The 117,213-nt window shown below is 43.7% G+C and overlaps 4 protein-coding genes across 7 annotated transcripts in view; 2 read left to right on the top strand and 2 right to left on the bottom strand.

Moving 5' to 3' along the window:
• The first annotated feature begins 9,556 nt into the window (after positions 1 to 9,556).
• On the top strand, positions 9,557 to 19,869 carry cmtr1 (cap methyltransferase 1). Of its 2 annotated transcripts, none has more exons than XM_076083767.1 (24): positions 9,557 to 9,719; positions 10,845 to 10,949; positions 11,180 to 11,376; positions 11,552 to 11,710; positions 12,815 to 12,907; positions 13,031 to 13,102; positions 13,434 to 13,528; positions 13,630 to 13,702; positions 13,796 to 13,994; positions 14,084 to 14,202; positions 14,332 to 14,428; positions 15,298 to 15,430; positions 15,851 to 16,030; positions 16,119 to 16,175; positions 16,297 to 16,354; positions 16,458 to 16,526; positions 16,775 to 16,906; positions 17,201 to 17,326; positions 17,570 to 17,661; positions 17,832 to 17,900; positions 17,992 to 18,039; positions 18,154 to 18,266; positions 18,401 to 18,509; positions 18,655 to 19,869. In XM_076083767.1, exons 2-24 carry the CDS (start codon positions 10,847 to 10,849, stop codon positions 18,788 to 18,790), a joined length of 2,529 nt encoding a protein of 842 aa, XP_075939882.1. In that variant the 5' UTR covers positions 9,557 to 9,719; positions 10,845 to 10,846; the 3' UTR covers positions 18,791 to 19,869. The 2 variants fall into 2 exon arrangements, with proteins under 2 accessions (XP_075939882.1, XP_075939880.1); XM_076083765.1 differs by lacking the exon at positions 9,557 to 9,719 and adding an exon at positions 9,808 to 9,966.
• A 702-nt stretch (positions 19,870 to 20,571) lies between these two features.
• hebp2 (heme binding protein 2) lies at positions 20,572 to 24,340 on the top strand. Of its 2 annotated transcripts, none has more exons than XM_076083769.1 (5): positions 20,572 to 20,721; positions 21,038 to 21,140; positions 21,893 to 22,028; positions 22,775 to 22,955; positions 23,127 to 24,340. In XM_076083769.1, exons 2-5 carry the CDS (start codon positions 21,066 to 21,068, stop codon positions 23,314 to 23,316), a joined length of 582 nt encoding a protein of 193 aa, XP_075939884.1. In that variant the 5' UTR covers positions 20,572 to 20,721; positions 21,038 to 21,065; the 3' UTR covers positions 23,317 to 24,340. The 2 variants fall into 2 exon arrangements, with proteins under 2 accessions (XP_075939884.1, XP_075939883.1); XM_076083768.1 differs by having other exon boundaries at positions 20,573 to 20,721; positions 21,890 to 22,028.
• A 1,825-nt stretch (positions 24,341 to 26,165) lies between these two features.
• Positions 26,166 to 71,505, bottom strand: nhsl1b (NHS-like 1b). 2 transcript variants are annotated; one of them, XM_076084093.1, is made up of 8 exons: positions 71,304 to 71,505; positions 43,720 to 43,872; positions 41,066 to 41,190; positions 38,969 to 39,176; positions 37,025 to 37,156; positions 31,899 to 35,198; positions 30,707 to 30,839; positions 26,166 to 27,814 (listed from the first exon to the last, which is right to left on the bottom strand). In XM_076084093.1, exons 1-8 carry the CDS (start codon positions 71,317 to 71,319, stop codon positions 27,136 to 27,138), a joined length of 4,746 nt encoding a protein of 1,581 aa, XP_075940208.1. In that variant the 5' UTR covers positions 71,320 to 71,505; the 3' UTR covers positions 26,166 to 27,135. The 2 variants fall into 2 exon arrangements, with proteins under 2 accessions (XP_075940208.1, XP_075940210.1); XM_076084095.1 differs by lacking the exons at positions 37,025 to 37,156; positions 38,969 to 39,176; positions 41,066 to 41,190; positions 43,720 to 43,872; positions 71,304 to 71,505 and adding an exon at positions 35,695 to 35,848.
• Positions 71,506 to 116,203: 44,698 nt separating this feature from the next.
• The window catches only part of acbd3 (acyl-Coenzyme A binding domain containing 3), a 7,511-nt gene continuing 6,501 nt past the window's right edge, over positions 116,204 to 117,213 (bottom strand). The window contains exon 8 of the mRNA XM_076083713.1: positions 116,204 to 117,213. This exon is cut by the window's right edge and continues 1,423 nt beyond it. The gene's annotated coding sequence lies outside the window, so the exon portion shown is untranslated.

The following is a 117,213-nucleotide window of genomic DNA, read 5'->3' as shown; positions in this document are numbered from 1 at the left end:
TTTATAGTCCATCAATATTTACCCAAACAGACATGTTTTTTTCACATAGCGTACAGTCCTGTCGAGGTTACTCAACAAACGGAAGGAGCCGGCTGAGATTAACCGTGACTCAACAACTATCTGATGAGATTCACAGGTCACAGGGTTCTCCTGCACAAACCCGCGGGACTGTCAAAACGTGTTAGCCAAGAACAGAGATTAAAGCTTTAATGATGTTCGCAGGCCAACTCTTAAATATGTTCCTTTGAGACTCTCTACTGTAGCTTTACTGAACAGTTGGTATCTGAACAGCTATAGAATTTAAATTACTGTCTACATTTTACGTGTGCATGCTCATTTTCTTAAAGAGTTTGATTTGCGAGCATTGTAGGATATTTTGTATGTAACTTCATTTCAAGGCTTGTTTTTAATTTAAGTTATAAATCTACAAAATCAACAATAAGATCAGGCAAGAAAGCTTACGGTAAATCATTGAGTGAGAAGATTGTTAGTGGTAGAAAGCTTGTTTCAACAGGAGACATTGTACTGCAATTATAGATTGCCCTGAAACCTTTTAACATGTTTGCACAGCAATTTAGGCAAATATTAGAGTTTAGGTAACGAACTCTACAATTACAAGCCAAATACCACTACACCTTTCCCTTTTTAACAGTACTTCCTGCTCAAACCCTTAATGTTTTAAAAAAAATATATATACGGTATATATATATATATTTTAATTTAGTTATAAAATGGTTCTGGCTGGATTTACAATGAGCATCTTTCTCTCTTTTCTTGCTGAGAGTGCCCCCCTATCTTTTGAGAGAGAATCATCAATGACCGGCTCGTAAAACTTAAGCTTTCTGTCGGAAAATGGACGGAGGGAAAAAGAATGTGAGACTAAAAAAAAGTCTTTGCCAGAGAATGTCAAAGGTCAGCGATAGAACATCTTGGGGGGTCTTGAGGCTGTAGAGCAGGTATACCTTGAGTGTCAGACACCTTTGAATTTGAAGTGCTGAGTCATTAGTGCAGCTTCAGCACAGGAACTCGAGGAAAGTATGTCCTCTTTTACTAACGTTGAATTTTGAATACATATAACGTATTTCCATTGGTCCCTCAGGCAATTGAGCTTAAGAGTTGTGTGTCTTTTTATACATCTGTGGACAAAGTTGTGGGTGTTTTTAAGGACTTCAACTCCAGTTTTAGACTTGGAAGAGGACGTATAAAAAAAAAAGCTTTATCAAAGACTTGTAAATGGCTCCTTAACATTTACAACAAGGTCCTTTCAGTCATGCCTCATCAATTCTGCACAGCAGACCTAAAATAGATTGGATGTGTCTAGGAATACGCACCTCCTTGTGTTTGGTGCCAGGTAACATCATGCACCCACACAGCTGCTGTTTCCTCTCAGCCTGTAAATAAACCAAGAACACATTGCACAACTAATCACACATTACTTACAGTAGCTAATAGCATTGGTTATATGCATGTATCTGCTAATATGTGTTTGTTTTGTCTTTATGTGTGCATGACAGCACGGAAGGGGGCAGAAAAAAAAGAACACGAGAGGTGTTTTAATGAGCTCAAGTTAGAGAACTAATTTAAACAAGGCTAAGCCTTTCCGCTGTTTAAGAAGAGCCATTTAAAGGAAGGAAAAAAAATGTGCTGCGTCACCGAGGGCACACACACACACACACACACTCACACACCAACAGATAAATCCACCAAGCTAAAAAAGGAATTGTGCTTTATCATGAAGGACTGTGTGTTTGCAAATGAAATAAACTAAACATATTAAAGCTGTTGTATTATTGTTGAATGAAATCCTGCATTTGTGTTGGAGTAATAACAGATACCTTTACTTGAATGAGAATGTCTCAAGTAGAATAACTTATTTTGCAATCTACTAATCAAGATACTTCAACCTGCAATAACCTTTTGCCACTTGGCAACAGCAGAGAGAAGTTTTGAACACAACATTGACATATAACAACCTTTTAGGTTGGTATGCTAAACTTGTTAGCAAATAGTTGCTTATTTACACATTTAGCATTTACAGAGCAACATAATCATTCAATTGGAATTGTGTTTGTGTCCAGGCAAATCCAATATTCACTATGTTTTAGCTCTGTTGTTGGTCTCTACTAACTCCTGAGGACAATCTCTTGATCTTTAGCTACTGACTGCTCCACTATGTTCTGCAGCTCTATTTGGTACTGGCAAGGTATAATGTGGACTGTGTTTATCAGAGCTTTTTGAAGGAAATAAGTAGTAAATAATTCATCATAAATTCATCATAAGTAATGTAGACCACTCAGTCATTCTTTCCCTGTTATATGTAGGTGAATAACCTACAATACCCCGTCAAAATACAATGATTTCGAAGCTATTTAGTGAAGAACATAAGAAGCCTCTGATGATGAGACTCTGTCTCTGAAACAAAACTTTTGCTGTAAACTCACATATTGTATGACCCCTGAGAGAATTCTTATAAAGAGGTCGAAGGTCAAGAGCAGATAGGGATTTAGTGTCTTGCTCGAGGACACTTCACTGAGGTGTTTACTCGATACTATTTGGGCTCGAATTTGTGACTCCACTGCCAATAACAAAGTGCTCATTGACACATGGGCACAGTGCTTGTTTTTCTGTGTTAACATGGCCTGCAGCTGGTCTGCCATCTTTTGACTTTGTCTGTGCAGCTATGTGCAATGGACTTGTTGTCATTTTCTTTACTTTCCACAACATGCCTGCAGAAGATAGTGTGAGGGGTTGAAATGCATTTCGTCCACATTGATTTCTGATTCACCTGAGGCAGCTCTAACACAGGTGCAGCTGTATATCATATAGCATACTATTGGTATTTGCACTCATTCGATGCAGGTATAATAGTGTAAGATCATAATCTAAGAGACATAACACTGGTAACTCCAGGAAGTCATACTGCATGAACACACATGTACATATGGACATACACGCACAGCTTCTAAAAGACCTTGTGGATATGTCCCTCACTCGTTCTCATCCATCTCTTTGGTAGCAAAGACATTCAGCTCTTTGTTGTTGGCAGTAAGAGACGGTAACAAGAGCTTCCTGAGGAGAAGTCACTGAAACAAATACACAATGGACCTCTGTGTGTGTGTGTGTGTGTGTGTGTGTGTGTGTGTGTGTGTGTGTGTGTATGTGTGTGCATTATGAACTTGGAGAGTACTGGAGAGTGAGAAATTGTGTCTGTCTCTGACTCCTGACTCCTTTCCTCCCTTAGGCTGGAAAATTGATGATAAAAACTCAGACAAACAAGTGTGTTTCCCTGCACTAAAGGCAACCACAGGGATGTTTGTAATGTTGCTAACTAGTGGTCAAACCCATGTTAATCACAGTCGGTGTTTGGAGCTCCCAGTATATTTCCACACATTTTGTCTGTAAAGCTAAACCCTTAAAGCCTGAGCTCCCGTTCAAACCAGAGCGGCACAACTGTAACCCTGACTGGCTCCCACTGATTTGGGCTTGTTTCCAAAGCAGCTTAGATCTATAACTGGGTCAGACCTCTGCGTCTTAGTCTTGAGTTTGACTTGCGTGCAGCTAACTAGCTACACTGGAGGCAACTGTCTGGCAGGCAGATCAACCTGCCTGGATTGAGAGAAGGTGATTCAGCAAGAAAACGCTTATCGATCTCCAGGTGTCATTCGGCTCATATCCATCAGTCACATACTCTACATTACGCCCATTTGGACACCCTAGCGGAGAATGACTAAAGCTCACAGACTTGTTGCCTCAGTGTGAGCAAATGGCTGAAAATCTATGCTGACATCTAGAGCATGGAGGAAGTATTCTTCTTTTGTCTTCACAGTGTTCTTCAGAAAGTCACAGGAGACACATACGAATCTGCCAAGTTGTTTACAATCTTGTGATTTATTCTTGCATACAGAGTGATTAAATAATACAAAATAATGCAAGTTCAAAGGTGCTTTCTTTTGAATTTGCAATGCTTTACATCACTAAGGCAAATCTAAAGAATAAACACGGAAAACTAGTTTATGTGTTAAGACAAATCAAGAAATCAAATGAAAAAATGTATCTAATACTCGATCTGATCGCCATAAATTTAACTCCCTACACAACGCACAAGAAATACAAAAGATCAAATTTACCTGTTATTAATTCACAGCACAAAATCCTGAAAATCTGCATACGTTAGGGTAAATATACACAAGGTAGATTTCAATACGAACTCAGATAACATTGTTTTTTACAGCAAAAAACAAGAAATATCATACAACCATTTTAAATTCTGTGTTCAGTTAGAATCCCAGTCACAAGCTTAAATGACATAAATAACCAGACTTCTTGCTTTGTCACACTCTTACGTGTCTCCATTTCAGGGTTAGTGACCCCTCTCACATGCACGTATAAGCTGGTCTAAAAAAGACATGTATCGTAAGAGGATCTGTGAGGGATCACTGTATCAACACAAACACCTTGCGACCTGTTAACATGCTAATCTTTTCTTTTATATTCAAACTATAGAGATAACCTCTCTTTTGTAGAACACAGTCATCTTCACAATCACATTGTAACGTCGGTGATACATTCATATGCTGTTAAAGTCATATCTATTCCGTTACAAAACATTGTGCACAAAAGATATACAGCCAAAAAAAGTCTACCTATGTTAAGAGACCTTAGCGGTCATTCATCTACGTTCATCTTGTCTGACGGTGGTGTGCAACAGGGAGAGATCCGGGTGGATTCACATGTTGGTTCAGGTGGTATCCAGGGTGGCTGTCCTGGTTCCTTTGCCTGACAACAACACAGCAGTGTGTCAATCCAGCTAGATGTCACCCAGTCCAGCTCACAACACAAGCTGGTAGCACCCAATGTCACGTTCTACTAATCTCATTTAGCATCAAAGTGATATGTACATGATTATGTACAAGATATGTACACAAAAAAAGTGCAAAGTAGCATTATTCATAGATCAAAAGGTAACACAGTTCCTATATTTCTGTTTGTTGAGTATTTTCTCTGTGCATTTTCAGGAGTTTCAGGAGAACAGATTGAGAGCAATTCCTTACTTTTTCCTCTGATATTTTGTCACACTCACAGAAAGGAGAGATATCAGAAAAACTCATACTGTCAATTCCAGAATCAAGAGGGAAATCCGCCTGAAATACAAATGCTTTGATTCTCTGAGTTGAAGCTGCTTCTGATGTGATGTCTCTCTAGAAATCCGAGCAAAGCAAACGTCACAAGACGTCACAACAGGGGCTGCTCTCTGAAAGAGGACGGACCCGGGGGCTCTGTGGTACATCATGGAAATTGCCAAAGTGCCACAGGAAAAAAGCAATGGTGATTAAAAGAATGAGAACTTCGATTTCAAAACTGTTGATGAGTTTTAAAGATATAATTTAAAAGGTGAATTTGGACTGAATACTCCCATGATAAGGCACGGGACTTGGGGAGGGATCGTGGATCAAGTATATCGTCAACCAAGCTCATCAGAAACATCAAAAGCTGCCTTTCTGTTCCACTGCATCACAAGAAAATAACTGCACTTATAGCTTAAAAGGGCAGTTTTAAATAAGGAGGATTTGTTTTTATTTTTTACTGCACAAACGAAGCCTTAAGGCAACAATCTATTCATCTCAAGCACAACAAAATCATAATGAAATCCAGAACCAGGATGACACTGAATTTGAACCACGCTGAGGGGATTATTAGCAATAATGCACAGAAAAACAGCTAAAAACAGAAACATAAAAACTGGTAGCATCGCTTCCTTCAATATTATTGGTCTTTTCATGTTCAGTTAATAGTTTGACATTTTGGGATATATGCTCATTTGCTTTCTTGATGAGACTGATAAATAAAGCTCCAGCAGCTGATTAGCTTAGCATAAAGACTTGAAACACAAAAGGGGCTAGATTGGCTCTGTCAAATGGTAATAAAATCCATCTACCCGCACCTCTTAGCTCAATAATTAACATGCTATTTTCTTTTTGATAACTCTGGACAAAAATGAATGTGTAAAAACAACAATTCGCTGTTTTAGTTAAGTGGCGACAATTTCTTTACCACAACCGCTAACTTCCCAGAGTCTCCGCTGGTTGTCGCAGAGCCAAGAAAAAGTCTGAATAAGCATGTTTCCCAAAATGTCAAACTTTAAGCAAAAGTGTGTGTGTGTGTGTGTGTGTGTGTGTGTGTGTGTGTGTGTGTGTGTGTGTGTGTGTGTGTGTGCGTGCGTGCGTGTGCATGTATATGCCCCCGTCCTCCATCCGGCTTATCTAAAGAGGTGGCTCGACGGCTTGTAGTTCAGTGTGAGTTGGCGGGAGCTGTAGCCGGACATGCCGATCCCCATGAAACCCAGCAGCATGGCCATGCGCGGCATCAGAGGGCCCTCACGGCTCTGCAGCACAGTCTGAGCTGCCTGAGTCTGAAAGAGAGAGCAGGGGTCACCACCCATGTAGCCACGACATGCCTGGCGCACGATCATCGCCTGGGATGATGACGACCAAGGCAATGTGCCAGCAGCGTTCTTCCTGGATTTGGCAGCGGTAGAGTCCTTAAAGAGGTGACCCTGGTCGCACACCTGCCTCATCCCAGCGATAGTCTTACCATAAGGGAAAAGCCGCCCTAGAGTCTCCATTTGATTAAGTTTCAATACATAATCAATCTCATGTCAGTGTCAGTCCTGTCCAGGTTTGGAGCCAATCCAAGACATTTCCTAAAGTCAGATATAGATTCAGTTATTTTCTTAGCTCATCACCGTTATGTTAGTCGCTGTCCAGTGGAAGCAGTGGGTCTCCAAATTTAGTGCTTTTTAATATTTTTCAGATACATTTTAAGGAGTTAAATGTGTGTTAACAGATTACAGAATTATCTGAAATGCATTGTTACAAAGCTGAAAATATGGATGTTTGTCATAATTAATAATTCAGACATTTTTTAGATACACGATCTTCACAGGACAGCGACAGAGTTGTATCTTCTCAGTTATAAAAGTACACAACAGGTTCAAGTGGCATAATAGTAATTTGTGTAATCCTGACCTATTTCATCGTGAGTGAGAATAATCTGACATGAACTCTGATGAGCGGAGACACAGATAGTGAGGTTTGACACAGTCCATTTTTAAAACAAGCACAAGCCACACTGCAGGTTCCTAAATCCAGTTGCAGGTCTCTGAAATACCCACCAGCTCGATTGGGAACATGGATCTCATGCTATTCCTCTGGAGATCCAATTAGAGGGCATTTAGCTGAACCCGAGGAGCTAAGGCATCTCCGATTTAAATCCATTTAAAGACAGGCTGCTGCAATCCTCTATTCTAAATCCTGTCATGGCACACACACAAATGGGTACTTTGCATACAATGATGAGTCAGTCACATCAGTTCAAAAGGAGTTCTCAGAGCATGCGAAGGGACAATTCAATACAAATCTCTTTTCTATTTACATTGACCTTTTCTTCAGGTATGAATAAGATGGTTTAACAGTTAATCTTAATGAATAAAGGCAGCTTTAAGAGAAATCTTGAGTTTGTTTTCTTTACAATCAATGCAACACCAACGTTTTACTGAAGCAGTGTAGAAGGGGAAATGTGCAGGCTCTAGATCGAAACAGTTGTTTGTTGTTAGAGGCTCTAATGAAATTTGCTCCACTCTTACACTACTGCAGGTGTCCAAGACTAATCATTAATCTATCTAAAGCAAAAAACTGCCCTACAGCATGTTACGCACCTGGAGGTATCTTATATATCCAGGGGTCAGTCGAGGGATGCGGAAAAACATTGTTGTTGTTCTTTCCAGCGCTTCACAGCAGAGACCACAAGAGACCCGTCTGCAACCAGCCCTCAGGACTGTCTGCTGAGCAACTTTATCACTGTGAAGCCCTCTGTGTCTCTCTCCTCGGTCTTCTCCACCAGGCTGAGTGTGGCAACAGATCTCCCCTGTGTGTGGAAACACACTCCTCGCTCCCTTTCTCAGATACACACACCTGCACTGTGATAATCTCCCACAAGGGAGACCAGTCCCTACAGGTGGCATATAAAGCCTTGGTTTCATTGCGTAAGCGGGTCACATGGTGTTGGATTGTGTTTGTGTGTGACTTTGATTGAATTTGCATTTGTGTCAGCGGAGGATTAGCAGAGCAACTGGAGTTGTGGTGGATTAATATACCTGTGATGTTCTAAATCCATTGGCCACTGAATTGAATAATCTCAAAACAATGAAGCAAAGTAATCACTTTCCTAAGAGGTGAAGCAGAATGAATAGATGTGAGCTTTGTCGACACAATTTGTGCTACAATTAAAAAGGAATGGTTAATATGTGTAAATTAACCCACCCCCAGGGTCCTGAAGAAGTCCGCCCCCCGCCTTTTAAAATAGATTATAGATGAAATTAGCATCAGGAAGCAGAGCTTCAGTGCTTCCTCTAGTTGTATCTGTCACGAATTCAGGGTAGTGACGCTGTTTCTTCTAAGAAGAATTTCACAGACTCATCAATGAAGGCATGCACTGACAGGTTGCTTCAAGCTACATCACGAAAGGAAGAGCTTGAAATTTGAATAATCCCATAGGATCTACTGTACCTGGCTCAGCGCTCACATTTTGTAAATACACTGAAAATATGATTCATTTAGCCTGTGGGCAAAAAATGATTTTCAGTCACTGTGCAAACAGTCTGGAGCCATACAAGTTATGCTGACATCTGTGTCAGTGCCTTTCTTTCTCACAGAAAGTACTCCTGGAAATAGCCAAACAATTGCTTTTAAGGGGAGCTCAGGATCCCTTAGCTCTCATGCCAAGAACGGATTAGCCCAATGTAACAGACACGTGAGACTGATTAAAGGAATATCTAATCACTTAATCACACGCACACACACACACAAAACAATGCAAATCATGTTTTACGAAAATTAGTCCAAGCTAATGGTATTTTTTGAGGCACAATAAAATCAAAACTCTCTGCATCCACAAAAAAGTGAGGTTGCCATTTTCACTTGGTACTTGGTAGCTTACTTATCCAGGTCAGTTTAACTGTGATGACAGGCAGATTCAATCTAAACTGTCAGTAGGCGGGGTTATCTTTTACAACTTTTTGGGAACTGCATAAAAATGTTTACACAGGAAAAAAAGATTTTCGAATGAAATCCCTTTCTCTTATTTTTAACCAACAGCAAAAAAAATCGGATTAAATACTACTCAACTAGAGAAGCCCCTGGGGTCCCAACCTGTGACAAACAGTGGAGGCCCTGCGTTGTTATTATGTAAGTAGTCAACATCATTTTTGTAGTCACTTGTGTGCAACAGTGTCATATCACTAAGATCAACCATGAAGTTAGTTCTCTTTCATATACATTTTCTCTTTATTTCAGCATTTAATCATCAACAATATAAAGAAATTATCATTGTATGTTATATTAAATACAATTATATACAAAAAGTAATAAAAGCGGCGGTCACAAATTGTATTTAATGAATTTAATTAATAAAACAAATAAAGTAATAACAACAAAAACACACAGGCACTTGTTTAGACAGACGGTACATCATGCGCGTCATCACTGCGTGTCATCAAAAAAGGAAGGACCCCTGAAATCTGTAAAAGCAGAACGCGGGCTAATGTTTAAACTTCAAAAAACCGTGTATTTATAACAAAAGTTTCCATGCAAATACAAATCCAACGGGGAAAGCTCGACATACATGCGGAACTAACGTTTTGTCGCTGCTGTGTGGCCACAGAAGTGAGTTTTTCGTTTGAGCTGCTAGAAACTAGCTGGCTAATTTAGCTAGCTAACAGCTAAAGCTGCTACAGCTGCGCAGTTTCGTTTCACAGAAAACACCGAGAACACCCACACTGACACCAACCAGACAAGTCTGTTTACTTTAGCTGTGTTGTTTGCCTGTAATAGTACATCTTGGAGAGAGGCATGGGCCGACTTTAACAAACTTTGATAGCTGACTGCTGCTAACTACAACATAACCACAGAGGTAACTTCGTATTTGCAGGACATTTATTCTCAGATAGTAACATTATAATTGTCAAGTTCTGGCAACGTGGAGGATCAAGGCATCGCTTGTGTTGTATGTAACGTGGACTAGCCACAGTTGACGCCTTTTTGGGAATGTAATGTTAGTACACGGAAGGCGCTAACTGGAGCTAGACGTCCCAAGATAACCAAGCGAGACTTGTTGATAAAATACATGTTCGATGGAAGTGCTGCTTTTACCTACGTTACATCTGATATCACCAAACACCTTAACATACATGGTTTGGATTGTGCGTGCCTTGTGATTCCTCATGATTTCCTCAAATTCCTTTTTTTCCAAACCCAGCAGCAAAGAACAAAGCAAGTTCTACTCAATTTAAACCAAACATGAGTTCAGAGCAGACAGTTGGTGGCATGATCCACTGTTGTGGTGGTCACTGTTGACATGACTGATGATCAGTGTTTCCTGTATTTCTTCATACATACTTAAATACTGTATAATGGGCATTCATACGTAAGAAAGTATGCAACTCAGTGCATATGCATCGCTAACCGTGCACCAGGCAGACATTACAGCTCTAAACAATGTTATTTGTTTGTTTAGTAAATGTCAAATGCATGCGGTATCCATTAATCAGTTAATTGAATAATTGTTTAAGCTTCGGCACTGTCTGTCACTATGCTTTTGGCTGCATACATGTGTTATTGTCACACTTGCTGTTGTGTTTTAGTCCGCCTTTGTTGTTTTCTTGACGTGTACATGGAGTGAGCTTCTGCTGCTCTGTTCCATTTCATGTTTAAATATATATATATATATATATGCACCTCATCCATCATACAGAGTATCTGATTCTTATTGTCTATTCTGCTCTGTTTTAGCCATGATGAAGAGAAGAGCTGAAGAAGCTTCGACAGTACTGCAGGGGACGAAGAGGCCTTGTGATGACAGCAGCTCAGATGAAGAGTCGCAATTATCCAGACAAGGTAGATATATTAACCCGAGTTCTGTCAGCAGAGCTATGATTTGCCACCTCAAAAAACTATTTAGTCCTTAGTATGGTCAAATCCCAGAGGAGACCATGAGGCTGTGGTTGTGTCTCATTTTAGAACACAGTTCAGCAAAATATTTAGTTTGTTTACGTTGGTGTCTCTGCCTGCTGCTGTCTATTTGAATGGCTTGTACCTGTGTGTCTGTCTGTTCTTTTCCTTTCTAGACTCCAGCCAAAATGATTCCCTCAGTGACCAGGAGGATCAGAGACCAGGATTTTCCATGCCCTCCATATCATCCTTTGATGACCAAGACCCTGACCCCCAAGACCCTGACCTCCAAGACCCTGACCCCCAAGACCCTGACCCCACACAGGCCTCCTCCGATTTCTCTATGTACAACAGTGTGTCACAGAAACTCATGGTAATATATTGAAACCCTAAATAACACTAGATATTTAACTCAGAGTGTATATTGATTTGTACATATAAGCTTCTTAGATTAGGACATTTTTAGTTTATTTAGTATTCAGAACAAACTGAGTTTTCCATTGTCTTTTCTTAACTCCCTTTATCTCTCCTACATTTTGTACATTTAGGCCAAGATGGGCTTCCGTGAGGGTGAAGGTCTGGGGAAGTTTGGCCAGGGACGCAAAGAGATTGTGGCGGCGTCTAACCAGCGAGGGAGAAGGGGTCTCGGTCTCACACTGCAGGGCTTTCAGGGGGAGCTCAATGTGGACTGGCGCGATGAACCAGAGGTACACAGAAGCAAATAATAAGCATGTGATGTTTTCTGTAAATGATGTGAAATATTTATAATTAAACTATGAAATCAATCTTATCGGTTTTATTATAAGTGCAGAATCACCATTCAGCATGGTCCAAATGCACTTTCCTATAAAAAGAATACATAGAACAAAGCACACAGCAAGCACATCAAATAGTTAACACCCACAATAAAAACATTGGTATTAATGGTGATGGAGTTCAGGGGTAGGTGTGTGATGAATACAAGGAACAGAACACAAAAAAAAGCAAATAAGTAATATACTGTATAAAAACAACCACATAAATAATGTTAAAAGATATTAAAAGGGTGATCGACGCGACTACGCTTTAGGACAGGCTGTAGTAAAGTGAATAAAGGGACGTTTTCAGTCTCTATTTAAAGAATTCCTCACACAATAACCGTTGATTATTTCCTGTCAAATGAACACCCTTTGTTATAAGACGGTCCACTGTATTTCACATCTTGTATAAAGTCTAGACTAGTAACACGGTCCATACATTCCACTGCTCTAGAGTCTGACGAGTCATTTATACAAGTTAAAATCACACAGAGACTCTCATCATATTTTACAAGAGCAAATAATTATTCAGAAAATTCAGATAAAAAGTTAGAATTGTGCTTTCGGAGTCAATTTTTGGTTCGTGCAAGAATGTGTTGTTGAGTCCTATTAACAATGGCTAAATATTCAAAGGTTGAGAAGTCTCCAAAAATGCATTCAGTGCAGATGAACAAGCTAGAAAAGATGGTTGCTGGTCATCCCACGTTCTCGGGTACGTTCCTAGCAGTACACAACAAGCTATAGTCAACAATAAGTGTTGCTGAGTCAGAGGCTGAGAGCCAGCATTCAGTTAAAAATAAAAAATGTCGACTAGATTGGGAGATAAAATCTCTTTTATGAAAGCTCTTAGAAGCAAGAAACCTAATCTTCAATAATGCAAACTTTAAGTCAGGGAGAGTTTGAGAATGAGTAGAGAGAACACTGAGACCAATTTTTGGCTACGGTATCTGTTTCTCATCTCTATTGTTACCCCCCCCTCCTTTGTTTGCCTCTTTTTTCTGTTGGTCTGTCCAGCCCAGTGCCGTGCAGAAGGTAGACTGGTTCCCAGAATGCACCACAGAGACGCCAGATGCAGTTGAGCTGAGGGACTGGATGAAACTAGGAGGGGTGAATACAAACACTCAAGACACTCACGTAGAAAAGTTCCCATACACGATGTTCACCCCGGCACACTGCTTTGCCTCAAACGTACACATTTTGTTTTTGAAGTCTTATTTTGACTGCTTACAGAGAAAACTTAAGATTGAGGATGAGATAGAGTTTTGCACTGAAGACCTTCTACACACTCTACTACGGTGCAAGGTGAGTTATATCATTGTCATTTTACTCCCTTTTTGTATTTTACACATGCAGCTACTTCATTTAGTGTGAACGGTACATGTGTTGGGTTAAATGCTTCGATTGCTTAAATGATGCACATATAATAACTGCTCAAGGCACAGAAAGATGGTCAATATGCTCTCTGCACATGAATCTGCATAATACACACAAAGATGCGTTCATGACATCTTTGTGTGCTTTTTTAAAACTACTGGCATCCCCTTTGTTCTACTTGTCTATCACTGCATTGTGCTGAGTGAGGATGTCGATGGTCTGTGTTTTGCGTGAACCGCTGTGTCTGTTTGATGTTCAGACAATATTTGATAACCTGGAGGGCGAGGAGATGAGGAGAGCACGGACACGCTCCAACCCTTACGAGACGATCAGAGGAGGTATTTTCCTCAACAGGTCAGTCTTTAGATGGTTAACGACAGTGTTGTAGAGCGCCATGTCGCGTGTCAACCCTTTAAACACCATGACACGCTGTCTTATGTTCTTTCTGTATTCAGAGCAGCAATGAAAATGTCCAACATCGACCATTGCTTCGACCAAATGTTCACCAACCCAAAGGACTCACAAGGGGTGAGTTGGTTTAAAGTTAGCGGCTGATATGTCTCGCGCTGAACTTTTGTTCATTATAAACAGATGGTGAGACAAACCTCTTTCATTACGTAGAAACCTCTGACGAAGGACCGCGAGGGGGAACTGCTGTACTTCGGAGACGTGTGCGCGGGGCCCGGGGGCTTCTCGGAGTACATACTGTGGAGGAGGCGTTGGCACGCCAAGGGGTTCGGCATGACGCTGAAAGGACCCTGTGACTTCAAACTGGAAGATTTCTTTGCGGCGCCGAGTGAGCTGTTTGAGCCTTACTACGGTACGTCCAGTGCAGGAGAAGAGAAACTGGTCACGTCTCGGTGGATGAATGATTCAGTGAAAGCCTGACCCCTTTTTGTGCGTCCCCAGGTGAGGGAGGGGTGGACGGCGATGGAGACATCACTCGGCCAGAAAACATGACGGCCTTCCGAAACTTTGTCCTGGAGAGTACAGAAAGAAGAGGGCTGCACATCCTCATGGCAGATGGGGTGAGACTATTTCACATGTTTGTAACTGTGGAATATATTTGTAGCCACTGCTCTGCATCAACGCATCTAAAGTTTTTTTTTTTTTTTAAGTAATTTGATCCCTTTTGGTTTGATGACTTTCTTTGTTAGGGCATTTCTGTGGAAGGCCAGGAAAATCTGCAGGAGATCCTGACCAAACAGCTGCTGCTCTGTCAGTTGCTCACGGCCCTTTCTTCACTCAGAACAGGTAAGTGTGTGCATGTGCATGAATGGATGAGTCACCTGATCATCTACGGCTCATATTTTAAACTGGACATCTGGTGTTTCTAAATTTCCTAAAAAACTGTGATATATATATTCATGTTATGGTACTCATTTCATTATTTGTGTGCACACGTCCAGCTTTTATGTGGATGTCCAAACATTGTTGTTGGTTAAATTGGTCAATTGAAGTAATTCATTCCTCTGTGCATGCTATACTGACCAAGAAAGCTGAGTTCTCCTCCTTGCAAAGCCGTGCCGGCAGTGCCTACATGTACCAGGATGCATTGCACGCAATCTTCTGACGCCTGGAGGCTCCCTGCCGGCCATATCCTCTTGCACAGCTAATGCAGTCGCGGCCTCGGCCTCTCCCCGCTGCATTTCTTTGGACGTATAATCGGGATTAAATAAATACGGATAATATCCAAAACACGGTGAAATGTATCCTCGTCCAAAACATCCTCTGCACTCACACCAATGGATGCCATTTTTGCGGTTGGAAACGAAGCTAGTTTGCAATGCAAGCGAAGAGAACAGGGAAGTTATATTTGTTGGAGGCATCTGGAGCACGCCTGCTGGCTACGCAGAGGTGGAGACATTTTTAATTTAACAACTTCTAAAGGTGCAGATTAGAAATCCAAGCTGAAATATCCTGTAGTTCTTCCTGGCCTCCAACTACGTCACTGTCTTGTCAAATGACAGTGCTGGATGCAGGAATAACTGTCAATATTTCACGCACTGAGGAATTTATTGCTTTAATCGACTACAATTACCATTAACACTGATTGGACTTCCACGTTAGAGGTGGCACATTTCCCCTTTTGGTAGTTGATTGTGCCTGTTTGTCTCCTCAAGGTGGTAACTTTGTCTGTAAGACCTTTGACCTCTTCACTCCGTTCAGCGTGGGTTTGGTCTACCTGCTCTACCTCTGCTTCGACAGGATCTGTCTCTTCAAGCCCATCACCAGCAGGCCGGCCAACTCTGAGAGGTGGGGCTGAGTCTGTGTGTGAATGCCTGCAGTATGTGCAAGAAGATCGGTGTGGATTCGGTTACTTATGTCGGGCTATTGTATTTTAAGTGTATGTATATATACACACGATAGTAAAAACCCTTTTAACGTGCGTAATCTGCATGTTCTCTGACATAAATCATCTCATCTGGGCCCGTTTTTTGTTGTAAAGCAGTTATCCAATTAAAGATGAATCAAAGCCTGAAACGGGTAATAGATCAGTTTAAGTAGCAGAAACTTTTATATTTGCGCTCGGATTTGGTTTCTTCACTTTTAGGTTTAGGCAGGAAAGTTGACTGTGCAGCGTTTCAATTAGTGTAAGTCATCCAATTTTGGATTTAGACGTAAGAACAGAGTAAATGCTTGCATCCGTTAAACTCTTCCCGCTCACACCCGCAGGTACATAGTGTGTCGTGGTCTGAAGCCCGGTTCAGAAGCCGTCAAGGAGTACATGTTCAGAATCAACCTGAAACTGAACCAGCTGAAGGACACGGACAGCGACGTTACGGAGGTGGTGCCTCTGAGCATCATCAAGGAAGACACCGACTTCTACCAGTACATAGTCAACTCCAATGAAAGGTAAAGACACACAATATTCATTCAGTAATAGTCATAATATTGCAAACTGAGTGACTAAAAGAAATGTAATTACCTCTCACTGCCGCAGCCTCTGTGTAGTCCAGATCAAGGCCTTGGCTAAGATCCACGCCTTTGTCGTAGAGCCGTGAGTAACCTCTTTCTTTAATTGTTCATGTGCATAGATCGCTATTGCGCATCACTTGCGTAGAGCCGCGAGTGATGGTGTTTATGTATGCAACTGACTGAGTGACGGTTGTTTCTCCTAGAACCCTTTCAGAGCCGAAGCAAGCAGGCATTAGAAAGGAGTGTCTGAAACTGTGGGGGGTGAGTGGAGAAACTGTGATACATGTATTGAATAGAAAGAATAGAGTTTACTAGATGAAGCAGTTTTATTCTCTGTTGTTATACACTGTATGTTTATTCCCAGGTCCCAGACAAGGCCAGAGTCACTCCTGCTTCCTCAGACCCAAAGTCCAAATTCTATGAACTGATTAAGGTTAGTTAATAAATCTGAGGTTTAAGAAACCCTGCTGGGAATAATACAATTCTAACAAATCTGTGCTGTCAAAGAATTCCATTTGTTAATAAATGAAAATAAAATAAAAAAACAAAATCCTTAACAGTACATTTGAGTGATTTTTAAAACATGTATTGTGTATTTCTGTCTTCTTAAATTCCAGTAATGGGAAACACTTGAAGAGTTAACTGTCTCTCCATATCTGTCTTTCTGCTTTACCACTTCAGAACTCAGATGTGGACTCGTTCCAGTACAAGCTCACCACTCTCAACTCCACTACACTCGAGAAGTTGCGTCACATCATGGACCACAGGTGCATTGTGGGAGGTGGAGAGCAGATCTTCCTTCTAGCGCTGGGGGTGAGTCCGTAAGCGGCACAACACACCAAATGAAGGTCTTGAACTTTGCCCACAACTTGCACAATCCTCTTTTTTTTCAAGATTTTCCATATTTGGAATTAAATAGACGCTCCTATCCTGTATGCATTATCACACACAGTAATGAGACACCCAAAATCCAGCTATGTTCTATCGCTTTCCTCAGTCTATTCACCCCTAATGTTTTTTATTTATTATTTATTTGGACGGTAGCCTGTGATTGAAGCTGTTTTCATGTCTTCCATTGGTTCTCTCCCTTCCTCCTTGGCTTGGCAGAAGTCTCAGATATACATATGGGATGGGAAGATGCCTTTGCGCTGGAGGAAACTGGAGAATTTCAAGCTGGAGCTGCCAAGAGACACACTTCTAAGTGTGGAGATTGTCCAAGAGCTGAAAGGCGAGGTGAGAGGAGGGAAACGGATGAAATGAGTGAGCCAATAACTTCAAGCTTGGCTCCATTTCTTTTCATTCTGAAATGATAATTGTTCTCATGAGACGACGTGTACTTTTGTTGTGTGTCGTGCTTTTTTTTTTTTTTTTTTTAAATCATTCTCTCCTGTTAGAAATACACCTGAATCAGCTAGTTCTGTTTGCTGCTCGTGGTTATGCTTTTACATGAATAAATACAGTTTATTTGGTCCTCAGGGCAAAGCTCAGCGCAGAATCAACGCGGTTCACGTAATGGACGCACTAATACTGAATGGCACTGATGTAAGAGAGCAGCACTTCAACCAGCGGTAGGACAACGTCTCCGTAATCACTGATTCCTCAGCTTTTATTAATTTACTGCAAAATCATCTCACTGTAAAGCATAAATACGTAGATATTTATAAATATATTGACATGTGTTGCAGTACAATGTACTTTTAATACCGGTTTTAGTAAATAATGCCCGTTGAATGTCCAGGATCCAGATGGCTGAGAAGTTTGTGAAGGCGGTAGCCAAACCCAGCAGACCAGACATGAACCCTATCAGGTGTTCATTTGAATGAATTCAACCACTTTGAATGCTGCTTTGTAATGTCTGGAGGAGATCTTCAATGTAACATCTGTCTTTTCCCAAACAGAGTGAAGGAGGTTTACAGGTTGGAAGAAATGGAGAAAATCTTTGTCAGGTATGAAAAGACAACCAATAGGTGACATCATCTATAAAATAACAGGTCACGTTTTAAACAATCATTTACTTAATGTTTGATTTTCTACTGTTTGTTCTTCTGTTCCTCTTCCAGGCTGGAGATGAAGGTCACGAAGAGTTCCGGAGGAGTCCCACGTCTGTCCTACACCGGCAGAGATGACCGACACTTCCTCCCCACCGGCCTCTACATCATTAAGACCGTCAACGGTGCGTATTTGTTCGTAAATGAGCGGCACTTACATTTTCTTTCAACTTGGAATTTGTTTTAACCATGTCAAAGCAGGTAAATGACTCACGTTTCAATTAGAAATGTCTCCGTCTCCTCCCTCTCTATCCCTCAGAGCCGTGGACGATGGCCTACAGTAAAAACTCTAAGATGAAGTTCTTCTATAATAAGACCACCAAGGACTCCACCTATGAAATGCCACCCAACGCTGCCGCCCCCTTCAAGTATGTAGCGTCTTCTCTGCACATATTGAATTGATTCATTTCTGATTAAATCGATTGAATCTAAACTGTTATACGAGTATGTATGTAATAGCAGCTTTGATGATATTATGACTGAAATGTATCCGTTCTTCGTCTTCGTCCTCAGTGTTTGCCACTCCGAGCGGCTCTTCTGGGCCTGGGTGGACGGGGTGATCGTTCATGATTCTCAGACACGGATGGACACGGAGAAACTGTCCAAAGACGATGTTTTGTCCTTCGTCCACCAGAACTACCAGCACTGAAATGCTCCCAGAGCCCCAGCGCTTCCATCAGCTACAACCTCGTGCACTAAATCGTGGAGGATTTAGAGACTCAGAAAAGGTTATCATACAGTGCATTAATTGATATTTAGTAAAAGAGGGATTCATAAAATACTGCCTAATAAATAAAGCTACCAATACATAGATCAGGACTGTCATAAAAGTGCAGCTTTTATTAATCCCTGTTTTTTTTTGTCCACTTAAATATCAATTAGTAATCTGTTTCATAACCACTGCCTTCTTGTTCCTCTATATTATGTCGCTTAAAGAAATTATTGCCAGGTTGTAACTGGACTTGTAGAGCTCACGGGATAAAGTGTTTGCTGCTCTTTCCAGTGGTGATATTTGGACTCGGTGTAAGCGACGGACATTTTGATAAACCACTTTGTCTTTCTGCTTTTTTTCCACTGCCCTCCGTGGCTCTAAGGATTGTAATGAATAGGACTCGCCTCAGAACAATACGGCGATAAAAAGCTGCTGCCATCATCTCTTCATTGGAGTGCATGTCCCCTGTACAGTTCCACGCATGTCTGCGTGCGTCTACATCAAGTTAGCAATGACGACAGAGATGCATCTGCGATTTGGACAATGCTAGATAGAGTGACAAATCTTAAAACTATGCATCCATATCTGTCAACACAGTCTCGCTTCCTTTGCTCTACAGCTGCTCATCTCCACAGAGACCAGGATGCGTTTGCTCCATGTCTCACAACTCGCCGGTGCTCCTGTGAAACTGTAGCTGAAGCCTAAATACAACAAACACGTTATTCATGTTCTGACTTTCCCCCAGCATCGCTTCAACGTTTATATCAGTTACTGATGTAGCATTTGTTTCTCCACTCATTATCTGTGTGTGTGTGTGTGTGTGTGTGTCCGTCCTGCTAGGTTTTAGGTTGTTTTTACTCTATGTGATTGTGCCTCATATCATCTGGACTGTGTTTTTCTTACATACTGCAAAGTACTTATTTTTTTCTTGTAAAGTTGGCTATCAATCCTTATGATGTAAATAATTATAATGTAGTAAATAAATGGGAGATGTTCTTCCCAGAAATACCTTTCAACTGCCTGGTCAAATTGGATTTGGACTTTAATCTGAGTGATGAAACTGTTCTCCTACACTGGAATACTACCCCTGGATTTCTGTATGTCAGGTACTAGTAATTACATTAATACTTTATTTACTAAAATACACCATGTGGGCCACAAGATTACATAATAATATAGGACCTATTTTATAGTGTTTTTCAGTGGTTCAAATTCCCAAAGTAATGTTCAAGTAGTTTCCCAATATGAACAAGGATATCAGACAAACAAGTCATTAAAAAGGCATAATATAGTATGTAAGTGTAGAATGACTTAAAAAGTCATAGTATAGTTTGTCAAAAATATCCATAGTTCTGTCCATATTGCAAATGCTTTCGGTACTTTCAATGAGTCAAATATTCAGTGTAATACACTACACACTGTTAACTTGTGATGTGGTACACCAACGCATGTAGGTCACGATGAGCAGAGTCCAGCCAGGCAGAGCACTAACGTACTGAAATACAGCCGGGCGGCAGCGGACAGCGCTTTAGAACATCATGTCCTTTGTCACTACTCGGGATACAACAATAAAACAAGTTGTTTTCTGGTTTTGGTTTAACTTCTGTTCCAATCGCTGACTTCCTGCACCATTTTGTAGCGACTCCTGGGGAACTCGACCACACCCAAACTAATTTGAAATTGTGGCCAAATTGAACTTTTCTCCCTCAGTGACCGTTGACGTTAAAGATCTGAGCTCTTATTGTGAAGTTGTACTCGCTCAGCCCATCGTATTTCCGGTTTATGTAACACGAAGCGATCGTATGAAAACAAACACACACTCGTGCTCCACACCTTAACGGCAGGCTTACACAAGCGTGCCTTGACAGGTAACTTCAACTATGTATTTCCTTCTGTCTGTATTCGGTGGTTTTACACTTTAAAAGGCGAGTGCATTGTTTCAACAAAAGTGTTGGAGAATGACAGAGCCGATTCTGAATTATTACCTGTATTTCTGCTGTTTTATAAACAAAGATGCATTGGAATACATAACTAGTCTCATGACTAGCAGGTTATATATATATATATATATATATATATATATATATTATATATAACCTTCATTTGGTTTTATAATGCCTTGCGATTCATACTGAGTATTGGTTGGAAAACGTCCTAAGTTTTGTTGATATTTTTCTTAAACAGATATTTTGGATCATACTTCAGCCCAGTCATGATGAAAACCTTGGGACGAGCTCTGTTCTCATCTGGACTGCAGAGCCCCAAATACACAGAAGGGGACAAAAAGGTAGATGTCTTCCAGATTGGCTCGTATAAAAGGACAGTAAACCTTTGGCCTGATGTTGGTTGTTCTGTTTGTCACAGTGCCATTTGACTGAGAGAAGTGAGTTTATTTCTTTTTTTTTTTACACTATAACTCTGACTTTTAACAATTCCACCCCCTCGAATGTGCGGATTTCTTTTACATCTCTTTTACATCATCATAATGGCATATTATGGGGCTTTGACTTGTTAAAAGTCACTTTGATCTGAAGCATTCTTCAACGGGTTTTTGTCGTTAAAAGCATTTGGTGGTTCCAGCTTCCTCACTTTGAGACTTTACAGCTCTACTTTATTGTGCTTCACTTTAAATTTAGTGTCGTTTGGACTGAGTGTCGAACATAAAAGGCATTTGTAGAAGTCACCGTAATCAGTGACCTGTTAGATTGTTATACTAGTAGTGGGATAACCAAAAGGAGTATTGTATCGCTCCTCACAATGTTTGTGACCATATCTTAATATTGTGAGATATGTGACCCATGTACACTGATGTCACCATTTGCTGTAAGAACTATTACAATATATGACTTTCCTAAATACTGTGGAGTCATGATTTTTGTAAGGGCCGCGCAAATTCAGTAATGTAAGTAAAGACGACCACGTTGGCAATATAGACAAAATTCCTGATCACTTCACAGAAAATTATGTAAACGGTTAATTGATAAAATAATCAACGGATTCATTTATAATGAGCGTGTGCATGTGTGCATGTTTTAGCAGGACCAAGACTATGAGATTCGCACCTACCATGCCACTAACTGGGTGAGCACCACTCTGAGTGGGATGCAGTGGGATGCAGCCATGAACACTGGCTTCCGCAAGCTCTTCAGCTACATCCAAGGCAACAATCACAACAGTGAGTTTCATCCGTTTTGTTCCTCAAATGCCACATGGATGTAGCGTATGTATGGTGAAAACCAAACCGGTACAGTCTGATATAACTTTCTTTTGTCAACGAGGTGCTGAAATGTTTTGTATTCATGGTGTAGTAAATAAACTTGATACAAGCCGTAAACTATGAATAAATAAATGAAATTAAAGGTGATTAGTCAGACAAGCGGTCAGGTTAATAATGTCGAAATGTTGCAAAATCAAGTTCTGGATAACTTTGGCGTGAAGACAAGGGAGTCAATGAATAAATGCAAGAGTCAATAAAAAAAGTGCACTTTAGTTCTTGCTCAGCAGTTTGTAACAGCACTGCTGCTTTTGTCTTACTCAGCAGTTTACACCCGCATTATGTATGAGACCGTACAGCATATTGTTTGTGCTGTTGACTACTGCGGTCTGCATTGTAAGGAGAGTGCGATGTGTAAAGCTGCTGTTTAATCCTCTACATCTGCCACACACTGTAGTTCTATGTCTACCATCTGCTCAGCTTTCATTATTTACTGAAGTTCAGATCCACCAGCTGGCAACTGAGGGTTTGTTTAGCAAATGTAATATCTGTGCATCTCTTGTGTCAGACCATTCATCAACCTCACTTTCTCCTTTCTTGCTAAATTCATCTCACTTCTTTTCACGTTTTTACGCCCGTCACGTGTGTGCTGTTTGTGTTTATGAAATCATTCATATTATTGAAAGTGAATGATTTTATTTCCTCAGAGGTGAAAGTGGAGATGACGGCTCCTGTGACGTGCCGCGTGGACCCTGGAGCCGGCCCGGCATGCGAGTCTCAGTTCACTGTGTCCTTCTACGTCCCAGAGGAGCATCAGGACAATCCGCCGGAGCCGAGCGACCCGGAGTTGTTTTTGGAGAACAGGAAGGAGTTCACAGCTTATGTCAGGTAGAGTACAGCCAAGGCACAATTATTTATGCTTTTGTTCTTCTTTTTTTTTTTACTAAATATTCCCACCTGGTTGCACACACCACAAAACAAAAAAGAGTTGCTAAAATGAAGACTTCAAATCCCTGATATGCAGAACTTAGTCTTCTATCCTCTTGTTCCTTCTTTCAGGACATTTGGTGGTTTTTCCAATGAGAATCTGAAGCGTGAGGAGCTCCTGAAACTAATGGAGAGCCTGCAGAGAGACGGAGTCCAATACGTCGACAAGCCGTTCTACGCAGCCGGGTACGACAGTCCCTTCAAACTCATGAACCGCAGGAACGAGGTCTGGGTCCTCAAGAAGGAGCAAGAGCAGGAGTAGCAAGTTTAAAGGTCGCCCACTAGAACTGTCAATTAGTCCCAGTTAAGAAGGAATAAAATGACACGATCGTTTGATAACACTCAGCACAGTCAAAAGGGAATCAAAATCATTTCTATTATAGAAGAAAGAAGGAAAAAAGTCCATCAAGAGTTTTATATCCATTTATCCATGTCTTACTGTCTTCTTTTGGTTTATTTTGTTTGATAAAAGGTTACTGAATTATACTTTACTGAAAGTCTTGAGAAAGAGACCAAACACATGATTACAGCTCTACAGGTCATCATAAACATATAAACTGTGGTGAAAGACGGGATACAGTGGGACAATATTACCAGCAGGTGGAGCCAAGTAGTCAGGAAACGTTTCTGTCATCTGGTGCATCTTGACAAAAACCACAAGTGCCTGTTTTTTAATGAATGACTTGTTGAAAATTTGCTCATTTCTATTGATTCAGTTATTTTTTTAAAGGTAAACACTTTTTCACCTGAACCTTAACATAAAAAGTTATTGTGCATTAGAAAGTGTAGGCTCACATGTTTTCAATGTCAGTTTATCTGATCTCAGACATCACTTACTGTCACCGCTATCGCACTCATGATGATGAGCGACTGAGTCATTGTAAATCTGGACCAGTCATACACCATCACTCAAGTCTCAGTTTAAAAAAACAAAACATTCCCCTCATGAATTCATGATTGTGTAGTTATGTCTGTGATTTTAAGCTGATTTTAAGCTGACACACACTAACATTTGTGATGCTTGGTGAGATAGACAATAACAAAGGACACTTATCAAGCTAACAAGCTTTTTTTACTCCGAGTTTACATCCTTTTATACATCAACTCATATTAATCATCGTATTTAGAGAACATGTACTAGAAATTGTGTTACGGGTACTTAATGAGGGAATGATGACATAAGCACTGCACTAATGTATGAATCATGGGAGATATTACTTCCCACTAAATATTTAAGAATGAAAAATGTATGATCTAATTAATAATAAATATATCTCAGCATCAAATGATTCTGATCATTTATTACCTCCATGTTCATTGTGTTTTAGTCGTCTCTATTTTGTGATGGGATTCTTTAAATCCCAGCCAGAAGCTTGCTCATCTGATCTGTAGTACAGTTCAGGTCGTCTGTCACACACTGATCATCGTGACCTTTTCATCAGCCGGGTGAAACCCTCTCCACGGTTCACTTCGCCCTTTATCCTCTCTAACCTTCTCTCGTGGTCAGGCTCATGTCTGCTGAGTCAATCTTTTTATTTGTGGCACAATTGTTCCCAATATCATGTTCAGAAGCTCAGCAGAAATGACATCTTATTTTACACACACACACACACACACACACACACACACACACACACACACACACACACACACACACACACACACACACACACACACACACACACACACACACACACACACACACACACACACACACACACACACACACACACACACACACAGGGCCGGGGAGGAGTTTGTATTGACTCCTGTCTGACAGCCAGATGGACACAGCGTCAGAGAGCAAGGCGACTCTTATGAATATAAGTCTTCATTGTAAACACTGAGAGGTGCGGGTCAGTGTTGCTGTTGCCCTTGGGGAGCGAACACTCGACATGCCGAGGCGCTGAAAAGGCAAAGGAGAGTTCCTGCGGGGAATGTGGAGAGGTTTCAGTCACGGGCCACGAGCAGGAAGTCGCCCCGCAGTCAGCGGAAAAAGGTCTATTGTGGGCTGAGCCTGTGATTCAGTGTGTGCTAATAGGATGTCCAGAAGGAGACATAACTGATGGGGAGGGAGGGGGGGGGGGGGGGTAAACGTCTGGAGCTTTCCAGATGATGGACGAGTATGGGTGCCATGGCGACGGCGCTAATGAGGCTGCGATTTAGGGTGCTGGGGCTGTCAGATGACCGTGAATCACACACGCACACACACACAGAGAAATGACACAGAAACCCGCTCTTTAAATATCACCTTGCTTTTTATTACACAGACAGACACAAGAGCCTTAGCAGCTCCACTCCAACTACTTCTTCTGTCCTCCCATCTGTCCCCCTCTGCGACTGAGACGTTTTTTCCTGTCATGAGACAAGCCCGGGTCCCCAAAGTGCTCAGTTGTGTGAGCTTGGGAGACACACTTTGGTCACAGGTGATTAAACCACAGGGTGTTATGGCTGTTAGGAGGTTATTAAGTCTCATGCCCGTCACCTCAGTTTATGACTCTTGGGAGACCACATTTACTCAGCTGTGAGCACCAGCGTGGGGTTTGCATGACTCAGGATTAAGGGCAGTAGAAGGCTTTCGCATAAATAATAATATTATTAAATGTGGCCCTCCTAACTCTGCCCTGTGCCTCCATCAGCTCGCTGGTTGACTCTGATCGGGACACCGTTTACAGCCCCGCTATGTGAAAATAAATAATCTACAAAAAAAAGGTAACCACTCCCCTTCCAGCAAATACAGGCTCTCTAAAAATGTACAGTCTTTGAAAATAAGTCAAAATGTTACTTAAAACTTCTTTCTCTATGTATTTACATACAGGATCATATAAAACTGCAAAAGGATCAACTTAGCAGAAAGGTCAACAGCATTATAGAAATCGTTTAAGCCCTAAAAAGCTTGTGGTAGGTTTGGGTTCGGGCTGTATGCAGGGTGCCAGACAAGCGGTCACACTCTCAGGTTGTGTTCACTTCCAGTTTAACGGCCAGCGGGTCATTGTTTCAGCTCTTTGGTGCCCAACGTGATGATCACTAAAAGTCCCAGACAGTAAAACGAGTTTTTCTTCTACTCTCGTCTCCGTCTTTACATTTACAGATTCATACTTAACTCCCAAACACGTCATGACATCACTTTGTTTATTAAAACAATCTTTAAAACATGGTTTTTAAGTCACAAACAAAGAAAAAGATCGATGCACAATGCAAAATCTACAAACTAAAATTCATTTAATAGAGGTTTTATGAGTACATTTGCTGTTTTTGGTTGAGTCTTTTTACACTCTACAGTTGTTTACTTCCTGGCCGTCACTAGGTGACAGCACTGAGCCCTCTGCTCTTCCTATGGACCACTGAACATACCAGCTCTGCAAACTAAACCTCTGAACCTAAGAGCAGTAAGCAAAACCTGCCGATAACCGTAGCTGAATTTGTACTGTGGAGCTGTCTGTTGCATCGCCTCCTCTGGGTTCTCTTCACAATATTGTGAAGCTGTTTGAAGCCAACACTTGCAAACCGTGGTGCTCTCAAACACCTTCCAGAGCCGACGGAAGAGAAGCAGAAGCTGAGAAGATTCACAAGGCGAGAGCGTCCAGCACGCCTCTACATTCCACTCTTTCCAACTGCCTAGCTCTACGTAGCAGCACAAGTTACAGCTTGTGACTTTTCACTTCCTTCAGTTCACTATCTTATCCTTGTCGTTCAAAGAAACTAAAAGAATTCCTGCATGTTAATGACATAAAAGTAAAAAAAACAACAAATGGAAGCAAACTAAGAACACCAGGCGTAAAAGCAACACCATTCTTTGAACACAATGGGTGAGTCACCAAACGAAGGACAGAGTGAGATTCATGGGACTAATGCAGCAGATGCAGTTCTCCACTTCAGACTAAGTTCAGCCTGGTCCATGACGGGGCGACCTCTGACCTCACATCAGTGCCTGACATTTAACTGCCTCAGAGGCAACGCCGAGGGGGTGGGGCTCAGGAAGGTGTCTCTAGAGGGCCTTCTATTGGCTCCTCCTCCTGCCCCCTACCTGGTTATGACGAGTGAGTTCAGCTCCTTGTATCTAAGGGGCGGTCCTTGCTTTTTAACTTCTGCTCCCATCAGATAAAGTGCCATTGGAGTTATTGAATAGAGGGAGAGTCAGAGCAGAGGGTGTGGACAGACTCTCTGCAGTGTCCCCGTACTCGCTCTCAGCCAGCTCGCCCTCGCGCTCACAGATCACTGTCATTGGGCTGCTGAGGATCCGGTTGCGTGCGTTGTACTTGCTGCTGGCAGCAGAGGGCGGCGTGCGCGAGCGCCCGTACCTAAACCCGCTCATTGAAAAGGATGGCGAAGTCGGAGAGGACAGGGCCAAGGCCTCGTAGCGGCTCCACTCATCTGTTGCTCTCTTTCCACGGCCGGGGGAGTTACAGGGGCTGTGTGGCGCCATCAGCGAGGAGGAAGGCGAGGCCTCAGGGGAGTCCAACGCCGACTCCGAGTATGGTCTCTGGGAGCGAGGGTCAGTGGAGCGAAGCATCTCAGTGGCCGACATCCTGAAGCTGGTCTCTGAGCGGCTGCCCTTCTTCAGGAGAAGGGCCTTGAAGGTGTCGCTGCTGGTGGAGGACTTGCGAAGGTTGCGCTGGATGGAGCCTGACGGGCGGGGCAAGGGGGACACCATCACTGGGGACCCGCCTGTCGGAGTGAGGGGTGGAGACTGAGGGCTGCTCCCAGCCCGGGACTTGTCCTCCTCAGATTCCTTGCGACCCAGGACCTTGCGCTTCGACCTAGGGTAAATTGTGGATAACCAGATTAATGGCCTGCTTGTCATTCTGCAAAGTGAGTGAGTGCAAGCAGGGTTATTGAATTTGTAAAAAGCTGAATAACAATTAGATGTTGAACCGATGGAAGAGCAAGTTGAAATGCTCGGGATGGGGGCAGTTTCATCAAATCCAATTATTCAAATTGAAATCAGGCTGCAGAATATGGGATTTCATATAAATGAGCAGGAAGCAGCCTTTGTTCAATCCAGCCCTGTGAATGTTTCAGCGCTGTAGTAGCTAAAAAAGAAGAAAAAAAATTTGCACTTCAAATACTTGGCCTACACGCCTCAGTCTTTGTCCCAAATTTGCCATATGTCAGCACTGCCCCCAGCAATCATGCGTCACAGCACAAATCTTAAAAGAGGTAAACCAATAAGGAGCATTGAGTGGCGTGGATGCTCAAATAATTAAGCGAGGGCAATGAGAAGAGTTACATTTACGTTAAAGGAATCCAATGAGTTTTTTTACCAGAAAAGCTGCAGACGCTGCAACTCTGCGGGAAAGCTCAGACGCGGCACAATGAAATTAATCAAAAACACAAACTGGGAAAAGTGCCCAAAAGCAGTTTTAATCACACAAGGACGATTCAGCCTCCTCTCAACAGGGGGGTGTGTATCAGAGTGGTCGACTGCACCACTCAGCCTGCACTGTCAATAACTCCTGCAACCAAAGCATAGCAATAAAGCTGCAACTGGCAGAATACAGGGGATTAGTGCTAGCAGGGGAAACAGCCTTATTAATCTGTGGTCCAGCGGGTTTGCACTGTGGGATTACTGTTGCTAATCCAAAAGTAGCATCACCGCGATGGCAGAAACAAGGCTCGCTAATTTAAAGGGAAGGGGCTACCTGCCACTTCGCACCTCTCTAGAAAGGATGCTCCCACCCACTGCATGCCCCCTCTGCACGAGGAGGGAGAGAGGAGGAGAGGGGGAGACAGAGATGATTAAAGGCACGAAAAATTGAGATTCTGTGATAAGGAGAGCAATTTGATGCAAAAAAAGTAAAGGGAGCAGTGAAGGGACGCAGTGAAACAAAATCCTTAATCCTCAGATTAGATCTACAGAAAACAATTCTTCCATACAGGACAAATAACCTGTAGAGAATATACTTGTGAAGGTCAAATGAGAGTCTAACTGGTCTGTGAGAGAATCTGCTTTTTGTTTTAGAAAGACTGCAATTTAGTCTGTGCCCTAAATTCAACCTACATCTAGCGTCGTCCCCTGTGAGCTCCGTCGCCATCAGTAGCCCGTCTGCATTACGTAAGACTTTTCTCACACATATTTACACGTGCATCCACTCAACACACCTGAACTCAGTCAACCAAGACGGCTGCGTACTGAACTCACGGTTTGTTGAATTCACGGCCACACTGGAGAGGCGGTGCTACCGATCTAGGTTATAGAGGGTAAACAAGGCTGCGATTTAAGACCCATCTCAGAGTGCTCTATCGATTTCTCTGTTTGTCTTACGTTTGGTTTGGAGCATCTTCCCTGCAGGCAGGTGGTATTTTATGCTGCAGATGTAAGGGCATGTCATTCAGGGTTTTCCAGAGAGATAAGGGGGAGAAGACGAGGAATGTGGGGGTGAAGTGACAGAGTTGAAAACAAAAGGTATTGGACAGGTGATAAGGGGAGAGGAAAGGAACAGTTAGAGAGACAGCAAGAAAGTCACCATCAGAAACACAAACTATACATTCAGACATAATGTCACAATCTCTTGATAGTTCAAAACTAAATTTCTCTCTTTAATTTAATGAGATATGACGTTAAAAGACGATCTTTTTTGGCAAATCAACTCTCGATTCCGTCATCGCTTCCCACTTATCAAAAATCTGTAAAATGATTCTCTATGTTCTCTTCTAAGGAGGTGCAATGGAGGAGGAGAGCAGTAAAGAAAGTGGTACACAAACAGTTCCACTGTGAGGGTCAAGCACAGATGCTTACACAATCCCGTCGTCCAATTAAACTGCACAATAAATCGCACTTGCACACGTGATGCGTGCACCATAAATACATCGACAGTCTGTTTCGCCAGCAGAAATAAAATCCCGTGAAATTAAATCCTGCGATGCTCAAGAGAACTCCGACTGCTGCCGCACGTGACCGTGAAACACAAACTGGCGGGCTGCATGACAAATTTATGTGTCCTGCCTTTGAAGCACGGGAGCACGTATGCAATATATATATCAGTGTGTACAAGAATGGGAGAGATAGAAACAGAGAGAGGGAGAACGACAAATCTCTCTGGTGGCCTCTAACCTAGATTAGGATACAAGGGTGCCGAGTAGTTAAATAATGGATGAAGCAACCGCCTTTTTTTTTACTCCTGCTGAGAATGAGCAACGCTAATGTGACTTTACTAACACAGATGCCTCGATAAACATGTGACTACTGACTCATTTTGCTTCTTGAATCGGACTCATCGCTGACAAGGAACAGAAACAAAAGCCACTCTGGGCTGGGAGACTCCAGAGACCAGCTGTTTGACGGATGTGTGTATGCTTGCAGATGGGACGGCGCTGGGTAACGTTATGACTGAGAGGTGGAGGGCAGAGGGAGAGGAAGAGGAGGGCTAAGGAGATGGAAAGAGAGAAATCATGGGTTGAAGGAGCTTGGACTTCAGGGTGATACATTGTGGTTTATGAGGGGGGGGGGGAGAAAGAGGGAAGGAGATGTTGACAGAGAAGGAGGGGGGAGGTAGAGAGGAGAACAAACAGCAAACCGAACGCTAGAGATAAAATAAACTAGCTCAGTGGAATAAATTATATATAAGGAGTTGAAGCGGGTTGGGAGTGAAGAAGTTGGAGTAGATGAAGAAGTGACAAGATGCGTAAAAGAGAGAAATGCATCATGGTACCTGTGAATGGCGGCAAAAAGGTCCTCAGTGGTTCGGGGCCGCGTGTGAGTCGGGGTCACCATGTTCTCCTCGGAGGACCCGTTGGCTGACGGGGCCGGAGACGATTCGGACGTACTGGAGTAGAACACCTCACCTGAGACAGAGAAACACACACACACAGTTACAGGAGAGTAAACACACACACTTTAGGTTTACTCAGTGAAACACACACTCGTGAATAAACTCATAACCTCGCTGTCTATGAAATCTGAAGTGGTACAGAGGAGGTGCTGGACTGTCTTCTTACATTCTCTTTCGGTCTCTAGATATCCTGTCTTTTCTTCTCCTCTTGTTCAGCCTCTCTCTCCTCCTCCTCCTCCTCTTCCCCCTCCTCCTGTCAACCTCCGCGTTCACATCTGCGCTTCGACTGCCTGAGCTGCTGCAGGCAGTCTCACTTTACGCTCTCCCCATCCTCCCCTCCATCCACTTACCAGATCTGTTCCCCCCTCCCCTCTGATACGATAGAGAGCCCCCCCCCCCCCCCCATTCCCTCCAACCACAAAAAAGCAGCCCCCCTGGACACTTGCCCCCTCCCCTATCCCAGAGAGAGAAGAAAGGATAGATAGGGAGCAGGACAGAAGGAGAGAGGAGCTGAGTAGGACAGACTGAGATTAACAGCAAAGAAGAGGAAAAGGCAAAAAATGGATATTTGGAAATAAGGATGGATGACTGAGAGAAGACGAGTAGACAGTGGAGGGGGGGGGGGGGGGGGGGAGCAGAGAAAAAAAGCAATGCGGGAAAAATGAAGGGCAATAGCCACGAGAATATGCATATGAAAATGTAGAAGAGAGACTAAGAGAGGATGAATTCAGGAGGCTGCAGCAGTGCTGTCCCAGTGATAAGCCGTCTCTGCTGCGCTATTTTCACAGTTTTCAGATCTTTAAAAGCTTGTGGTTTCAAGTCTGGATCTGTTGCTTTGGAAGGCAAAATGAATTTCACAGCTGCCTGAGGAGCTGGCCGCACAGCCGGCAGGCAGCAGCATCACCACTAACCACATAGGATTATGGTAATGAGCTTAACTAATAAGTAAATGAAGATTTTGACTGACACCATTTAAAATGAGTGTTCTCTCTACACACATTTGATATATGTCTAACTTTGATTTGATGATAACAAAGCATAATTTTAAAAAAAGTATTTAAGTCTGACTCACTAGTGTCGTCCTCCCTGGAGCTGATGGATCCAGACGTGCTACTTGTTCCATCTCCCTCATCCTCTTCCTCTTCTTGAGCCTCTCCATTGGTATATAGTCTATGGTCAAGACTTGGCTGGCTGGCAGAAGCACAAATGTAGGACTCGTTCTGGGTTACTGTTGTCGTTTCACAGCTTTCTGATGGAAGCTCCGAGCTCTCTGAAGTTTCCTCTTCCTCCTGTTGCTCACTTTTACTGTCTTTCTTTTCTTTCTGTATTTGTCTTTGCGGTGCATCGACTTGGTCTTCTATTTGTGACAGGATGGTTGTATCCTCAGATGGAACCTGTTCATCGATTGGTCGGGGGCTAAATTGTGGGAGGAAAGAGATTTGGGGTTTCTTGGAGACCACCGGGGGCTTCTGTTTGACAGGAGAGCTACGGGGGCTCTGTTGGGGACTGGGCAATGATTCCCGTCCTTCATCCTTTTCTTTTCTGTTTAAGATAAAGTAACTTTGATCCTCCGCTTTTCCATTCATGACAACACTATCTGGTGTGTCATGTGTGATACTGCAGTCTAAAGACAACTCTTCTAAGAGCTTTGACACAGGTGATGGTGAGGAGTTGCGTGAATCTTCTTCTGGGGAGCAGTTTGACCCGGGTATCACAGTAGGTTGCTCCAGGGGGTGAGACTTCTCCAGGGTCTGGGGCTTTAGAACCTGAGCTTCGGTGTGGTCTGATTTGCCGTTAATCTCCTTCTCTGGTCGTTTAACAGAGCGGAGCTGCACCATCTGCAGCGCAAACGGCGTGATCAGGGGCTTAGGTGACTTTGTAGGGCTTTTGGAAAGAGCTGGTTTTGGAGCATCTTTCATTGCCTTCACAAAAGACGGGGAAGGTGGGACAAAAGCTGGCAGTGGAGGAGGTGGAGGGGGACCCATGGGGGGGATGGGAGGTGGAGGGGGAGGGGGTGGGCTGAAGCTCCCATTGAAGGATGAACTGGGGTGGATTAGCATTTCAGGGGATGGAGGAGGAGGGAATTCTGGGGAGGTGGAGCAAGCAGCGGGTGGGCTCAGAGTTTGACTCTGAGGGGTGGCTGGTAACAGGGGAGCTGGCGGTGGAGTGCCGGTACTGGAACATGGCGGTATAGGGGGAGGGAAGGGTGGAGGTGGGCTGAGAGGGGTGGTGGGAGCTGAGGAGGAGGAGAGGGGCAAGGGTGGAGGTAGTGAAGGAGGAGGTCCGGAGCTTTTAAGTGAGTCCGAAGTGTTGGAGGAAAGGGAGGTGGAAGAGGAGGACATGGATACAGAAGAGAGGAGAGATGACTTTCTCTCGGGCACTTTGGGCTTTGGCCGGCCGCCCGAGGGAGACATGGACCTGACAAACGAGGGCACTGGGGTTCCAGCTGTGGGGGTGTTGGACTGGCTGGAGTAGCCGCTGGATGGGGAGGTCAGCCGGTGCACCCTGTCCGGTGAGGAGGTTGCCATTTTGGGCTTCACTGCCACCCCTCCGTCCTGGCCTGGAGCACCAGGGGCCTGGCTGTTGTTGAGAATCTCACCTCCGTTCTGTAATTCTCCTGGGTGAGTCCCAGCCGACATGCTCTCTGTGGCATGGGCCGGAGGGGTCTGCACCCTCTGATCATGGTTACGAGGGTAGTCCATGTAGTAACCCCAGGAATCAGCGTATTCTGAGCGCAAGCTGCTGGTTTCACTTTGAGCCGGCGTCACATGGCATAACGAGTACACGTTAGACACACCGCCACAGTTGGCGTTAGCTGCGAGTGATGCTGCAGAGCTACCTGCACTGATGCTACTCTGACTGCGTGGCCGTAGCACCCAAGGGTCATCGTAGTCACTGCTCGGGCTGTGAGAGGGGGAAGAAGGTGAAGCCCCTTTTCCTTTCCCTCCTTTCAGCCCCATCTGTAGGCTCTGCTGCAAGCTGGCAATAAGAGTCTCATTGAGCATGGCTCCGTTTGCCTCCTTAGCACCGCCGATGGCGCTAACGCCTCCAAGAGGCTTTTTAACGGAAGTCTTGCGTCTAAGAGAGTCTGTACGAGCTGGTGGCAGAGGAGGCTTCTTGGCCTTGCGGAGGGAGATGCTGCGAGACAGCGAGCGATCACTGTACAAGCTCACAGAGTCTTCCTGATTGGCCACCTCGCGGCACTCGTACATGCTGTGCCTGGTGGCCCGTCCAGGTGCTGCACCATGCCCACTGCCATGGCTGCGAGAGCGCAGGCCCGAGTCCATGTGCATGGAGGTGTAGTATCCATCATTGTCTTGGGAATAGAGGGAGCTGGAGTCAGTAGTGGTCCTGGAGGAGTGCTCCAGGCTGCTATACGACTGGTTTATAGGAATGGAGCAGCTGGAGGTCAGAGTACGGTGTGGAACCACCACGTTTTCTGGCGTGTCGTAGATCCACTGCTCCTCTGGCAGACAGGATGGAGGTGTGGGTGCCAAGGTGCTGCGGCTGTGTATACTGCTGTCCGAGAGCCCTGACTCACTAGCAGGTTTTGCGACTTCCAGACCACCGTCCTTTGGTGTATGAGTGGGGGTAGAAGTGGCCAAAGCTGGGCAGGTGACGCTGTGGGTAAAGGCTATTGGATTGGAGATTCTGGGGTCAGTGTTGGTGGAGGAGGCTCGACTGAGCGGTCGAGCTGTGGGGTAAGCGGAGGCTTGGGAGTGGGGGAGCTGACCGGAGGTGTTGAGGGTAATGACCTCAGAGGAGCTAGACAGGGTGGCATTGGGGATGAACGAGGTGGAATAGGCAGCATGTGGGGAGACTACACATGCTGGACCACCACCCCAATCACTGGCCTGTGTCCCCCTCACCTCCTGAGACTTAGGCCGAGGCAGGGTGCCTGTCCTTGGGGCATTTCTCATGTGCACCGCTGTATCATCAACTTGAAGCTTGCCAATCTGCCTCGGAGGCGTAGTTTGCTCCTCAGACCTGATGGGGGTGCTGCTATAAATGGGGTCAGCACTGAGGGACACCCTGGCTCCCTGTCGGGGCAGACTGTGAAAACGGGAGAGATCTCTATTAAACTGAGGCAGCATCAAGATCCCAGAGCTGTCACTACTCGAGACGGATATACTTCCTGCTGAGGAGGAAGCAGAAATGCCGGCCATTTGAGCAGCGATTCCCTGTCCTCTTTGAGCCCGGATTCGTCTCATGGATGGGGGTACAACCTTTATCGTTTCTGTCTGGCAGCCGGAGTCTCTGGTCTCTGAACGTCGGAGCATTGAGTTGACGCTCCCAACTCTACCCAAGGTTGAGTACTGTCCCGGGATGAACATGGAATGCGGCCGGAGCTCTCCGCCGTGTCTTTTTGCTGCTGTCAAATGAATAAAGAAAATAAGATGAACACGTGATTGATCACAATTCCTTTTCTTGCACCACTACCTTTCTCTTTCCTCCCTATAACTTCTTCAGCAACAATGCTTTCTGCTCTTCTGGACTGGACTGTTAAGATAAACTGTGGTCACATGGAAGTTAATTAATTTGATTAGCTGTACCCTCATGCGCTAATAACTTCTGGTCTGCTTCATAAAGGAGGAAAGGGTATGAGGGAGGACAGAGAGACTCCCTCCTATGCTTCCCCTCCTATTATGGCTCTGGCTCAGTCCGACAGAAAAGCAAACATTACCCTGAGGTCCAGGACAGGCAGCTGACAAGGTAAGGCAGCCACCAAACACACACATGGCCACAAACATGCAGTGTATACATGGTCATGCACTGTCATACAGGACAGAACATACAGAAAGATATAGACAAGGACACGCAGAAATGCAGATATCATAAAGACACACACACACACACACCGAACATACCGGCTTGTAAACAAACAATTTGAAGAACGAGTTGTAAAACGAGAGACGATCTTTAGTGCGTCTCCCATCTGTGGTGCCTCTCCTGTTGATGCTCGTATCCCAGAACATACACTCACTTCCCTTTCTTCTCTCTCTCCCTTCTCGCCGTCTCTCTCTCTCTAAACCACACATCCACTCTCTTCCTCCTTTGCTAAAAGCCGGAGTGACAGCTTGGCTGCTGTTGTTGCTGCTGCTGCGATAGATTAAGCTGCAGGTCTACTTCGCAGGCAGCTCTTGTGCTAAAAGAGGGAGGGATGAGGCACTGGGACAATTACCCCGGCCCAGTAATCATGACATTCAGAGGCTGTCGTCAGCTGGTCACTTACCAGACTTTAAAGCTCCTTTCCTATCAGCAGTGGTGATCTTATCACACAGAGAAATGACATTCTCCTTAAACACTGCTGCCGTCCCACAGCTCAGAGACGTGTAAATAAACATCAGCCATGCGGTGCCGTCAGCACAGCAGTGTCAGCTTAAAAAGCTTAGTGTTTGCTTAACACCCAGCTCAGCTCAGTAGGGGACCTCTGAAACTTAATATTTGTCATGTATCCCTCATCTGTTTGGAGGGTTTGAGGATCATATGTTCCGAAAATGACAAGGGTGGTGGGGCCTTTTTAGGTGTTTATGATCAGGGGCCCATTGTCTCATAATCGGTACATGTTGGTAAGTAAGACACACATGCGACACATGTTAAAGATCATCAATAAGGCCCCAGGATTAACGCTCATACACATAATTAACACACACAATTCACAGCAAAAGAAACATTTAAGACGAAAGATTATGGCACAATACGTCATTTAGGATGGCAAACCCTGCACTTCACTTCTCTTATGCGACATGATTTTCCAAGAGGCAAAGTCTAAAATGAGATTATATGAGTGCAAACATTTCTAGAAAAGGAAAAAGGGCAAAATGAAAACCACTAAACTAGTGAAAAAGGATTTCATAACTGGTTCCTGGCTGTGGATACAGTTAAACAGGGTGGAGGAGAAATGAGGACACTTGGTATGAAGAACTGAAACAGGGAAAGACACAACATCTGCAGGGCCTTGATCCAACACTGTGGACTTGCATGTGTCATTTTCTCCCTCTCAATGTGACTTACTAAGACCAATACTGGTGGGGGGAGTTCAATCTCCACTCAATGTCTACGGTGATTGGATAAAAGCATAAATCTATGGAGAGTATATGGTTATTGGAAGTAATGAAAGGAGGGATGCTTGTCCAGAGTGTTGGTACAGGTCTGTGGACAGTAGAGGGCAACATATTGCCCCACAGTGATCCATACCTAGCTCATGGTTGAAGTTGTCAGGCAGCCCTGATATAGTCTTTCTGCGTTTGACCTTCTTGGGCCGGCGGGACACGGTGTCAGTGTTAATGAGGGAGCGCCGGACACTCGCCTGTCGGTCAAACACTGCCCCTGGTAGCCGGGAGGGCGAGAGCAAGGCAGGCGGACACACACACAGGCAAACAGCAGTCGGTTAGTTGGAAGGAACAAACTCAACAACGTGCAGTTTTTTTTTTCAAGTTGAACATGCGACACCAACAGGGTAGAAATAGTAAAGGGTCAGTGTAACCAAGTTAAATATCTTAACTTGGGCAAATACAACCAAAAGTATCTGTCTTGCATTATACCACTAGAGAAAAGGGACCTGACCCTTTAACTTTATGATCCATCAGCCAAAGAGCCTAAACATTTGACCTGTCATTACTCTCCGAGCATAATCATTAAAACAGAAAAAAAACAAATACTTTTGGCTGATGGTCCAACCCTTATTATAAGTCACTGAGGTGTTAACATACATGTAAGATCTGTGAGATAGTAGGTAGAGTGCATGCTCTTATCTTTACACACATGCACAGGACAGATATGAGGTGAAAGCATGCACACACATACACACACAGTCATTCATTCCTCTCAACATCCTTCTCACTCTCTGTCCAGCTTCCCTAAAGGAAGAGTATTATCTTGCTAGGAACTGCTCTTCCTTCTGCTACTTGGCCAGCTGGTGACAGCCTGCAAGCGTTAGGGAAATATAAATTGATACGAGGGCGGATGGTGTCTATCACATTCCCCCTCAGAGTGACAGAGAAGTCCCAGATCTCCCTCTTGTGTCTGCGTGTGTGTGTGTGTGTGTTTCCTCTCTCTTTCTCAGTAATGTAAAGCGACAGGAGACGAAGTCAACAATGATTTGCGTGGAGTGGGACCACATTAAGCCCTCGTTAATGTCTCAAGGACGGCGGGATCACTGTTATATCACAGCAAAATCCAGATGTTGATACTGAACTGCCATTTCGTCTTTCAGCTGTTGGTCATCGTCGTGAGTTTACGTCTTATGAGTGAGACGTCACGCACGCTACAGTGTAATATATTAATCATCAGAACTGGCAGAAAGAGACGTTATATCTGTTTTTATGTGTGTGGCAGATAGCACTGAAAAATGTGACGCGCCGACAGGGGAATTGCATCGACACGTTTTTGCTGTGTTCATCTGCCAAACGCCATGTGATCCGACATAAAGTCAGCGAAAAGCCTTGACCCCTCGGATAAGCTGTCAAACGATTTCCACACACAAGCGCTCGCTCACACACGCATGGAGGTCAGTCTGCAAGAAGCATGATGAGAGAGGAACATATACAGAGGAGAGGACAGACATCCATGACCGACACATGCAGTTGTTTTCCTCAGTGGGTGACTGAATTCAGTAATTGATTAGTTTATACCCACTCAGCCACAGAGGGTTTATAAAAGTCTGACATTTCCATTTTTGCTGCGTTACTGATAATTATATGAGAATATCAATAAAATCACAAGATTTGACATGTTAATGTGGCAGTTTTGAGATCATTGAAAGGCATTTTTTATTAGTCATCTAGCGCCACCACCAGGTCAAGATTTGAGCTGTACTTTGGTGGAAGCTGGTTGTCTCCTCCTGTTTCCAGGGTTTGTACTAAGCTAGGCTGAGCATGACTATAAATGTATCTTCTCATCTAACTCTCAGTAAAACAGCAATCAAGCAAATGTGACAGAATAGGAGAAACAAAACAAAATGTGTGATTGGTGGTGAGAGGTTGATGTTACAGAATAGACACCGGGGATGTAGTTGGATCTTTTCAATATGGAACTAGAGGACCAGGAGATGTATTTTCCACTACCGACACTGATGGGGATTGGCCGCTACTCGGTAGTGAGTGAGAGACGGACACAATGATTGGATGATTGAGGTCATACCTGTGACGTTGATGGGAACTATGTCAGTGGGCACGGCCCGGGCCGCCAGCCTCATCTTCTCCTCTGGGGTGGGGAGGGATGTGCCCTTCTTGTTCCAGACAACCCGTCCGTCAACCTCATACCCCTCCCCTCCTTCACCCCCTCCCTGCGGGGTGTGGGACCTCATGGAGAGCTGGGATCTGTTGTCCTCTGCTGATGAAGCTGTGGACTAGAGGAGAAAGAGGAAGAAGTGGTTAAAACAATGTCAAAAATGAAGTCGAGCCGAGAGAGAGAGAGAGAAGAGAGAGAGAGAGAAGAGAGAGAGAGACAGAGGGGAATGGAAAGACAGCAGAAAGGAAAGGTAGAAGAGAGGAGAGATTACAGAAACAAGGAATGCAAAAGATAAAGCGGGGAGGAAGAGAGTCAAATGCAAAGGGGGAGAGACAAGACAGGAAAAGGGAGTGACAGAGGTGAGAGGGATGAAACATGATGTGGGGGAATGAAAGGCAATGGAAACAAAGATTTTGTCACTTTGAATTAGATCACAGACGTGATAAAGAGAAATGTCTCGATAATAGTAGAGAATAAAAGTGGGAATAGAAAATAGAAGAGAATACTGTAGAACTTAATTGTCCCAAACTGTAACTGACAGACTGTAAAAACTTTATTGACACACACAAACAGACTTCAACATATTACATCACTGTGACCTTTAGAGGCTTGTGGCGCTGTAAACACATTTCGCGATCAATCAAACCCAAATGGAAACACTCACACAAACACACTCTCGCACCCACGCAAACATCTATCAGAAAAAAATGGCAGGATAAAAGCAAGTGAGCAACAGCGGGGAGAAAGAGGGAGAATCACTCATGCATTACACTTTTACAGTTCTCAACCCCGAAGTAGAATTTACCGCCGAGAAGTGCCAGACGACAAGGTTTTACTGCAGCATCCAGGCTTGAAATTGAGCTGTTAGTCAACAGAAAACCAGACATTTCCAGCATGCTGTCAATGTCAATTTCAAAGATTTCGAAATCATTGTATCGAATCATCATAGTGAACACAAATAATCCCAAATTGTTCTCATCATAGATCCAGGGGCATCAACCCCTGGCTGAATCTGCATCAGGTTGAGTTTAGCCACCGTGGAAAAAAAATCCTCTGTGGGATTTTGTTCAGAATCTCCAAAATACACCCAGCAATCATCCCGTATGTCCATTCTTTTTTATCCTGACACACTAGGAGAGACAGCGATTAGAGCTTTCATACAAACCACGCATGGCTGGATAAGAAGGGGGGCAGTAAAGTGTGGGATGTAAAGGACCTCAGCAACAGTTTTGGTAGAAGGCATGGCTTGTTATGTTGCATTGTGGCTCAACCTGCAGCCCCTGTTTCTCCTTTTGAAGCTGCTGTCAGGCAAAGTTAGGCTCACTGGCCTCAGGACAACAGGAAGTGATGGGGGACGAGAGACAAACAGCGGAAAGTAGAGAGACAGATAGAGAGAGATGGGAGTCGACAGCGTGTCATGTGGGTCGAGGGTCAGGGAAGGAATGAAACAGGCGGTCGACATCAAGGGGCTCTGGGGGACAAAGGAGACCCTGATAATAAGAGTGAAAGACCCTCTGACCCTCTCGGGACCACTCATATCACATTATGTGTGAGAAATATAAATGCGGAGAGGAGAGGAGGTATGTGTGGCTGTCAAACCATTCACAGTAATGGTCTGCCAGTTAAAGAGCGATAGATAACTGTTTCTGTCTATGGTTTTGTTGTTGTTACTTTTCTATTCCTGAGAACAGAATAATTGAATGACCTTTGCAGGTGTAAGTGTTCCAGATTTAAAGCTGATAATTCTTAATGTAAAAAATGAATTAGAAAATGAAGACAGGAAAGACAGAGAAGTAACTAGATTAAACTGCATTCTCATATTTAACCACTAGAGGGCAGACTGACACTGTTGAAATGACAGGAGGTGAGTCGCCATGCTGCCGAATCAGCTGCAAAGCACTGCTGGTTACACGCTCACGCTCAGCACTTGTATGCACCGTATGTACCAGCTGTTACCCTTGGACAGCTGTGAGGGTACGCGAGAGCAGTGTTTGTGTGTATGTGTACCTTCTTATCATCCTCCTCCTCCTCATCCTGCAGGCTGTTGGTGGACTGTAAGGGGTCAGAGAAGGTGGGGCCCTGAGAGTAGTACTGAGAGCTCCGGAAACCATCTTTCCTCAACTTGTCGCATTCTGCAGGACAGACAGAAACAGAGAAACATATTACAGACGGGAAACGATTAGGATCTTTGTCTCCAACAGGATTTCTTTTAGCTTTTGATGTCAGGAAGGAATGTATTGTGTATACTGTACAGAATTATTCAAAATAACTCATCCAACAACACTATAGTAGGAAGGATGTGTGAAATATATATAGGACACAGACGTAGCTGTTCAACACATGTCAACTCTACGTGTCTGTCTGTGTGTGTGTGTGTGTGTGTGTATGTATGTGTGTGTGTGTGTGTGTGTCAGTCACAGGACCGCAGCGCCTGCTGGGCGCTGCCAAGCGCTGCTCACACCTCTCGTCACCACCTGCTGTGACAGGGTTGTGATGTATGCGTGTGTATTCCGATGTGCGACAAGAAGGGAGTTTATACATGAATGTGCGTGTGTAACCAGGAGGGGGTATCAGTTTCAGTCTGTCACACACAGATGGCAGAACTGTCCCTCTCTCTTTCTCTAAGGGGGCATTTAGCACATCATATCTCTCTCTGCACATATCCACTAGTGCATCCTTTGTCTAGTCTTTGAATAGCTGATGACATACTACTGCTACACCTTCGAGGGTTTTGTGTGCGTTTGCTGATGCCTGTAACCTGAAGGATAAAGAAACTGTTGAGGGCAAACATTACAGACTTTGTCCACATGTAAAAACCTTCCGCGGCTTTTTTTTCTTGCATCTTTGGGATTTATTCAGCGTGTGATGCACTATGAAAATCCCTTTTGGTGACTGACACGCATGTGTACAAAAGCACATGCACATCACTCCTAGCCTGGCACCTCAGAGATGCTGCTTTTGATCCCTTTTATGTGCCATCTATCTCCATAGCTAATTACCGCCTTATCTCAGAGGAGAGACACGCTGGTGCATGTATAATACTGTCAGCTAATGGATCCTAATTGGGTTGGCAAAGGTAGCAACTGTAACAACAGGCTGATGTGGTGGCGGTGTGGAAGAAGGGATTTAGAAAGCATGATGATGACGGGGAGCGGAGCTGTTACGATGATTGAGGAAGGCTGATACAATAAAAAGGCCTTGATGAGCCGCTTGTTGCTAGGCAGAACTGAGAGGGAGGGGGCGAGAAGACGAGCAGAAAACAAAAACACTATAATGCTATGAACTGGGTGTATCCATATATATTTTACAATGGCAAGTCCATCAAATTTGCATTTAGTGATTGATAGTAGACTGTGTCTGTCTGCCGTTTGCTGTTGAGCAGGTAGTGTGCAGTGGGGGTTTAGAGCTTTTAGCTAAAAGTTTGGGCGTGCCGAGTCGCACCCGAGATGGACCACCAAAAATGCATAATTCTTGGGATATTATTGACAATATTCATACGACTGTTACGTAACTTTCCTGATGTTTTTCTGTAACTCAACAGCTGTCTGCAAAAGCCTCACCACAAAACACAAGCTGAAACCCCACGTGTGTGGATGCTCATTACCATCTGATTGGTTATTGATTATTTGGCTCTGTTACAGAGAGGAGACTCGTGTAGCTCGTGCTGACGGCACTGGATTTAGTGACTGGTAACATGTGCATGAAAACAACCATTATTAAGCAAAAACACTAAACATACTTCCTTAAGGCTGGGCTGTAGTTAGGTGTGAACCCTTCAGTCTCAACGTCCTGGGAGTGGACAGTTAATAAAAGAGATAAAACACACACAAAGACTCGATGGACAGCACAGGTGCTCCCATTGAACACCTGTTGTCTTTCAGTTAGGACCCCTGGGGCTGGATGGCGACGACAGGATGATAAGACGGTGACAGGATGAGGGGGGGGGGGGGCTGAATAATTCAACCTCCCAGGTGGTGTTTGCGTACCTAGCAACATCAATATTGCAGGAAGCAGTATGCAACAGCAACAGCACAGTGGTCAAACAATGGGAAAGATAAAGAAAGCCTGCAGTGTGTGTGTGTGTGTTGAAAGCGGGTTACTAACGCTTTACACACCGTAAGCATCAGGTTACAACCAGCTTCTCCCCCATTTATCTTTTTTTTTTATCTTCAAGCACACAAGGCCAACCTCGCATGTAAACAACGGGCCTTTACTGTAACACATCCACCCATTTACGCACCCATATGCACACTTCCAAAACCTTTTCTCACACCTGCCTCCCAGTCTGTTATCTGAGTAATGGGTGGACAACTTTCCCAGGACCTCTCAGCGAAACAGGTGCCCACATTTACTGGTGTTTCCATTTCCTGTTCTAAAAATGTTGTCACTCTGCTGTGACTCGACTCCCTGTGTCTGTGTTTTTTCTCTTAGCTGTGCTGCACAAACAGGGAGAAGAGGATCTCACACTGTTGTGTTGTTGGCTAAACTTTGGTAAGGAACAGAAATGACAGGGTTGGACATGTTTACAATGTTGTAGACAAACAGTTGATTTACTCATTGATGTGGCAAGTGGCGAATGACTCCTCTAACCCTGACTCCATCTGTTACTATGCTGGATCCTGTCAAGCTCTCCGATGCGGCCCAATGTGACCGATCCTTACCTCGCAGGGCGGTCTTAAGGTTGACTTTGGCCTGACGGTGGAGGTCTTCGACGCAGGGCGGCCTGCTGCCTGGCAGGAAGACGTTCTCCTGCTGGTGCCACGGAGCTGTGTAATGGACCGTCCACTTGCTCTCCTCATCCAGGTTAGACACCGCTGCAGAAACACACAGATCAGGTTATAGATTTTAGTTGATCTGACCCTAGTGGATCTCCTGGAGGATCTGTTAATACATCATTTCTCAAGAACAGTTCAAACATATCAATTTTGTTTTATAAAAAGGGGAGTTCTGTAGTTCCCAAACCTTTGGAAAAACAACAAATTATGGACTAGAAAATGTCCCGTACAAGCAGAACTGGCTACTGGAGGGGTTTGTTTATATTTGGCGAAGAAAAGGAAGAGGAAGGAGATTTAGGTGCGTTGCATCTAGGCGTCAGTCTCCACACCAACAACATGACACATAGCTGAGACTTCACACAGTTGGCCACACAAGCCAGAGGGGGAGGAGGGAGGAAGAGTATCTGGTGAAACACGAACCAGATGATAGCCAGCTCGGATATTCAAACAGGCTACTAAAAACGTACAAAAAGCCAACTTTTAAGCAAGCTTACTTGTACTTAGAAACTGCTTCAGAGAAACAATAATATAACGCACCAGCACCTAGCAGCACTAACATCTAGCTAGATCTCAAGATAATATATCCAACTATCTATTCCTTCACAAGAACAAACCATACTTCTCTGTTTTTTGTAATTTTCTACAGCACTTCTCTCAGACATCATCAAACAAATCATAACAGAAAATTATGGTATTTTCCCCCTTGCTGGTAGTGGTGGCTTGTAATGCTGATGGTCATGGAATTGAAACTTCCCATTCTGCATTTGTAAGCCACTAAATACAAACGTCAGCAAAACAACTGAGGTGTAAATATCAACAAACACACACGGTTCTCAAAAAGTTTGGCTTACCAAGTGAGCGTATCCAAGCAAAAGTAGCTGATTGTGGATGTAGGACTATCTCCATTTAGACTGTCTGTCCCTGTCCTGACCATCACAACATGTCCGTCTAACTGGGACTGAGGGAGACGCTCGAGGGAACCGGGAGGAAGGAGGGCGGGTCGTGAAAAGGGGCTGAGAGTGTGTGGACTGCTTTTTGTTTGAATGCGTTTTCACAGGTGCTAATGAGCCACAGTAGGATACGTAGGGGGTGTGTTTGTGTGTGTGGGGAGGTCGGGGAGGACAGAAGAGGTAGATGTTTAGGGCGGAGGGGCCTGTGACTGCAAATTGGTCCTTGGAGAAAGTGCGCGACAGTGCGTAACTGCTTAAATATACAGAAAACTTCTGATTTTAAAAGCTCTTTTGTGTGTCCGACTTTGCTTCTATGTGACCAGATTAGTGCGTGACTAATGAGTAGAGCAAAGTCAAACATAGATCTCTGATTTGATTTAGAAGGGACAGTCAGTGTGCCAAGTCGTGGTGCTGCTGGTGACTAATGGAACCTTAACGTCTGTCTCTACAGCTCATTGAGGAGCAGGCAGGCTGGTAACTTTAGCTCAGGAGAGGGGTTGTTGTTCCTGCTCACTCTGTTACCAGACCTTTCTTTTCTTTATTCACAAATCTCCACTTTCTCTTCCCAATATTAGTAATGTAACAGTGCAAATACAACAATCCTCGGTCCAACAGTGTGAGTTGTAACACACACGACAAGGCATGCAGCAGAAATACAAGCAACAGGAAACTATGTAGACTATGATCTGTGACTGCAGTCTTACTTACTTACTTACCTCTTATAATATATATCATAATCTGGCACTCCGACTATTTGAATAAACACTAGTAAATGTTTGAACCAAATGTGACAAAAGGGGTAAAAAAAACAAAAAACGTAGCAACACCCACAGTCATGTCACCATGAGGGTGTGTGTGATGGGAGCAGACTTGTCTACGTGATCCAGCGTGCCTGCACTGGTCAGGAACAATCAATCAAACACACGAGGCAAAAACCCTCTGACCACAAGTCTGGACTGGAGAGTTCCATGAAACACACTCGCACACAGGAAGTAGAATTTGAAATTTGAAGTTTATAAAAGCAGGCGAGTAGTAGTCGGTTTTGTATCTCACGGCGCACAACACACCTATGAGCAAGGCAGTAAAGCCCCAGCTGTGGGCGGAATAAGAATACGTCGTTAAACCAGCTCAACAGGCTAAATCAGGATCTTACATAATCCTCTCCTAATATTCTTGCTCTCCCACACACACACTCAGCACAGGTAGCCCTCCTCCACCCTCCTCTCTGACTATAGGGTTTGAATAGGTCTCAGTAAGGCTAAAGGCAGACCAAGGACATGGGGACTATGGACACAAAGCCTGCATTGTCCCCCTGCATCAGTCTCCACATCAGGCCTTTCAGAGCCACAATATGCCCTAGCCCCTTCACACACACACACACACACACACACACACACACACACTGGACTGAGGCGCGAAGGTCTTTCAGAAGACTACTAATCCCTCTGTCCATTGACATCCCAGCTCTCCTTACGTCCATTAAGGACGCAGACTGAGAGCAAACTGGGTACTGAAGACTCTGAAAGACACAAACAGGCTGCAAGGTGCACCAGAGCTAAACATGCAGAGGCTGCACACAGTAATCCCTGCAAATGCATCTGTATGCAGACACACACACACACCAATGTTATTAGCTGCTATGATCAATAATCAACGTTAATCCTGAACAGGGCACCAGCCAATAGAGTATTGACTGTCATGCATAATGCAACCCTTCTGTGTTTTGTAAGGGTCAGCTTGGTTCAGATACATTTTTGATATACATAGTTAAGTCGTTAAAAGAGTGTGAAACGTGTGCAATCTTCTTATTTAATAATTGTTTTAGGGAGTATACCTCTTTTCAAAATAAATTAGCATAAAACCCAGATTAAATTGCAATTCCAATTCAACCTCTTTCAATGTCTAAAAAGTTGTGTGTACTCCTAATGTTGTGGAAAAAGCTGAGGATATGAGCACTGCTCCGTGTGGAGCTCACTATCCTCTGGACTGCAGTAAAGGACCTGAGGAGCAACGTGCAGGCACGTGCAAGAAGTACAAAAAAAACGCTGACCTAATGATTAACATCACCTCAGCCTTGACGGTAACACACGCCATAAATACACCTGAGATTAGAGTCGGCACAAGCAGTTTACCCTGCATCAACCAGGTCTTTGTTTAACATCCTCACATGCTTTAATACACAGCCGTTAATAAAATAATGATGTAGCCTTCGAGCATTAACTAGCCAGAATCTACTGTACATGCATGGCACACAGACCCGGCATTGTTTCCTTTGATATCTGGATCAGATTATCTGAAACATTTAGAACTAAATAAACAATTTTTTTAAAAAACGAAATTTTTCCAAGCCAACTATTTCCAATCCAGAAGCTGTGATTTCAAATGCTTCCAGCTGCCACCTTTACAAACGCTGTTGGGTCATTTAGTGCTAATAGTGTGAAGTCTTGGCCCACTGGTTACCTGGTAACAGGGTGCAACAGAGGGTTGTCACTGAAGCGACGCGCTGACAGGAAACCGTTAGTTTCTATTAAAATCATATAAAACTAATTAAAGCTGCCATGTGTACACCTTTGACACAGAACAGCTTTAATAAAGCCATTTAAAAATGGCTTTATTAAATTAGTCGAAACAAATGTAGGAGATTCCGACCCGCACGCTAAAAAATAATGATGTATAAACAGTATAAATTCTAATCAACTGCTGCTCATTTGTTGTAGTTTTCATGTGAAGTCCAAAACTACTCATATGACACATTAATGATCAATACAGAGCAGAAGTAAACCAATCTTACCCTTCCTTTTGAAGTACTTAATCACAGATTTTAACGAGGTCCCGATAAACACCATTATTCCGGTTGAGTGTGCGCCTCTCTCTCTCTCTTTAAAGAAAAAAAATCCAAATCCGATGAATAAGAGCGAGAGAAAGACGGGACGGAGGAGCGCTGGTGTCTGCTCACATTCTCACTACACGGCTGCTTAGCTGAGTGTGTGTGTGTGTGTGTGTGAGCGTCTACTATGCTGACAATGAGCCTCTACCCCTATCGCTGTCTCTAAACACACACTGGGTCCACCACTCCCCCCCCATCATCACCACCACCACCACCGCTCTCCCCCTCAGGCAGTCCAGTCCTCGGAGACACACACACACACACACAGCGGGAGGGGTGTAGGACCGGCCCCTCTGTTCCTCTGTGCTTTGGTTACCAAGGAGTTCTGGCTGCCTCTCCCTTCATTTCTCATCATCAGTCGTTCTCTTGCGCCGTCTCTCTCTCTCTCTCTCTCTCTCTCTCTACGCTCTCTTTTCGTCTTTACTCTGCGGGACTCGAGATAAAGCTGAAAGTTGAACTTGCAACAGGCAAACTCGTGCTATTTTGCTGTGAACGTCAACTTTCATGTCAGCCGCATCGCTGTCTCTTTTCTTTCTTTCCCTGACTTTCTGTGTGTGTGATCAGCGTGTCTCCACTTTCACCGCTACGACAGACTAGCCTGGGGAATATTTATGCATCTAATTAAACTATCAGCCACCTCTACAGGGGAACCTTGTACATCCTTGGAAAAAAAACAAAAACATGTTGAGCTTTTCACAAGGGATTCCCAGAAGGATGCAGCTTCCACCTGCATGCAAAGTAAACCAGCCATGACATTCACACGTTTGATAAATCACAAATCTGTTTTATGTGCGTTTGATTTAGAAACATATACGCATGTTAAATACTTTGAATGAGGAGTTACCAGGCTCCTGTTTATTTCCTCTCATCAGTAAAACAGATATAACTCATGTTAGCCTTTCATATTAGATTCAATGTTGTGAATAGAATACAATCATCCTAACAATACAAACTTTCACGTTCCCTTGTGTGGCTCAAAGGTGTACTGCAGATATAAATGTTAAAAGACTATCGAAGAGCGACTGTTACTCAGTCTTTGGGAATGACTGCACTAAAGCACACATTAGACATTTGTCTAATTTGATCTCACATGTACCATTTCATGATTTGTAAAACAAAAACAACCTTGTTTTCATCTATCTAAGGTGTCTAAAAGCAGAACAGTTATAGATTGTGCTCATATTCTCTGTATAAATCTCATTTTTTCTTCTCTCTGGATGTTTTTTCTATCAACCGTTGTTCCTCCGTCTGATCACTCACAGCCTGCTATGTGCGCGCACATGGCCAATGAATCTGTGCCACATGAATATAGATCACATACAATCCTCCCATTGTCCAATCTGCTCACAATCTATCACACACACACACACACACACACACACAATCCGGCACCCATCTATTCAAATTCATGCAAACATGCACCTACACACACACACACACACACACACACACACACACACACACACACACGACGGGTGCCCCTCCGTCTGCGACCGTATTTCTTTTCAGCCCAAGTGGTTGAAGAAGGGGGGGAGGGAGGGAGGGAGGGAGGGAGGGGGCTGCAACAAGAGCTTGAATGGGACTGCAAATTATCCTTGAATTTGTGGGTAGAAAGGTTTCCCCTCCCCTCCCCTCACCTCCCTCCCCCTCTTCCTCCTCCTCCTCCTCCCCCCTCGACCTTGCTCATCTGAACCTTTCAGCCCGACTCTGAAGTGCCGTAGACAACAGTTTGGATTTTTGTGTGTTTTGGTTCATGTTTAGTAACATTCAGTGTTTCTGCACCGTCTACTGTACGCTGCTAAGTGTCTATTCACAGTATTTGCGGTTGCTCTCGTCATTGAGTTATGAAGCTCTACACGAGTCTCTGTAAATGTCATATTCTCCTACTGCTGGAATGGTTTATTAAATTATCATCAAGAGAAATAAAATAAATATATCTGCTGAACAACTTAAAGTGTATCAAAAGTGGCTCCAGAGATCCAACATAGCCGGTCCCATGCAGTGTTGTAATTTTAGAGGTTTTTCTGACTCTATTAAAAGCCAATGTACAACCTACAATGTTCAAGTATGTCTCAGGCTGACTTGAAGGGGCCATAAGTCACCACTAAAACCTACAATAAAGTTACAATAATCCTACAATAATAACCATATATAGACTACAAATAACCACGATCCCTTTGAGAAATTGTGAATCTTTTTTTAGCATTTTTTGACATTCTGTAGACAACACACTTAAGAAATAACAAAAACAATTATAGACAGATTGACCAGTAATAAAAGCCCTATTTTTAACCCCAGTTAGAAGCAATAGAACCCATTCAGATTGACAGAAAACGCAGGTTTATCTCAGGTCACCATGTTAGTCTGAGAGGGTTTAAACAAAGTCTTCCTCCATGTGTCAAAACCTGAGTCCTCATGTTTTGTCGGTAGCCTCTGTTTGGCTTGTATCTCTGTTTGGCACGCGTACAGTATTAGGATCATTGATGCAGACACGAGCCCAAGCAGCATCACTCATTAAAGAGCCTATTGTTCTCAGGACAGTATCAACACGCACGCACACAGACACACACACACAGCGAGACAGACAGGTCAACAGCTCTATCCGCTGAAGGAGGGCTTCAGATCTAGGCCACCTCTAGGATTAGGGCTATCCATCCATTCAGCCATACGTCCACACATCCCTCCACTCATTCCCAGTGAAGACTGGAAGCCCCCAGCACAAACCAATCTGTCATCTGTTCATACTCTAAGCAGCATATGAAGGAACGTGGGTAAAGGACTTGGTGGAAGAAGCTTGGACCTGAGAGGAAGAGGCTTATTAAGCACAACAAACATCAGGGATTATTATGAACAGGATTAAATCCCACCGATAATAGCCCTCTGGTTATGCAATTAATACATCTTGATTACCTAAGATGAGGCATTATTTGCTTTTTTTTCCTTCTTTATCGAGCAATTCTTAGTATTCACACAGAACATCTCAACACGTGTTCATTAGTATTAGCGCCTGTGGCACGAGAGTGACTAGCACCTTCTTGTTCAGCAACCACCTGAAAAGATGGTGAAAAAAAGAAATATTGGAATGTGAATAATTAACAAGTCTTGTTGCACTGGACTCAATGGTGATCGGGCAGACTGATAATAAAGGAGAGCGATTGATGGAGAGCTCCTGCTCTTCCTCCTCCTTACACCTCATTTAGATCTCTCCCAAACATGGCAACAAAACATACACTCTAGTTTTTTCTTCTTCTTCGTTTTAGCCCAGACTGCTTAATTTATCCCCACCAATCCACAAAACACACACACATTCCTCTCTCATCCAACAATGCAGTCTATCAAACATCCTTTCAAATTCCCAAAGTGCCTGAACCTGGTACCCACACACACACACACACACACACACACACACACACACACACACACACACACACACACACACACACACACACACACACACACACACACACACACACACACACACACACACACACACACACACACACACACACACACACCCCTTTATCTGACAGCTCTCAGCTTTTATTTTCTAATTGGACTTAATAAGGCAGCGCTAAGCTGACCCCTAAAACCCCTCAACTCTACCTGATCTGCTAATGTAAAATCTCTCTCCCTCTCCAGTTGTCTTTCTTCTTCTCTCTTTCTTTTAAACATGAGCGCATTCATGTCTGCTAATGAAATCTAGCACGCATTGATTTTACCCCCCCCCCCCTCTCTCTCTTTCTTTTCTTGCGTTCTCTCGTTCTCTTCCCATTATATCGGAGGAAAACCTGCCAGGTGGAGATAAGCAGGAAAATGTGAGGTGTGGAAAACGAGGCCAAGTATCTGTTGCACACGTGAGCGCACACAAACACTTTGCATCTGTATGCGCGCAGTGTTGTTACAGTTTCACCAGAACTGAACATGTAAATGGATTTAAACAGAGGCAGGGTTGTCACTGGAGGGTCACTGCTTTACAATTCATGAACTTAAGCTAAGCTAAAAAGCAATAATCTTTTATTTCGCAATTGAAGATAAGATGCCAAGGCACTACATTCCTAATAGCATCTGTGCAGTATCTGTATTTACATGCAAATTAACCAAAAAATATGTTGCAAGATGCCTTATTTAGTTTGACAAACAGCCAAAAACATTTAGTTTATAACATTGTGAAAAAGATAAAGGAAGCAGCTCTTCAAACTTCCAAACCTAGTTGCAACATATGTTGTTTGGACTTGGTTGGCTTGAACAGGAAATGTACCAAAAACCCTGAAAGATGAATAAATAAAAACACCTTTCATCTCATACCATCTCTGTGAATGAAAATATATAATTTATAGCACGTAGAGCAACATACATGCTCTCTAATCCTTTCCCCCTTTCTTTCATCCCTACATCTCTGTGAATGAAAGCGTAGCACCGGGGGTCAATGGGAACCCGATCGCTTTGGTCCTCTCGGAGACATAGAGCGAGGCATGAATTATCTATCAGCACAAGCAGGCTGAGGGGGAGAGAGGGGGGGGGGGGGGGGGGGGGGGGGGGGAGCGTAGCACGATGAAGGCTGAGGATCATTCTCCATGTTTTAAATGCAGGATTACATTTTCTGTCTTTGTGTAAGTAAAAACAAAAAGGACTGAAAAAGGACAAATCTGTAATTGTTAGGGAATAATTACATGAACAGTAATGATGAGTATGATGTTGTCAGGAAAGGGTAAACATGAATAAGTGGGAAACAACTCTCTAAAGCGCTCATAAAAAGGTTAAACTTCAAACTCACTCCTGAATAAACACAACTCTCTCACAAACATAACACACACACACACACACACACCCCCCCCCACACACACACACACACACAGAAACCAAGGTGACAGAGAGGCTGTGCTGAGTAAACAAGGTGTGATAACTGATGATTTTAGCATGAGGTAAAGTTCCCGAGCATCGCGCACACACACCCACACAAACACGTTAAGTTAAGCCCTAGCACTTGCTCGATGACCTTTTTCTGGCACCAAACTCTTGCTGTCTCCCTCACTCTCCCCCTCTCCGCACTTCTGTCTGCTAAGCAGGACCCCCCCCCCCCCCCCACACACACACACACACAACTTGTCTGGTGTTTCCGTCTGACCTACTCCATTGAAGCAGCTGGGATTCCATCACACACACACACACACAAATTCATTCACACAAACCAATCTCACAATTATTATTATACAGTGCACATACACATGTTAACATAGACAACAACTTCCCTTCACAGACACACAAGCTCAGCCAACGACACACAGACAGCAAACCCCTCTATGTTCACCAGCAGAAAGTCAACGTCTCATCAGCAGCGTATCTGCACGATTACATGCAGAATGAGCTCAGTCTGTAAATGTACTTCAGGCTAGTGAAGCGGCTCACAACATATCATTTTAGTGAAAACGCCTTTGTGTGATTTATCACGCTGCTCTTTCTTTACCTGCCACTTGAGTAAATACTAGAGTGTGTGATTTGAATCAAAAGTGTGTCGCGTGGGAGCTGTGTGTACATTTCTACACCAAGTGAAAAATTGTACTTGCAGCATAAACCGGGGAGACTTTAAGTACATTTCAAGTCAGCAACGAAAACCGCTGTTTTGTGGGTGTGTCTGTGTGTACACTGGGTTATTCGTCTGAATGAAAGGCAGTGGGGCCTCCCTCTATAGGCTGCTCCTTCTTTGTGAGCCATGAGAAAACCCTGCAAGTCAAAGTGATACCCCGCAAACTACGCCCCCGAGCAGGCACACACCATCACTAACCTAACCAGACTCTGTTCTTTGTGTTTGTTTTCGGGTTTCATAAGTATGTGCATGCCCTCTCGCCTTGATGTGGTGGCACACGTATACTTTGTGTCATCTGTTCAAACACCGTGTAGCTGTTCTCACACAGCTTGATGTGTGTGAATCGGAGAAATGTCTTTGAAAAGGGCAACACAATACTAATGTGGGGGGGGAGAAGAAGTGGAGATGGTATCAAAAGCAAAACTTTTCACAAAGACTTTCAAAACAGGAAGAGATGTGGAAGCAACGTTTGCATCCACAGAATGTTTGAAAGGTTCTTTGATGTGGTGGGAGCAGAGACGTTTTGCTGAGTCGCGATGCGAGGCGGGATAGAGGAGGCAGCGTTTAGAGGGACAAAAGAAACCAGAGAGAGGAGATAAAGGCAGCTGGGACAGAGAGACAAGTCAGGGGTGGAGGGCAGGGAAAGAGATAAAGCCAAAAGAAAGATAGATAGCAAAACATCCTAAGGACTAGACTCACTAAAAACAGTTATTATACACCCAAACGTACACAGAGACCCAGCAGGCTTGGCGGTCATGCCTAATTTTCCCTCCCCTGATGTCTGACCCAAACCGACCCCCTTTGAAATTCAAGCCAGGATGAAAGAGAAAGACACACAGACCAGATATGTGCACCTCTGTTTGAGCAAGTGCACAGACACGACTGCTAGTCTGTGCTGAAAAAAACCGTGTTGTGCATTAGATCTTTGCGCTTCAGCACGGCGGCGAAACAAGAAGCGGCCATGAAAAGCCTAAAAACAAAGACCAGGTCAACTCGTAGCGATAACAGCTGGAAAGTGCACAAACTGACAGGGAGGTGTGCAACCGTTAAATAAGACCTTCCCATACATTCATTTAACAAGAAAACTTTTACAGCCAAATGGGAGCTTCGGCACAATAAAAGGCGGGTCACTCTTGAAATGTACACGCCTGTTGAGCAGGCCGTTAAAACGCTGTTGTTTTACGAGCAGGCTGATTTGTACGCCGGAGCTTTTGGTGCCTTCAGAGAGGGTGGCAGTTTTGTTGCTAACTTGATGTGTTTTATGTTCCTGTCAGGGTGGATTTGTAGCCAACCGTCCATTTCCCCCCGGCAACAGAGTATTAAATCGAATGCCATCTAACCCCAGTGGCCCCCCCCCCTGAAGTTGGCAGGACAATAAGAGGAAACTGAAAAAGGCTTGTATGTTTGCAGGGACAATATTCAGTGCATGTTTTCCTGCTGTTGGGATGGGCTCAAGAATTTGGAATTAAGTTTTTAGCAACTAAAAAACAACTATTGGACGGATTGCCATGAGATTTGGTACACACTGTTTGTATTGTGCCATTGCTGAACAGCAAACAGGTAAGTCCTTGAATAATGGATTCCTTTCAGTTTAGCCGCATTTCATAAATTCATCGGAGCAGTTCCTATTCTGAATTCTGACTATGCAGGTGTGTAACACGTGTCGTCAAATAATTTCCCAGTGGAAAGCTCCATTCAGCTGCTGGTAGTGTAACATAAAGACAGACCCCTGGCAGCCCAGACTACATTAAGAGCCATTACCATCCAGCCTCACTGTCTCCACTCGTATTGACTCCTGGCCCTGATCACTCTCCAGTGGACCCTCTCGAGGACCCGCCGCATCAATAACCACAAGGCCTGAGTGTTTGTGTGTCTCTCTGGCTTACAGCAGGCTGACATCATTGTTCATGTTATTGTATGTACGCATGTGTGCCTGCAGCTGGTTCCACAATCTACTGCGTTTAGACAATAGACCCATACACACATGACAATCTAGACCTAAAAGGCTACTGGATTACTATCATTGCATCCCGTTAAGCTTTATCCTTTTTGCCGTATTTGTTTATGCTGTTGAGACTCACACTCACGGCCTTGCACATATAGGTTAGAAGACGATACATGTGCATATAGTCAACATGCAAGCATGTAACCACACACACACACAAGTTAATATGAACATGCACACACTTCCACGTAAGGATGCCAGCACACAGCATTATGTTGGCTGCCACGCTTGTTTCCTGACCTACATTTCAACACCAGGGCTGTCTGCTCTTTCCAAAGGGCCCGTGCGCGTGTGTGTGTGTGTGCATCCATCATTAATCCAATTTTATGATTAACTTCACACACAAAATGCCATAAATCTGACACAAAAACACAGAGGTGAGTGCCACGCTTGTAGTTGTCCCCTGTATTCACTTTTTACTGTGCGTGTGTGTGTGTGCGTGTGTGTGCGCGTGTGTTTCTGCAACACCAGACTTTCAAGCCCCACGCATAAAGCTCACAACTGGCTTGATTAAAAGTGTGATGTGAATAATGTCCAACCCGGGATAATGACAGGAATCAATAGGTAGCAGCTGCAATATTACTTCATTCACTTTAACTATATGATTAATTGGCATCAATACTTCACTGCACATTTTACTCTGATGCCATTTAGCCGACACTCCAATCAAGAGTGATTTACCAAGACGACAGCAGCTTGTGTTCGATTTCCAATCACCTGCAAAACACAGAATGGGTGAATAGAAAAACACAGAAAGCAGGTAATAAATGTTCCTTATTTTATACTGCTGTGCACACAAGCGATCCTCGCGCTCAGCTCTTGCTGCTGACGAGAGACTTGTCTGATTTGGACACAGAGACAGACTGAGCTAATTTAGGTTAAGTGCCTTCAGTAGCTCAAGGGCACAAAGCAACAAGCCACCTGGGGCTAGCCTGCATCACAGGGGAGGGAAGCCCAATGTGTTTGTGTTTGTGTGTGTGTGTGTGTGTGTGTGTGCGTGTGCGTGTGCGTGTGTGCGTGTGCGTGTGATACAGGGGTACCAATGGGAAGTGGGTTAAAGCCATATCAACTACAATGTGTGCACGTGCGTTTCTCTACAGTTCCTCCACCATTGGAGCAAAATTGACTCTACGATTTTTGACCCACTTCCCACATTGCACCTCACTTCTCATCAGCAACAACAGTAGGTCAGTTGGGGAGAGGAAGTGAAGCCAAACCGTCCAATCAACAATCAGCAATACAGCCAATTTACCCATGACCACAAATCTAGGAAGTGAGCAAGACAATCAGCCTGGAGGCGGTAGCACAACCGGGAGGTTAGATTTGAAGTCGGATGCGAGTTCTGGTGGCTGGCATTGATTACTTTTATTAACAGATACATTTACACCGCATGACTGGATTTGTCTCTGTTCACCAGGCCCATAACATCGATCCAATGTCTGTTTCTTCTCTGTTAGTTGGTTGATTAGAGGATGTTTTGCACACTGATTTATGCCGCACTTTAGCTCTGTAATGTCGCGTGCGGTCGTATTTTTTCGGGTCCCCTAATACCACCACTGACAACACTAAACTGGTTGTGTTTTGATCTGCTGATTTAAACAGCAGAGAAACAACAAACGGAGCAGAAAAGGAAGCCTTAAGTGGGTTTTTGGGATCAAACGATTTTACTGATAATCGAAATTCACAAACTCATGAAGCCTTCCTATTCATCAAGTAAAAATCAACTGATTTGCAACACGTTTGTGCAGTTATCAGGGTTTGCTGAATCCAGCTGTTAACACTTGTACAAGCAAGCCTCACAGATGAAAGTTTAAGGGTTAGGGTTAAAACCTTTAAAAACGCATAAAGCTCAACATCATATATTATAACATTGTTGCCAGACAGCAGCACCAGCCTTCATGCTAACCATTGCCACTGAATCATAAATTATGGATTCTATTGACAAGAAACAATCATCATCATCATCATGCGATACTTTATTGATACTCAGTTAAGGCTGAGGGGTCTTGGTCAGCTACAGGACACACTTGCTGTAGCCGTGGTGCTCCATCAGTGCTCAGACCAAAACCTTTATCTTCATGCGTCTTAATATTATCAGCATTAAGTGCGACACATAAATGTTATGCCGCATCAATGCGATCCTGACGAAGTTAATGAGCGTGTTTTAATCCCAGGGTAAAGACTGAGAGGGTTAAATATGTCTCAGGACAGGCTTGGAGCTCATTAGATGATGTGGATCAGTATCATCTGTGAAACACACGCATGTACAGTCGCACACACACCGACACGCTGCGATTGGCGGTTTCATCCGACTCATCAAACAGACGGGGATGCACACAGGTGTGTGTGCGTGCACATGCATGTGCTAAGCCTGGGTTCCTCCATTGATAATCCTATATTGAGACCTCGTCTGGGAAACAAGCAGGACCCCAAATCCACTTATCCCCTCCCTCCCTCCCTCCCTCTCTCCTCCTCCCCTTTCTTTCTTTATAAACCACCCATTCGCCCCCCTCTCCATCTCTCCGTCCCTCCCCCCTTCTGTCCCATCTGAGCAATAATGAAGGGATGGAGGCATTAATAGAGAGAGCAGACCTCTCTCGGATGAAATGAGTGCAACCTCCTAATGGGTCCTGAGGGAAACGAGACCAGCTCCCTGATCAAATACTCCCAAAATTGAAGCCATTATTCCAAATTAAATTCTACGTGACGCCCCATATGTCTCTTTTTGGTGTTGATAAATGGGCGCGTTCTGTCTGATGGGCAATTAGTCCAACTGTAATTTGGTAATCAGCGTAATCCAATGAATTTAGTGTGACACAATGTTTTTATGTGTGTGATCTTAAGTCATTTCTATATTGGTTAAAATTGATGATTCACTGATGATCAATTCAGAAACTAAGGACGGGGAAGCACTTCAGTCTCATCCACTGAATGAGTCCCTCTGCACGTCTGTACTACACCGCCACCCTGTGGTGGAGATTAGCAACAGCTGACAAATGGAATTGGTTTCCCAATGTCATCCTGCAAAGTTACAGGACAGTCTAGAAATGTAGCTTCTGCTATGATCAGACCAAATGTTGGTGGAGCGGTCACCAGTGCACGCTCCCATGAGGCTTTACAAGCAGAGAAAATGGCGGTAGCTTCCCTTACTTTACATTTTTTCCTTCTTTAATAACCCTAATCCATCTACACATGTGGCATGGAAAACCCTTGAAGAAGAAACGTTGCTATGGTGAGAACTCATTAACGAGACAGATTTAAAGAGGACCTAAAATCACTTTTTCTCTCTCTCTCCTTTTATAATCAGCCTCTATGGGGGGACATGAGCTTTTCAGAGGCTTGGCTTTGCTTTCTGAGGCTTAATGGAGCCTCCAGCTGATTGGGACATAAAGGGGCCTGTGGCTGAGGAGAAGGCAGGAGGAGGGAGACTGCTGCTCGGGTACATGGAGGAGGAGTGAGGGGGTCTGAGGTTGATGAGAACTAGAGGAGGAAAAAGTGTCCTGACCAGAGCAATTAGATTATTCTTTTGTGGTTATTCGTATATATATCAACCTTCTTAAATGTAATGCATAAATCAGTTGAATACGTTTATTTTACTATAATTTGGATTATTTATAAGATAGTTTCCCTTTTTTGATTTGTTGATTTTTTTCAGACATGCAAATCAAACGGTATAGTACTGAGCTACACGACATCAGTACATTTAAAGTACATCTTTTTTAAATGATCAAAAAATAAAAGGAACAATGTTGTTTCCTGTTGTTTGGATTAATTGTGTAAAATGTCAGAAAATGGTGGAAAAAAAAGAGCCCAAAGTGATTCCCGCTACTTTACGGTACATTGCTGGCACCCAAATAAATGAAAGCTACCTTTTCTACCTGAGGTTTGTGGGCTTTTCCTTGGATTGAAGGAGATTGCGCACTTTGTGGGAACCGTAAGAGTAGAAGAAATGTAACCATGTGTGCATTCAGAGAGCAGACTGGTCAGCGGGGCAAACAAGGCCGGGAGCCTCAGAGAGCCCGACTCAAAGCAGCATGAGGTGGAAAAAAGCTCCCTGTAATTGCAGCGCTCATTAAAGAAATGAGCTGTGCCTGAGGTAGACGCAGCCACGGAGCGCTTAAACACACTTATCCTGCACTTAAGGCACAATTACATTTTTCAATTACCAACAACACGACCACTGTTGAACTGACTGAGGCTGAAGAAGAGGGCAAAAGCTGTTGCTGAAGTAAACACGCAGCAGATTAAGTCTTGAAATCGCCTTTGATTTCAAAGTGTGATTGCATCTTGAGAGTGTTAAGACAAACTCTTACATTCATTATGTAATTGTTTTTCCAGTGCAGCGGATAAAGAAAGAAGATTTTTGTCAGTGTGCATTAAAACATGAGCTTTATATTGCTAATGAGGGAGACAGATGTTCGTTACTTGACTGCATGTGTCTGGCATAAATAACATACAAGAAATGCACACACACACACACACCAAAGTATTACTCACTATCAATGACAAATATAGGCACCAGATTAACAGATTGTGTTACACTCCAACGGTGACACCCAGGAACCACAGAGAGGGAGAGATCCTAGAGCTATAGATCTGCATGTGCCATCTTATCAAGAGCCACCTTCACGTTCTTTCAGAATCCGGGTGCCATGTGGTGCAATACACTGACCCAACCTCCAGGAGGCTCCCTTTGTAAACAGGGCGAGGGCAGCAGGGGGCGGAGCAACACACTGAACAAACTACAGTCAATGAAAGTTCATTGAGTGAGGGACGATAGGAAGAAACAATAATTACAAACTAAAGGAAAATCTACCCTGAAAGAAAACAGAGCCACAATGAACCGTTTCAGTATTAAATATTATATATTATCATTAAAACCAACCAATACTCTGCAGCTCCCCGTTAGTCCCTTGACACATTTGGTCAATGGAAGGACTAATGTCTCGTTAGATTCCAGTGATTATCTGTCCTGATGTGATAATCAAGCCATTAAGTAAAACTCAATTGTACACATATGGGGCCCTGAGAGTCTCTCACACCTGATCCCTCCTGAAATAAACGCTGCTCTCCCTGACTCACTCCTCTCTCTCTCTCTCTCTCCCTACGCTTCCAGCTTCCGGAAACTCAATTACCTCCCGATATTTGTCAGTGATGACTCCGTTAGCTGTCGGTCACACATGATGGAGGAGCACCTGTTTAGCCAATCACTAGCCAGCCATTACCTATTAGGCCTTTAACAAGCCGAGAGGTCTCCATCTGTTAGACACACAGCTCGCTATTACACTCTTGATTACACTACCCCTCCTTTGTCTCCTAACCAAATAAATGTCTAAACACATGTGGATTGGCCTGCTAGCTTATATAGTCAGTGTGTAGATAAGAAGAAGAAAGAAAACATCATTCACACAGACTTTATCTGCGAGAGAGAGGAAGAGAGAGACTGATGGATCGTGGTAGACAGTTGCTTTGAAGGAAAACAGAGCCTGAACCCATTTTACAGTTGAACGACCCCAAGCAACCCCTGACCCCCTATTCCAAAAAGTGTGTGTGTGTGTGTGTGAGAAATCCCCCTCTTTTCTTCATCTCATTAAGCTGTCAAGCTCTCTCCTCCATTGTTCTGCTACCTCCAACCTGCTATTGAGGGTGTTTTCATGCACATTCAGGACTAAGTGTGTACTTGTCTTTACTCGTTTGAGTGTGTACGAGTGTGTATGAGTGTAGTAAGCCTTGAAACTAACAAGTCTCACTGTGTTGTTATAAAAAGGTATTTCACCTCAAACCCTAAAATCCCTGAGTAAGAGGAAAGACTGGACGGTTTTCTAGTGTGAGAAGAAAAAGTCAGTCAGCAAGAATAGTTAACTGGCTATGCTGTCACCTCAAACCAGAGTTCAGGGCACAGGTTTAGAATAACTTCATTTAACAGCCTACCTTTAATGACTGCATATACTTTTAATGCAGGGCAGCTTTAATGAAAGTGGAACCTGCAACTTTGTCAATTGTGGAGCCACCCTCGCCTCGAAAAGATGGCTAACGTGGTTATTTTAGTGTGAATGAAACTATGAAAAGGGAGACAATGACAAAGAGCTGAGGCCAAGATCAAACCGCTGCTGCTTCCCAGAGCCACAATTATATTACCCCAACTGAATTTCATGCAGCACTTCCCCGACATAAATGCTGGTCGCATTTCATTTGGCCTCATCTAGTTACTCTATAAGCCCTGCCTCCCTCAGGTGCTCTTCCCTTGGGAGCTGTTGGGCACTGATTGGTCGATAGCTGAACCTGCCTCCCCATCGAGGGATTACGGGGGATTCGGTGGAACACCTGCTCCACCATTAAACTGATGTAGAATAGAAGGAGGATCAGGGGGAGAAGCTGATAGGCAAAAAAAAGAGTTGCCATTTCCAATCTGCTGTAAGGAAATAAAGATGTATGTAAAGAATTGGGGTCAGGTAGCAAACGGGAAGAGAAGAGCGTGAAAACTGGGGCTGCACAATTAATAGAAATGTCATATACAGTATATATATAGCCTACTGCAATTTTGCAGGAGGGAAAGTGTGTCAAAATACCACTTTAAATTAAATATTGTCATGCAGCAGAGACGCACACAAAGGTCGTATTAGCAAAACTCCAATTTGAGCGTGTTTGTGTGAGTGTCTTATGTTCCGTGGTGCGTGAATACAGAGTGACTGGGTGGTTGATTCAACCTACAGAGCCCAGACAATACTGTACCCATGGCATCTTGAGCTGTCACGGCATGTTAGCCAAAGCAGGCGTGAGGACGGGATGCACTCGTATGTCAGCATGCTGTTGCGCTAAACGCACGGGACGGTTTTAGACGATTAAACTTGAAGAAAGACATTAGAAAGTTGTTATTAGAGTGGTTTGGCTAGACACAGACTTAACACGGGAATATACTAAAACAGAAGTTACAGAAGTTGAATTATCTCTGCTTTTGCTTTTTCGTAAGACATTTGGTCGACCACTGGCATAATAAGCACCATCAAGTACCGTAATGTCATATCCTTGATGTATTCTTGTAAATAAATAATGTGATCATGAGACAGATCCTGTCAAATCCTTCAGCACTCTCTCTCGTCTCCCCGATAGCTCCTTTATAAAGTGGCGGAGGTGAAAGTGGGTCACCTCCATAACCCCAGCAGTGTCGGCTGCATCACCCGTTTACTGTCAGCTCTGTTACACTTCCCTGCAGGCCTGGCCCATCACCTCCAGCTGCTAGCTATTGTGCCTTGTTCCCATGGGTGGCCACCCAGGGGGGTTGTAATGTCCTACTGTCCCCAAAAGAGAGTGAAGCATGGTCTAGATGCAAGCATGCACACGCAAAGTGGCTGACCATACATGGAAGTAATACGTGCACGAGTATATAAATGCATGCTCAAACATGTCCGAGCACCACAGGGAAGTCTAGAAATGAAATATCCTTACACAAACACAAGGTAATGCAGATTTAAAAGACGGTAACTAGTGCAACATGGCAGGTCACTAAGCACGAGTGACAGTATTCATGAACGTCTTTCTCTGAGGGGTCATCCAGTTCTTTCCAGGAGCCCCTGCCACCACAACAAAGTCCAAGGGTCTCAGAGGTCACAAAGCCACAGTCTGTATAGATGCCGCACAAGACGCCAAGCATATCTCACACACACACACACACACACACACACATAAAGATGCACACACGCACACACAAAGACAGACGGCACAGATCGCTCAGTTACAAGGGGATAGAAATCACCTAATGGGAAGAGACAAAGCCCAGCTTGGTAAAAGCTTCTGCCGTATGTGTTGTGACTCTCTGGCACTGAGACAGACAGCATATAATTATTGCCCACAAACAGCTCAGGTGATTTAAGACATCTTTGTAGCAGGAGCCCGTTTCCCAAACAAGAAACATACCACAATCATTACTGTAGCAAAACAGCACTGTGCTGCCACATTAAGTCTGCTAAGTCTTACTAAGAGGCTCACAGAGACCGCTACCTGGTAGTCTAAAGTTGAAGGCAAGAACCCCTATAATCACATCGTCTTTGAGTTCAAAGAGGACGTTAGGGCCAAATCTCAACAACAGTCTGAAGTGTGTATGAAGCTCTAACATTAGACAACACTTAAAATCTCTGCCAAACTAACAGTTTGTTCCAATTCTACAACTTCAAGCTAGCAATCTCCACAGCAGTGAATATGATCTGCTCGCTGGTCTGTACCTTTGCCATCCTGGAAGGTTTGCATTTTCCTCAGTGAGCCCTTGATGATTGGTCCAAGCAGCGGTTTGGGCGTCCAGAGAGAGTCTGGCCTCTGATGGACCTTCGACACCGAAAGCAGACGTTTGCGCAGGCTGCCCTCTGGCCTGGCGGGTCTGGGGCTTGGGAAGGCCCGGGTCTGGAGGCTGTTCCCCATCTTGTTGGCGGGCAGGAAGGAGCGCAGAGTTCCTTTCTCACCAGGAAGGTCCTCATAGCAGGCCCTGTGCCAGCAGCTGACCACCGGCTTCGAGGAGAGGCAGTGCACGTATGTGATCATCCCGTGCTAAGACTAACCCCCCCCCCCCCCCCCCCAACGGCCACCCTCCCCTGCACTATCCAGGACCAAAGCCCCCCAACTCCTCCTCCTTCTTGCAGGACCCAATCTCTCTTGACAAGCACTTGAGGTGCTGGGACGGAGGGGCGAGTGTGGAAGACCTCCCCTCTTGTCCAAAATCCTCAATAGGCCTCCCACTGTCTTTCTGGGAAGATGGGACGGGGGTTTGGAGGTTTTTGCAACCCAGAGGGGACCCTATCCCCCCCTCCGTCTCCTCCTCTCTCCTCCTACTGTTTTTGTCCTTCCTCTCCCACTCTCAGGGGATCCTATTGACTTGCATTGATTTGCCTAACAAAGGAAGGCTGTGCCGTGTTAGATTACAAGATTTAACCCCAGAACAAATATTCCACAGAACTATTGCAGCATACGGCAATCAAAAATCCTGCATTACTAGGAGTCGGACGTCTGGCAGACAACCCGGGCGCTTGCAAAAACAGGATTCCTGACCCCCAAAAATGACCACAAGAACTTTCAAAAGTTACTTTAAAGATGCAAAAACAAGGTTTTAAAAAGGAAAGTGCCTAATTGGAAATACTTGTGGGTAAAGTATGTTTTTCTTCTAAATACTGTGCTGTCCTTGGCCCAGAAGCATCACCACAAATTGTGCAAAAGAAGATCCGCAAAAAGTCAAGAAACCATTTTATGACCAAAGATGGTCAGCTCTTTGTTTGATAAATATCTTCCAACAGTGTTCGGAAAAGTTTGCAGTTTCTAAGAGCATCCTTCTTCCTCTTTCTGCATCCATCTGAGACGAAAACACCAGCATTGCTCTGTGGCGTCCACATGGCCTCTCCTCTCCTCTCCTCTCCTCTCAGCTCCGCCTCTTTCCTCCGCGGTGCTGTTCTAATCTGTAAACCCAGATTATCCAGCCTCCAGCCCTAGCCCCCGATTGTGACACATACACAACACAACACAGATGGACACCAGACTGTAGATAATTAACTATATCACTCCTAGTGCTCAAATGTGAAGAGGTTCAAGAAGACTTGGCGTGATATATGTGGGGAAAATATCAACCTACTGCCTCAGGTTCACCCTCACCTGACTGTTGTTACCCAGTACAGAGATCCAGCGGAAAATATGCCAAATCTAATTATTTCAGGTGAATAAAACACAGAAGGGCGACGCGTTTCAAAGCTTTGATGACTTTAATTGGAGCTGAACTCACAGTGTGAGGCCCAGATGGACCAAGAGGTCTTACCTGAGAGTCTAACACAGACAGATAAAATGATACAGTAAGCAGCAGAGAAAGAGATGCACACCGGGTGAGAGTAGTCACGAGTGGTATTAGTCTTCAGCTGCCAGGTGAGGGCGTGTATGTGTGTATGATCCTGAATCAGCTTGGCTGTGAGGCGCTAAGCTTATTGATATGATCAGATTAAGGATAGGACTGGACCAAACTGAAGACTGGATACTGCAGTGATGGCTCATTAAACCACCAGACAGAGATGCACATATAAACAGAAAATTGATAAGATTGCAAGAACTATTTGACAATGCTTAAAGCGAATGTCTCCCTCTGGTGGTGGCTAACACCGTGGCCATACAAAACTTTGGGGGAATAGGGAGAGAATGTGTGAGTGTGTGCGGTCAAAGCCTCAGCAGATAGCCAGAGGCTAAAACAGCCATTAACGATGGTTATCATTTCCACAGCATGGCGAGTCAGCCAACACACAAGCTGATTACAAAACCAAAACCACTGGACACACACACACACACACACACACACTGCACATAATGGAATAACCACTGTACACACACACACACACACACACACACACACATAAAACATTGGGTGGACTCACACAGCCTACGGGGCGAGCCAAAAGATTCAGACTGTGGCCTAAATTGCACTTAACACTCTTGATGCCCCAAATCCACAAACACACAGACACAGTGGGTCATACAGTTCACACGGAGAACAACATCAGGGGGGTTTGTGGTGATGTAGACCTGCACACAGCATCACAACATCGCAACAGGGGGCGTTTTTACACCGACACACAGACAAACATACATAATTGGCATTTTAAATGTAGGTAAATGTATGTTTGTGGTGGTGACAGTCGAGTGTGAAGACAGACAGCGAATGTCATGCGTGTCTCAGTTGGCTGTGAATGTTCAGGTCTTGCCCAGACCCAGCGTGCACGGCAGTCAGACTCTCACAGCCCACTGCCCATGAATGGGGATTATTACCAGTCAGGAGATGTGTGTGTCTGTGTGTGTGTGTGTGTGTGTGTACACACACAATTCTTGAACAGTGCAACATCCCCTTCAAGCTGGGATGGTGCATGTTGTGTGTTTACATGCTTGTGTAAACTCTCCTATGTGCTTGTGAATACTTGTGGACTGTGTGTGTGTGTGTGTGTGTGTGTGTGTGTGTGTGTATGTGTGTGTGTGTGTGTGCGATGTATTGTGAGCGGGGGAAGCCAAAACGGAAGGCTTTGGTGAAGGGACAATGGTAACCATGGACACGCATAGGTCTGAATGGAGCGAGAGGAGCACCTGCACGCTGAGTTAGTCCTCTGTCTGGGGAAGTCATCCACTCGTCCACAGGGGGTCGGCCATTGTCTTCTGAAACTTCACCCACAACAAAAACCTTCCAGTGTTGTCCTTGAAAACCCCACAGCTTAACACTCGCCTCCTAAGAGACATTGTCTCGTATAAAAAATACAGTAAGTCCCCTTTTTACTGACTCCAACATCTTCCCCCCCAAAAAAGCCATTGTTTTGTAAATGCTTTGCAGAGGACAAAAGGTTCTCTGAAGTCCTGACGGAGTCCATTCACAGGTGATTGGAACTTCACCGACTATTGTTCCCCGACAAAGACCAGAAATCTCGTTGTCTTTTGGAAGAGTTTAACTCGTTCACAGAGGTCAACATCTCGTTCGGAGTTTCTTCTTAAAGTCCCAAGCCAATTAAAAAGTTTGCATAATTTACCAATTAAAAAAATGTACGATCCGTGACTTCATTTCCTTTTGGTTTTAAGTAATACTTCAAAACGAGGATTAAGCACTTGAGATAGACCTACGTATATGTTGAATCAGCAAACATTCATACCTCAATATGAATGCAACTATTTATTATAGTGAGTTCAATTACGCAAAACTACCGGTCTAGTATTTACCCGTGTTGTGGTATTTATACCATGTCTGATGTTGGCAAACATAATTTAAAGTGTCTTTAGAATCAAACTACGCCACACAGGAAACACTTATTCTGCTGTCTACATTTCAGCACCTCCCTCCTGTCCCTCCCTGCTCCTCTCTTCCCCTCCACTGGAGATAAGCAGCCTGCCACATCGAGTGTGAGAACATCCATCAACACCACTACCCAACAAGGCCAGAGGGCAGGTAGTGGGTCAGCCTCGAGTCAAGGGGTCACAGTCTCCTCAGACACACACAGCACAGGTGCGCTGGTTATAGAGGGACTGAAGGAAGTTGCTAAAAACGGGTCGTCTACAACTTTGTAACGGATAATTCTAAAAATCTGAATCTGGGATTTTGATTTCTGCAATTCCCTCAAACACGACGAAATATTAGAGCCTTATCAAGTTGCACATCGGATCAGTCATTCACTACCAATCAAGCAAAAACATGCAAATTTACTTTTACTTTCTAGAATGAATAGTGCCAACACCGATGAGGTATAGCGCGTATTATTGACATATTTCTGCTTTAATAACAGAGATGAATATTTCAGATAAAAAAACTGTGGGCACACATTTTTGTCCATAACTGAGCTGCGCTTTCCAAAGTCCTGTTTGATCTGATGTGTAGGTGCCATATAGGTTGTGAGAATCCTGTGTGAAATGTCACGAAGGATTTGAGGTTAAATATAGGTTTACACATATAGCTTTATGGGTCGCTGCCCTGTGGGCTGAAACTAACACGGCTGCCCCGGAGAGAAAAAACACACCGAGCTCCTGCTGCCTTACCCAAAGTGAGTGGAGCTCTCACACACACACACACACACACACACACACACACACACACACACACACTACGGGAATTCAATCACACACATGTGTAGGTCGCATACAGATGCTCACTAACATCTCTATATAACCCGTATTCAATCAAAGATCAAGTATAGATCCTGTAAATACGACACACTTTCAAAACATGAACCCGCATGTGTCTGAATAACGCACACACATACTGTACATGCCAACACATCAGGCTGGAATTAAGGATAATGTGTTCTGGACATTGAGGTAACGGTTTCTCATTTCTAACTGGAGTTGGCCGTCACTTCTGCCGCTTAAAATGACAAACATCTCCAGCAGCAGGTTATATCAGCGGTCACTAGTTAACCCCGTTAAGTCTGGTTAGTTATGACTTTAGTTAGTTACAAATGTTGAAAGCGAAGCCAAATTAGATACGATAACAGATTTAGAGTTGATAATGTGCTATCTTACTGAGTTCTAGGGCTGCAACCAATAAATATTTCCATTATCAATTAATCTGCTGTTTATTTCATTAATAAAGCAATGAATGGCTTGGTCTATGAAATGTCAGAAAATAGTGGAAAATGGCCATCACGAGTATCAGGCGACGTCTTGTTTTGTCCGAACGACGGTCCAAAATTCAATTATATAACATTTTAAAAGCTATAAAACAGAAAAAGGCAGCAAATCCTCACACTTGATTAACTTGAACTCATTGATTTATCATTTCAGCCCTAATGCATTAAAAAAGAAAATATAATCTCGTTCAACAGAAAGTATTCAAAGTGGCTACTGTACATCATGACCTAAATGACAGATTATACATCTGTTACTAACAAATGAAGTCATTAAAAAAAAGCCTTAGAATACTTCACATTATGACTCAATAACACTAAACGTATTCAAACTAGATGATGGTTCAGGCTCCAGTCCAAGTGCACGCTTCATCAACTCAACATCTGTGCATGGCTGGATCAGCACATCTGCACGTCCCCCCTCCACTGCAACAAAACACATGTGAAGCCGCTATAATGATCACACATCCGAGTGAACTGTAATCACAAGTTGAGGACGAACCAGGATACACGAGACCAAGTTCCACTGAGCCAAAGACATGTTCTTCCAGATTGGACATCGCCCGAGCTGCCCTCAGATGACCTCACAACTAGGAGGTCAGATACAGTCTCTGAAATATGTTTGCTTGCCGGAGCTTACGTTCACTAACATGGACAGAAATGTTGAAGTTCTTTAACCGGCACACTGAAGGAAACCTCCAATTACAGTGGGAACGAGGTTTCCAAAATCACTCCAACTAATCCCTAACTCGGGCCCATCTAATGTCTCCTTTCTGGGCGAACACATTCTACTAAAGTGGAGCTCAAGTGCAGGAGGAATTTATGTAACGTACCAAAAGCCACACCAAGTAGTCTGGCCGGCTAGCAAAGGGCTTACACTAAAATGCAAGGATTTACAGCGGTAGAGAGAGAGAGAGAGCGAGAGAGAGAGAGAGAGAGAGAGAGAGAGAGAGAGAGAGAGAGAGAGAGAGAGGGGGGTGGGGAGTGAGTGTGTGGTCAAAACAGATGAGAATCCACTCTGGCCACAGCTGGATGTGGAGGAACGTCAACCGAAAATGTGTCACAGCTGCCCAAGAGTTGGCAAGGGCTACTGAGAGGACTTGTTTAAATCATAAACATAAGCAGACATTCTGTAACTGGCAACCAATGTAGAGTAATCTACTGCTCGGATCACCGAGGTTAATGTAATACGCAGTATGTGGGTCAGTTTTTATATCCAAACTGCTAGTGGTGCCTTTATCTTTAACCGATAGAAGAAAGGTCCAGAACTAGATTTGAGTATGACAACGTTTGAAGAACGTTGAAGTTCTACAGGAAGACATGAACATGTATGAGGGGAAATAACTTCCTGTACAACTGGTTGGTTGGTCAGAACTAAGCACACAAAGTCAAACATGCAACGTTAAAACCAGGAAAATCTTGTACAAAAATCTTAAATTACTTCATCCAACAAAAATCTTTTCTTTTTTTTCCTCCAACACAACCCCCACATCTGTTCCTGACCGGAGTCCCGTAGAATGGAAAGAGTGTTACCGACAACATAAATTACTGCGTACAGCTGATGAACTGGTATATTGGCACAAATTGCTGCAGGGTTCAGTTTATAGTACCTCATAAATCTACAAGATAGAGAGAGAGAAAGTACGGTGGTTTCACAAGAGGGATGATCTCCTCGTTATGAGATAAGAGCAGTTTGGACTGTTTGGTAAGACGCAGCCGAGGACCATGCTGCTGTTCATTTTACTGCATCTGCAGGCCTGGTGTTCCCACATATTCTTCAACTTAGGGATTCTCCTTTTCCCATTCTTATGTTATTTACTGCATTTGAAGAACTTGTTTTGTACAATAAATGTAGGCTACCAACGTAACATGCAGAATAACAGCATGGTCAACAACTTTAAAAAGGTGTATACTTACAGGAATGATCAGTATTGTTGTTTTCCAAGTATTTCCCAACACTACAAACTCTTCATGTACATTTTCTTCCCATTGCATGATATTCAAAACCACAGGTTTGATTCCAACATGATGTCGTTACATCTGGACATCAACATGCATCTCTCAACGAAGGAGACCAGAAGCATTGGAAGCAAATCTCTTGACGTCAACACCAGAGCGGCTGTTTTCCTTTAAGTCAACAGCATCACATCATGTACATAGCTCGTGGTGAAGTCAGTGTTTGTGTAAAACAAAGAGGGAAGAGCTTGAGTCATTACAGAGTCATAGATTGAGCATAAACTGCAATACAAGCAGTGAGAAGAGACAAAAAATGCAACGTGATGCTGCCAGTAAATGAGGAACCAGTTTCCCTCCTTATCTCACTTTAACTGGTCAGTCAAGTGATAGCCAAACACATGGCCGCACTCTGCAGCACAGCAGCCCAGCAACTGCTGCTTCGCCAGCTGTTGCTGTGGACAACACACACTCAAGACACACAAACACACTCTTCTCCGTTAAAATACGATCCAGAGTCAAGCTGCTTCAAAGCTCAGAGAGCAAGGTGAACGTAGAAGTTTTAGAAGTAGAAGATATCGGTTCTATCTTCTTAGAAGTCGAGAGTGAGTCAAAGAGCGACTGAGAAGAAGAGCGGTTAAAAAGCAAATAGACAAGAGGAGAAAAAAAAAAAAAAAGAGAGGTAGGATTAAAGTCAGTGACCTGAACGATTCAGAGACAGAAAAAAATGAACAAAGGGAGAAATGAGTGAAGTGATAAAAGAAAGAGGGTTTTTTCCACTAAAGAAAAACACATGAGGAAGGATATTGTGTCGGAGGAAGCCGCTGTGACAGAGATTACTTTCCAGAGAGAGATGGTGCACAACTTTTCTTTGTCTCAGAAAGTCTGCGGGAAAAGTCCCACACACTCACACTGGGTTGATGCACACACATTAATGTAATGTACACACACACACACACACACACACACACACACTTACCTTTCAGACAGAACATGACTCTTCACTTATATCCCCATTTATCCACGAGAAACAGATACCGGGCTCTTTCCTGATTCTCCTCTCTCTTGCCCTCCTCTCCTCTCCTCTCCTTCTAACTTCACACCGCTCGGTCAAAGCGCTCACACACAGACGCACGGATCCTGACACATACACTCCTCTCTCCTGGTGCCTCTCTCGCCATCTCCCTCCCTCTCTCTCTCTCTCTCTTTCTCCCCTCACACTCACATACATGCACACGCTCTGAATGGCAGATAGCCAGCTTCTACACCGCAGGAAACTGCTTCCCGACCCCCTTACTCCCCCCCCCCTCCTCCCTCTCTCTCTCCCTGGATCTGTGAATGTCTCTGTACCACGCTGACACCCGCCCCTCTCCACCCCATCAGTGTTAAGACGCGGAGCCTTGATCTAAAACCCTTGAAGCTGCTGTCCACCCAGGATTGGTGTCCTTCATGCAGATACAAAACTTATCACACAGGCAAATATATATGTATGAGATAAACGTATAAATATATCTAGTGTTAATTCAAATGAGATACATGCTCTTATTAGGGCAGCCACAATTAAAAACAAAATAAACACACAGAGAACGAGCCTCGTTGAGGATTGCGATTGTAGAGAATCTGGGCAGTCAGCAGTCCAGAGAGAGGCAGGGGGCCCCCGGCTTGAGGCTGATCCATTGTGCGCTGATCAAATATAATCGCTTTAATCCCCACAATTCAACCGTTTGTCATCAGGAGCGGCAACAAGCTCGGTGCATCTCAAACCCTTCGCGCTGGCCGCACTGAATTACCAGCAAGCGAAACGAGGGATTAGATGGAAATACTGACTCGCTCACAGACTTTGGAAACACCATCAAATCGAAAATGCCTTTGGGTGTTAAGTTGCTACTTCTGTCTCGTTCAACTTTGAGTACAACAGAAGCAGTTAAATCACCTGAACTTTAAAAGGAGCACAGTGCTCTTACATGACTACTATGAGAAAGAAATGACAATTTATAAAAGAAACAGAGGACACAAATCACACAGAACGCAAAGACAGAAAGCAACAGAGTAGAAATGGAAAAGCATTAAGTCGTGTTGAAAAAGCAGCGAGCTTTTTGTGACGCTCGCACGCTTCTTCTTCAAACCTTGAAAAGGCACGAAATAAGTAGCCTCATCAAAAATATGACACAAGTGTCCTTTTATAATCAGAAAACAATGACGATAAAGATTGAATGTGTCCACGTAAAATGTTTGACTCACTCCAGACTAGATAGCGGAAAACAAAATGCAACATCCAGTGATTGCGCTGAACAGCGATTAAAGCAATTGTGACAATTAACCCTAATTAACGCATTATGTGTCATCATAAAGCCTTATAATGTCCGACAGTGACATTTAAACTACTCTACACACTGGGTCATGATCCTTTATCAAAGGTATTTATCGTGTATTATGATAGAAAGTCTTACCTAAGTTTCAGTGTCTGTTGATCGGACACTGAAACATACTACACTGGTTGGTCTGGCAAGCAGCTATTTTTGGTAGGGTATGGCATGTAAACTCTGCATAAAGGTTCCAAAAAAAGTAATACAAGTAACAAGTGATATAATTACAACAGAGCAATGTGACAGCAGTACAGTGTTTCAAACACACATTGGTGAAAATATGTACTATCGTGCGAGTGTGTGTGTGCGTTATGGACGCGTTAATCCCACCCTAATATGGCTTGCGTGTTATGACACGTCTGCCTCGACCAGATGTCAGCAATTACAGGCTGATTGGTGTGTGTGTGTGTGCGTGTGTGTGTGTGTGTGTGTGTGTGTGTGTGTGTGTGTGTGTGTGTGAGAAAGATGGTGTGAGTGACATGCAGGCCCTCTCTAAGGGAGAGTATATACAATGAAAATGCCACAAAAATACAACCCTGGAAATAAATCAACAATTAAACACACACATGAATCTCTGAATGGACTCACCTAACCAGACAATAAAAGCCGACTTCATCAAACTTCCAAATAACCGTTACCACAAAACCCTTGACTGTTGAGTAACACTTGAGGTCTGCCTAATCACTGCTCTCACATAGCTGAAGTGGGAAAAGCAGAGAGGTGGAATTTCTGCCCCACTCTTGTTTTAAAAAACTTTTTTTAATTGCCCCTTTTTTATATGAAGGCCAGGGCCGACTATAAAAAGTCAAGAAATATCGCAAACAAGTTTTTACACTCGGCAGCGGTGAAAAGGTTTGTTTATAGATTAAAAAGCAAAATGCGACAAAATGCAATGGAAAGAAAGTCACCGAATGAATCATGACGTCATGAATCCTGTGAAATTGAGCCAGATGACAATATCAGATTGTCAATTTGAAGTTTAACTGCTGCCCTTTTAATTACATATTTTTGTTCCGCCGTATACTTTTGCAATGGTTTATTGGCACCAACTGGAGAATTAGCGGCACCAATTATTTATCTCAATGCGCCCCAACTCCTCATATTCCTGCAACTGTAGTGGATGGAAAACCTGCACATATTTTCTTTTGCTAATTTTCTGAAAATCAGTTAAAATGTTGTGCTAAATTTAGGAAACTTGGCTAAAGACACTTTTGCATACTTTAGTTGTAATCATGCCACACCCAAAAAACATTATATTTTCAGCATATTTTTAGAAATTATTAAAAAGATTCTACACTTACAGTATTCATCTATCAGTTATATATTTTATTATTATAATTTTTGTCATGTTTGTGTGTTGATTTGGTTATATTTATCTAATATCTATTTAGAAACTTCTGTGTACATTATCATTTAAATCGTTTTCCTTTCGTTCAAGCTGATCTAATGTCTGATCGATGTACACCGCTCTACATCTTATTAAGGACTTCAAAAAGTGTCTTCTTAAAGGACATTTCAGCTCTGTTCTGCCGGACAACAGGTCTTCAGGTTAAATGTCAGTCTTGCGCTGTAACTACAGAATATAAAGACTGCATTCAGAGGCATTCCAACAGACCATTGTTGTCATTCTCCAAAATACAGTCTTTGTCTACGAATAAAAACACCATCATTAGGGCTGGATCCTGTCAAAGGCCCCAAATCAGACAATATCTTATCTTAAACATCAGTCAGTAAGTCAGTGTACCGCACACGATCTTCCATCGTACAAACACATGCTGTTACTGTCTGCAGGGAGCTTTGCATCAGTGCAAGATAAAAACTATCACAGCTCCTGTACACGCGGGTTATTATCGCTCACTTCTGGATTGTGTTGGGACAACCTGCGTGCATCCTCTCAACATAAGCCTTAAATCCCCTTTTATACTGATGATCACAAATGATGTTTGTCCTCTACTTTCCCTTCTCATCATTGAGCCAGGGCATTTATGGAATCCAATAATACAAATAGGTAATAGGAAACATACGATAGGATACAAAAATAGAGGGCGATGCAAGTCAGTGATTTGGTTTTTAGTGGGAAATACGAGTTAATGCGATTTAATACAGGCTAAAACTCGACTGCGACGCGCGGCAGGTTTTGTAGAGGTTTTCGGCATACTGAAGGTCTGATCTGGGATCAGCTAAAAGAGACCTAAAAAGAGGTTATGTGGGTCAGGAACAAAAAGATAAGACTTACCTGAAAATCACCATATCAATGTCAAGCACATATGAAAGACAGAAAGAAAAAGGTGATTAGAAACAGTTAAAAGTGTCCTATTTCTTACACATCTTGCCTTTAAGATTCGTGTGCACGTATGTTGTGCGTTTACGTGTATTGTTTGTGTACAGCAGCAGTGTGTATACACCCTGGGCTGTGGGCCACATCACCAGATTTCCACGTCTGTCTTTTAATGAGGCCTTGCTGGTTTATGCATCACATCTCCCCCTAAAGCGAATTATCATCTGCTAATCTGGATTTACATATGGACTACATAATCATGATGAGTGTGTATCGCTGCGCGTGTGTGTGTGTGTGTGTGTGTGTGTGTAATGTCTGTAGAAATGCCCTCTCAAATTTCAATATGCATCTCGCACAGATAAATATGTCCTAAAAGACCTTTTCATACAGCCTAAATTCATAAACAGCGAGACCCAATTCTGATTCTGGCCACTGGTGTGCCACGGTGTGGTAAATATTTAGGTTAATATGTTGTCGGCCTAAATGTGTAAAAAGCTACGGTCAAGACAAGTGAAAACCACAGTAACGTACCGTAGATACATAAAACACATCACGCTCACAATTCCACTAAATCCCTCAATCTCCCTACTTGCATGTTAACACGGAGCACTCCTACTTGCCAACGGATATCTTGATAAATTACAAATAGAGTCATCGAGTTAATTTCCTGTGGTGACTTTCTGTGCACAACACATGAAAAGCATACACTGCAGGAAGCAGTGAAGTAATCGTGTAAAGCTCAGATCCTCAGCTGCCAGACGGGGATTCAGAGCGGCTGAGGCCCGGGGCCCGACTGTCCGTTTAATTTCTTAACTGCCTGCCCGCTGAATCGATTGAGACATGCAGCCACGTGGGGGAGATCAATAGCTTTGACTGAGGAGATTGATCAGGTCACTGTGTGTATGTGTGTGGCAAAGCAAGGAAGAGAGGAAACAGGCCTCTGAGGAGGCAGAGAGGAAACATCGGTGATAACACAATCACCTCTTTCTCCCCGTTACTAAACTGTGGCCACCTACATATGATCAGAGCCTTTTCTAATGAACTGTTCTCTTCCTTCAAAGCTCTGTCAGATGCAGTTTTCAATGCCGTTCATCAGGGAAAGTATTTTATTATTTCTTGTTAGCACGGATTGGATCGGGAAGTATTTTATGATTCTTCTCAGGCTAACAAATCAGAATTTTTGTGTACCAGACGGGTTTCTTACACATGATTGGTTCAGAGCTGTCCCAATAGGAAAGTCAAACTGAACCACACCAGGAGGCACTCACTCGCACACACGTTTCCTTGGCAATCGAAGCAAAACACCCAACCAGTCAAGCTGGAGGCTGCGTCAAAATTGCAGGTTTTGGAGCCACAGGCACTCATTTTAGGGCTATATTTACACACAGGCACGGTGCACGGCTGCCCATGTGTCTTGTAATGGGTCCTGGCAGTCGTGTGGAAGCAAGATCCAGATGTTATAAATACTTTAGGTTCAAACTAGAGGGGTATTCTTATGAGATGTTTCCTCTGTGTGGTGTTCAGCTTACAGTATGTGTGTGAGCCGTGGATAGAATAGTTTTATATTGACCTGTCTCTGACACCGTCTCTGGCCTAGAATTAGCTATAATTAGATAAAGACTGAATATGAGACAGAGAGAGAAAGAAAGAAAAAAAGAGGGCGTGTGAGGTAGAAAAAAAGCTCAGTAGGAGAGAGCATCAGTCGCTGAAAAACAAATCTACTATCACATTCTCTTCGTCTACACGCCGAGCTGTTAGCTCACAAACAACAACAAACACTCCCCCTTCCTGACTCTACCGCCCAAATAATCAATAGCGAAAATCAAACCTATGAGAATATTGAATTACAATGATTAACAATGAAGGACTTGAAACGAGATTTGTGAAAAAAATCATTTTAGATTAAAAAAAAAGAGGGAGCAAACATTAACAAGATTAACAACATTTAAAATAAGGCAGGATGATTAAACAGAAGAATAATGTGGAATATAGCACATTCAGATAACGAAAAACCTTGGTTTCAACGATGACATTCCAAAACAGTAGCTGCAGCTCGACTTTGAGAAAAATGTGAGGACTTCAAACCATTCCGTCCATGTGTGGCCCCGAGCTGTTTTAGGACGGGGCAGGTTCAGAGGTGTTGGAGTACCCAGGAAGGATTGACACATGCCATAAATGACGACGACGACGACGACAACAACAAGCTCCATATGCGTGTGAGGCAACGCAAAATGGCAACTTGTGCTTACATGTGAGTAGCTCCACGTGTCTTTAAGGACCTAGATAACTAACTAACTAGAAGTACAAGGTCAATGTCAAAATGATATTGCTAAATATTGCTACATTGTGAACAACAAATGTAGACGTGTTGTTAGCTGCTAGCAGCCGGCGGGCAGCGCAGTCTTGCTTTGCTAAACAACAGAGCTAACGGCTAATGCACGGAGGTTGCATTGAGTCACATTATGATGCCTTTAAGCTATATTCAGTAAAAAATGGTTTTAGGCAAAGGTAAATTATCATGATGCGTTCAAGTTAGATTCAAAATAAATGAGCAACAACCAGTATGCAGACGTAATAAAAGGAGTGCATGATGTAGAATTTATTCTGGTTTTGTTTTTTTCTGGGTATTGAGAATCGTGGAATTTTACTGGTATTGGTATCGACAGCTACATTTTCAATATCGTGACATTCCTAATGATTATTGATGTCAAACTAGCCCTCACTGATGTGAGTCCAGCTGAAGCCCGTCACTGCAGCTGGAGACGATGATGAGTATGGGTCAGAGTTGATGAAGAAAGACGTGAGACTGTAGCGCAGCATCGGTGTCTTTTTCCATTTTCAGGTTACGGTTCGGTTACAGTTACAACCATTGTCCCCAAAGCCTTACTGACACCACAGACCAAATACACACACATGCATGTACACACACACACAACTAATGAAATGATCAATAAATAATGAGCCTAATGAGGAAAAACAAGATCCCTGAGATACTGACAGGAGTATAAATGGCATTCTTACCTCAGTCAAGATGAAGTCTAGATATAAACTATGAATGTCACCGAAGAAACTTAATACTCTAAAGTATTATCACTTGGTCTGAGCCTCCACACACACACACACACACTCTCCCTGGCACCAAACCCTGCGCTCACATCGCCACCAGCCCGTGACATCCCCTGCTTCCGGCCTGACGCATCATTGTTTACCTATCGTGCACACAAAGTACCCTTTGACCCCCCCCCCCCCCCCCCCTAACAGTCCCACTGATCGCGGACACCTCCCACGCTCTCCCTATAGCAACCAGGAAGTGCCGGGGACGTGGAAACGGAGAACAAGGGCCCATAAAAAAAAAGACAGTGACCCACTTCTTGCTTCGCTTGTGCATGCAAAACAAGTCATCCACTGGCTTCCGGGCAGAGCGCAAGAAGGAAAATCCATTCAAACGAGCTCACAACTTGTGATACAGCCACGCATACACCATGTGGTTTGTGCATCTACTGGAAGACATACAACAAGCAGTGACGTAGCTCGTCTCGTCATTGCGTTCTCCCCTCTCACCTATTTTGTGTTGAGGCTGGTACACCCAGCTGTCATCGTCCTCGTCCTCGTCTCCGTCCGCCGCATTGAGGCGAGCGTGCGAGTACGGTTGACGGTGGTTGTGGGCGGCGCGGAGGTCATTCTGGCTGTGGAAGATGCGTCTGCTCTGGCGGGAGAGGGTGGACACGTTCAGCCAGCTCAGAGCGCGGGACAGGCCGGCCGGTTTCTCCTTACGAAAGGAAGCGGACCTCCTTTCCCCCCTCATCCTTATTCAGGAGAAGCTAGTCTAAGATGTGAAGGTGTATGCCTTGAAATCCAAGTTTTAAACTGGGAAACAATAATCCTCAAAAGTAGATCCTTAACCAACCAAAGTCCAGATCATGAGATTCCATACATTTCTGAAAAAAAGCATCCAGGTCTGCACACATGTTAAAATGCTTCAAACTATTCAGATGACATATGACGTATTAAATTAGTTCCAGGAGGAAGTTCAGCTCTAACCCAGTTTTCCTTCACTTTGGTTGCACAGTTCCACATCATGACTCTGACCCGGACAGTCTCAACTTCCAACGTCTTTCTCCTTCAATCAATCTCTGTGTCACCAGCCAGACTTTAAGCCAGACTTAAATCATCTCTTTTCCTTTCTTCTCGTCCTTTGTATTTAAAGACTCCGGGCATGATTCCCAAACCCCAAAAGTGGTAATTAGGCAATCCAGCATTCTGAAGAAGTCACCGCCCCTCTGCAGCACACACTTAGATACACACACTTGCATGCACGCTTCACTGTTGGCTGTGCTACTCCTTGGTGGTGCATAACAGGGTGGAGAGAGATACTTTTTCACTCACAGCGAGTCAGCGGGTTGTTGTTTACAACCATGTGTGCTCCCGAGTGTTGTTATCTCCAGTTGTTGGCACACACACACACACCAGCTGACTTGCACCGTCTCAGCGCCAGAACAGACCAGGGGGTTAGGAGGTGTCAGTGTCCCTGGGTCTATTCCCAGCCTGATGGAGTTACATGCACATTCACACACTCGCATATGAAATCCTCCCGCCACAAGCTCCAAACAGGGATCCTCTATTGTGTAGGTGTGTGTGTAGATGCCGGTGGGCAAAAAGATGCCGCCGCCTTTCTCCGATTTCCAAATTATCCCAACTTCTTGTCAACACTTGCTTCTTCTTCTTCCTCTCCCTTCTGTTTTGACCAAAATTCCCTGGTATATCGTCGCCACCGGTGGCTCAGGGAGAAGCATGCCAAGTACGCTGATGTTGTGAAAGAAGTCCAGGTGTTGACAGCCGTCTGTAGATCTGAATCTCCTGTCAGCTGATCAGCACAAGTGAAGAATCAAGAAGTGGAGACCACACCTGCCGAACACACACACACACTCAGCATGGCGTGCAGACAGGCTGATAAGGAGGATGTGCTGGTGAGGATTCCCTGAACTCCGGTCCTGGTCAGTGTGTGACTGACTATGAGAGTTGTCTGTGTGTGTGTGCGACTATAGGGTTAGCGTTACACCCAACCCGAGGAGCCACGGTGCTGAAATACGAGTCAGCCCGTCCCTTCTTCTATTCCTCCCTCCCTCTTTCTCTCTGTTTCCTGCAATCCCTGATCTCTGCCCCTCCCATCCATTCGTTTGCCGGCATGGCAACCACTCCTCCGCCACCTTTTTCTCCCCCTTATCCTTCCGTTTACTTTCCTCGTTCTCCTAGTCGTCTCTAGTCCCTCAGGTGCGTCCTCCTCTGAGAAAAAGGCACAGTGTTTAAGTGCAAGTAGTGTTTCATCTACTCCATGACAGGAGCAGCCACAGAGTATGAGAGAAAACGTACACCTGCAGGCGCTAAGCTGTATATTACAATTTATGTTCAAACTGTTTAAAGACACTTTAACAGCAACTGCTGTCAGCTCACACTCCGCCTGAGGGGCTGGAAGCCACTAGTCGAACGGCAAATACCCGAGTCCCTGAAGACAATAACAACCACGACTTCACACCAACAGGACATGGTCAGTCAAACGCTTAACACTAAAGTGGTTCATGTTTTTAAAGACGTATGATAAATATGCACTTGGTGTATATTCTTGTGTAAAACATAATACACAGCACATATTTAGCTGCCCAACGTATAGTTACGGTAGGCTAAAATAGCACACAGAGGCCCTCGGGGACAAAAACAAAGTCTTTACGGGGCGCTCCAAGTGTGTTAGGGAGGTGGAGCTTTCCCAGCCAAGTGTAACCGCAGAGGGAGTGTGACCACCAAGGTGTGACAATAAACTAGTGCTGTGTGTGTGTGTGTGTGTGTGTGTGTGTGTGTGTGTAAGTATATAAAGCACACGTGTCTCAGTAACACCACAACCCTAATCAATCCCTTTCACTTCCTTGTCTCTACAATTTTGATTTAACCCCAAAGTAACCCAGGAAGTAACTTTTTTTTCTAGACACTGATTTGAAGCTGGAACTCCTTGTTGTGGATCTTCTTCTGAGGAACCATTACGCTGCTGAAAGATGATCCCAGATTTGTTGCCTGGATGTGGTGTAAACCTAGACTTAAACCCCCGTCGCTCCGACAGGTCCCCGACCTCATTTTCTTTTTCCCTTTAGAGGGGGAATCTGCTACCTCAGCACTTGCTGTTAACACAAAAGGGACAACTGCCTGCGACTGATGTCCCAGGTTAACCTACAAACACGCAACACACACACACACACACACTGTATATATATTTTAAGACCTTTGGCTGCATTGATGACACATAAGGCCACAGTCCTTTAATAATTAACCTGCATTAGCAGCAATAAAGTGATCAGCTACAGGCATAAAGGGACTGCAAGTATGAAATGAAAAACAAACAAGTGATTAAGACAGCAAAGGGCAATATGTTACTGGCTTTGACGAGGGAAATGGTTAAATTCACAGCAACAAGCCAACATGGAGTCAATCTACAAAAACTACTGGGGGATACTAGAGAGACCAGTTTAGTCTATTGATTTCCTCTTTTCAGGAGGAAAAGCTCGTTACCCCCGAAGGGAATTAAAAAGTCAAAGGTCATCATAAGAGGTCAGCATCCTGGTTCAACCCCCCACCTCACTTCCTTTTGATAGATCTCCTTGTTTTCATTGCCTTAAAGCTACACACAGAGAGGCGACAGCAGTGACAAGAATCAATATGTTGAATCGGATGTCTGTGGTGGTGTAGTGGACGTCTAACAGTTTTGGCTTGGCTGCTTCTGGTCAGATGAGAATATCAAGATCAGTCTAAATACTAAATCCTAAAATAATAAATGACGCTAAATATTGGTCTTTAAAAGGAGCAATAATATTTTTTTATTTTATTTAAATTGTATCATAAACTAAGAGATTGAGTTGTAGATGGAAAACGTCCGTTTCTGATCATGACTGAAATAATGGGTCTTTATTATTCCAATACTTCTCATCACTGCTGATTAAGTATCAGCATCAGAAAACATTAAAATATATCATTTGTGTGGTGTTTGTACTAAAAGACCTACCTCTGGATTTTGATAGGGTTCCAAATTGAGCTTCAGCTCACATCTGGATCACAAAGTTTGCCTCATTGCAACTTTACTACTGTAATTAAGTAAAAGTTCTCCACTTATCAAAACAAGACAAAATAAAACTAAGAACTTGTAATGTTAATTCACAAAATATCAGATGTACTACTGTATCACGTTCTGGTCATTTTCTTTCCTGCTGTTAGTATTAAACACAAAGTTCCTATGCTGGTGGAAAAAAATTGAGATTACAGTAAATAAGTAATTAAGAATAACTTAAACAGCATCAACTACTGCAGGTCCCAATATGTAATAATATATGTGCAATATGTCTTATCGAGGAAGTGACTTAACAGCAAAACATCAACATAAGACGATATCTTTAGAGGCATGTGGCCGTGATTAGCAGCGAGACGATACAGACCCTAAAACAAGCTGCTGTGTAAAACTGTACGGCTCACAAAGTCGGTTTGGGACATTCCTCTCACACACGACAAGAAAGGACACGAGGCAAAGTAAAAACAGGACCGTACAGTGCTTTGATTAAAGCTAAACTGAATCAGATAAGATCAAAGGTCATTCGAGGATCATTCATCTGCAGATCTTGCTGTTGTTGGGGAAAATACTCATTTTTATAGTCAGAAGACACTTTATTCACACACTCTTGCATCAAAGAGACAGCGTGACGCTTCTCAGAGAGCGAGTTAAAAGACGTAGAAACAGATTAGACAATGTGGATACAGTGAATGAGACAGTCCTTTGAAAACACTGATTGTGAAGATAAAACATCTGACTCAGAAAAACAAACAAAAAAAATGTAAAAAATACTTAATCCTGTAATTTTACTCCAAATGAAGGAGAACTTGCTAAACCAGCCAAATGATATATATCCTGCTGTGCTGAATAAACATCACAAAAGGTGAAAATTATACATTTAACCTTGACACACACACACTGTCATTAATTGTGTGACACAAACAGGAGACGGTGACATGAGACCTGGTTGCCAAGAAACCCAATGAGACATCAGAGGCCGGCAGCGCTCGACATCGATACACGCGAACCAGACACTGTCACACAAAGGGTAAATACACTAGAGCAGCGAGCCTACCTGGATGCAACACGCAGCCAACGCACAAAAGCAGCATTTAGTGGATCTACCTTGTCTTTTTTTCCCCTCAGGAAGAAAGAAAAAAAAAGACAAAAGCCTTGGCTGAGTGTTTCCGCCAAATACCAAAACCCAGTAAGTAGAGTTTCACAGAGGGTGTCTCTCAGCGGTAACACATTCACAGAGCCAGTTAAACACAGGGGTTCAGCTTCACCACAGCGGAAGGCTTTTATTACCAGACAGCACCCCACATTTACTGAGACAGTTATATGCGAGTTGATGTTTGTGTTTACGTGTGTGTGTGTGTGTTTTTGACAAAAGCAAGATTTGGAGATATCAAGCCAAACCTCTTGAGTAGGAACTCAACTGGTTTCCCCACTTTGGTTTCATTGCAATCACATTCAGATCAATGGGAAATGAATTAGTCTTAGGTTAAGATGTGGTTTAAGGGTCAGAGTTATGGTTTAAATTAGGATACACCTCAAGGGTAGTAATGTAAGTCAAGGAAAGTATGCTCAACTGGTGTGTGTGTGTGTGTGTGTGTGTGTGTGTGTGTGTGTGTGTGTGTGTGTGTGTGTGTGTGTGCGTGCGTGCGTTCTATATTAGGTGCCTAAAGGAGTTGTTGGAATTTTCACTGAAGGGTAAGGAGGGCCTCTTCTCCTTACTTGGACACTAACTTGCAGGATGCACAAATGCATTTCAGTCGTGTATGCGAGCAAATGAGTTCATACTGTTTGCAGAACTGAACGCACGGTACTCGTACTAGTGTGTGTCAGCTGTGTTTTGTTTACACATAAATGACCTAATTTATTTTCCATACTTTCCATTCAGATATCCCAGATGTTCGTGGGAAGTCTGGTGTAACTTTATCACACCGTATGTAAATAAATGGTAGTGGTGTTTACTGCGCGTGGATGCAAAGGCCTGCTGCAGGAAATGGAAAGAGGGTCAAGCACTGAGGTTAACAACAGCAAGACAACAATGATTCTGACTGTCTTTGTTTTGCCATGACGAAAGCTTACATAGGCATTGATTAGCTGCAGTATCTCATCCTTACATGGCCTTCCTGAGTGTATGCACTGTATCACAATCTTATCTTCACACGACACTAAAAACAGCATTATTTGCAGACAACTCTTTGCTACTGTTTGACCTGAGATGCTACAAACTCTGAACCCTGGCGTCTCTTTGAACCTGAGAGCTTAGCCTTCCTCTTCACTGGCTTCACTTTACACATTACCATTCAAAACTGCTTTTTAAAGTAGGACATCTCAAACCTCACATTTTCTTTGAAGTCGTCCTTCAGCAGCCACGTACATTAATAGGATTATTGTGTTGCCGATGCCTTGAGTGTTTGTGGCAACCTCTTCAGACTCCCATGAGGCTTTGCAAAGAGGTGATGCGTCATTCGCACTGACAGTAACAGACAAGAGCCTCTGCTGTCTCTGACTTCAATGTGTGTTTATGTGGCATGTCAAAGAAACCGCATGATTTGTGTGGCCGTGTGATAAGGTTAGTGTGTAGTGCTCGCATATGTTGTGTTCGCAAGTATTTGCATATACTGTGGTGTGAATACGTGTGTAGGAGAACTCACTCAGTGAGCCATCTGAGCCCCGTGAGAGTCCAAAGACTAACCTGGCATGATGCACTTAAACTGCCACTAAGATCGATGGGAGGTTAAAGGTCAGGTGAGGTTGCCCTTTATCATTATTTTCGGGAGTCTCAGTACAATGAACAAGCTTGCGTACACACTCACAAGCAAGATATACACTACACACACACACACACACACATTAGTACAATTCTTTTTTATGTAACTCGACCTTAATCAAACTGCAGTGAAAGAAGTGAAAGAAGTGACTAATCCACATGATAATGGAAAAGGAGGATAAAGAAAAAGTGAGTCACACAGTATAAGATGTCAGGTTTACTGCCTAACAACTTCAAACCTCAAGGGGGCGGGGCAGATCAGGGCAGGGCCCGTATCCCCGCAACAGCCCTCTGGTGGCGGAGGATAGTGCTACTTAAGGCCCTTGACGGAGCTTTGAAGGTAAAGCTCAGTTATTGTGGATTTTCCTGAAACCTGAGGGAAACTATTGTCACAGGAAATAATCAAGTTTGGATTTGGATTAGTTTAAATAACTTACATCCCAAAATGTGTGTGTTCTTATGTGTTTTTTTGATATGATTAAGAGCTAAAGTGATTTAACATCCAACATTATCTGATGTGAGGATCTTCTGCTCTTCTCTGTCATGTATATACAATAACTGACTGAATGTTTGGGGGTTTTGGCCATGCAAACATTCAAGGCTTCTTGTTAAACCTTGCCTTGTTGAGGTGTAATAGCTATTTCTGACCACATGAGGACACCAGCAGACTGAAATTCCTCTGAGGAGTAAAGTCTTGTCTTCTCTGCTGGTCAGTGTAGCCTTGGGTCTTCATTGGAAGGTTAAATGGGCCAGAAAATTGGGCGTCTGTGTGTTTGTAAGTACATTATCTATCACACTAGAATAAACAACGCTATCTCATGGCCCGAAGGAGATAAAGTGTGTGGGCAAAGATAGCAATCTTTAGTGAGGGATAACACTGCTATTTCAAACACTCGAGGCCTATATTTGGCCTCTCTGGCGCTTCCCTTTGGAGGACACACACGGACACACGGGCACACACACACACACACACACACACACGGTCCTGTGTTGTTGTTGGACAGCGACTAAGCTGGTTCAAACCCCTGGACTCAACTCTTGTCAATTCACTGTGGTTTGAAGACAAATCCCTCATTCCTCTGGCCACGTGCTCCATTATTCCAACGTCTATTATGTGTGTGTGTGTGTGTGTGTGTGTGTGTGTGTGTGTGTGTGTCACTTCCATTATTCTCTGGTGAAAGCTGTGGGCTTAGCTGGGAGCACCATTCTCAGACACCCCTCCTGTGTGTATGCAATTAAGAATGTGTGTGTGCATGTGTGTGGTTATCTACAGTCTAAGAGTCATGAGTGCGATTGCGGTTTATCCAAAGAGGCAAAGAGAAAACTGAAGCAGGTATTGACCTCTCACCCCTGACCCCATAGCAGCAGCTGACTCCAAGCTTAAGTCGGTCACATTTAGTTTCGGTGCACAAGTGTGTGTATTTCAACACCAAACCAGACAATGGCGAGTTTAATTCCCACACACACACACACACACATACTTTATGAACAAATGCATGCACCATCAAGCCAAAGGACAAGGAAGCACAGGCTGGGTGTGCGTTTGAGCCACATCTGTTATCAGCACAAGAGCTGGAGAGTGCTCTTCTTCCAATATGTGTATGATCGCATGTGTTCCTGCTGTAGAAGTATGAAGTGAGAGATTAGTCCGTAGGATATGAGACAGGAAGAGAGGAAGGAAAGGGGGAAGACAATGAGGTGATACCGTAGCATGAAAAGAATAAAAGTTTGACAAAGGAGTGGCACTATAGCTTACAAGACAAATGAACTCCGGTAATCTGAGCAGGGCATTCTCACACACACTCAAAACACACACACACACACACACACACACACACACACACACACACACACACACACACACACACACACACACACACACACACACACACACACACACACACACACACACACACACACACACACACACACACACACACACACACGGCCTGCGTCCAGTGGTTGAAGGGGAGAAAGGGTGCGGTCGACTCTGTGCATTCCTGATCAGTCATGCCTGAGTGGAGGAGCGTTTCAGGCAGACCTGAGCCCAGATGTGTTTTGCATATGCATTGACGTTTTCACGCAGTCTATGGTATTTATAAAAATCATATACAGATGGTGAATTTCAAAATACAAGAACAGGACTGAGAGTGAAGTGTGTGAATACTTGTACTTAAGGTTCCACATCCACCTGAGTGGAACCATTACTATTCAGCCTCTATACCGTTTAGTGCTGAACCCATTTCGACTTGTAGAAAATCATTTCCTCAAGCACTCTATGAAATCTGAAACCTGGCAAGTATTTCCTCACCGAGTGAACTAACAAACTTGAATATCGGCACACAAATAACACAGTGTGCGCACAGATAAAGAGCATCCAGTTAGCAGCTCAAAATAAAGAATGCAGCCAGGTGGGTAATCAACATCTGAAGTATTTAGTGTCTTTGACGATGAGCTCTGAGCGTCTAGTTCGGCAGTGTTCCCTCAGCGAGTGTATTCATGAAGTGTCAGGCAGCATGTTTGTCATTGCAACAATGTTGAAACAATGTTTTTCTTCATGTGGCTGAACCCGTTTTTACATCTCACAGGTAGGACGGTGCTCGGTGGAGAGAGCATGTGTGCGAGTGTTTTTTTTTTATTGTTAGTTAGTTTGACAAGCAGCTGTTTCGGGGGGGGAAAGCACCCGTCAGGGCAGAAGTGTGAAATACTGTAAACATGTCCGATATGGACATGTGGGTCTGTGAGCGCACATTTAAACACTCAACAAGACGTGCCAGGGCTCCAGAGCGCGACTTAAAAAAAGTTTGGCAAACTAGTGCAACCAGTGTAAAAAGTTGGTCCGGAGCCCTGCATACATACACACACACACACACACACCAGAAATTCTTTGAACTTTACTTTCAGATAACTGCTTTGATATCGCTCACAAGAGTTCCCTTCCTACACCGTCTGTCTTCCCTGCACACATGACTGCACGTGCACTTGTGTGTTTTTGGCGTTGTGAACACACCAAGCTCCGTGCTGACAAAGCGCACGTGTGTCTATTCAACAGTGACCTCACACAGGGATATTCCAGAAGAGGCTGCGCTGCTGGAGACAATTTCTCAACATCTGCCACTTAGAAAGACCTGCTGCCTAGAGATTCAGTGATCAATGTCCAACTATATGGGTCTCTATAAGCCTTCATGCGGAGGACATACCTTATGGGGTGTGCACCCATGCATAGGAAGTGCTCATATTTCAGATTTGGTTTGTATTTCAGAGTGTTACCTGGAAAGTGTGGTGAGCTAAGCTACCAGTTAAATACATTAAATGAAGCAGGGTATGTTACTTCTTTTTAAAACAATAAAAACAAATCAACTACTCCAGGCCATGGTTTTCTGTGGTTTCAGATTAATCTCTTACAAAAATCCAGCTGGACCCTCGGGGGAGAAACCTACAGAATCTAAAGGGGGGGGGGGGGGGGTTGGACAGTCAGACAGAAGCAAAGACAAAGTTCAGCTCATGTGCTGACAGCCAATCTGGCAACCCACCAGGAGTCCAATCTGGCAGCACGCCAGCCAAAACCCCACTGGGGCCCCGCTCACTACAGGTGCCCCAGTCTTCTGCTGGAGCCTCTTTCTTTGTGTGAGAGTGTGTCTGATAGGAATGTGAGGCAGAAACAAAGACACACCAACAAATACACAAAACAATGAATAGACACTGGAATATAAAAAAAGAAGAATGAGAGCAACGGTGTTTTTTTTGCAAGTTTACAACCTGCCGAGAAGTGTGAGTATTATACGCCATGTGTTTACATGTATGAAGCCTTTTAACAAGCACACAAGTGAGAGGAAAACTCTCATAAAAACCAGCATGTGTGAAATAACGGTTGCAGCAACCTTTTAGTAGAGCCATTGGAGAGTGTGTGTGTGGCCCTCACCCATCTTGCCTGTGTAGATGTGTGTGTGTGTGTGTGTGTGTGTGTGTGTGTGTGTGTGTGTGTGTGTGTGTGTGTGAGAGTGTGTGGATTTGTACTCTGGCCAGCAGAAACACACTTTGTATCTTAGCGTTGGCATCGCCACTGGAGGAAGGCATAGTGGAAGATATAAAAGCAGAAAGAGGTTAAGTGCAAAAGTAAGATGGGAGTGAGAGAGAGAGAGAGAGAGAGAGAGAGAGAGAGAGAGAGAGAGAGAGAAAGTGATTGAGACATAAAATAAAAGACAGAAAGACAGCAAGGGGGAGAGTGTAAATTATGCCGAGCAGACGGCAGGCCGACCGTTACTGTGACAATGAGGCCGACTTTGGGTCTGGCGTTTTGCCCTCTACAGCTGCGAGCTGTCTGACACACACACACACACACAGACACACACACACACACACACACACACACACACACACACACACACACACACACACACACAGCATGCAAAAACGTTCGTTATTCTGGGCTCATCCCTCTTTATCCTGGCTGATAGCACTACATCAACCCAGCACAAGCCTCCTTTAAATGCTGGACTGAGACCAGCTTTAATTCACACAAACACACACACATACATACACAGATTCTTGTCTGCAACCTCTTTCCGCCGCGCTGGCTTACTTTCCTTACTCCTGATCCAAGAACAGCTCCCAAAGCAAGTCATCCCGTTAGTGAGGGATTTAAGAGCAGAATCCAGATCAGCAGTTGCTGGCCAGACCAGCTGGCAGCGCTGACTTCCAGCCGTTACACACTGGGGTTTCAAGGCGCATTACAGACAAACCATGGGTGTAATGGGGAACACACACACACACAATAGATCAACTCAAAATAGAGCGTCCATGTGGAACACACCCACACAGAGTAATACAAACAAAAAGGAAGTTCATATTTGCTGTGCTATGATTAACCACATAACGCGACAAGACTGTCAAAACACGACCGTATCCAAAACACACACACGCACACAATCGGAAATAGAGTTCCCCAAAGACATTCCTCCCACGAGCTGTGAAAAGTTTGAGTTCCATCTGGCCACCCTCCATTTCTCTCCCTCTTTCCTTCTCCCCATCTGTCTTCCTCCTCCATCCCTCCACATCCATTTGTCTCCTCTCTCTCCGTCTTTAATCTTCCCTCCTCCACTTGCTTTTCTTAGTTTGCCCATCTCACATCTCACTGACACATCCCCAAAAAAAAAAATCACTGTTTCAACATTTCACCGTCTCTTCCCCTTTTTGCTGGACCTCTCTCTTCTCCTCCGTCCCTCTTTTCCTCGGACACAGCCCGTCTTTGTGTCCCTGCGTTGAGGGGGTGGAACGCAAACTCTCAGCCCACCTCGGACTCAAAGCCAAAAGGCCACTGGTCGCAGCCTCCCACCCACGGTGCACCAACACAGTGGGGGCTTTCCTGCTGTGTGTGTGTGTGTGTGTGTGTGTCTACATCTTTGGACAGGCATCCAACTGTCTGGGTGTGCATTTCACACTGTGATTTTCTGCATATGTGTGAGCACATACTTGTCTTTGCGTGTGTGTACTTGTACTAGCATGCGTGTCCATCTGTGCACACTTTAGATCCAGTCAAGTGACCACCTCCATTAGCAGGCCGACAACAAAAGGACTGGCAGATGCACGCTGATCTGTGAGAGCTCACCCTCATGGTGCTCAAACGCTACACCTTACACCCATCATGACGCCACACATGTATTCAGTTGCTAGCCAAAGATGAATCTTGTTGTTTTTTTCAGCAAAAACTAAATGAAAACATGAAATTTAGCCCCATCCAAGACAGGTATTGTGTATTTTTCATTGTATCTCCAGTTCCACCAGTACCTCCTCCTCCTCCGGGGCCTCCGACTGTGTTCCCATCAGCTTAGGTTTCTTAGGTATTTGGAAAAGAAAACCTCCGTTAAGGCTGGACTCTGTGATTTCATTTGCTTATGTGTAACCTTTGCACTGTACTGTGTTTTACACCGTGGTACAGAAACATCTCTGACACTATAAAAGTATACATCATCTAACATTGTGGTCACTCACATTTAATTATACTGTCATTTAAATACTGGCAACAGCAGATACCAATATGTTGGAGAACAGAGGACAACTAAATAAATGTATGTCTATGAACTGCACTGAAAATGCTTTACGGATTAAGCGTGATGGAGACTTCTGAGTCTAATCTCATGAAAAATCCACCACCCTGAGGTTACAGTTCAGCCTCTCTGAAAGAGAGAACCCTTCAGTATTAAGTCCTGGCTACATGTGACACACTGGCCACTAATGCCAAAAAATATTTGGAGAGGAGAGGATGAACCATGAGTCCGGATGTTGATACAACAGAACCAAAAAGTCCTCTAAAGCTGCTGATAAAAGAATTAAAGACAAGACACGATGCTAAGTGGAAGGTAGCATCGTCTATATTCTTTGGCAATATAGACCGGTAGCCTCCACAGACTCCAGACCCTTAATACAAGTCCAGTCATACAGTCAGTAGACCCTCTCACATAGCTAAGTGACGGGTACACCCAGAAGGGCAAATAATAAAGTTATCCGTGTGCGACATGCCGTCTGTCACAGTGTTTGTTTTCGAGGGGTAATCTCTGCACCTCCCACTCGTCTAGACGACACAGTCACTCCATCATTAAAGCACACAGGCCGTCGCTGCACACCTCCACAGATGAAAGACTGCTTCCTCACAACTGGATTTGCTTCAGGGTCAAATAATTGCATGGATTAATTCTTTAGCGCCACACTATTTCGCCCGACCTTTTGATAAACTAGATCTGAGTCAGTCAGACACAGACGACAGATCTAGAGGCCCGATAGGTTTAGAGGCAGACGCTCAAAGCTCAGAGAGCCTTTGTGTTCAATCAGCTACTTATCGTGAGCGACTAGATCCGACATGAACACACAATTCTCTGCCAAGGTTAGAACATATTTTAGTTATTTCACTTGAGAGATCTCTGTATATTTTCTGTCTAAGCTCTCTCCTCGCTGGTTTGAAATCACATACTTCAATAAGACAATCAGGATTAAGCAATATTTGACATTAAAAAAAACTTGTTTGCTAAAGTTACGGCCAATAAAAATGAGATCAACTCAAACTAACACAGACCTGATGGTGAAGATTATTTACATTTGTGTGTTATAACGATGAATAATGCTAAATAAATAACTACGGATGCTTGTTACAAACTTTAACTTGATTCATGCTGATTTAGTCATATATATTTATCTATAAAAAGAAACACTTCAGGGCTTTTAGATTTATTGGTTTATTGGACTATTTATTGGACTATTAAAGCTACACAGTCAAACACTTTGATCCCTACAAGAGAGGAGAGAAAGAAGGAGAGGGAACAGAGAGATCATCTACTTCTTGCCCAAAGGCTCTTATAATGAGTTGAGAATAAAAATTAATAACCTGTAGCGACACAGACGAGTCTGAATGTAGCCCTCGGCACTACAGTACACACACACACACACACACACACACACACACACTTAACCTCATTTCACAGGGAGAAATCCAACGATCGAATGTCACGCATCGAATAAAAAAGGAGGAATATTTGGGTGGCTTCTTGACAGAGCACAGAAATTCCATCAGCTGCAGTTTAACTGCCCTTTTGCCATTAGTCATTCAAAATAATTGCTTATTGATCAACTACATAGCCACCCTACAAAGGCTCAAACAAAAAAAAGCTGCCAAACTGAACTGAAATGGAGTGAACTGTGTTAAACTGAGCTGAACTAAGCTGTGGAGCCTGACACACATTTCATCTTCAGTCGACTGAAAACTAATTGAGTCTTTTTTTCAACACAGAGATGTTTTAACAGCAACCACATGCTGGTATTCAATACTTTCCATTTCTACAGGCCATACTTGTTCCAGATTTAGAAACAGTTCATATTTTTCAGACTTTGTCCAATGCTTAATGTGATAGAGCACATGATGATGTGTGGGTAACCCCACCCATATTATGATGTGGCTAAACTTGTTACCTTAATGGATAATTTAATATCTGGCCTAGGAATGCACCGATACCGAATATCGGGACGATACTGACACGCAACACCTTTCCGACCTTTTGTGCACTTCCCAAACCCTTAAAAGACCTAGAAGTGGAGGTCTCGCGTCCTTACAAAAACAGTTTTCCCAGCTAAAATAATAAAAAAGGCTCGTAAATCTTGGGATCTAAGTGGCTGGTTGGACTTGTTGAACAAGTCAGCTGTAGCTACAGGCTGTCGGAGATAAAGAGAGAGAGAAAGAGAACCAGTGTGAAGAGGAGTGATATGGGTCATGGGGGTGTGAGAGCAGGTCAGCGCACTACAGTGAGAAGACACTTTATGGCGCTGAGCTGAAGGAACCGGAGTCTCTGTGGGTGGTTACCACCAAAGGCAAAGCGCTCCGAGTGTGTACAACTGTGGGTTCATGTGTCTGAGAGAGTTATACAAAGGCAGAGAGAGGGAAACAGAGTGGCGCCTGTGGGCTCTGCATGGCACAGGGTTGACAAAACACAGAGGGTAATGATCTCACACGTACACCGGGCACTATTTCACTTCCTCTCCCCACGTCAAGAGGACGACCCTGGGGACGAAAATTCACCTTCTCCAGACACACGACACAGTTCACTTCTTTTAACCACATTTCTAAAAAGCTACACCTTCCAGCTCAACAGGTGTCACTATAGAACTAACTAATAAATTGGTAAATAAAAAAAATTTAAAAAAATTTAAATAAAAAAAAAGAGAGAGAGCAGGTGAAGTGACTAGTATTACAATAACATCTGGAGCTTGAGAGGAAATGGTGCGGAGAAAAAGGGTGCCGTGTTGTAAATCAGTGGAAAAACAGTTCGTCATACGTGTGTCAAATAAAAGCACTTACCTGTTTGAGTTACGAAGAAGGAGTCAGAGAGGGGTCAGGTCCCAGAACACAACCATGTGGACAGAAGAGGAGAGAGACGTTACAGATCATTAGCTTCACTTGGCAGACGCTTTTTAATAATGAACGCATTCAAACTCGAAGGGGGAAAAGTGTAAACTGTGCAGTCACACCAGAGAAAAGACACCTCGTTACTGCCACATTTTTTTTCACCTGTAGTTTGTTCCATTTTGGCAAAACCATCATCTGAAGACATCGTCATGATCTAAATGTGTCACTTGGAGGACAATTTGGCGGACACATCGCTCTAAAAATACCTGAAAACTATTCTTAACATTGAATCAAATCCCATCAAACGAAAGAAGTTTTGTGAATTTAAGGAATTCACTGTCCACAGTGGTGGTAAAAGCTCTCTGCTCTGATCAGGAGCCGAGCAGCTGCGATCAAACCAGATTGTATCACTTGTCGTGCAACAACAAAAGTCCTCTAAGAGAACATTAAGATCATAATAATCAGAAACACCCACAGGACAGTTTTGTTTGTGCGTAGTTCAGTGCCTGTGTACCTGAAGGCCATGTTACAACATGTCTGATATTCCCACCGTTAATTATTGATGGCCGTTAAGACATTTGGAAATAAAACTGTAACCACAGCTGACAAGCACTTAAACATGCAGTGAGTAATGCCTTTGGAGAAAGAGCAAATGTTTGTTGACTGGCAGTGAGACGCAAGGCGTCTCTGTGCTCATCACAGTAGATGCTCCGGGTGTGTTTGTGTGTTCCTGCTCGTGTTTAAAGCAGAAGCTTTGAGAATGAAAGACAACGAAGGCAAATTCAACAACCTGACTCCAATCAAGTGAGGATAAAGAAACAGAGCGAGGAGGAAGAGGTGCTGAGCATGAGTCATTAAGACTTGAGATGTGAGGAGGACATGAGATGACAGATACAGTGATTCATAAAAGACTCTGGGAATAAACAGACATATATATCAACTTTAATCAAAAACAAATATGACAACTAAACATACAATAAAGTCAACAGCAGGCAGGAATCTTTCAGGCGATCTCCCTCCAGCCAGCTGCCACCTTATTTAAGTTATTGTAGTGAAATGAGATATCGTATTGATAACTCCTCACTTCAAACGGAATAACAAGAATAAACAGAAACGGGGCGTCTGACAAAAGTTCAGATTGCTGCGTTGCCCGGGGCAAGTAAGGACACGGCATCATGGACATGATGAGCAAAAATAGACATTAAATAGTTCACACCCATGTGTGTAAGAACAAATATTCAAATGTTTATGGCAAATCTTGACAGCCCTATAAAAGACATCATGTTCCACATCCAGCACTATTTCTACTAGCGCTCATCTTTCCATAATGGAGAAAGGAGAGCAGACAGACAGCAGAAAACAAGAACATGGAAGACTAGAGAGGTTTAAAGGAACTGCATATGAAGAGATTCTGAATCACAGTGATACGACACAAATGAAACCTCATACGTGACGAAACAAAAATAACTGGAGAAGAAAAGGATACGGTAATAATGGAATCATCACGGACGATGTGGGTTGAAAGAGAGAAACTGGAGTGTGATGTGTGTGAGAAGGTGAGAGAGAAATGTGATATTGAAAACCATCGCAACACTGCTAATCAAAGACACGCCTTGGCTATGTGGTTAGTAGAGTGGTAAAAGGTGGTGTGGCATTAGAGTGTGTGTGTGTGGGGGAGGAAAACAGAGAGGGAGAGAGGATCTGCTCCATGATACAGGTCAGTAAGACCTCTCCTCCCGCTACACAACGGATGACTGACCAGTCATAAGATTACATGACATCAAATCATTATGTTTTCCATCATGTCGCATGTCGTTTTTATTTTTAACATAAACCACAAAATTGTCAGTTGTATCATGTTGTTTTTGTTTGTTTGTTTGAATATAAAGCAATACATTTCAACAGCATACAAGCTGTATGTTGTATTTATTGTTGGACTGTGGTATTGAATTGGTTTAGCTAGATGTACTTAATAAACACATACATCCGAGTACCATAGAAAATGTGTTTTCAATGCATGCGGTTTAACCTAATAAAATACATCAATCTGTAACGGGTGTGGTAAGGACCCAGGAGCAGTACGACAGACACCAGGGATAGTTTGAATCAAAGCTTTATTTTCCTCTGGACACACAACAGGTAGAAGAATCACAGGGAAACAGCGGAAGGATCTCGTGGTCGGGAACAGAAGGCTGAGTGAATTACCGGGGCAGGGGCAAGGCGGGGTAGTCCAAAGCAGGCAGGGTCGGTAACGGGGAATCAGTCCAAGGGAATACGCTGGAAGGGCTTGTATGGAAGCGAAAAACGATCTGGCAGTGAGTGTGTGTGTGACTGGGGTTTAAATAGTGGATGCAGTAGAGTGAGCAGGTGAGAGTAATGAGCTGACGAGGTGGGTGTGACTGGCAGGTGCACTGAATGAACTGATTAGGTGAGCGAGAGATGGAAAAAACAGGATAATGGTGGCAGAGCTGTGACACAATCTCAACATAAATTTTGTGTTTCCACTTTTTTGTTGGAGGGAGGTATAGAGTGTCATGTGATTCCAAATATGAAACCCCTAATTAATAATACAATACAGGTTAAATTATTTAAATGGTGGACGGTACACACTCAGTTTGTTACTATAATAAGATCATCCTGTGGTACCACTCCTGTCCTGACTGGACTAAAGGCAACACTTTGTGACCTGCAACATGCCGCCATAGTGTTTCCACACTAGAGTCTATCTGAACATCCAAGCCGAAGATTACACCATTTATAAAACAATGCATACTCATCTTACAATGCACAAACCTCCTGTCAATTCTTTAGATCAAAAGGAGAAAAGCCATTGCACCCGTTGCCACACACACACACTCCATTAACCAGCGACACAAATAAAATATAAACCAGAGAGCTAAACATTTTTTTTTTTTTTTAAAAGCATCACCTGCAGTGACAAGTCTGTCTACCTCTCCATCAATTCCCAGTCAGTGCCAGTATACCGGCTGCTCTTCACCACGTCGTCCCAGCAAACCACCAGCCTGAACAAAGCAAGCCTTCATCTCCACCTCCCACACCGCTCTTTTCTCCAATTCACACATTTCTCTTTCTATTTGAACTCCCCTTTGCACCCTCCTTCCTTCCAACAAGTTAGTTGTGAACATGTGTGTAAAAAATGGGCCTAGACACACTTTACCACTCACACAAGGGAACACACACACACACACACACGCCTACCTGCATAAGGGTTCCTCTTTTGCTTCCGGCTCCAAATCCTTATTCCTTTAACAGGCATGATGCTATCTGATCAACGCGTCGCTAGAAACATGCAAAGTTTGGCCCTTACACTCCACCGAAAGAACCATGGCACCACTCACATCAGTTTAAAGACTACACACACACACACTCACACTGTGCAACCTCTGCACTGCCTCGCTGCACGCGTGCAGAGCCCACACACACGTTGGCCAATCAAAAACCTGTCACAAAGAAAAGAGGGGTGTGTGTGAGGAGGGAGGGGTGCATTCAAAAAGGGGGGGGGGGGGGTAACCTCTCAACCCCAAAGGTTGCTACGGTGATGCGGATTTGCTGGGGACAGTTGTTGCCGGGGCGATGCAGTATGGCCCCGTACACGCTCTGCTAACGGGTCCTCGGGGCCCCTTTCAGTTATCGAGTTGGGGGTCATCGGCACAAACACGGGCACTCACTTCTGAAGCGGCTTCTTTGTGGGTCTGAGCTGCTGAGCAATAAAGCCTGATGAACGGTCAGGTTTCATTTGATGCGAGTCGGTTTGGTGAATGAGAAGCTGGCCTTCAGAGGGCTCTTAATTAAAGAAACACATAAGTGAAATTATGAAAGTTAAAACGTCCACCGAACTTTAATTCCCGAGTTTCATTTATTCTATATTTTCATGTCTTTAAGTGGGTTTGTTTAGGAGCATGAGCAGCTCCAACAGTTCTGTGAAATACTGACTTTCATCCCCTCTAAATATGAACGTAAAGACGAAGACTTTTGTCTTTATATGAACCAGTGTGTCTCTGCTTTAACACTCCCATCATCATCTTCTGTCTGTGCATTTCAGCCCTCAAGTTTCCTCCATGTCCTTTCTCAACGGTTTCCTCTTCTACTCCTCTACTCCTCAAGCCCACTAAGAGCTTTCTCCATCTGATGCGATTATGGAGGGCTTTCACAGACATCAATCACACTGCAAAAGCACACAGTGTTCAACTTAGCCGGAAAAGACAGGCTTGATCAGTGACACGGACGACAAGTGATGTTGCCTGCTGCAACCACTCGCGTTTTCTGCATTTAAAGCTAGTTTATATTAAATCAACGCAGACCTACCGTATGCTTAAAGCCAGTGAAAAATGTAATTATGTGTGCAAAAAAAACTCTCAGCACTGGTTGGTACATTGTTTGACCTAATCATAACTTGCAAAGCATCCGGAAACCTTTCGACTATCCCTTTCCGCAGAACAATTCATCCCTACTGTTCTACTTTTCCAATCCGGCAGGAAACAGCGGTGAGAGACGTGTCACGTCCTGTGGCTGGCGATAAGGGAATAATCTGAGGGACGTGATTGGACGAGGCAGCTGTCCGATGAAGAGTATTTTCCCTCCGAGGTCTGAGTTTATGGTCATGGGTCTGGGGTTTAGGGAGGATGGCGACAGGGACAGGAAATGGAACAGGATATAGTTGACAGCGCCATCTCCCACAGGATGCTGGGAAATGCATCTCTGATAAAGGGCTAGTTCATGTTTAATGGTGTGAAGTGTGAGCAGGGAGAGGAGATTAACTTACATACAAGGTAAGAGAGGAAGAAATATGATGTGCACTAAAAACAACTGGAGTACAGTGGCTGAAGAAAAGACTTCATAGTTTTCATGCAAATTCACACCAACATGCTGCCTTTCTTTCTGTCTGCATGACAACAATCCAATACATGCAAAGAATCTGAGCGATAACTACAACTGCATGCACACACACGCACACATTTCCACAGACTAAGGATTTCCTCTCTCTTTTCATTTTTATATGTGGTGTGTGTTTTGAATATTAACAAGTAAACGCTAACATGCCAACACACACACACACACACACGGACGCACATACAAGAGAGTGTGAAGCTGTGACACTGGTTGAATAGGGTTGGTCTGAACTGACACACGGAGTGAACACACTGCCGAATGGGCTGCTTTGCATTTTAAGTCTCCGTGTGTGTGCGTGCGTTTTTCTATCCTGGTGGGGTCCATCGCCTGACACACCACTCATGCCCTGGGGAAATGGCATCAAAATAATTCAAATTTTATTTCGGTAAATATATGATTTCACGTTTTTTTTTTTAAGTCTCAGTAATTTCCTATAAACAGCTGATCTCTTTAGTTTTCATCAACAAACACAGGAGGAAATAGAGCATTTGTTGGGGACTATTTTCAGTGGCGGATGGATCCACACTTGGTGCTCTAGTGAGTGTTGGTATGAGGGATTGGATCCAAATAAACTACAGTGTAATGACGATGAAGGAACAACAGTGAGGCTCACTGATGTGTTTTAATGGAGCTCTGTTTTTTTTTTCCAATTTGCTTAATCAGAGAGTTTTGTCATACTCCTGCATCGCTGCTGTATTATGGAGCTCTGTGTGTGTGTGTGAGTGTGTGTGTGTGTGTGTGTGTGTGTGTGTGTGTGCAAGTTTGAGACAAGACCTTTTCTCACACTCCTCAGCATTTGATGCCAAATTCACACTCATTAGCACCATGAGAAAAGTCGACAAGGCCCTCATTTAGACGAACATAAACACAATTAAGGCTGCACACACAGATCTTGAGAGAGAGAAAAACACACACACACACACACACAAATAGATGATGAGAAGTCAAACAAAGGGATCGACGAAAGAGCGAACAAACTGATGAAAACGTGCAATTCAAACAAGTACTAATTTGTCTTGCATCTGACACTAATAGAGTAACAAGACTAGCTGCACCATGAGGCAGCAGAATGTGCATGTTAACGGGGGCATGTGTGTCTGGACAGTATCAACAGAGGCCTGCAGCAGAGAGTGCTATCAGTAAATGTCACCGCCACACAGTAGCAGGGCACAGTGACTGACCACACGTACAAAGACAGCAGGAACTGTCCCTGTGTTGTCTCTCTTGTCAAATGCGACATTCGAGTTTTTTTGTTTTGTTTGTTCAGGCTTCCTTTTCTATAAGTCATCTGCCTTTGGGAGAAACTCAGCTTTAGCTAAGCTGTGCTAGAGAAACAGTGCACTCTTCCTGTTTGGGTGCCATAAAGCAAATCAATCACCCAGAATACATTACTGCCATAAGCCGAACTAATGTAAAACACCGCCAGTCGCCTCCGTGATTCATTGATACTAATCAGCTCCATGTAGGGCCTTTACAACGTTGACACATTATGCAAACAGTGTAAGGAACGATTCAAATGTGCTCCCAAAAGAATCAGATTGATCACTGTGCTTCTTAATGTTTGGCCACTTCTTTGAGCTCTTGTCTATCAATGTTTGTGAACAAACTCAGAAATGAAAAGAGAAGTCAGGTTTGCTGGAGAGTGAGGAGAGTGTGTGTGTGTGTGTGTATAAATGTGAAAGGGGAATGCAAAGTTTGGACATCTAACACTGCATCTGCTCCAATGATACTAACGTCTACATTCATCCCGCTACATGGGTATATGGAAATGTGACCTGATTCCATTTACAGTGTCCCAGTGACCCACAAGGAAAACTAGTGTGTGTGTGTGTGTGTGTGTGTGTATACACATGTGACTTATGGTGTTACTACATTTCAAGCTGCCTGGGTCATGCTACGAGTGGCTGGTAGACGTGAGCTCACACAATGGGCTTCTGTGTGAGGCGGAGTGATGGAGAGGAGAGATTAAACGAGAAGGGAGAGAGGAGGAAATTATAAGAGCAGCGCCACACATCCATGTGAAGTCGGACTTTGAAGTTCAACACATGATTTAAAACACAGTAGGCGTGTCCGCCAGTGCAAAAGGAGAAAGAGAGTTAGCGTTTACTCCTCGCAAACGCCCCTTTTCTTGGGCTATGTTCACTTTGTAGATGTATTTATAACACAGTTAGAGGTTATTGATAGCAGTACTAGCAGGAGCATATCCAATTGTATTACATCAATGTTTTGGTGGAGTGGACGAAAAAGCCTTCCAAAAAGTATCGGGGTGCTGCTACCTTTAATTGCTTAAGCGCACATGTGGCAAAGCTCAACTACACCCAAAGCACTCTCCGCCCAAACTTTGGCAGAGGACGGGAAACTATTGGGGTTGAGCCCAAACCACAAACCGCTCTGTTGCTTCATAAGCCTGAGAAAAAAGAAGAATATCCAACCCCAACTTGTGCAAGTCTTGAGCATGAAACAAAGGGATGGGACGAGGGGGAGTGGAAGAGGAAAACTGCTTAGACCTCGTGTGTCACCTCCCTGCTTCTGAAATTGCCTCCCCTCCCGTCCCCAGACCACAACCACATGAAAGGCCCACTGGGTTGGGTTCCCATATGGTGAGGAGACATTGTGTGTGTGTGTGTGTGTGTGTGTGTGTCTGTTTAGACGGCTTAGCTTGGTTAAGGGGGCTCCCGCCGACCTCGTGCCCCCGGCCCAAAGAAGCCACACAGACAGCTGTTTTCTTGGAGAGCCTCTCCCTCTCAAAACACACACAAAAACACACACACTCCTCGCTGCCCAATTAGGACACCCAGTTATGTTGTTAGCGGCTGTTTACCATAAACTCCCCCCTCTCTCCCGTCACCCTGCCCCTTGCCCTTTCTGACCGCACTTTTCTTTCTTCTTCCTCGAGCACTAAATATTTCGCATAGCATCTATTTCACGCCACAAATAGCATCATGTGCAACAACAGAGGGGCTAAAATAATGCAACTGTCGTATATTGTGAGACATTTAGTGTTTTTCAAATGACTCTGAATCACAAACTTCTGTCATGAATGCAGTAAAAGGTAGATCTGTTTAAGGCATCATCTTCCTCACTCACTCGGGCCTATGCTTCCTTTCCTTCCCGTCTTTTCTTTATCCCAGCTGTCTCAGCACCTCCAGCGTACCCTCTCATTTCTGCTCCCTCCCTTTCTCTGCTCCCTCTCTTTCTATTGAGCTACTGAATTGTGACCGTTGCAGAATGGTCAGCTCGCTGGGAGGGCTCAAGACTGGCCAGGAATCTGTGTGTGTGTGTGTGTGAGATTTTAAGCATGTAACTGTGCTGGTCTGCCAAAGGGAATTAGCCTCTATTTTCCTCTCTGTTGTGTATAGCCCCCGTCTGACTTGTCAGCCTCAACGGCACACAGATCCGTCCACAAAACTCTTTCAGGATAGATGCATGAAAAGAGAGGGAGAGAAAGAGAGAGGAGGGGGGAGAAAGAAAGGTGTAGTTGGAGAGAGGAAAGACAGGGGTTGGAAGAAACGCAATGAGCTGACCACAGTAAGACTGACTGAGGTTTGGGAGTTAAGTCAAAGAATGGAAATGAACAAAAGGCAAAGAGGAGAACGTTTAACTGAACTGTGCCTTTTAACGGTGTGAAAACCGTTAAGAAACTCTGCAAGGCCATCGTTAAAAAGGTCTGGCAGCCTGTAACTGTTCAATCTACTGTACTTAGTGGCTGGTCCTGTGATTATATGATATATATATATATATATACTGTATATGGGTTAGGAGGTATTTTATCATCACTACGAAGGTTACGTTTATCATTAAGCTTTCTGATCCGCCGGTCATCAGAGTATATCTCAAAGACTGAACAGATTTCATGAAATTTGGTGGAAAATTACAACTCAACCCAGTCATCCAAATCCAGTATTGAATCTGCTTATTGAATCAGAATCCTTTCAAATCCCTTAACATAATAAGCAGGGCTGTGAATCTTACAGTATCTCACGATTTGACTCGATTCAGTACATAAGGGTGCTAATAGCAGGATCTACCTCAGTCCGCTGTGCAGTAATGTCAACACACAAAGGCACACGGTAACATTTATTCATGCTAAGCTTGCACAAATAAACACACTTTACTAAACAGATGTTAGTATTTCCCACATCTCAGTACCTTCAAGGATAAGTAGCTGCTCATTTCACTACAAAATATCTAAATAAGGTGGCAGCTTGCTTTTAGCAAGTTGTCCTAAACTTCCCATGTAAATTCTTCTGAATTGAAAAACTAAATTGATAAACTACATTAGTCATAGGTTTTGTTCCACAGCTGTGTGTAGGAGTCTAAGTGGTCTTTGGAGGGAGGAGGACGGAGGTCCCCGACAGGTTTGTTCTGTTGCATTGCTGTTGAGTCGCTGTACCGCGTTTCCTTTTCTCTTTTACTTTATGGAGATGAGAAGCAGTTGAAGAGAAAGAGGGAAAATAAAGAGTGGGAGAGGAGAAAACATAAAAGACTAAATGGAGAAGATAGCAGGACGCAGAACAAAGACCAGACTTATTCATAAATGATTGATAAAAGAGAAAGATTGATGGATTTCCCTTTTCCTCCCCAGCCCTGGGGGACCTGACATTTCCATCCCAACCACTCATCGCGGCCCGAGTCTTCCCACAACAAAGACCTTCAGTCTCATCTCCAGACCTCCGGGGTATCGGGGGCCCAGAGGATCTCTGCTCCCCAAAGGCCCAGAGCCCTCACTGGGCTTATTAACCGGCTTTCACACCCCGTCCTCTTCCAGGACCTTTGGGCCTCTAGGCCAAGTTTTTCCAACAGTCCCTGGAGGAATTAACAGCAACTTGTTTTGTTTGTTTTGAAGATGTTTATCCTTTTGCTTTTCCATGTTGATCAAACGAAGGAGTTATATATGAGTGTGTGTGTGTGTGTGTGTGAGAGAGAGAGAGAGAGTGAGTGTGAGAGAGAGAGAGAAGCAGTGCAACTTGAAACACACAAAACACACAGACAAACCGCCTTTCGCTCTGAGGCAGGAACTGGATCCTTCACAACAGCAGTGACTCCAACGGGAGTGAAACTGCCCTACAACGACCACAGCCCAGATGACGGCACTGACAGGTGAACAATACCCGCTACCTGATACACCGGCATCACCGCACTGAAGCTCTCTCCATTCATCAGTCTACACGCAGAGGGTTCTGCTCACTCTCTGGCATGACAATAAGCTGCATAGCCTAAATACCAGGTATACAGGTTTATCAAGACAATTCAATTTTATTGCATTATACTTTTAGCAATATCACTGGAATTGGATTACCAACTCGATAAATTTGTCAATAAGCGTTAGTTAATATTTTTTATTAATTTCTTTATCTTACAGCTCAGTTTTGACTTCATCGTTTCAATGTTATGTGATTTGACAACTACAGGAGTCTCAATACTTTTCTACAGATTCTCAATCAGCCAACAATGAAAGGTATGAACTGGGCATCTGAAACCTTTTGTGAGCAAACACCAGGGACGAGGGAACACACCTAATCAAACAGCTATAATGGTAATAGCTTGCTTCACCCACTCAAGCACATACACACACCCTGAGAGTCCTCACACACACACACACACACACACACACACACACACACACACACACACACACACACACACACACACACACACACACACACACACACACACACACACACACACACACACACACACACACACACACAGAGAGAAGGAGAAGGTCAAAAACACAGCTGAGTCAATATACCAGGACACAAGCTGGCAGTATCCTCCAGAGTAGACATGCAGGTTAGTGACCATTCAAATCCCAACACTATCTCTCCTTAAACGCCTGTTGCTGAAACACCTTGGTACCTTGGTACAGGACACTCTCATTTGACTTGGAAACGAGTTCAGGCGGGAAAAAGACAGAAAATCTGAATCTGCAGACCAGCACAAAGCTCAACGTCTGACACAGAAGAAAACTCCAACAACAGCAGCGGCTAAATGTCAATGTGGCCACAATATGAGCAGCCCTCACTCAAAGCACTTCACTGGAACTTGAATTTAAAAGGACTCATTGTGATATTAAAAAAACAAATACCAAGTAACAAGTAATAACCAATATGAATAATTACATGTCTCCACACTCGACTTACTTATCAACCAACAGGTAAGACAAACAGGTTGTTCCCCCATCATGCATCGTCTGTTCAGCCACACATTCTCCTGTTGCCTCCCTCAGTGGGCAGTAACAGGAATGGGCATGCAGACTCCAGCTGGGCTTAAGGAGATTAACCATTCTGTAGCCGTATGAAATCATATTCCTCATAATCCCCATCACTGACTCCGAAAATCCCCTCTCACTGTGTGGCATGGGAGGCTTTCTAAATGTGCCCTCTTGTTCTTTTGAACACACACACACACACACACACACACACACACACACACACACACACACATCTGCACAAGAACAGCTGGATATCTAGATAAAAACCTCTTAACATACAGATGTGCAAGATTACAGAGTGTATGTGTGTATGTGTGTGTTAAGTTTCAAGCGAACATTTAGACAATACAATATATTTGATCCGCAAAAATAAGGGTGGGAGTAATAAATGTATCAGTAAGTGGTGATGCACTCTCTTGTTGTTGGCTCAGTGTCTCTCTAGTCGTTTCCACCATAAGAACATGTCGACACATGGCTGCGAAACGGTCCAATAACCTCCAAGAATAGTTTTTTTTTTTTAATATGTTTTGACAAGCATAATTATGATCCCACATTACTGCTTCAACGCTACAGACTTTTTTATGTGCGTGTGTTTATCCAAGTTATTGCTCCGCTTGATTGTGAACATGTGTGGGCACAAGACGGTCCTTGAACCTCTCTTTCCCTTCAGGCGAGTTTAATAGATTGCATCTTAACTGTAAAAGCACTCCCAATACCTTTGCAGCACTCTGTGTGTGTGTGTGTGTGTGTGTGTGTGTGTGTGTTCAGCATGGTACAGAGAGGATATAGATTGTACAACAAGTGGTTTGGATTCCTGCACTCATCCTCACGGAGGAGAGAAGAGAGAGACAGGATTTTAAAACGTCAGTGATTCATATTCATGTCATTGTGCTGCATGACAAGAGAGAAAGAAACATGCGAGTAGATGGAGTACATATAAAGAAGGAGGGGATATGAGAGAAAGAAGACAAGAGAAACAGGTCAATAAAAGTCAAATCATTCAAATGTCATATTATAAGATGACACACACACACAAACATACCTGTTTTTGTCATATACAACTCCTGAGGCTTGATGTGGGCAGAACAATGTGACAGCAGATCTCGGGCCAAACATTTGCATCACTCAACAACACGACAACTCACACGGACAGGAACAGGCCATGTAAATAGTACCTGAGTAGTGGTACTCTGTGTATCACGGGAAATACAGACGGATGGAAACTTTATCACAAGTAAGTTTGCATGCACACAAAGACCCACACAATGAGGTCTCTGTGTGACGAGGCAGCAGTCAATGGGGATTCCTGTGCAGAGTATGTCATACAGTGACAGATGCTTTCTCAGACAGAGTGAGACGGATGATGAGCCGGAATCTGCTCCAGGGAAGAGAGGGAGAGATAAACGCATCACTTCATGGGCCATTTGTTTTGAGTATTTCATAGATAAATTAGCAAAGTAAATAAAGCGACTGGAACTCTCTTTATGGGCGTGTGCGTGTGTGTGTGTGTGTGTGTGTGCAGTATTTATTCAAACTGTGACAAAGTGTTCGGCTGCAGGCTCAAACCAAACACACAAGAAGAAGAGACAAAGAGAATTTACAGAGAAACCTGAAAGTTTTGAAATGACCCGATTCATCCTAACAAAACGTACTAACGAGCCTCCATAAGATCTAACGGGTAGATGGGGCAAGAAAGTAATGTCAAAATCAAGCAACTTATTCTGCAACTGGTAAATGAATACAAAGTGACACAGGCCTGCATTTCCAGACAAAACTGAAACGACCAAAACCACATACTATACTGTATGCATGCATGTGTATTGTATGTGTGCAAGGGAGTTATGCAGTAGGGGGTGGGGTATGTAGACACAGTATATATACACAGTATAATAACCTCGGTCAACATGTTGACAGAGGACCTCATGACCGTTGGCAGGAATTGAGGACAAAAGATTATGTCGCCATCCTCTGAAACAAACACACAGACGGCAGAGCGGTGACCAAGACGGGGAAAAAAGATTTTTGAAACTGGATTCAATATTACCAAGTATTGGACTGACTGTCAAAGAAAATAAATCTACATTGAAATGAAAAAGAGCTCTAGTGTGGTGGTCTGAGGGAATAATAAACACAACTCTAGCCTGCTTCACTCCTCCACCATCTTGCTGATTGACACACAAGTCCAACCGACTCAAATCTGGGACTTTTCCAGCGACTTGTTGAGACATAAGTTGCACAATGCACATGATGGAATAAACACATTCTATGTCTCTCAAACATTAAACATTATGTCTGTTTTCCTAAGTCTGACCCTTAATCACACTCGTCAGTCAGCTTGTTTATTCGGATGAGGACATTCCAGTTGTCTAATGCCGGCAATGTTTAAAAGACTAAAAATATGCTTGAAAAGAGCCAACGAACAGCTGTTTGTAAGGGATTATGTGCCAATACGAATAGAGCAGCAGCTCCACCCCATTTACTCACTACTTTTTAAAATGCAAATATTCAGTTTTACCCTTAATTCAGCTGTTGCCATTTTCCTTTAGCCATCGCAAGATAAGCCTATGCAGTCTATATTCTGCAGGTCTATATTGATATTTCCAGTAGGATTTGTTGGGATGAGAAACCCGTTACATTTCTGCATCTTCTCATGTGAATCACGAGGATGGCTGCAGGACGTGCGTCTGTGTGCGTCTGTGTGCTTTGGATGAGTGGCACAAGTGACAGATGTGGCAGAAAATCCCTGTTTATTTTTCCTGCGGTGGCCCTAGAGTCGGAGTGTATGCGAGTGTGAACGCTGTGTTTTCCAGGCCTTGAGTGCAGTGAAGGGAGGATGTGGAACAACAACAGCCTTAATGTTCCTGTAAGATGAGCTCCCACCTGCCGCAGTGTGTCATTACGTATGGACGTCTCGCTGTCTGTCTGCACTCCTGTCACACATCACCGCAGTATTATAAAGGATGCATTTAATCTTTAAACCATCAAAAGCGGTTGTTGTGTAGCTCTGTCCCTTTATGAAAAGTTATGAAACGGGAAACAGGTTTGTAGTGCAGTTCTGTTGTTGTTACTTTAACCACCTGGTGACATTTATACCAACAGCAACCATCGTTTTATTCCTACGTTGCCGCTTTGTATGAAGATGGTATTTGTTCAGTAGCAGCCATTGATTTGTAGAATGGATAACTGTCATGAAAAGCATGAATATAACCAGTCTAGAGGCAACAGGCTACGTGTGAAGATGATTATGAAGTAAGAGGTAACTTTGGTGCATCACAGCTGCTAACAACCTCTGTTGTAGATACCAGAGAATGAACAGCTGGCAGAATGAACAGTGGCGTATCGCAACCATGTTGTGACCTAAATTGTCAGTGATTTCAACCACATCATCGTGAGTTAGCTGACAAATCATTAGGTGACATTACTCTCCACAAAATGGACCAAAAGTATCTGTGTAGATCGGATCATTCCGCTCCTTGAAATAAATTCTAGCAATTCTACTAAGTCCGCTCCAAGTAAACACAATAAGCTGCAGTCAATGTTTACCAACTAGCTGCGTTAAAAGCTCTTTTTGCGAGTATCTACACGTCAATACATTTACCAAAATCTGTACCAAGAGTAAAGACCTGAAACCTGAAGGACAGACAAAGGCATACTATAGATTTCAATGGTAACCCTAGGCCTTCATCTGTCGAAAAAAATAGTATTAGGCAACATGTGTGTGTAGATTTCTGTGGAGTAAAACTGACAGACGCTTCTCAGTATATTGTCTCCCTTTCTTATGCTACGTCGTTCTATCTAAAAACTGCTCGACCCTCCTGGCTTCCCTGTAATTGAGAAGAACAACAGACACCAAAACATCCCTACAGTGTCACTTACTGAGTGGCCCTGAGCAGATATATGTAGGCTAACACATACGATTACAGGCAAATCTGACTTGATAGTACACTCTTTGAAAGATAGACGAGCAAAATGTACAGAGCGAGACAAAAACATCGTATGAGAGAGAGAAAGATAAAGAGCGAGCAGGGGCCCAGTCTTTGTTGTGACAGTGTGAGGGCGGACATCAAAGTGCAGAGGATGGACGGAGATGAGAGGGGAAAGGTCTGGAAGCCATATGAAACAACAGGAAGAGAGAAAGGGAGAGGAATATAGGACAGGGAGTAAGAGAGAGGGGAGAGAGGAAGAGACGTTAAAACAGAGGAAGGAGGGAGGGAAGGCTGAGGCAAAAAGGGAGAGTGACTGACAATGGAATATGCTGAAACATCTAGTCACATCTGTGCACAGAGACACACAACACAATGTTTTGTCAGATGTTGCATGACAATATAAAGGTCTCCCTGAAGGCCTATTTGGTCATTTTTTAATTTGCCTGGTCAAAAGTTTGGGAACAAAACAGAGCTCAGGCTCATCTGTCCTCAACAGATTTCCCCTTTGTTCTGCCGTCAGTTTAGTTCTCGTTTGGCTCTCTAGTAGAAATGCAATTGACCCTGAACATTCGGTTATTTGTCATACCAAAGCCACAGTTGTGTAACATCTGGAACACAACTCTTTGCACTCTTCAACTTCACCATTCTGTAACAGTAATGGAAAACGTCTGTCGTAATGCACCTAATACAAATTACACAAGCAGAAATGTGTATGTACTGTACATTATATATATTCAACATCTCTAGATGACTCTAGATCGCTAACGCAATAATGCAAAAAGGTGTGTTGCTGGGAGAGAGAAGAAAGGCCCATTTACAGCCTAATGAACCTATTCTGGACATCTGCAATACATTTCAAATATCTACCATCCACTTGTTACTCGTCAGAATCTTAAAATACAACTTCTTTTAGTAAGAATGTTATTTCGGATATCTTTAATTACCATTCTGATGAGTGAGAATAAAGTTTGGACTAGAAAAAAATGCTATTATGGACATCCAAAATCTGATCGTGAGTGTTTTTGAAAAGGAAAAACCATCTCTGGATCCTCCTCCAAGCAGAGGTCACCACAGTGGGAGGTAAATGTTGGTCACCTCCCCGCTGGCTGGTTAAAGCCTGGATTACTCTGCAGTACCCACAACTGGATCTGGCTCCTCTGAGTGTGGGACCATAGGCACGCGTGTGTTCTTTGAGGACAGCCAAAATAAAAGAGACTTCATACTGTGTATATGTAAGTCATACTGCATGATATTTTCAGCACTTTCCAGAATTAAAAAGCAGGCCTCCCAGACTTGACCTAAAGAAACAGTTCAGTCGTACTACTATATGCAAAAATAACCATGACATGACCATGAAATGTTGAAAAACAGCCGAGCGTCTTCATCTAATGCCGGCAGAAATAACTGATAAAATAAACTCGATACCAGAGAGTGATCTGGTATTAACAGACTTCCTAGCAGTCCGCACAGGCTTAACACCACTGCTCAAACCAGGGCAGACACACCGTCTCACACACACACACACACACACACACACACAGAACTCTACATTTAGCCATTTTCTTATTAACTTCACTGCCATCAAGAGCAAAGAAGTCTTTGACAGATTTAGTTCTATTAAGCGGAGGAACTGTAAGACCGCGCTGAGCAGAGGCAGCTGGAGTCGAGACATTAAATATGATGTTAACTCGAACAGACTGATGAAGAAAATGCAAGTGTGTACAAATACACAAAGACAAATAGGCAAGAGAGGTTTAAGAACAACACTTAATTACTCCTAACTAACCCTTTCTCCCTTGCATTTCACTCCCCCAACACTCCTCTGTGCCCTGGCCAGGGCTGCGTCCACATCCTGGGCAGTCAGCATAGAGGCGTGAGAGAGGGCGGTTGCATGTATAGACCACACACACACACACACACACACACACACACACACACACACACACACACACACACACACACACACACACACACACACACACACACACACACACACACACACACACACACACACACACACACACACACACACACACACACACAGTCTAAGTCAGATGCAGTTCAATGACAAAATCCCTTCACTTGTCCGCCGTTTCCCACTCGTTTTTCACAGTTTTTTCTCACTTTTTCTCTCTGACCCAACCCGTCTCTTTTGTTCCTCATGGGACCAGGTCGACCCCTAGAACCAGGCCGGGCTCCCCTCGCTGGAACGAGCCCTATGGGAACTGACTTGTGGATTCTGGCTGTGTAATGGCTGCTCTCTGTCCATGAAGCGGGCCTGAGCGAATAGTGACGAGGGAGAGTTGAGGTGGGATAAACAGGACTACGTGGATGTGTGTGTGTGTGTGTGTGTGTGTGTGTGTGTGTGTGTGAGTGTGTGTGTGACAAACAGGAAAAACAGATCGTTAAAAAACGATAAACAGCAATTAGTTTATCTAGGCATTGCAGTGCTTTGTTATTATTTGTTAAGCAATAAGGGACATAACTTTGGTCTCATTATCGTCATTACTGATTCGCATTGTTTATGCACAGGCATTCATGGCCAGTGTGGTTCCAGTCTGAGCCAAAATATGTCCATGCACGCACACACACACACACACACACACACCGGTCCTTGAGAAGCTCTTGAACACGGCAACACACACTAACGATGATGTCATGCTACAGATGAAAGACATACGTCTATCAATAACTGACTGCAGAGGGGAACGTACAGGCAGTTTGCATGTGTGTCTGTGAGAGGAAGATTGACTGAGGACATTAGCAGGTCAGCTGGAAGCATGTGTCCAATCCAAATTGTCTTCTTTTTTTTGTTGGTCTGAGCCCCACAGCAGCAGGAAGGCATCAAGATATCTGACAGGGAGGCCCGTTAAGTCTCTTATAACTGCAATTAACCTTCACTAGTTTGACCTACTTTTAATATTAAAATAGCATGCTCCCTATTCAACCCAGTGGACAAGAAGTCCTCCATTAAAGGCCCTTTAGGCGGTGCAATTTGTGGCTGTCCCTGACAAAAGTTGACAACCGTGAAATGTGGTGAAATCTTTGGTCGCCAATCAAAAGCGGTATTCTTAGATCGTATTGTTTGGCAACCAACAACAAGCTGCGTCAAAATTCTAACAGTATAAACAAAATATATATATTGCTACAATCCTCGTAAAAAAATAAAAGAGACATGAAATTATGGAAAATACACTGGTGAGCTAGCTAATGCTACTGCTAAAAACATATTTTTCTCACACAGCAAAATGTGCCTTTCGTGTTGCCGTCTTTCCCCGGACTGTGACCGGGTCCATACGCTCCTCCTTCAGCTCCTCTTATGAGTTATTGTTTTAATACATAGAAGTGTCAACACTATGGCTAAAGCTCGTTTGTTGTTTGGCCATTTTCAAAACACAAGACCACCACCAATGGATGACGCAAATTAATGTTTGCTTTTTTTTTCTTCTTCCAATTGTAGCTTTACGATTCATAGATTGACTCGGCCAGCAGCAGATACCCAAACTAGACTTTATCTAAACTCTTGACTCATGAGTGTCAGGTGTTCCCCTCTGAGGCTGGACAGAATGACCTCTGACCTGCTGAGTGGGACTTTCAAAATACACACATTTGCCTATCATGTCCCTGTTCAAACCGCCCCTGATGATTACTTTGACTGCACAGGCAGACAAACAAGACGAGACACTAAACACACACACACACACACACACACTCACTCAGTCACTACGCCCTTCCCTCAATGTCAGTCCCCCAGCATACAGGGGCCCCTCTTTCAGCCTCTCACCAGTAACATGATCCATCTCTGACCTGAGGTTAGAGTAGGAATCCTAACCCACAGTAGTTGAAGACAAAAGAGTGACCGGTCACAGTTAAATGTTTACATGCAAACTATAACGAGGACATGGTTATGCAATACTTTCATTTGGGGCCTGGTCAAATACTGTAAAAGCGATGTGTCATGAGGTCTCATTAAATTTGAAGTTAAAACCTGTATACCAGACGTAGAGAACAAGAGGCGGAGCAAAATGCTACTACGTGTCTATGGATGCTTTGTTTCTGCACTACACGTTGACTTTAATTTGAATACCCATTCAAAACAACTCCACCAGCTGTTCTGTGTTATGACACGTTCAAGTCCTTGAGTAATGCTGGGCGGTGGTGGGGCGGGGTTCTTCAAATGGCATTTTTTTTACAGACAGGTGTTTGTGTGGAAAAGAGTTGAGAGTCAAGCACACACGCATGTGTTGTAATGAATCTGAAGCCAGCGCTTCTGTAGACCCGGCGCCGGCCTTGGGGCTACGTGGGAGCTGGTAACTATACGGATAGCTAAGTAACACGCCACATTCCAGTCTAGTCTCTCGCACCTTGTCCTCAGCTGCTGGCCTCCACCGAGTGAATGAGCGATTAAAAGGAACTCCCTACCCCACCTAGTGCTGCGTCAAAGCGTCAACAGGTACAGATACTAGGAGCAGCCGAGTCATGCCATGCGATAATACCGGGGATTAGTCAAATGTCTGGTAGCCGTCATGTAGCAGGTGCCCCCCAAGAAACAGCTTGATGGAGTATCAGTCTGTGTGTGTGTAAGTGTGTCTGTGTCACATCACACTCACTTGTGTCTGGGAACTGTCTGCTGATCTTATCGTTTCCCTGCAACCCGTTTTTGAATCTGTGTGTGTGTGTGTGTGTCACAGTCAGACCAAAGGCAGAGTGAATAGATGGGCATAAAGAAAGTAAAAAGGGAACAAAAACCAGTGACTCAGGACTTAAATCCGCCTCCGTCACAAATGTTCAGAAGAATTTGGGCTCGTCTTCTGAATCCTACTGTGCAACATATTTCTGAGGCATATCACTTAAAAGGCTCTACTATCAGAGCAGGCCAACAGAGAGGCTTACCTCTCAATCTTTACGTAGCCGGCCCCGGTGACCACAGTCTGAGTTCATACATAACCAGTGTGTGACTACAGGAGGCAGCTCTACAAGGGCAGCAAAACAAATCACAACAAAAGTCAGCACATGCTGCAGCAAATGGGAATTGCTTTGCCATTCTTTCTCTCCGTTGAGCAACTTTGTTGACGTGCATAAAACAGCACAAGGGTTGTGAGGCCTCCTGTGATCTCGGGAGCCTTTGAAGACCTGAACACAGATGGTGAGACCGTTGAGAGGAACCTCCATCATTTCTGACGGGACTCAACACCCTTTATTATTAACATCAGTCTGCATCAAGACAAACACAGCCATGTGTCACCAGCCACTCCTTCCTGCTTCTTTCAATGGAAGTGTGACAGTCACCATGGACCGAAACCAGCAACTCTCCACAGACCAACGACTGTGTTTCACAAGTAACACAACTCCAGATGCAGGTTCATTCAAAGGCAGACGTCCCAAATGAAAACGCTCTTGATCTAGTTAATCCATATACACATTACATATCTATGGGTCCCATTTTTAAAGTTTATAGTGACTCCTCTGGTGTAACCACACTATTATTGACGTTATGGTATTGCTATGGGGGCCTATATATGTAGAGATGTACTCTTAGTTCTCATGCTGCAGATTAACGTGTTATTTAGTTGCCACCGCAAACTTACGGATTTTGGTTTTCTTGGGATCCAACTTGCGGACTTCAACTTGCAGCTTCTGCAGCCGCCCCTGAATCCTGCAGGATCTTCTGAACACCATCCCCGCCTGCATCTCGATGCCCAGAAAGATGTCGCCGGCATGTCGAGAAAGGTCGGAAAGTTGGTGTATTATGTTGGTCAACGTGTGACAGCCGACCTCGTCCAGAGACGAGAACAACACGGGCTTCCGCAGTTTGCGTCTCCCGGTTTCTTCCCTCGGTATCAAGCCATCCCTCGCCGATAACCTACCAACACGCCGCGGCTCGATGGTCCTCTGGTGAAAGGGCATGTTTATTTCATACCAATAACTCCTGCAGGACGGAAAACTGTTCACGCAAAAAAAACCTTTACAGCTTTAAAAAAAAAAAAAAAAATCCAAGACCATCACCGTCCTTTGGCTGCTGCTGTTAGCGAGGCAGTAGAATCCTTCAATCCCGCCATATTCTCCTTTTTCAAAGCATGAGACTTTGTGCTGCTGTACGCTGGAGACGTTGCCTCCCAAAGTCTATTCAAATTGAACCAGACAGAGTGCAGGCTGGAGCGAAAAGAGGAGAAAACAAACAGAAGGAAAAGTAAGGGAGAGAGCTAATAAAAAGCCCGGAAAACACTACAACCACCTGTAGCAAGTGGAACCGGAGCCTGATCTACAGGAGACTACCTGCCTCCCAACGAAGTCTGTTCAGCGGTCTGATGGAAAACATGGACCGGAGTCGTTCCTCCAAAATGAACCGGAGTGACTGAGGCTTCTAACAAGCTGAGAAGTTAAGAGTTTCAAGCTAAAGTCACCGTTTAGTTCACGTTCTATGAACCATATTGTCTAATAATCATTCGGGATTAATTACATTTTTAACAGATAATAATTTAAGTACATGGACCATTTTTATGGACTTTGTCTCCATAATAAAGCTAATACTTTCACGGAAACTAACGTTAAATACTGACTGAACCAACAAAACTCTTTCCAATATTTTTTAAGCTATCTATCTTTTGGAGTATCTAAAAAATAATACGATAGTGTTTGTGTGTATTTTCTTATGAAGCAAGATGGGAATAGACAACTTTCTTGTACGACAATAAATTAACCCTGTAACGTTACCTCAGATGGATTAAAAAGTGAAATAAACATTAATGTTACCTGTTCTTATCCTGATGTGATTCCATAGTTTGCTAAGTTAGTGTAGTTTGAGGTATTTATTGTGACACCTGGTGTCTTCATGTGAACACTGCAACTTCAGAGGTGCCTCGTGAGATACATTAACTATCAATGTTTTCTCTTTACTCAACCTACTGGAAATCTTTACATTCCTCTCCTGCTTGTCTGCACGCTGCTGCAACAGTTCAACAATTAATCAATATTTGAGATTGTAAAAATGTTGAACCAGCTGTCTTGAACATCGTGACATCCAATGTGCATCATGGGAAACAAGGCGAGGTGGATGGAACCGTTATCCTGTTACACGTTGAGTAATGTCCGCATTTCTTCTTACCTCAGCACAAAACGTGTCCGACAGGAGGTTGACACATTCCCCACCAGAGGAAAAACAGGAACTAGATAATAGGGTTCTGTTGTTCCAAGGACATCATCGGTGCTCTCACACTGCCTCCTTCTTCCACTTAGCTCGTTAAATACAATGAAAGTAACATTTATCTTTCATGAATGTTGTTGTTTTTTTCTGCTGTAACATGTCAAAATACAAGCCTGGAGCAACATTAGTAATTGTTTTGTATCTGTTTTAGGCAGTGAATGAATGGAAGGATTAAAATCATACAAAATTAAAATAACAAAAACAAAAGCAAACAAACTCGCCAATTCTAGAGATGAACATAAGTTTAATCAAGATTAAATATATGCCCCAAAAAAAACTCATAAGAGATCGAAACAAGTCAAAACAATACAAAAAGATGAGCTTTTCCGTCTGTCGTGTCAATAGAGTCTTACAGCTTCATCCTTCCTCCTCGTTCTGGACTTTCATTCGGGGTAAATTGTACACGTATATCTCATTCACCATATTTTACAGTGCATTGATTCTCAAAACCATAGCCTTCTTCCACATCTAAAAACCCAAACATAAACTCCTTTATAGAATTATTTACATACAAGGCTCCAACAAGTCAACTCAAACCATTTGGTGAGCAATAACAAACTTTAAGACAACATCGCCCATCAGAACATATGGGAACTTTCTGAAACTTCATGGCTTAAGTTAAGCCACCGTGACATTTTGTTACACGAATCACTGAATGGATGGGAGTGGCCTCTAATTATTAAATAATATGATGAACTCTCTCACTCGGCAGGGACATTGCAGGATTACTTGACTTGCAAGTTAAACCGCCTCCGTCTTTAAAGGTCGGTTGCAGACACACAACAATGTACAAACACAGCTCGATGACGCCTACTGAACACATCTCACGCACACACTGCTCATGGTATACCTGTGTGGTAGGTACACAGAGCATACATGAATCATGTGAAACTGAACAGAATTAATCTAACGTATGCAAATTAACTTAGAAAAGTTGAAAACAAGTGATTTTAGTTGGTAACCATGTCCCCACAGACACAAAAAGAAGTCTACATCATCTCCGTTTATTCACGACTCCTTTTTTTTGAGATGACAATTTTGAGTTAATCCAAACCAGGAAGAATAAAGCAGAGCAGCAACACTGGATTACTGCAGAGATGTAACAGTGTGCCTTGACCTCCAAAACATTTGTATTGTTCGGTGTAGTCGTGTGTCAGAACAGAGTACAGCATCTCCAAACACGCAGAATGATAAACACAAAACCCTCCTGGGAAATATTAATATAACATCTGTC

The sequence above is a fragment of the Anarhichas minor genome, unplaced genomic scaffold, assembly GCF_050575085.1.
Source record: "Anarhichas minor isolate MPS153535 unplaced genomic scaffold, ASM5057508v1 ptg000136l, whole genome shotgun sequence".
Taxonomy (NCBI): domain Eukaryota; kingdom Metazoa; phylum Chordata; class Actinopteri; order Perciformes; family Anarhichadidae; genus Anarhichas; species Anarhichas minor.
The sequence above is the reverse complement of the archived record's forward strand: the minus strand, read 5'-3'. Positions and strand labels throughout refer to the sequence as shown.

Coding starts and splice junctions, on each gene's coding strand:
- hebp2 (XM_076083768.1), top strand. CDS start 21,066: ATGATGAAAACCTTGGGACGAGCTCTGTTCTCATCTGGACTGCAGAGC. Junction 21,141..21,889: donor ACACAGAAGGGGACAAAAAG/GTAGATGTCTTC, acceptor TGCATGTTTTAG/CAGGACCAAGACTATGAGAT. Junction 22,956..23,126: donor GAGTTCACAGCTTATGTCAG/GTAGAGTACAGC, acceptor TCCTTCTTTCAG/GACATTTGGTGGTTTTTCCA.
- cmtr1 (XM_076083767.1), top strand. CDS start 10,847: ATGATGAAGAGAAGAGCTGAAGAAGCTTCGACAGTACTGCAGGGGACG. Junction 14,429..15,297: donor CCTTTCTTCACTCAGAACAG/GTAAGTGTGTGC, acceptor TGTCTCCTCAAG/GTGGTAACTTTGTCTGTAAG. Junction 16,031..16,118: donor ATAGTCAACTCCAATGAAAG/GTAAAGACACAC, acceptor TCACTGCCGCAG/CCTCTGTGTAGTCCAGATCA.
- nhsl1b (XM_076084093.1), bottom strand. Junction 37,157..38,968: donor AGTTCCCATCAACGTCACAG/GTATGACCTCAA, acceptor CCCGGCTACCAG/GGGCAGTGTTTGACCGACAG. Junction 27,815..30,706: donor CTTTTTGCCGCCATTCACAG/GTACCATGATGC, acceptor AATTTACCCTAG/GTCGAAGCGCAAGGTCCTGG.